The sequence below is a fragment of the Garra rufa genome, chromosome 1 (assembly GCF_049309525.1).
Source record: "Garra rufa chromosome 1, GarRuf1.0, whole genome shotgun sequence".
Lineage (NCBI taxonomy): Eukaryota > Metazoa > Chordata > Actinopteri > Cypriniformes > Cyprinidae > Garra > Garra rufa.
The window spans coordinates 67,355,776-67,497,510 of record NC_133361.1 but is presented as its reverse complement, the minus strand read 5'-3'; the positions used below and the strand labels follow the sequence as shown (position 1 = coordinate 67,497,510).

General features: G+C 39.9%; 2 protein-coding genes across 2 annotated transcripts; one reads left to right on the top strand and one right to left on the bottom strand.

Annotated features, from left to right (window-relative positions):
- The first annotated feature begins 34,252 nt into the window (after nucleotides 1–34,252).
- On the top strand, nucleotides 34,253–116,858 carry LOC141338423 (uncharacterized). The gene is made up of 4 exons (XM_073843970.1): nucleotides 34,253–34,337; nucleotides 50,923–51,493; nucleotides 51,584–51,892; nucleotides 113,461–116,858. Exons 1-4 carry the CDS (start codon nucleotides 34,253–34,255, stop codon nucleotides 113,810–113,812), a joined length of 1,317 nt encoding a protein of 438 aa, XP_073700071.1. The 3' UTR covers nucleotides 113,813–116,858.
- On the bottom strand, nucleotides 93,199–101,275 carry LOC141338399 (uncharacterized). Its single transcript, XM_073843938.1, has 2 exons — nucleotides 100,809–101,275; nucleotides 93,199–95,108 (listed from the first exon to the last, which is right to left on the bottom strand). The coding sequence occupies exons 1-2, from the start codon at nucleotides 101,065–101,067 to the stop codon at nucleotides 93,610–93,612; spliced, it is 1,758 nt and encodes a 585-aa protein (XP_073700039.1). The 5' UTR covers nucleotides 101,068–101,275; the 3' UTR covers nucleotides 93,199–93,609.
- Nucleotides 116,859–141,735: the final 24,877 nt, after the last annotated feature.

Sequence of the window (141,735 nt, the reverse complement as noted above, 5' to 3'; positions counted from 1 at the left end):
CAAGTAGGAATGTTGTGTGACATACATGTGAGGATGGCGGCAGCAAAAAAAAAGAAGCTGGACATAAGGAGCTTTTTTTCAAAGAAAAAGCATGTTGTCATAGGTCCCCACCAATGTCCAGAGCAAATCTACGCCCTTGATATGAGGAATGGATGGTTCATTTTAACAGCAGATTGATTCATCTGATCTGCACATCGCTGTGCACTCAAATACGTTTAATCACTCGTGATTTTAAACCAAATCCACGCTGAAAAGAATAACGTTATGTTCTGACATCTGGACGCGACTCTCCACAATCTCTGATGAAATCGTCCGGGTTTTCTCTGTATTAGATCCATATGAACGCATACTGGATGCTTGGACTTAACTTTAGGCTACAGGGGTTCACTAGTTTAGGAATATTCTGATCGTAAAAATCTGCTTCTTTACATTGTTAAGGTATTGATTTCGTTATAATGTACTGATTCAAATAAGTAATCAATAATATGTATTATTATACCACTGCGCATCTCTCCTTCCATGCTCCTTGCGTATGAACAGGCAGCATCTGGAGTGAAGAAGTGGACAGAGCGAGCGCAGGCGCTCAGGCACAATCGTCAAATATATTTCAAAAGAAGCCGGCGCCACGGTCCTAACCACATCACTGTCTTTAGTTTTAGGGAATATTTGCATTTATTAACATGCAATTAGCTCTTCCTGTGGTAGACTGTCATGTTCCCTTCCGGGAACTCGAGCCGCGTCATGGAACGCTATGGGGAACGCCATTGGCGGGCCGCACTCTGAACTATGTCTAACAACCAATGAATGACGGGGGTGACGTCACAGGCGCGGTGACGTCAGCGACCAGGAAGTATAAAGCACGTGCGTTTGAAGCCGGCGGCAGCTTTTTTTTGTCATTCAGCGAGAGCGCTCTGTCTGTGTCTGTCCGTACCATACTGCTGTTTTTCGTGTCCAGTTTGACACACTTTTATTTGAGTAGTATGGCTACAAAACAACCTTCTAAAAAAGAGAGTTTGGTGGCGGTTAAAGCGCCCGCATAGGCAGTGTGTCCCTCCTTGCCAACGCTTCATTGTTGGTGGGGATACACACAGCCTATGTGTGGTTTGCTTGGGAGCGGAGCACGCACAGTCAGCCCTCGAAAAGGCTGGCTGGACGCACTGTGATCGCCTGCCGGTGCGTGTGCTTCGCTCCCGGAAAGCCCTCTTTGAGGAGGGGGCTTTCACTAGCGTGCCCCGTGGGTCTGGCCCCGCTGCCGCCGAGGCGGAGCGGCGGATGCACTCGTGGGGCTCGCAGCTCGATCTGCTGGAGGGTATGGAGACGGGTGACCCCCTATCTCCGCCCTCACTCAGCGGATCGAGCGATCTCCTCCTGGATGTGGAAGCCCGCGCTGCGGTTTCTTCCCCCCGGGAGGAGGTCCCTGAGTTCCTCTTGTCTTCCTCTGAGGAGGTTGACATTGAAAGTGAAATCACAGAGGAACCACAACCGCCATCACGCTCGCCTCACTATGAGGAGCTCGTCGAGGTGCTGACTAATGCGGTAGCCAAACTGCACATCACATGGCCCGCAGAACAACATCAATCCCATGAGCCGCAGCGAAGCCGGTTAGATGACCGCTTCCTGCGGACAAAGTCAGCACCTCCAAAACGGAGCCTTCCCTTTTTCCCCGATCTCCACCAAGAGCTAGCGAGATCGTGGGAAAGGCCATGCTCTTCCCGTCTCTTCTCCCCTGCTGAAAATTGTGGAAATATGGGGGGGGGCAGAGGAGTATGGCTATAGGGCGATGCCACGGGTCGAACAGACGCTCGCGGGCTATCTGTCCCCCGGTTCGGCATCGTCCTTGAAGGCTCCGTCCTTGCCCACCAGGCCCCTTAAAGTTACATCCGGCCTGATGGGTAAGGCATACACGGCAGCAGGTCAAGCAGGGTCTTGCCTCCATACCATGGGCATCCTGCAAGCCTACCAGGCTGACCTGCTGAAGGAGTTCAGCAGAGCGGCGAGGAAGTTAGCATCACAGAGATGCAAAAAACCACAGATCTCGCTCTCCGCGCCACCAAGGAGGCCGCCCGTGCTGTTGGGCGGTCTATGGCAGCCCTGGTGGCCGCGGAGAGGCATCTCTGGTTGACCCTGTCCGACGTAAAAGAGAAGGACAGGGTCACGCTTCTGGACGCCCCCCTGCAACCATTTGGCCTCTTCGGTGCCGCGGTTGATACCGTCGTAGCCAGGCACCAGGAGGCCCGCAAGCAGGCGGCGGCGTTCAGAACGTTCCTTCCTCGCCGCGTGTTCTCCTCTGAGGCTGCTGCACCTTCAAAGAAGCAGCCTCAGCCGTGTACGAGCTCCCATCGTGAGGCACAGAAACAGAGCGTTGCTGCCCGTGCTCCCCCGGCCCAGCCTAGGGGACCCGGAAAGCGACGCTCTAAGCCGGGGGCTTCTAAGACTAAGAGGCCTGACCTGAGGGTCGTCCTCCAGTCAAGGAAGTCCTCGGCTAAGCGGCCCTGATGGTTGTGGTTCAGGGCCGTTGAGGGCAGCCCCTCTCGAGGGGGTTTGCACCGTACCTCCAGGTGCGGGTTTCAGACCCCTTCGTGGCCCTCAGGAGATGAGTCAGCTAACCCTGCCAGTGCTACAGGGCGCGGCCATCTCCCGTGAACATCCTCTAGCTGTTCCGCCCGGAAACGTAGCGGCCCTGGAGAGTTCGCAGCCCCCGCGGGGGTCTCTCGAAGAGCTAATTCAGGAGCTTCCAGCCAGCTCGCTGTTACAGGTCTCTGAGTTAGCTCCTCGAGCAAATCCAGACACCAGTCTCAAGAGGCTGGTACCCTTAGTGAACTTTCTGGCAGCGTGGAAACTACTGCCAAGAGTCTCAGATTGGGTCCTGCGTAATGTAGAGAAAGGTTATGCTATCCAGTTCGGCGCCACGCCTCCACCTTTCAGTGGGGTTTTTCCAACTCTAGTAAGCCCCGAGCAGGGTCTGGTGATGGAACAAGAAGTAGAAACTCTTCTGAGGAAGGAGGCCATCGAGGTGGTCCCTCCTCAAGACAGGGAATCCGGGTTCTACAGCCGGTACTTCATTGTTCCGAAGAAGGATGGGGGCCTTCGGCCCATCTTAGATCTCAGGCTGCTAAATCGTTCAGTCAGGAAGCTGAAATTCAAGATGCTTACTGTCAGGCAGGTCGTGTCACAAATCAGGTCCGAGGACTGGTTTGTCACGATAGATCTAAAAGACGCTTATTTTCACGTCTCCATCCTTCTTCAGCACAGGAAGTATCTCAGGTTCGCTTTCAGGGGCAAAGCTTACCAATACAGAGTGCTTCCCTTCGGCCTAGCTCTCTCACCCCGCACTTTCACGAAGTGTGTGGATGCTGCTCTGGCTCCGCTGCGACTCCAGGGCATCCGCATACTCAACTACATAGACGACTGGCTCATCCTAGCCAGCTCGGAGCAGTTAGCGGTTCAGCACCGAGGTGCTGTTCTCGCTCACATGAAAGAGTTGGGGTTGAGACTCAACGCCAAGAAGAGTGTGCTCTCTCCACTACAGAAGACCACTTACTTAGGCGTAGTGTGGGACTCGGTCTCCATGCAGGCACGCATGTCTCCTGCACGAGTCGAATCCATACTAACTGCAGTGAATGCAGTAAAGCTAGGCCAGTCACTCACTGTCAAACAGTTTCAAGTACTGTTAGGTCTTATGGCAGCCGCTTCCAACGTGATACCTTTTGGCCTGCTGCACATGAGACCACTACAGTGGTGGCTCAGGACCAGGGGGTTCTCCCCGAGGGGAAACCCATTCCGCAAGATCAAGGTCATGCGGCGTTGCCTACGTGCCGTGGAGGAAACCCTGGTTCCTCTCTCAGGGACCGGTTCTGGGAGCGCCTGGTCGCCGCATCACGCTAGCGACCGACGCTTCCCTTACCGGTTGGGGAGCGGTCATGCGTGGCCGCTCAGCCCAAGGCCTATGGAGTGCCCACCATCTCTCGTGGCACATAAACCGCTTAGAGATGCTGGCAGTATTCTTGGCCCTAAAGAGGTTTCTCCCAGACCTAAGAAACAAACACGTGCTGGTCCGTTCAGACAGCACTGCAGTGGTTTACTACATAAACCACCAAGGAGGACTCCGCTCACGCCCCTTGTACAAGCTGGCGTACCGGATACTCCTTTGGTCTCAAGAGAAATTCCTCTCCCTGAGAGCAGTCCATATTCCTGGACATCTGAATGTGGGAGCAGACGTCCTGTCAAGGCAGGGGCCGAGGCCCGGGGAATGGATGCTTCACCCAGAGGTGGTGAAGCAGATCTGGAGAGTGTTTGGCCAGGCTCAGGTGGACCTGTTTGCGACTCAGGAGACATCGCACTGTCCCCTCTGGTACTCTCTAGTTCATCCAGCTCCACTGGGGCTGGATGCCATGGCACAGACGTGGCCGAGGCTGCGTCTGTACGCCTTTCCCCCGATCGCTCTGCTCCCGGGAGTTCTGGAACGGGTCCGTCGGTTTCAAGTGCGGCTGCTACTCGTAGCCCCGTACTGGCCGACCCAAGTATGGTTCTCGGACCTGGTATCTCTCCTAGACGGCTCTCCGTGGGAGATTCCCGTCAGGAGGGACCTCCTGTCTCAGGCTGGGGGCGCAATATGCCACCCCCACCCAGAGAGGTGGAGGTTATGGGTGTGGCCCCTGAGGGGGCACAACTCATAGGAGCGGGTCTCTCAACCGAGGTTGTTGAGACCCTTCTCCAATCCAGAGCTCCCTCTACGAGGAAACTGTATGGCCTTAAGTGGAACTTATTCGCGAGATGGTGCCGCGAGCGCCACCTGGACCCAGTCAACTGCCCGGTCGGTACAGTTCTGGAGTTCCTACAGTCTCGCCTATCCGCAGGGCTAGCTCACTCCACTCTAAAGGTATACGTGGCGGCCATAAGTGCCTACCACGCCCCTTTAGGTGGCCTCTCAGTAGGTAGAGAGCCCTTGGTCATACGGTTCCTCCGCGGTGCGCTCAGGCTGAGGCCTCGAGTGACACCCAGGGTCCCCACGTGGGACCTCGCTGTGGTGCTAGAAGCTCTCTGCAAGCCTCCATTCGAGCCCATAGAGGAGTCTACGGACCGCGCCCTCACAATTAAGACGGCGCTCCTGTTAGCACTCACCTCCCTCAAGAGAGTAGGCGACCTGCAGGCCCTTTCAGTGGCCCCATCTCATTTAGAGTTTGCCCCAGGGATGGCCAAGGCCTTTCTATATCCCAGGGTCGGGTACGTCCCGAAGGTCCCCTTCCTAGCACCGCAGCCAGTAACACTGCAGGCGTTTTATCCTCCTCCGTTCGCGGAGCCGAACCACAGGAAGTTAAATTGCATGTGCCCAGTCAGAGCCTTAGATGCATACGTCCACAGAGCTAGCACGTGGCGTAGAACAGAGCAATTGTTTGTCTGTTACAGCCCCCCTAAGAGAGGGGGCCCGGCCTCTAAGCCCACTATCAGTAGATGGATCATCGATGCCATATCTACAGCATACGAGTCCTCTGGTCTCCCATCCCCGATGGGACTCAAGGCTCACTCTACTCGAGGTCTGTCGGCCTCGAGGGCTCTGACGGCAGGTGTCCCAATACAAGACATCTGCAATGCTGCGGGTTGGTCCACGCCCCTAACATTCGTTAGGTATTACGAGCTCGACCTCAGAGCCGCTCCAGGCTCGGCTGTACTCTCGGCCTAGTGCGCTAGGCCTAGAGGGTCAGCCACCTCCCTAGCCAGGAGGAGACTTCTCAAGGCGCATTCTTTCTGCGGAAAGAAGAGAAGTCGTTTCGCCACTCATAAGAGATCTGCAAAACTTTACCCCTTTTGTCCGTGAAAGCTAGACAAAAGCCCTTTCAGTCCCTCTTGTCCTGGCAGAACCCCCAGACAAAGGACTAAGACCCCTCGTGAGCCCGAGGGCCGAGGGGTGCCTCTCGCACTGGCTGGCGAACCAGGCAGAGGTCACGGTTCTCGTGTGCCCGAGGGCCGAGAACTGTACAGCCCTCTTGTCCGCGGAATGCTAGACAATGGCTTAATTCTCCTCGTGTTCTGACGCAGGATGCTATCAGACCGAGTGTACTCCGGTCCCTCTGGTTTCTGGCTTTCCCCAGACCAAGGACTAAGACTCCTCGTCTGCCTTCACAGAAGGCCGAGGAGTGCCTCATGCACTGGATGGCTACCAGGCAGAGGCACCTACTGTCTTCCCCGTGAGCCCGAGGGCCGGGGATTGCAGTGCCCTCTTGTCCGCGTAATGCTAGACAATGGCTTATTCCCTCGCGTCCTGGCGGAGCTCCAGGCCGAGCCTTGGATCCCTCTTGTTCTGGCTGAACCCCCAGACAAAGGATCACCCTCTCCTCGTGTGCCCGAGGGCCGAGGAGCCTTGAGGTCGAGCTCACCGTCCTCGTGGGTCTGCGGACCGAGGACTTCCCACACCATCTGTCCGCCGAGTGCTAGACAGTGGTCATTCGGTCCCTCTTGTTCTGGCTAACTCCCAGACAAAGGACTAAGACTCTGCGTGTGCCTGAGGGCCGTGGAGTACCTCTCGTTCTGGCTGGCGACCAGACAGAGGAAGACTACCATTCCTCGTGTGCCCGAGGGCCGAGGACTACAGGGCCTTCTTGTCCGCGTAATGCTAGACAAGGGCTCTCTCTTTTTCCACCCTGGTTGAGCAGACACTCGCAGGGCTCGGAAATTATGGGGGCGTTGGTAGTCTCGTTCCCCATAGCATTCCATGACGCAGCTCGAGTTCCCGGAAGGGAACGTCTCGGGTTACTATTGTAACCTTAGTTCCCTGAGGGAACGAGACGCCGCGTCTCGGACCATAATTCCCGCCCCTGCGGCGCTCGCTTCATTCCTAAAAGAGCTGCCGCCGGCTTCAAACGCACGTGCTTTATACTTCCTGGTCGGTGACGTCACCGCGCCTGTGACGTCACCCCCGTCATTCATTGGTTGTTAGACATAGTTCAGAGTGCGGCCCGCCAATGGCGTTCCCCATAGCGTTCCATGACGCGGCGTCTCGTTCCCTCAGGGAACTAAGGTTACAATAGTAACCCGAGACGATTTTGGATAATGCACCACTGCATTACCGTACTCAATACCATTAACACAAGCATAACTCCCTTCAAACTTTATATGGAATGTCACTGTTTCTGTCACCGCAACCTCTCGAACAGACGAACATGCACACACACACACACACACACACACACACACAAACAAATGAAATCGTATGCCTGATGAAAAAAGTATTTAAAACAGGTTCATATAAAAAATGTAGTTAATATTGGCATCATTATTGATTTATCTCGTCCACCCGCGACCCACCCGCAAATAATCAGAATGCATTTTTTTATTACCCGACCCGCGGATTATCCGCAGCACCCGCGGATATAACCACCATCCGCGCATCACTACTACTAATGCTGCCTTCATGTGCTATCGTAATTATGGTAAATACCAAAATCCGACATCTAAATTGCACATGAACACCCACTCAAGTTGTAATTTCCACTGGAAAACTCAAAATTTTTTATGATACCCGAGTTGCCGAGATGGGATAAAATTTGACCTTTCAACATGGCGGACAGCAACGAAACTACGCTGAATGGTAAGCATTGCATGATGTTAAAAGTTCTCTGCTGTATAGTTGGTTAGTTAGTTGGTTAGTTTGTAGCCCCCATAATGCTGGGGCATAAATAATTTTAATAATGTCGCTATTTAAACGTAGTGTTGTCTTTAAAAATACCGCTAAGAGAAGATGCTAGCTCGTCGTGGCTCGCCTCCAGTAGGGTGCAGTGCGGTACTGTGTTCTAAAGGAGGCAATTTTCTCATGTTATTTTATTCGGTCTGTAGTGTACGCCACTGACAGCATGATATACTGGGACCAGGAGATGACCCAGCCCGTAGCCCAAACTCTCTTTCAACGGGAAGGAGATGGCACGTTGTACATGGACCAGGATTTCACCATTGCTCTGCAAATAGTGTCCCCGAGTTCTGTTTCTGCTACAGGTGACTCACGTAACAAGATACACTTGCAGCCAGCCGATTTGAGGACCGTGACTGTCTGCAATATTTCCTTTTGATTTATTTATTGAATATATATATATATATATTAGTGGTGGGCCGTTATCGGCGTTAACGTGCTGCGTTAACGTAAAACTCTTATCGCGCGATAAAAAAAATATCGCCGATAATCTATTCTCAAATTTGGGTTGGGAGCTGGGTCTAAACTACGCAAGCTATGATGACTTTCACCTTGATAGTTTAACGCGGCGCGTTTACGTCTCCTCCGCCAAAACACAGACGGGTCATCAGACATTGCGTCGTCCTCCATTCATAAAAACCGAATCTACTATAGCGAAATGCCACGTAAATTCGTCGTTTTTTGGATTCATAAATCAAATGTTGGTCAGCCACTTAATTCAAATCGCGATATGGACTAGTGCATGTGAAAACTGAAATGCAAAAAGACCGTTTTAATATGAATCCGATATGTTCCGTTTGCCTACCTGTATGTATGCATTGCGGAGACGAGCTTTTACTACACGCATACTGAAACACACGTGATGCTCCCGGTATTTTTTGGCATTTTCATCTCACATGAACAGATAAACTTAATCTCCCAAACTGCTGTGAGTGTCGCTTTTACCGTTTCATTTGAGAAAACTAGCATCATATCATACTGTATGACACAGAAACTTCACAGCAACCTGTCAAAATAAAAGTACGGTGTAACATGTAATGGGCTGGGTAGGTGTTGACGTTAAAAAAACACAATCTAATAGGTAGAAAAATAATTTCATTGTTAGTTAGTTAGTTAGTAAACACAAGTACATCTAATTGAACATAATTTATTTTCATCAACAAATTATCATAGAACAGCTTTATGAGCTTTATGATCCATTCTCAAAGACTTTAAGTCATTATTTGGGTAGCACACATATTCTGAATACCTTCAGCAGAATTCAAATTAGCCATTTTAATCTAGATTAATCTAGATTAATTCCAAGATTTAATCTAGATTAATCTAGATTAAAAAAATTAATCTATGCCCACCCCTAATATATATATATATATATATATACAGTACAGCACAAACGTTTGGACACACCTTCACATTCAAAGAGTTTTCTTTATTTTCATGACTATGAAAATTGTAGATTCACACTTAAGGCATCAAAACTATGAATTAACACATGTGGAATTATACAGTACAAAAAAGTGTGAAACAACTGAAAATATGTCATATTCTAGGTTCTTCAAAGTAGCCACCTTTTGCTTTGATTACTGCTTTGCACACTCTTGGCATTCTCTTGATGAGCTTCAAGAGGTAGTCTCATACATAAAAAGTATTATTCAATGCTTTTTACCTAATGGTAATTATAATTCACATACGGAGATTCACATTTCTTGACTGGCAAGACGGCCGCGAGAGGAAACTCAAAACAGTGAAAGTGAGTTGTTCAAAACCTTTCTTTTTAGTAAACGCTGTGTACACAAACAATGTTCTCAATGCTGGAGTTCATGTGTAGAGACCCAGGCGATACTTCCAGCAAAGTTTCATGAAAATAAAGAAAACTCTTTGAATGAGAAGGTGTGTCCAAACTTTTGGTCTGTACTGTATATATATGTGTGTGTGTATATATACATATATTTATATGCATATGTGTGTGTGTTTTCTCCATTTTTTTAGGTGACACTACTACAGAAGAGTTGCCTCAGAATCAAGTTTTCAGCAGAGACCAGACCCTGTTTTTGATCGATCTCATGCGCCAGCATTTACTGAAAGACAACTCTGAGCTCCCACGCAATCTGGCAGAACTCAACACAAGGATCAGAATGGGCAGGGGGAAAAAGAGACTGTTTTGGCAGGACATTGCAGCTAAATGGTCTCAGCAGTTCCACCAAAATTTTGAAATTGAAAAAGTGTCCAGAAAGTGGACAACCCTGGAGGACGCCTACAAGAAGGCAATAGATAGCAATGCCTCAACAGAGAGAGCACCCACAAAGTTCCATTTTCTAACAGGAATGAGTGAGCTAATTGGAGGAAACCATGAGGTGGATAATCGGGACTGCAAAGGGCGTAATTGTCAGGCGCCCAGACGTCATAAAGCAAACTAATCAAACACCCCAATCCGCTAACTCTTCCACAGAAGAAGGTCTGTCTTCTCCTAGCTCCACTGGAGAACCAACTAGTGTTCAGACAAGCTGCCAGAGGTGTAAAAAGTACTCAAAAAATTTTACTCAAGTGAAAGTACAGATACTCAGTGAAAATTTTACTCAATTAAAAGTACAAGTATCTGGCCAAAAGCATACTTGAGTAAAAGTAAAAAAGAACAACTTAAAATTGTACTCAAGTATTAAAAAAGTAAAAGTACTGACAGACAGAAGTATGATTAAAGGGAGAGAAAGTGCAACAACGACAATTAAAATGTGGCACAGCGGAACACCAAAAAACAAAACAGGGAAAGGTATTAAAAGAAAAAACTCCATCCTTTCCACTCTCATGGCATCCCATGACTTTCATTTATCAGATGAACACAAACTAAGAGTTTAAAAAAAAAAAAAAAAAAAAAAAAAAAAACACATCTCCATATAAGTGAATGGGACATCTAAAAATGACACTTCAAAAACTATACACAAGTGAATATGACAGTAACTAATGCAACGCATGAATCAGGGTCTCCTTAAGTGAAATGATGTAAGATATTTAAGAAAAATACAAAGACTAATATTTTAAACTTGACCGTCGTGTTCACTTTGTGTGGTTTCTGAAGTGGTCCTGTCCCCTTGCATTATATGGACTGAAAATCTTTGCTTGTGTTCATCTGAAGAAAGAAAGTCATAAACAGCTGGGATGACAGGTTCAGTAAATGATGAGAGAATTTTCATTTTTGAGTGAACTATCCCTTTAAAGAGCAAGATGTGATGCAGAGACATAAAACATATTCCAGACAGAATACAAGAATGTGTTGAATTAATGAGAAGAGTCATAGAATTAAACAAACAACATTAACGCTTTGAAAGGTCACTGTGGTGTCTATTCAACGTCACTGTTAATTCATCTTTTAATTGTTTATTTGGAGCATTTAGAGTTTTTTTTTTCCAGCAAATATTGATAATTATTTGCGACTAATTTGATTAATTCTCTTCCTTTTACCATATTTAATGTGCATAAGATAAAATAAAAATGTAATGTACTTTTTAAGATGAAATAAAATTGTAAGGAGTAAAAAGTACTGTTTTTTCTTCAGAAATGTAATCAAGTAAAAGTACAAGTAGTCAGTTTAAATTGTACTTGAGTAAAGTACAAATTCCCAAAAATAATACTTAAGTACAGTAATCAAGTAAAATTACTCAAGTATTTTACACCTCTGCAAGCTGCGGCCGTCCTATATAGTACTGAATGTCCCAAATCGTAGTATGTTTAAAAAAGTATTCCAAAGATTCCCAGATGGTCTACTACTTAACGATCAATGCACACTCTAACGGCTAATATTGCCCGCAACACACTGCGCCGTGAACGAAGATTCGATTAGAACTACAAACACGCATAAAGTGTTAAAAAACTACAAACATGGGGGATATGCGCGTCCAACGGACAGGTAGAGAAAGGGGTTTGAGTGATAAATAATCAGTGTGTAACCTGATAAAAAATATTTTTTAAATGTTATCCGCGTTATATTCCATGTGCAGCAACATTTATAATGATAGGTTTGGTCATTAACGTTTAAATGCATAATTAAGCAAACACAAGAGCAGAGTTCTCGGCATGAAAGACTCAAGAACGTTAAAGAACGTGCCTCTTCATTTCTCTCTAATACGGTAGGAAATTAAATTAAACGAAATGATGTTTGATTAAACAAGGTTCAGGAGGAGCACGATCAGATAATCAACCCATTCGGCACAGGTGCAACCTGTTTAACCAATCATTCAATCAGCGCATCCTCTATATATTACCAGCCGTCTTACCTCCATCCAGCGATAGTTTCTTGGCATTCGGTTTGGCGTTGGTCAAAATATTACAGTCAAAGACTAAACCTGTACCGGGTTTTTGGATCATCCGTTGCAATCTGTCGGCCTTAGATTGACTTCGCCTCGCTCGACACCACTAGTACCGCACGAGACCCGGCTTTCGAGCGTCGCAGCGACAAGCCTCAGACCAGCCTGGGTCGCGCCCTACTTCTCACCGCAGCAAACCCGACTCGCTTCCGGCTTTGGTTCAACTATTCACCGCTGCCTTTTCCGGCCGCAGCGCTTCATGTAGTCAGACCACCAGCTCTCGTAGCAGTCGCTAGCGAGAGACGGGCCGCGTTGTTAATTATTTTTAGGTAAGTTTAGTGGACGGTATACGCCGTATACCCACTATTTAAAACCCCTTTTGATGTGAATTATTCAGTAACGTTAGTGTTCCGCATTAGCCAGTCATATGTGAATAAATGTAAATATTCGCTAAAGACAGTGATAATGCAGCCAGGACAGTGGCGCCGGCTTGCTATGAAATGTATTTGATGATTGCGCCTAATACGCCCGCTCCCTAGTCATTTGAATCACTACAAAAACAACACCTTACAAAGAAAACTAGTAAGATTTTTACGATCAAACGTTTCTTAAACCAGCGAACCCCTGTAAACATTTTAGTCCAAGGATCCAGTAATGCGTTCAAATAGAAAGTTAAAAACGAAATTCTTAAATGAAGCGTATGGCCACTTCTCCAGGCATTACTACACCACTTGTTAAGCCGCTAAAGGCAGTCAGTTGTTGCTAAAAGCCGATAAACAATGCGATGCATAATTTGTTCATGTCATTTCGTAACTAGAACACAAATGAAATTATTAAACTTTTCTGTGCGTGATGTTTCAGTATTGTAGCTGGGTTTTTAAATTACACATTGTACTCCGAGATAAATAAGATAAAGATTGTAGAAAATACGTTAAACTGTGTTCTTAAATTAACAATTTTGAAATGGCAAACTAACAACTAAGGCGCATCATAAGGCAACCATTTATATTTTTGTTGAGTTCAACTATAGCAACCTACCGGTATTTAGACTTTTTTCACACACACAATCTCAAGGTAAAGTTTGTTCCGCTACAGGTCTGCACCTGTCGTATGCCCTCGTTTAAAATAATGCCTCTTACCTTTTCGTTTTTTCAAAGTGTTGTTATCAACAAAGACACGTTTTACTAGTTTTCAGGCTGCTGACCGCTGACAAAATAATATGCTCAATAGCGCCAGCTGGTTTCTGTTTTCAAACTCTGGTCAATTTGAGCGTGTTTTCTCAATTTACTCCGTTAAATTATTACAGCATTTATATCCAAATGCACATTTTTCCAAAGAATAAATTATACTTCTCCTGTCGATGCATAAATTTAAGAAATAAGCTTAACAAATTGTATTATGATTTTGTCATGTTTATTCCTGGGCGCATTATTCAACGTACATTCACACTGTCACGTTAATAATGCGAAGGAGAGCTCGTACTATACACAATATTTTAATAATAATAATAATAAAAAATAAAAAAGTCATAACGCACAGCCAGCACAAATAGACAGAACGGTAAATAATGTACTTGATTATAAGCACCCATGTTCAGAATTAATAGACACAGTATCTATGATGACCCAAAGCCGACAACGTTTTAGAAGAAATGTTTGCTCTTTGAAGAAGTAAAACATCGGTATGTATCATAGCACCACAAACCACTCCCCTTTCCCGTGACCCAAAGCTAAAACAGCGAAAACAAACATAAGGCTGCCTCCGCAAGCTGTAAAGGCTGCACAGACTCTCCAGCATTTTCTTCCGCACATCTCAAGCTTCAGTGACCTACAGCTACAGCAGCCGAAACAAAAGCGTAGTTGCTTCCGCTTGCAACAAGCCTTAACATCTCAGTGTTTTCCTCCCGTTACTTCTAATCCCTTTTCCTTTTCAGTGGCCAACAGCTCCCATAGCAGACGCTAGTGCGAGGCCGCTTTCACTTGCTGTGCAGGCTACACAGGCTCTTCAAGATGTCTCAAACCGTACTCGCTTCCCAATGAAGGAGGCATGAGGCTGTCTGTGTTTGCAACTTAGGCCCACACATCTCAGACTTTTCCTCCTGTTACTAATAACCTCTTTCTTTTCAGTGGCATCCAGCTCCCATAGCAGACACTAGCCCTATTTAAGTATGAGGCTACCTCCCTGACAATTGCGGCCCATGCTCCTCTCCCTCACAGCTTTCTACTTCATTCAAAATAATGTTGTCTTTCTCCAGGTCAAGTTCTGGCTCTTAAGCATCAGGATGAAGCAGGTCATCAGCAAGCCTAGGCCGTGCCCCAGACTCGGCCACTCCTCACACTGCACGCTATCATGGCTTTTTCTCCTATATTTCCCATGCCTTCCCTTCTATCTCCTGCAGCAGACGCTAGAGTGAAGCAGCCTCCGCTGGCCGCTCAAGACCTCTTACTCTTACCCTCCTGCTACCTTTTTCCCTATCAGTAACCAGGGGCTAATCCATGCGTGAGGCTGCCTCCACAAACTGTTATGGCACCGCCCTATCTTCATTCTGATCCTTCTTTTCAATCTAAACCTTGGTACACTTTATTCACAGCAGTCCCACTACTTACTCCACTGAATGCTGTCGCTCTGGAACCACCCCCTGGGCCTAATATCATCAAGTTCCAGATTCTTGCAAAAAAAATTCAGAGCACTGGATCTGGAGGCGGGCCAATCGCCAACCCCAGTACCTCACTATTCGCAACTCATATTCCCATAACTCATCCCTTGAAACCGCTCCTTGACACGTCACTCGACTTTATCCTCCAAGCAATTTCTTTGGCTTGGAGATTTTCGGAAACCACAATAACGTTTTAATTCAACGGCATCAGATTTACCCATTCTAGATAACGAAATTATCGCTTCTTCGATTAAACAAAGACAAACCAAGAAGAAAAGGCTACTACATTGACATTTAACCTCCTTTCTCTAATTTAACTTTATCACACCCCTTTTATTACTTTCAATTTGGGGACGCGCAAGCTAAATCTGCACTGTATCCTCAATTTGTCGTCGACTCCAACCCCCTGTTGTATGTTAAATATAATCATTGTCACCACCAGCCGTCAAATTCAATTTCTTATTTAGCATCGGACGGGGCTCCCCCTTCCGGTGCAGCAGGGCCGCGGCTCCCTTCGGTCACGGCGTGAGCCCTCCGTCTGTCATTCGGGTTATGCTGCCTACTCGACGGCGGATGTGCTCTCCCTGCCGGTGCAGCAGAGTCGTGGCTCCTTTCGGTCGCAGTGGGAACCCCTCATCCGACGCTCGTCGCCTCGCAAGGGGGTCTCCCCCTTCCGGTGCAGCAGAGCCGCAGCTCCCTTCGGAAGAAGTGAGAGTCCCTCCATCAATCGCCTATTTTATTGCCTATCCAGCATCGGACGGGGCTCCCCCTTCCGGTGCAGCAGGGCCGCGGCTCCCTTCGGTCACGGCGTGAGCCCTCCGTCTGTCATTCGAGTTACGCTGCCTACTCGACGACGGATGTGCTCTCCCTGCCGGTGCAGCAGAGTCGCGGCTCCCTTCGGTTGCAGTGGGAGCCCTCCATCCGACGTGCTTCGCAAGGGGGACTCGCTCTTCCGGTGCAGCAGAGCCGCAGCTCCCTTCGGAAGAGGGTCCCTCCATCAATCGCCTTATCTTTATCGCCTATTCAGCATCGGACTGGGCTCCCCCTTCCGGTGCAGCAGAGCCGCGGCTCCCTTCGGTCGCAGCGTGAGCCCTCCATCCGACGCTCCCCTCAAGGGGGACTCTCCCTTCCGGTGCAGCAGAGCCGCAGCTCCCTTCGAAAACAGTGAGAGTCCCTTCATCAATCGCCTATTTTATTGCCTATCCAGCGTCGGACGGGGCTCTCTCTCTTCCGTTGCAGCAGGGCCGCGGCTCCCTTCGGTCGCAGTGTGGGGCCTTCCGTCTGTCACACGAGTTACGCTGCGTACTCGGCAGCAGACAGACTCTCCCTCCCGGTGCAGCAGAGTCGCGGCTCCCTTCGGTAGCGTGGGGGCCCTCCATTCGACGCACCTCGCAAGGGGGACTCTCCCTTCCTGTGCAGCAGAGCCGCAGCTCCCTTCGGAAGCAGTGAGGGTCCCTCCACCAATCATCTTTATTCATAAAATAAAATAAAATAAAAAAAATAATAAAAAAAAATAATAATAAAATAAAAAACCCGCCTCGCAAGGGGGACTCTCCCTTCCGGTGCAGCAGAGCCGGGTCCCTCCATCAATCGCCTCATCTTATTGCCTATTCAGCATCGGACTGGGCTCCCTCTTCCGGTGCAGCAGGGCCGTGGCTCCCTTCGGTCACAGTGGGAGCCCTCCATCCGAGGCACCTCGCAAGGGAGACCCTCCCTTCCGGTGCAGCAGAGCCGAAGCTCCCTTCGGAAGCAGTGAGGGTCCCTCCACCAATCGCCTCATATTTTGCCCATTTCAGGGTCGGACTAGGCCCCCTCCTTCCGGTGCAGCAGAGTCGTGGCTCCCTTCGGTCGCAGTGTGAGCCCCCTATCCGTCGCTCGAGTTACGCTGCGTACTCGACGACGGGTGGGCTTTCCCTCCCGGTGCAGCAGAGTCACGGCTCCCTTCGGTCGCAGCTAGGGGGCCACATCCGACCATCGAATCGTTTATAAAAAAATAAAAATAAATAAAAAATAAAAAATTGGCACTCTCCTCCTTTTCCTTACATAAATTTAGTTCTACGCATATTTTTGGGGGGGCTACCTAAATTTCTTGCTTCGTGGCAGCTGTCCTATGCATAAAAGCTTCTTTGGGGAGTTCTCTGGTTCCGGCCTGTATTCCGGCCTGGAACCCTTCCCCCGGACAGCACGCCAAAATATGCTTAATACTCGCTCAAGCAGATTAGATGTAAGGGCGAACTCGTGAAATGATGTTTGATTAAACAAGGTTCAGGAGGAGCACGATCAGATAATCAACCCATTCGGCACAGGTGCAACCTGTTTAACCAATCATTCAATCAGCGCATCCTCTATATATTACCAGCCGTCTTACCTCCATCCAGCGATAGTTTCTTGGCATCCCTCCTCCACCCCTACTCCCCACTTCTAATCTGTTTCGATCCTACACTAGCAGGGGGAGTTCTCTGGTTCCGGCCTGTATTCCGGCCTGGAACCCTTCCCCCGGACAGCACGCCAAAATATGCTTCATACTCGCTCAAGCAGATTAGATTTATGGGCGAACTCTTGAAATGTAGATAATGTTAACTGTGAAGATTGACAGGGCAGTTTAAACAGTGACAGGATTCAGGTAACTAAGCAACAGAGCGTCCGTTAAAGAAGCAGTTATGACGAAGTAATACTGTAGGTCCCAAGGCTTGCCTACTATTCTGCTACATACTCAAAAGTATGTACTTTTCTTCACAAAAAGAGTACATACTTATAGGGCATAGTATAAGTAGGCGAATTGGGACGCAGCAAAACAAACCACAGTGAACATGGACAAAAAAGCTGATGGGACCGCTTTTGTTGGCCCTGTGGATGGGAAATTTTGTTATAAAAAAACGAATGGATGGAAGCGTCGATAAGAGCATGGTTGTGTGCAAGCTTTGCAACAAGGAATTCGCATATCACTGTAGCACATCGAGCCTATTGCTACACTTAATGGCAATATTGCACTGGTCTGTTGGACTTGGTTGAACAAAAATAAACAATATTTTGTTGCTTAAGCTTATGTATTCAGTCATTATTCAATGGTATACTAAAAATCCATATAAAAAATTATTTCTCACTGTTCTCAGGTCAAATATTTATATGCGATTAAAATGCGATTAATTTCGATTAATTAATTACAAAGCCTCCAGTTAATTAGATTAATTTTTTTAATCGAGTCCCGGCCCTATTTTATATATATTCATTGTTTGATCTGAATCGCTTAGTGTCTAATCTCTGTTTTTTTATTTTTTTTTATTCTAGTAGCTTTGTAAATCCACAGCAAAAGATCCTGTGTTTTCTATAAACAGCAAAAAGGCCAGTTAAATTAACTCTCCAGAGAGTTTTTTTGAGTCCACTCTCAAGCGTGTCAAGTGTTAAAATCAGAGTGTTAATTAACACTGAAGCTGAGTTAAAGTTAATGAGATAATTGGTGATTAAGTGATGATTGATCATTAATGAAGACACCTGATGTTAATAAGCAGAATCACCAAAGGAGAAAATCACATTTTTTTTAAGCAACCATTACAGTAGTCAGTGTTTGCATTAGTTTCTCTCATGAATTTACATTTGTATCTTGTTTGACTGCTGTAGCAGTGTTATAACAGCCAGACAAACCAGAGTAAAGGTAATCATGTTTTCAAGAATTCTTAGTGTAGTGCCCTGTATAATAGACTATGGGTTTTATCACTGGTTACATAAACTCTGTGAATGAGGATTATATCTATAGTCAGACTGATATGTTACAAGAATATTTTGATAATTTGCTGCGTCCATACTATATAGTAGGCAAAAAGCAGTAGGCGAGTGAATAAGTATGTTTGAATCTTCAGTATTCATAAAAGAGTAGGCGAGAATTAGTAGGCGAGTGGACTAATTCTCATGATATTCGGACGAACTTATACATAAAGTGCGTTCGAATATGCCTACTTACCTACTATATAGTAGGAAAAAAAGAGTATGTGGAGATGGAAGTACTTTCAAAACCTCAGTATTCATAAAAGAGTAGGCCTAGGTGACAAATTCTCCGGATGTCCTACTGCTTCAGCCCTGCATCTAAGTGTTCATCCGATGCACACTTTTCAATCCCAGGAGGCCACAGGAGGTCAAAACGTCATCATCGAACGTGATTGAGAACTGCGACGATGGTGTTTACAAATGTATTACAAACCAAACCACGGTTCCCAGTCTTAAAATCGTATTTGTTAAGCTGAAATTTTAAAAAGGCAACAAATGCTGTTTTAGTCTGTCACTGCAGAAAATAAAGAATCTTAAATATAAAGTGCTCTGTTTCGTGAATTCTCACTTGCGTTTTTATAATAGCTTTTCAAAGTTATGTTTTATGCTCTCTCTATTACATGTGTGTTCATTGACAAAAAGTATTCTAAAATGTAAGTGATATGTCATTAATGATTTCACCAAAATAGCTGCAAATTTGTTTATTTTACATCTGTGAAAACTGGTCACAAAAAATATACTTTTAACCAGTGTTGTGGAGTAACTAGTTACATGTAATGGCATTGTGTAATTTAATTACAAAATAAGATGTAGAGAACATGATTTAAGAACCTCAGTTACTAAGAAAAAATGTCAAATTGATCAGAGTGTTAACAACTTAAATTCTGCTCTGCACCTCACACAAATCTTATGTATTCCACCAGAGAGGACCGCGACTGCAGCGCACTGCCATTTGGATTACTTTTGGTACTGATTTGGACATTTTTGCAATAAATACATGTCTGCACTTTTGGGCAGCCGTGGCCTAATGGTCACCTCAATACCACGACTGAGGTGAGTCCCTTGAGCAAGACACCGAACCCCCACAATAATGGCTGCCCACTGCTCCGGGTGTGTGTTCACGGTGTGTGTGTGTGTTCACTGCTGTGTGTGTGCACACTTGGACAGGTTAAATGCAGAGCACATATTCCTAGTATGGGTCACCATACTTGGCCTCACATCACCTCTTTTCCTTTACTTATCTGCCTGTCATGTTTTTCTTATATTGTACAGAGATAGTTATGGTTAGGTTTAGATGTAGGAGTGGGATTAGCCATTTATGCCATATTGTTACTGAAATGTGACCCTGGACCACAAAACCAGTCATAAGGTTAAATTTTACAAAACTGAGATATATACATCATATGAAAGCTCAATAAATAAGCTTTCTATTGATGTATGGTTTGTTAGGATAGGACAATATTTGGCCGAGATACATCTATTTGAAATCTGAAATCTAAGGGTGCAAAAAATCAAAATACTGAGAAAATCACCTTTAAAGTTGTCCAAATTAAGTTCTTAACAATGCATATAACTAATCAAAAATTACATTTGGATAGGTTTACAGTAGGAATTTTACAAAAAAATCTTCATGGAACATGATCTTTACTTAATTTCCTAATGATTTTTGGCATACAAGAAAAATCAATAATTTTGACCCATACTATGTATTTTTGGCTATTGCTGCAAATATACCCTAGCGACTTAAGACTGTTTTTGTGGTCCTGGGTCACTAAAGGTTATTTCCTGCATATTTGAGTGAAAAATATTTTATATCTTTTTATATTCACTATAAAATGGGTAGGTTTAGGTTTGGGTGTAGGTTAAGGGGTCTAAATATCTAAATCGTTTATTGATAAAAATGCATTATGGATAATGATATAAAAGATGCATAAATTATTTTTCTGGCGATTTGTATCGTTTTAAACATTGAATTACATCTAAATAGTATGTTTCAGCATAAATAAAACCAAACTAACATGTACGTTTTGCGCTTGTACAAAATAATAAAATGAAAAAAAAATTATAATAAGGAAGAACAAAAAAATATGAAAAAAAAATATTTTCTATTTTTTTTTTCTAAAAGGTTCCTGACTCCTGGTATAAATGGTTTCTGCACCCAAACATTGTAATTTTGCCCTTTAAATAGAATCTCAAACTCTTTTATTTGTAGTTTTTAATATTTTCAGCAGACTAAATATATTTCAATATAAATTCCTGTGAAAAATAACTTTAGGGGATTTTTGCAAACATTTTTAAAACATCCCCAAGTTTTAACACCACAACAATAAGTTACTAATTTCTTAACTATTTCATGTGATGAAGGTACACCCCAATATGAATAAATGATTAAATAAAATCTAAATAATTACACTTGCAACAACTACATTTACAGAGAACACATACTCTGTGAATAAAATCCAAAAATCCTAAATAATAAGCCTAATCAAGGATAGTAATAGTCATTTCCAAGCATCAACATAAAAAAAGTATTAAAATATTAAATACAGTTAGAAATTGCACTTTTATTTATTACTCTTTCCATACTTAATTTTATTTTTGTAACAGGTTTTTGTAAATCATGTTAAAATATTTTGAATTGCTTGCTATTTACAGTGGTTACAGTAAACTGTTTTATAGTGTTTTTTGCCGATCTGTGTAAAAACCAAACTAAAAAATGAATAATAATCTTGGCCAAGATTGATGGCCCATACTAGGAATTTGTGCCCTGCATTTAACCCATCCAAGTGCACACACACAGTAGTGAACACACACACACACACCGTGAACACACACCCAGAGCAGTGGGCAGCCATTGCTGTGGCGCCCGGGGAGCAGATCGGTGCCTTGCTCAAGGGACTCACCTCAGCCGTGGTATTGAGGGTGGAGAGAGTGCTGTACATTCACTCCCACCACCTACAATCCCTGCCGGACCTGAGACTCGAACCTGCAACCTTTGGATTACAAGTCCAACTCTCTAACCATTAGGCCACGGCTGCCCCCATAACAAATGATAACAAATGATAACAAATGATTTCAGGGATATTTTGACCACTCAAGTAAGAAATGTCCATGGTTTCCATTTTAGAAATCTGGTTACCTTTCTTTCTGCACTTCAGTGATTTTAGACAGCATGACTTTTATTTGATCTGACGATGACATCATGAGTCTGCGCGGCGCTCGTGCATCTGTTGTGATTTGGCTCTAGAAAGGTTTGTTTTTTCACATTCAAGGTGTTTAAATAGATGCAAACATTTCCGTGTATGGTACAGCTTTTAAATAACTGTAAAGTAATCGTTTTATCTAATATAGCAGTTTAATACTTTATCTAGGGTTAAAGAACGTTATTTTCGCGAGTGAAGCGCATCTGCTCATGATAAATAGAGATGCTGCGTCTCATTTCGTGCTCTACATCGGTAATCAATTTAAAATAAACATGCAAATGTGTAAACGGGAAAAAAGCATGCATTCGGATATTTTGAGATCAGTTTCAGTCCTCATTCATATGTGGAAATAAATCAGATATAAATCGGATATGTGCCAATGCGACTGCATGTAAACAGGCAGATGGGATTTTCTGAGGCATTGCGTTCAGTACGTTATTAAAAACTGCTACAATTGGGTATTTCTTCACATTTAACCCTTGTGAGTTAAAAAAGTTAAAAACAAAACTGGCCATGTCCAAAAACTGTCATGAAAATATGATTTATTAATATTTTTTTCCACTTTCACTTATGTCTATTTTTTAACCAACATCCCAGCCAGCAATGACATGTGGGGCCCAGATGAAGGCTACATGGGTGGCCAATGTGGGCCCCATTATGGGCTTGCACCCGGGATCCACATTGGGGCCAGCCGTGGAAGCCCAGACGTACTAAAAGTGGGACCTGTAAGGGTACTGCATGGGTCTTAACTGGGCAATTCATGCCAAACCCATTTGGGCCCCACCTGCCCAAAGGGGTTTAAAGTGGGTTTGCACCCGGGATCCACATGGGGGCCAGCCGTGGATGCCCAGATGGGTTTTAAGTGGGATCTGTAAGGGTCTTATGTGGGTCTTAACCGGGGAATACTTGTCAGACCCATTTGGGGCCCACCAGTCTGAAGGGGTTTAAAGTGGGCTTGCACCCGGGATCCATATGGGGGTCAGCCGTGGATGCCCAGGTGGGTTTTAAGTAGGATCTGTAAAGGTCTTATGTGGGTCTTAACAAGGGGAATACATGTCAGACCCATTTGGGGCCCACCAGTCTGAAGGGGTTTAAAGTGGGCTTGCACCCGGGATCCACATGGGGGCCAGCCAACGCCCAGGAGGACCAGGCCGCCTCAAATTAAGCTTAAACCCTTTTATTAAATCATCAGATACTTCAGAAACTTAAAGCAATTGACATCAGATCCACAAAAGAAGAAAGAATAATGAGCAGTTCAGTGGCCTTGCAGTAGTGAGAATTTATTTATTTATTTATAGCACTTCCCCAAATGTTGCAGGTTTGGAACAGCATGTAGAAAAACATTGAATACGCTGAAAAATGGTTTTGAATCAACAATCCAACTTCAGCTTTCCTCCTTTTCAGGTCAACATGCAAAGTCCTTTTGCTGCATAAATGTCTAGCTGATATGGACACTCTCCTTTCTTTTAGAGCAGTGTGAAACCAACCTCAGACATATAAAGATATCAAGGAGTCCTTTCTACAAAATAAACATTAAACAATAATAAACATCAACAGTGTTTGAAGTGAAACCTCCAAAAACAAACAAACAAGTACTTACAGATTGAGCTAAAAACACAAGGTTTCTCAATCAGGACTTTGAGATTTTCTGGCAGCCAAAGGTAACAACCACATGCTCCCTCCACCAAACAAATCTACTTCTTCTTTGTAGCAGCTACCTCTATATCCTGCATGAAAGCTCTTTAGAGCGCCCTCTAGTGCCCTGTAGAATTACTACAACCACTCTAGTCATACCGAAATATATAAAAATAAAATACGAGTAACTTGGGACAGGTTACAAAGTCGAAAAGAAAGTAAGGTTTTTGATGAGTAGATTTCAGGATTTTTCTCCATATAGTGGACTTCAGTGGGATTAAGGTCAAGGATAAAGGTTTCAAAATTTCAATACAGCTTTCAAATGGGATGGGATGATGTAGAGCCCTTTAAAGCTGCATTGACAATTAAATTTGGACCTTCAACCCGTTGGCTCCCATCGAAATATGGAGAAAAATCTTGGAATGTTTTCCTCAAAAACCTTTTCGACAGAAAAAGAGACCCAGCAGGCACACAACGTCATATGACGTTAATATTATGTTAGATTTAGGTTGTGACGTCAGGTGACCAAAATTCAACGTCTAGCCAGCGTCTAAAGACAACGTTATTTGACGTCCAATAACGACGTCAAATGATGTTGATGTTTGGTTGATTTTAGGTTGTGTTGGAAAGTGACCAAAATCCAACGTCGAGCCAACATCTTAAACCAACGTCATATTGACATCAAATACTGACATTTATTCATCAGGTATGGCAACCAAAACCCAACGTCTGATAGACGTCATAGTGGTAACGTCCACACAACGTCAAGCTGTAACATCATTAGACGTTGATATTTGGTTGTTTTTAGGTTGCGTTTTCAGAGGTGTAAAATCCAGGTTCGGTGAGTAAAAGTCCTCCCCAGTATTTAGTTCCAATCACCTGGATTTGCTAATTAGCACAGATTTTCAGCCAGGAGGACAGAGATTGGACCAAGTCATTCCTTTTGAGTCTCAAGGCAAAAGTCCTCAAAGAGTTAAAGTTATTGAGATAACTGAATGATGATTGTGCATTAGTGATGAACACCTGTTGTTATTATAGAGTATCAGATGTTGATGTTTTATTGGTTAAAATGATGTGACCATTGTGGAGGTCAGTATTTGCTTTAGTTGTGCCCTTGATTCTTGCGTTAGATATCTCTCTGTTACAATGCATATGGTGTTGTAAAGCAGTGAGATCAGAGCTGTACAGCGAGCAGCTAACAGCTATTTCTATATGAAGAGATAATCATTAACAGCTTATTTGAACACACACAAAATAACTTTCTTTTCTTCTTATGTTAAGGTTTTGCACTATCAAATCTGCAAAACTACCACAGGTTAAGCACCTCTAGTGTTCTTCTAACAGTTATAGCGAATTTAAAACCTGTATAACACATAAACATTTTTTTTAACATCTGTACCACTTAGATACACACACACACACACACACACACACACACATCAAGAACCAGCATATGTATCTCAACAATGGTGACAATCAACAAAACGCTTCATGCTGCAATGCATGTTGGGTAACAGCATAGTAAACACTCCCATCATGCAGCATGAATAATTATTGTCACCACTGTTGAGGAGCGTATGATAAGTTTTCATGTCTTAAAGCCTGAGCTGACGCAGTTTTTTCTTTCTATACATAAGCATTACAGTGACATTTGTTTAATAAGGTTTTTTTTTTTTGTATTGCAGTTCTACAATAGCTACATGTAACTCAATAAATCAAAGAGAGAGACCACTTCAAGATGCTCATCTAAATTAGTTAGATGGGGAAAGTGTGAATTTATCTGCTGCTGCAAGCTTTCAATTCAACACACAAATGTTTGCTGAAAAACAGCATTGAAATTACTTCACTCGTGAATTTACTAAGTTACTCCAAGAGTCAAGAGACAAACTAAAGCAACCCTTGACCACAATTATGGTGACATTGTGTTTTTTTTTTTTTTTTCTTTTCTTTTCTTGACCAATAAAACATCAACATCTAAACCTCTTATAATTCTCAATAAGAGATTCTGCAGACATGAAATAAAGTCAACCTGGTTAGTAATGAGTGAAGCTGGTGATGCTGTTTGTGGAGATGTTTAATCAGATTTTGAGAGATGAAATGTTTTGTTCAGTTGATTCAAGTCAGTTGTAGTTCTTGTGTTTCTCTTTCCTTCAATGATGCTGCTTGTTAACAGCAGATCCAACAGTCGAGCCAACGTTGGACATTGACGTCGGCCTGACGTTGGGTTCTGACGTCAACCCGATTTTCATTTCCAACCAAAATGCAACGTCTGATAGACGTCATAGTGGTTGGGGAACAACGTCAATCTGACGTCATGTTGACGTCCTGTGCCTGCTGGGGACAGACACGAGCATATTGAATGACGGAGGGGGTGAGTAAATTATCAGCAGGAAATATTTGTGTCAGAACTTAACTAGCCCTTTAAAACTGAATAAATACAAAACCAATACATCTACAAAATTGTCAAGATTAACAATTTTATTAGCTTCAGATGTCAATTTAGATTATTGAATTTTTCTTTACCAGTTATTTAGAGTTCTCATCTACATCATTTTATTTTAATCCACAATATTCTACTGACTCCCATGGGCTCCATATACAGTGGTGTCCAAAATTATTAGAACACTAGTATTTTTACCAGCTAAAATGATTTTAATTCAGTCAGGTCTATCTTTTGCTGTAGTGTTTCAATGGGTAATTTATTTTATATTTTTAAACATTAATTTTGACATTAATTGTAATAATCCAGTAAGATTTTTATTTGACAACAGCCAGTGCTCCAAACACAGATCTGATCATATCATCATCCATTCTGCACAGAATGACATGAAGAAACAGAACAAACTGAGACAGATTAAATCTAGAAGAACTGTGGCAACATCTCCAAGATGCTTCAAGAGACCTGCTCCTGCCAACCTGAAAAACTATCCGCAAGTGCACCTAGTGCAAAAGCTGCTTTAAACACAAGATGATGGTCACACCAAATGTTGATTTAATTTAGTTAAAAGAAGTTAATTGATAAAGAAAACATTTATGATATTTTTATCAATATTCTAATTTTACAGAATTTGTACACAAGTGCTTAAAACTTTTAACAGTACTGCTTTGCTGGTAGGTTTCTTTAAGCATCTTGGAGATGCCACAGTTCTTCTGGATTTAAATGATGAGATTAGACCTGTGTCACTGATTATTATAATTAATGGCAAAATGAACGCTTGGAAATGTAAACTGATATTTCATACTGACACTCTATAGCAGAGTGGAGCGGTGTGATTTTGAATGGAGGAAGGAACAGGTTTTTTTAAAAGTCGGAGCGTCATGGTTTTCACTCTCTTCAAGAGTGCTCCACCACCGCTCCATCATGAGTACAATTCACGCCAATGGATCATAATATAACTGCACATTAAGCAGGAAATCATATGTTAAACATGTTTAGCTTGATAGAGATGGATCACTCAAATCAGAAATAATGTGATCTGTAGATAAAATAACTGACGAAAACTTATTATTTTCATTACAAACTTTGCACTGGATAAAGGAGCAATACTCTTTTAATGCTGACAATTATTAGCTGTGGTTGGAACAAATACTGCACACTATGTTTGAAACTCTCCTGTTATTTTATTTTATTATATTTTATGAACAGGACTGTTACATTTCAAACATACTTAATTTTTTTTTTGACGCGGAGCAGTGTTTCTGATATCAGTGAGCGAGGAGTGGAGCTGGAGCGGAGCGATTATTAAATGCAAGGAGCGCGGGGGGAAATTGTTGCCGCTCCACTCCCAGACAGCAGCTGACTCCGTGCCGGATCCGTTTTCAAACCGGCAAAGCCGCATAACAGTCGCATCTGTTTCAGTGCTGTAACACGGATTCGGCCCGAGCCCGGGTTTCAGTCGGCAGGAACAACAGTCGCAGAGCGGACCCGGGCCGCCTCCGTGGAAACGAGCCCAGACAGCAGCTGACTCCGTGCCGGATCCGTTTTCAAACCGGCAATTCCACATCCGTTTCAGTGCTGTAACACGGATTCAGCCCGGGTTTCAGTGGGCGGGAACAACAGTCACAAAGCGGATCAGGGCCGCGTCCGTGGAAACGAGCATGCTGTTTTTTTGAGTTCAGAAGACGATCGAGACAGATACAGACATAACGTTATGCTCCTACCTCAAAACTCCTACCATTAACTTCACCAAGGTAAGTCACACGGTGTGATCAAACTGTTCTGTTAATAAATGTATTTCTTATTATGTTGTGTACGTTACTCCTTAACTTAAAGGTTTGGTGTTTTTATTGCTCCTTAGATCGGTGTTGGATTGTAGCTAACTAATTATGTTATCAGAGGGATTGCTAACATGAAGAAGACGGCAGGCCCACAGGTATGTAATTATATGTTATTAACGAATTTTAAATGCTTATATTTGTTTTTAATGTTTAAGATTGCTGGGTGGTTAGTGGTGATGGGCTAACAACTATGGTAACGGCTGAGTACTAGCTAAAACATATCGCACACCCTTTAGGCTGAATTTATTTGATCAAAAATAAAGTAATTGTAAGTAAAAGTAATTGTTTTGTGTGCTGGTGGGCTATGGAGTACACAAAGCAAGAAAATTTTAAAAACAGCCTTTTAATCCACAAAACGAATACAAGGAATCAAGGAGAGGTAGCACATCTAATAGAAACAGAAACAGGTGTGTGGAGTTAATTGCTAATTGACTAAAGAGAACAAGAACAGAACCAATTATGGGCAAACACTAACTAAACCAAAACAGATCAAACATGTGACAGTAATATTGTTACAAATTATTACACTGTGAAATAACTATATCCTATTTTAATATATTTTAAAATGCAATTTATTACTGTGATTTTTTTAGCATCATTACTCCAGTCTTCAATGTCACATGAATGATCGTTCAGAAATTATTCCAATCATAAATATGTATAGCATATATCTATTATAATATCCTGATTTGCTGCTGGATTCTTATTGGTACTTAGTTATCAAAATTTTATGATTCACAAGAACGTGATTTATTTAAAATAGGACCTGAAAAAGAACAGCGGGCAGTTTAACTGTTCAGGGGTGCGTTTCCCAAAAGCATCGTTAGCCAACTATGGTCGCAAGTTCCGTCGTTACCATCATAGTTCAACGATTGGGTGTTTCCCAACACCATAGTTCAAACGAACATTCGCAAACAGCGTCAGAAACTTACTTGGTTGGAACTACAGCTCTCGACCTGTGGTTAGAAGCATCGTTGCTTCTTAGTAACACATGTGGGCTTAATAAATTATGTTCTTGGTCACAGTTTGCAAGCTAACACGCAGTACAATCTATATCCTCAATTTTATCTAAAAATAAATGCGTTTTACTCTATGTATTTTTGTGCGTCATTTTAAGCGTTGTTTATGAATAGTTTATACAAATGCCTGAGGGAACCCCGGAGTATGACGTAAGAGAGAACGCGCAATGAATCAAACATCAAATAAAGAGAAATGACAGGGAACAAAAATAGTAAATTAGTCATAGGTGCCATGTTCAATAAAGCTGCATTTTTTAGAGACCCTAATCAGTTAAATAACAGAAGTTATTACTCGGTGACGTCATTAACAACGGCCCTAAGTTGTTGAACTAATGTGGTTCAAACGACGGAGATGCGACCGTGTTCGGGAAACACTTGTGACTAGCTAGTTCGTTTCCACAACGATGCATCGTACTATGGAGGTTAACCAGCGAGTTATGTCGTTGTACGGGAAACGGACCCCAGAACAAACAAGGGACTCATGAATAACTATCAATAAACAAACAAACAAAAAACAGCTGTGAATCATTTAGGCAACAACACAGTATTAAGAATTAAACGTATGTAAACTTTTGAAAATGGTATTTTTTATAAATTCAACTATTTTTGCTTGTGGACTGTATGTAAACATTTTATGTGAAATGTCTGATTCAGGTCAGTAATAAAAATGACAAGCATTTTGTATAATCTATCTTATTTTGTTAAATAATTAACATTTTGCATATTCTGCAAGGTGTTAGTACACTTAGATCAAAAAAGTTCATCAAAATTTTCCATTCCTTTTGGTTTTAGGAAAATTTTGATGGAAGGTTTTGAAAGGTTTCACTTCAAATGTTGACTCCTGTATATATATATATATAGAGAGAGAGAGAGATGGAGAGATGGTAATAACATTTTTTTCCCAATTTTAATCTTATTTTTAGAGACAACGAAAAGGAAAGAAATGTCTGGAGTCAGCAAGAGGGCTTGCATTTACCTTAAAAACGACATTGAAGAAGACTATTTCAACTAGAACCAACTCAAGCACACAATGGTGACAACACATTTGTAGTATAAGAACTTTCCCTGTGGTAATTATTCAGTTTCTTTTCATTCCCATTGTGTAGGCTTGTGACTTGTTTTAATCTTTGCAAATATTTTGTACAGTAAGTAAGCACTAGAATTAGAGACATGTACTACTTGGAATAGTGTTTTAAATAAACGTTAATTTTTTCTTTTGTGCAAAAAAGATCAAAATGAAAGAAAAAATGCAAAGTGGACCATCTTTTGCTCTTGTTTTGTGTAGTAATTCAGTTGTTTTATTATGAATATGCTGCTGTGTTTTGTCTTGTCTTCTAGTATAAATATCTAAATATTCTGAAATTAAGATGCCTATACCTGACAAGTAAAATCACTTAAGATATTAAGTCTTGTTTTCTAACAAAAAAATATTCAGTAAAATGTTCAGTAAAATTATTGTCTATACATCTAAATCAGTACTTTTAAAGTTTTTGTTGATTTAGAGCTTCATTTTACAACTCAACAAAAAGGTGGTATAAGACAGTAAGATAATTATGCATTATATAAGATGCTTGTAGTCACTATAAAGTCATAAATTTACTTGTATGATTTGTCTTATCAAGTAACAACAAAACAGGCTTTTTCTGTAAAGCTGCATTGATATATGTATTGTGAAAAGCGCTATACAAATAAACAAACTGTATTAAAATTCTAGTTGTGTATACAATTTGTGTTTGTGTGTGTGTAGGTCTATTTATATATAAAAAAACGAGCTGGCCCAGATCCGGCATGGTGCTGGCCCAGATCCGGCATGGTACTGGCCCAGATCCGGCATGGTACTGAACCAGATCTGGCATCGTACTGGCCCAGATCCGGAATGGTACTGGTCCAGATCTGGCATGGCACTGGCCCAGATCTGGCATGGCACTGGCCCAGATCCGGAATGGTACTGGCCCAGATCCAGCATGGTACTGAACCAGATCTGACATGGTATTGGCCCAGATCCGGAATGGTACTGGCCCAGATCCGGCCTGGTACTGGACCAGATGCGGCCCACGTTTGGGCCAAATCACCATAAAGGACTCCACATCTGGCCCGGGGCTGGCCCAGTTCTGGTCCAGATGCGGAAAAACGGATCCGTGCCGGTATTGGCCCGTTGTGCCGTACAAAACCGGCCCGAGTCCGTTGCGCGGATCTGGCCCAGAACTTGCGATAGGTCTGGGCCAGATGATTTTTGCTATCTGGGGCTCTTACATACTCTGCGCAGCACAGAGATTTTCAGCCACGTGGTAAAGTTGTGTTTTTGAAGTTTTCTATATTATCATTTATTCTTTATATATTTGTTCATTATTCGTTTACTTTACCACAGTGACTTTGTATGTTCCGTTTTGCGCAGCAGAGCTGCCTGCCCTGTTCGAAATGCCTTTGTTCTGAGATGGTGATAATAAACTTTAAATCTAACATTGTGATATATTTATGTTTGTTTTATATCTGTGGATTGCATTGTAGACTAGTCAAGTGTTGATTTGATATATAGGTTAAATTGAGTAAACTCACTGTGGACCACATACCGCTTGGATATCGATGTCACTTAAAAAACTAAAACTTACATTTAAAAAACAAAAAAACAAAAAACTCCAAACATTTCTCTAAATTGTTCTGATAAAAAAAACGAAACGAAAAAACATAAACTTTCTATTAAATACGAATCTGGTCTATTTTAATCGCTGTAACAGTATAAGCTGTTTGGCGGAAAAAAAGACGGGCTTCGGGTCGGACTCGGGCCAAAATTTTTGATAAGCTGTCGGACACGGGCCAAGCTACAGCCTGTGCGTTTCGGGCCAGGGCTGGGCTAGGGCTTAGATTTAAGGCCCGTGCAGGGCTCTACATTCAAGACCCATATATGCGTTCCCAGATCAATCCCATGCCCACTTGGCCCATAAATATGCCATTCAAGACCCATATATGCGTTCCCAGATCAATCCCATGTCCACTTGGCCCATAAATATGCCATTCAAGACCCATATATGCGTTCCTAGATCAAACCCATGCCCACTTGGCCTATGAATATGCCATTCAAGACCCATATATGTGTTCCCAGATCAAACCCATGCCCACTTGGCCCATAAATATGCCATTCAAGACCCATATGTGTTCCCAGATCAAACCCATGCCCACTTGGCCCATGAATATGTCATGCAGGACCCATATATGTGTTCCCAGATCAAACCCATGCCCACTTGACCCATAAATATGCCATTCAAGACCCATATATGTGTTCCCAGATCAAACCCATGCCCACTTGGCCCATAAATATGCCATTCAAGACCCATATATGTGTTCCCAGATCAAACCCATGCCCACTTGGCCCATAAATATGCCATTCAAGACCCATATATGTGTTCCCAGTTCAAACCCATGCCCACTTTACCCATAAATATGCCATTCAAGACCCATATATGTGTTCCCAGATCAAACCCATGCCCACTTGGCCCATAAATATGCCATTCAAGACCCATATATGCATTCCCAGATCAAACCCATGCCCACTTGGCCCATAAATATGCCATGCAAGACCCATTTATGTGTTCCCAGACCAAACCCATGCCCTCTTGGCCTATAAATATGCCATGCAAGACCCATTTATGTGTTCCCAGATTAAACCCATGCCCACTTGGCCCATGCCTGTCCCTTATGTGGCCCATGTAATCAGCTCATATGGGCTTCCTATGTGGGACTCACACTACAAAACCTACATGGGACCCGCTGATTTCACCCAGCCAAAGCCCATGCCCACACAGTTCCCATGGAACCCCTAGTTAACCCAGCTGGGCCCCACAAGTCATTGCTGGCTGGGATATGTTCTATTCACAGATACCAAATATTCATTCATTTTCCGAATTGTAACTCTTTAAATGCTGGTTTGTTTGCATAATACCACAGGTGTTTTTGTTTTGTTTGTTTTTTTTTGTGAAAAAATGAAAAATAGTAATTTCCATAAACTAAATGCTGAGCAGAATTTTTCCTTTGCTTATTAGATTCTAAATTCTAAATTTGAAGCCTTGTCGATAGAATGAATGCCTATTAGCATTAGCATCATTTTATAGTCAAATGGCCCTGGGACATTTTTGTCCTTAAGGTCCTGAGTGTGAGTATTTTTTGTACAGAGAGTAAAATAGATTTTTTTGAAGGAAACGATTAAAATTTCAATAAAAATACACACATGAGCCAAAATGTATGCAGTTGGCATTAATACAGGCACACTAATAACAAAAAAACAAAACTGAAATGGACAAAAATGTCCATAAGGTCACACAAGACGTCTTAGTTAATGACGTCTTAGGGACCTGTGCTGGCAAAATGTGTGTAAATGCACAAAATTAAAATTATCTGTAAAATGATCTAAATTTGTACATTTTCTGAAACGATTACCCTGCTGAAAAAAACAGCTAAAACCAGCCTACGCTGGTAGGCTGGCTTAAGATGGAAGGAGCTGTTTTTAACTGGTTTCCCTTTTTCTGGAAAACCACCATCATTCCAATGCTCCCCATTGACTTTGTATTGCGGGAAGCGGGCTCCTTGTCATTTCTGACTTCTAACAAAAAACAGAACAAGGTGTTAAAGCTGCTATGTGACGAGGTGTACCGTAAACAAGCTAAAAAACACCAAAACTACGTTTTTATAAGCTCTTGACCTAAAAAACACAAATAGTAGATGTCATGGGTATTTCACGTTGGGCCATTCAGTTGGATCATTTCTCCAACAAAGCAAGGTAAAGAAAAGGTGCACTGACATTGAATAATAAAATTTAGTTTCTCAATACATCTCTTCATTTCAGGGTGGTGAAATAATCCTTTGACATTGTTAAATAATGAATGTTTACTGTCGCCGTTAAATTTCCCTCCAGCGGGTAGTAAGACACATTGCGTTCTACTTTTGTTCTTGTTCTTAAACACTCTTTTTTTAGGTCGACAGCTTATAAAAACAGTTCTGTGGTTTTTAGCTTGTTTACTGTACACCTTTATTTAATAGCAGGTTTTAGACATTGTTCTGATTTTTGTTATTTATGTCCTCCTTTCTTCAGTCGTAAGGAAATTTTTTTTTTTTTTTTGAGGAAACCATTTCAGGATTTTTCTCCATATAGTGGGGTTTGAACTTCTAAAATGCAGCTTCAAATGGCTCTAAACGATCACAGCTGATGGGTCTTATCTAGCAAAACGATTGTTTATTTTCTTAAAAAAAGACAATTTATGTACTTTTTAACCTTAAATGCTCATCTTGTCTAGCTCTGTGTGTACTCTGTGTAGAGATTAAAAAGTAAGTAAATTGTAAAATAACCGATCTTTTTCGATAAGACTCTTCTTCATCAGCTGGGATCATTTAGCTGCATTTACACTGGATTTTGGAAGTTCAATCTTGGGGGCACCATAGAAGTCCATTATATGAAGAGAAATCCTGAAATGTTTTCCTCAAAAAACAATTTCCTTACAAATGAAGAAAGACATGAACATCTTGGATGACAATGGGGTGAGTACATTATCTGTACATTTTTGTTCTGAAAATGAACTACTCCTTTAACTATTTCACTCTGACTGAGATGCACCCAGATTTAGTTTGCATTTATTTCTGTTAATTGTTCTGATCTTAATTATGACTGATTGTCCAAACAGACAGAAAAACTGCTGAAGCTACTGAGATCCACGTGACGCACTGTTATAAAGATGGCGCTTATTAAAGAGGAGGATGAAGACATAAAGATTGAAGAAGTATTCATTGTGAAACAAGAAGATGCCGAGGAAGAAACAGGTTTGTTTTTATTCTCGTTAATAATATTTTTATTATAAAGAGTGTCATTATTACGGTGGTTTATTTGAAAATGGAACTTCATGTGGACAAAAATATGTTGAGATCATTTGACCAGACACAAACTAATGTGCAGCAGAAAACATGAATATTCCTTTCCTTTAATGTGGTGTGCTGTTGCCCTTTCTATTTAACACCAAAATCAGTCAAATCATGAAGCTGACATATACAGTCTCCTGTCAGCCTTGTTGTTCATTACTTTATGAATTAATTTATATGGTAAAGTATTTGCTGTGCTTTATTTTATTGGTTAATTAATTTCTGTATAGTAGGCTATTATACTATTACAGCAGTGGTTCTCAAACTTTTTACAGTGGTGTACCCCTGGGGCATTCTGAGTACCCCGACAGTATTTAAGGAATATAATGTCCCCTTTTAAATTGATTAACACATGAATTTTTACCTTTTATAGAGGTATGATTTATGTCATATTCTTAACATTCTATAAAGTGTATTATTAACCCTCAAAGACCTAGAACATTTTTGGGGCACCTGAGGCACCTGTATATTTCTTAGTTTTTTCAGACCTATTCTAGCAGTCTGCATCAATTGTCATATATCATTATAAACATAAGAACTTGAACTTTATGTCTAGCTAATTTAAAATTACAAATTTCCTTTTGTTTTCTCTAAAAATTAGTGAATTTCCAGAATTTTAGGAAAAAACGCTACCAACAATAGGGTGTTTTTTACTGTGTACTCAAACAAAAACTTCTGAAGTTTGGATTTTTTTCTTTAAAAATTTGTATTTAGGTGTTTTACACTTCCAAATAAAATTTTGTCTAAATATAACATTCCCCAAGCAAGTTATAGCCAATTATTACAATATTATTTAGGCGCTTTTCAGCGAAAAACAGGCCCATTTCGTTTATTGACAATATAGACCTGTCCAAAAACGTTTCAGGAGTAAAGTCATCGCAGAAACAGTGTTAAATAATAGCAAAACACAGTAAAAATAATTTACTTTTTCAGATAAATATTGTAGTGAATTTTACAGGAGACTCATCTCATTTTAACTTGGTCCACCTAGGGACGCCAATTATGAAGTGAGTTCTGCTTTCGCCCACTAGAAAAGCGAAATAGTGTAGTGATGGGTACTCGCGTCACAGATGACGTAATGATTCTTGGATCACATGTCACTTAATGTGTGGTAATGAGTACATCACATAAGAAAGATTGGTGGGATATCTAGCTTGTAGAACCTCTCACTGTATTATCAACACAAGGAAGACACAAGTGTAATAAAATAAATTTATTAACAAATGATAGACAAGAGTAATCAACTATTAAATGAATACAATAATTGCAAAAGGAATAAAGTGCATAAGATGCATAAAATGTGATTCAGTTGGGTGTTACTATGTCATAGCTATGTTATCTTATGGAAAGATAAACTGTTGCTACTCTGAAACAAATAAGGTGAAGAACCTTATTTTGCATCAAACAAATAAATGAGCTATTATTTGTTATCAACTGCAATCAGCTATACAATATCTAATGTAAATTAGAAAAATCATATACTGATAGTACACAACAATGCCAAGGTCTCTGGAAGAGGATTGAAAGTGATATTTACGTTCTCTGTGGTTGATTGAGCAGTCCGGTAGCGGTGAATTCTTCCACTGGTTGTGCTGGGAGCAGTCAGTGGGAAAAGGAGCAGGAATCCGTTTCGACAGCCTTGAGCATGAAGCGCTGTAGGATGCTGTTCTCCTGGAGCACCAAAGGGTCCTAAGATCTGGAACACGCAGATGTGGCCCTGGTGTAGGTGCTGAAGGCCCTTAGCTTGGAACACGCAAGCAAAGGTACCTGAAGTGAAGGTTTGCTTGCTGTAGCTCAACCTTGTTGCAAATGTCTGTTGGTCTTCTGCCTCTCTGGGCTAGAGACTCAGAACTTGTTCAATCCGCTTTGTCTCTCTCGGATGGAGACTTAGGACGTGCTGCATCTGTTGTTGCCTCGCTGGACGAAGACTCTGAACGTGGAAAATATCTCTTTATTCACAGACAGAACGTGGTCGTATCTGCTGCTGCCTCAAAGCTGGAGACTTGAAGCGTGGAGCGTCTGTTTCTGTCTCTCTGGACAGTAGGCTCAGAATGGTTGTGTCTGTTAGTGTCTCTCTCTTATGGAGCTGGAGACTCAGAATGGAGGTATCTGTTGCTGCCTTCCCAGTAACGGGCCGCAGACTCAGAAAGAAGTTTGATCTGTTACTGTCTCACCCTTGTAATGGGCCGCAGACTCTGAACTTTGTTGCTCTGTTAGTGTCTCTTCCTTCACAGGCCGCAGACTCAGAACTTTGTGTAACTGTTATGTCTTTCCCCGACGGGACTCAGACTCAGTACAAGGAGTGTCTTTTGGAGAGGTACCTATTATAACTTTCCGATGAGGAGGAGATTGCAATTTGGTGCTTCTCCATTTCCATGCTGTGATTGGTTGGTTCCATCAGAGCGGGGGACATGGGGTAGCCCACCCTTCTTTCCTCTTGTGGAAGTCATTTGCATAGTCCAAACACAAAGTTAAAAAAGGTGTCAATAATGTTTTACTGGTGCATTTCTCATTTTCCAAAACACAATCAGAAAACATTTGGTCATGTAATGAACACATTAAGTCCAAACATGATGGGAAAAGATTGAACTGTCATGCATGCATTCATTTGTCCATTAACAGCTGAGTTTGTGTAAGATGTTGCACTACACATCGCTGTCAGTGAGAATACTTATTTCTCTGAATAAGTATAAGATGTGTGTGTTATGGTTCGCATCAGTTCAAGGTTTGAAAACATAGTTATGAATGGATTTGGATGGATCTTTGTGATCTCTCTTTGTTTCCCCCACTGCGTGCTGTATCTGGAGATCCTAAGGAATTTTTATGACCGTCACAGGACCAAACCTTAGAAAACAGTCTCAAGGTGGGTGAAGGGTAGAAACTGCATCTTGACCAATAGGAAGTTCTGTCCTTCCAGGGGTTTTGTCCCAAAGGTCTCTTCTTGCCCTCTAAGAGGTGTCTGGCAGTTGTCCTGGCATCCTTATCTGATGGCGTTGGACAGTTTGCTTATGTTAGTCCACCAAGATCCAATCAAAATGTAGAAAACCTTTGTCCACTATTGTGGCCAGGGAGGGGCCCTCGCCATAAACAGGGCCCTGGAATCCGTGGTCCACTACATCCCCCCCTGATCGGCTTGATCGAGGACCTGAAGTCGTTGATCTGGGCGATGCACTGAAAGGAACAGCAGGAACAAAACACACACACCTCACCTCCTCCATCTGACCATTGGCATTCAAGTACAATTTGGCTCAATATGTTACATATAGAGCTAAATTAACTAAATGAGTGGGTCATGAGAATCATTTCTAAACAGGTTAGAAGCATTCTAGAGAAGGTTCCTATAGGTGTAAGGAAAAGTTGTCCTAAAGATAATTTAAAGGCTATGTTTAAGATCTCTACAGAAAGTATCAAGGTAAGAGTAAACATCAAAACTGTTTGGGCAGATTTAGCAGGAAACCAATTCCTTAAATGTCTGGATTGACATAATTTGGTATGGCACTCTTGAAGCTGTAAGCTACGTGCACCTGCAATGTTTACATAGTTCCTTGCAATGCCTGAATAGAGAATCCTCAACTTGTTCGCTTGGTACCACAAATGACAAGATTGTTTATATTGTCTAATTATTGGGAGCAAAGCTCACTCAAATCATAAGTATGTATTGCATTAATATACAGACCAATTAATGAGAGTGGTCATGTTGTATGACATTCATTATCCTGGCTACCCAGTGAATGGTGCGACTCAAGGGGCTGTATATTGACCAGCAGTGGAGGTTGTAAATTTGAGTGTCCTGTCTAAAATCTGAAGCTGCTTCTGGAGGGCTGCTTCATAGGTCCAATCAACTACACCTTTCTTCGGAAGGATCCCTTGTAAGGGAGATTGGTTAGAACTGACAACAACAAATTAGAACAACACTGACTGTGATCTGCATGTAACGGGTGAATAAGCAAAGGGAAGCAAAAGCAGTGTAAACCAGTTTATTGTAGTAGATGAAGATGATGATACAAACAGATGAGTGAAAGTCTCTCGGTTGGGTGAGGCAGGGGCAAGATGGTGCTGGTGATGAAAAGTGAAGATCCTGGTGACGGTGTACACACAAACGAGACACGGTCACAAATCCCACGAAGACGATCACATACACATCCAGACTGACACGAACTCCACGAACACGAACTCCAAGAAACACGAACAGCACAGTGACAGAGAACTAGAAGAATCATCTGACGGGGAAACAGAGGGATGAGTGAGTTTATGTAGAGACCGTAAATGAGTGGCACCTGGTGAGTGTAACGATCGGCAGCTGCGCTGATGAGCATGACGTACACCACAGTCACACACACACATCACGGGACCTGAGAACACAGCGGATGTGTGAACCGTGACAGTACCCCCTCCCCTAGGAACGTCCCCTGACGTTCCCAGCCATCTGTACCTGTTGATTAAAGTCATCAATAAGGGAGTGATCCAGGATGTCTCTGGCAGGCACCCAACTTCTCTCCTCCGGACCGTAACCTTCCCAGTCCACCAAGTACTGAAATCCGCGTCCCCTTCGCCTAGAGTCCAGAATACGGTTGACCGAATAGGTAGGCTCCCCGTCTACGAGTCGCGGCGGTGGGGGAACCGGGGTGGGCGGATTAATGCGTGCAAAAAACACGGGCTTAATTTTGGAAACATGGAACACGGGATGAATTCTCCTGTACACTGGAGGGAGATTGAGGCGGACTGCCACCGGACTAATGATCTTGGTGACAGCAAACGGGCCAATAAATTTGGGAGCCAGTTTATTCGACACGGACCGGAGAGGAATGTTCTTAGTAGAAAGCCACACTTTAGAACCGACGACGTATACGGGAGGCCTAGACCGGTGGCGATCGGCTTTGGCCTTGGTGCGCGCTCCCACCTGGACTAGAGTCTCTCGGGCTCTAGTCCAGGTACGATGGCACCTCTGGACGAAGGCGTGAGCGGAGGGGACCGCGACTTCGGATTCCAGACTGGGAAAAATAGGTGGCTGGTACCCTATGCTACATTCAAATGGGGATAGGCCCGTGGAAGATACTGGTAACGAATTGTGGGCGTACTCCACCATAGAAAGTTGTTGGCTCCAGGAGGAAGGATTTCTGGTGACCATACATCGTAATGCTCTTTCCAAATCTTGGTTGGCTCTCTCAGTTTGCCCATTGCTTTGAGGATGGAACCCCGAAGAGAGACTAACAGTGGCCCCCAGAAGTCTACAAAACTCTCGCCAAAATTTGGACACAAATTGGGGTCCTCTGTCGGAGACCACGTCTGTCGGGAGGCCATGTAACCGAAAGACGTGTTCCACGACTGCCAACGCTGTCTCCTTGGCTGACGGTAATTTGGGCAAGGGAATGAAATGAACCGCCTTCGAGAATCGGTCCACCACGGTCAAAACTACCGTGTTACCCTGGGAGGGTGGGAGGGCGGTAACAAAATCTAGTGCGATATGGGACCAGGGTCTCGAAGGGATTGGCAGCGGTTGGAGGAGCCCATCTGGGGGTCTGTTAGAAGTCTTACCAGTGGCACAAACTGAGCAAGCCAAAACAAAACTGCGAACATCACGAGCCATAAGTGGCCACCAAAATCTTTGTTTAACCAAATGTAAGGTGCGACTTACCCCTGGATGACAAGCCACATTGGAACAATGTCCCCACTGGATAACTTCGGACCGTAGACTGTCTGGCACAAACAAACGGTTAGGTGGGCAACCGGCCGGAGGCGTTACCCCATGTAAGGCTGTCTTAACCTTCGATTCGACCTCCCAATTGAGGGCAGAGACAATAAGTGTCTCAGGAAAAATACCCTCGGGAGTAGACGGGCGATCGGAGCGGTCAAAAATACGTGACAAAGAATCGGGTTTGATATTTTTGGAACCCGGGCGGTACGAGAGAGTAAAATCAAAACGTCCGAAAAAAAGAGCCCACCGAGCCTGCCTAGAGTTCAGTCTTTTAGCGGTTCTGATATATTCCAGGTTCTTATGATCAGTCCAAACGATAAAAGGTACCCCCGACCCTTCTAACCAGTGGCGCCATTCCTCCAATGCTAGCTTGACTGCCAACAACTCTCTGTTACCAATATCATAATTAGTTTCGGCTGGCGACATGCGATGTGAAAAAAACGCGCAGGGATGCATCTTGTCGTCTGCGGGTGAGCGCTGTGAAAGCACCGCACCTACCCCCACCTCTGACGCATCGACCTCCACCACGAACTGACGTGATGGATCAGGGGTTACCAGGATGGGAGCCGAAACAAAGCGGCTTTTGAGGTTGGCAAACGCAGCCTCGGCTGCGTCTGACCACCTGAACGTCGTTCTGGGGGAGGTCAAGGCAGTCAGAGGTGCGGCTAGTTGGCTGAAGTTGCGAATGAAACGCCGGTAAAAATTGGCAAACCCCAGAAACCTCTGTAGGGCCTTACGGGAATCTGGGCTTGGCCAATCCACCACAGCCTTAACCTTCTCGGGATCCATGCGCATACCCTCAGACGACACGATGTACCCTAAGAAAGGAACAGACTGTGCATGAAAATCGCATTTCTCCGCCTTGACAAAAAGCCCATTCTCTAGCAGCCTCTGAAGCACTCGTCTGACGTGTTGCACATGTTCCTGGAGAGAAGAAGAAAAAATCAATATGTCGTCCAGGTAGACATATATGAACTGATCTACCATATCTCGCAACACGTCATTCACGAGTGCCTGAAAGACCCCTGGGGAGTTGGACAAGCCGAAGGGCATGACCAAGTATTCAAAGTGCCCCCTGGGGGTGTTGAAGGCGGTCTTCCATTCATCACCCCTCCTGATGCGGACCAAATGATAAGCATTCCTTAAATCCAATTTTGTAAAGACCGACGCTCCCTGCAACCTCTCAAAGGCTGAAGATATTAACGGCAAAGGATAAGTATTCTTTACCGTAATATTGTTCAGCCCTCGGTAATCAATACAAGGCCGCAGAGATCCGTCTTTCTTCCCCACAAAAAAGAACCCCGCCCCCGCTGGTGAAGAGGAGGGGCGAATGAACCCCGCTGCTAGAGAATCAGAAATATATTTCTCCATAGCCTCTCTCTCAGGAACTGAGAGTGAATAAAGTTTGCCCTTAGGCGGAGACGTACCTGGCAGTAACTCTATAGCACAGTCATAGGGACGATGAGGAGGGAGAGAAGCAGCCCGAGACTTACTGAACACTTCCTTCAGGTCGAGGTACTCCGCGGGCACGTTACACAGATCCGCCGCCTTCTCCTGAAACACAGAGCTAGAAACAGACGGACAAGCAGACACAAGACAAGATTCATGACACTTAATGCTCCACTCAGACACAGATTTAAGCTGCCAATCGATACGGGGATTATGCTTGGTGAACCAGGGGTGTCCTAAGACAATGGGTGCATGGGGGGAGTCCAAAATGTAAAATGGGATACTCTCACTGTGGTTGCCAGACACAGTGAGAGTTATGGAATCAGTGATGAGGGTGATGTCAGGAAGGGACTGTCCGTTGAGTGCGTGGACGGCAATAATGTCAGTGAGGGGGAGGAGGGGAACTTGATGGTGACGTGCAAAAGTAATGTCCATAAAATTACCCTCAGCTCCCGAATCCAACAGTGCAGAACAGTGAAGAGAACGGTTGGACCATCTTAACCTAACCGGAAGGAGCGTGGAGGTAGCACTGGATGAGGTCTTAGCAGCGGAGATCCCACCCGACAGTAGCCTCGACCTTACTGCCGGGCTGGGCCTTTTACTGGGCAAGAAAAAGCAAAATGTCCGGCGGCCCCGCAGTAAAGACAGAGGCCCTGGGATCTCCGCCTCTCCTTCTCCTCCCGGGTAAGCCGAGCTCTACCGACCTGCATGGGCTCGGGATCGTAGACGTGACCGACCGCGCCCTCGCCGCTGGCTCGAGGTGGTCCTCTCTCCACAGGGGGGAGCCGAGCGGGTAACCACCGCCGCTCGGCCCGGGAGAGTCGAGAGTCTACCCGCATGGCCAGACTGATGAGGCCGTCCAGGGTGGCGGGTAGTTCCAGGGCATAAATCTCCTTCTGGACGCGGTCAGCCAACCCATGCAGGAACATGTCCCACTGCGCCTCCTCGTTCCACTGACACTCCGCCGCGAGGGTGCGGAAGTCGATGGAGTAATCCGAGACGGATCTCTCCCCCTGCTTGAGATCCGCCAAGACCCGCGCGGCCTCTCTCCCGGTGACCGCGCGGTCAAACACCCTCTTCATCTCGTCGGCGAGTGTCGTGAACGAGGAACAACAAGGATCCTGATTCTCCCACACCGCCGTTCCCCACAGTGCCGCCCTCCCAGACAGTAAGGTGAGCACGAACGCCACCTTGCTCTCCTCGCTAGTGAACGTACGCGGTTGTAATGCGAAATGCATCGAACACCTAGCGAGGAAAGCTCGGCAGAAGTTCGGCTCACCAGTGTAGATCTCCGGGGTGGGAAGGCGGGGCTCGTACTGTGGGGCTGCGCCAGATGGTGTAGGAAGAACGAGCGGGGCGGGCGGTGTGGGTGGCGCAGCGGGAAGTCGAAGTTGTTGCATCCGTTGGTTGAGCTCGGACACCTGCCCCACAAGAGCTCCAATAGCCTGAGCTTGACCATCCAACCGAGAGACGCATGCCTGCATGAATTCCTCCGCAGTGGGTTGAGGTGTGCCTGCTGCTTCCATTGTGGTCAGATGATTCTGTAACGGGTGAATAAGCAAAGGGAAGCAAAAGCAGTGTAAACCAGTTTATTGTAGTAGATGAAGATGATGATACAAACAGATGAGTGAAAGTCTCTCGGTTGGGTGAGGCAGGGGCAAGATGGTGCTGGTGATGAAAAGTGAAGATCCTGGTGACGGTGTACACACAAACGAGACACGGTCACAAATCCCACGAAGACGATCACATACACATCCAGACTGACACGAACTCCACGAACACGAACTCCAAGAAACACGAACAGCACAGTGACAGAGAACTAGAAGAATCATCTGACGGGGAAACAGAGGGATGAGTGAGTTTATGTAGAGACCGTAAATGAGTGGCACCTGGTGAGTGTAACGATCGGCAGCTGCGCTGATGAGCATGACGTACACCACAGTCACACACACACATCACGGGACCTGAGAACACAGCGGATGTGTGAACCGTGACACTGCAATGTTTTACTTTACATGTGGGAAGTAAACTAGTTGATCAGTAGTCTCATAGGGGCTTGACCCCCCTTTACCTGACATCCAAAGGGATTGTCATGGGCATACAAAATTATAACCTTGTAGGTTATAGACACTGACTGAAAAGTCTAAACTAGAAACAAACTGAAGTGGAAAGTAAAGAACCCTTCTTTGGTTGAAGGTGATGTCTGATGTGATACAAGGGCTGGGTGTCTGCTGACATGGATAGACCTTGTTCAACTATGGGGTACCCCCCTTTTCCCCATGTCTCTTGTCAACACTCTGATGTTAGGTGGAGGGGGAGGGGCCCCGACCTGGTTATGCTGAGAAGACCAGGTGTCTGTCAGTGGAGGTATTCTCGTCTGACTTGAGGTCTTTGAGGGCTTTACGAAGTAGGTGCTGGATCTCTGCTAAGTTCTCAGCATCCTTACTATCAGTTCCTCTAGATTTCCTACTTCTGTAATTACTACAATGTTTGTGGCCATTCTCATAGCCATCTCTACCCTTCTTCTGTCTTTGCTCTCTGTCCTCCCACTGTCTGCTCTCCTTTCTGGGGGCATGTCTGTGATTGTTATGTCCCCTGTAACCTGAGAACCTAGGGCTCTGGCTGTTCTGCTGGAGATTGCTGGAATGGACAAACCTGTTCCTGGGAAGTTCTGACACTTCCATTTGTAGGGGAGCCTTACAGTCATTTCCTGGTTCGAGCACAGATGTATCTGGCTCTCTGTCCTTCCTGTTTGTGCCTACCCTCTCACTGTCCCATGCTCGCACTGCAAGCTGTCTCAGTTCTCCAGCAGACATACGGTCAACATCTACCAGAAGTATGAGTGGTTTTCTAACAGTTGGGTATAGATTACTCACAAACAAACTCTTAAACATGACATCCTCCTCTGCCCTGGGGTCATCTCTACCAGCAAAATACATTTTCCTCAAGCGCTCATAGTACTCTCTGGGAGATTCATGACGGCCTTGCTTGATTCGGAAAGCTGATAAACGAGAGGCAGATGGGTTCTGATACAGATTATACTCTGACAGAAGGGCTGTTAGAGGCTGTAAAATTACCATTTTCCTGGTAAGACTGTCCCTGTGAAAGATTATTCACCAGGGGTTCCCTCACAGCTGAACTGGTGGAGTGGGTATGCACCTTCTGTGGTTCAAGTTGCTTGTGGGGGAGGTGCCTGCGTTTTTCTAATTCACTCATCCTTGTTCCTATTACTTCACATCTCTGTTCTGCAATGCCATCTTTATTTGCTAACACAGATGTTCTAGCTGAAGCTTCAGCTCGTACTCTACTCAACTGTTCCCTATGCTGGACTTGAGTAACGTTTGAGTTAGAAGATTGTTGCGTGAGCAGATCACAATTCTTGCGTCTAATTTCTTGTTGCCTTTTCAGCTCAGAAATTTCAAGCAATGCTGACCTTAACTCAGCTTTGGTCTCATTCAGATTAGTACTTACTGCACTTAATCTCTCTGTCTGTACTGACATGTCTTTATAGGAATGGGTCAACTCTGTTTGCAGAGTGGCCACGTCAGTTTTCAGCTTTTTCAGCTCTACTTCCTGACTATCAGTAAAAGACTGTAAGAACTTAGTATCTGAAGACAATCTGCATACTTTAGCTCTTAACTTCAAATTGTCCTTACGCAACTCAGCCAACTCGTTTTTGAGTTCCTGAAACTTTAAATCCCTATCTTTATTCTGGTCATGGGCAAGAGTTAATTTGTCTATGGCCTGGTTTGGTTGGATAGGCCAGTTTAGTGCTAGGCTGGATAGAAGCTTTAATAGTGAAGCGCCCTTTAAGGCCTGGTTCACTGCTTCAGTGGTCAAGTCAGCCATATTTATTTAGTATATAAATACTTGTGTGTATGTATATAATAAATAAATACACCACCTGTATTAGTTAGCTCTTAAAGTTCACCACAAGTGTGAGCAGCTCTGAGCTATTAGGACAACGAATGTCACACACAGACAAGGGGTGTGAATTCTAGCATGCGTCCATAAATTGCCAGAGGGCGTTACCCTTACCTGACAGGATCACATAAAAAGAGAATTCTAGAAACTATAATAGACTTACAAGGTGGAAACTCTATGCTATATTTCTAGTAGCAATTAGTTATAATCAACAATTACAACTGGGCTAACAACAATTTTGGGAAAAATATCTGCAAGTTCTATGCAGCAATAAAAATCACAATTCTATACACTTTGCAACAAATCCTATTCATAAATTGTACCAAAGTTGAGCAGGGAAACTATCAATCAGGCTTAGAGGAAAACACTCTTGCTATGCAATTGGGTTTTTGACTCAGTGAAAGACTTAGTTGCCTGCTAAAGTTACTTCTATTGTTATCTTTTAGTGTATTGACTTGAGTTGATAAAACAGGAGGCTCATTTCATTCTAAGCTAGCCCACCCAGGGACGCCAATTATGTAGTGAATTTTACAGGAGACTCATCTCATTTTAACTTGGTCCACCTAGGGACGCCAATTATGAAGTGAGTTCTGCTTTCGCCCACTAGAAAAGCGAAATAGTGTAGTGATGGGTACTCGCGTCACAGATGACGTAATGATTCTTGGATCACATGTCACTTAATGTGTGGTAATGAGTACATCACATAAGAAAGATTGGTGGGATATCTAGCTTGTAGAACCTCTCACTGTATTATCAACACAAGGAAGACACAAGTGTAATAAAATAAATTTATTAACAAATGATAGACAAGAGTAATCAACTATTAAATGAATACAATAATTGCAAAAGGAATAAAGTGCATAAGATGCATAAAATGTGATTCAGTTGGGTGTTACTATGTCATAGCTATGTTATCTTATGGAAAGATAAACTGTTGCTACTCTGAAACAAATAAGGTGAAGAACCTTATTTTGCATCAAACAAATAAATGAGCTATTATTTGTTATCAACTGCAATCAGCTATACAATATCTAATGTAAATTAGAAAAATCATATACTGATAGTACACAACAATGCCAAGGTCTCTGGAAGAGGATTGGAAGTGATATTTACGCTCTCTGTGGTTGATTGAGCAGTCCGGTAGCGGTGAATTCTTCCACTGGTTGTGCTGGGAGCAGTCAGTGGGAAAAGGAGCAGGAATCCGTTTCGACAGCCTTGAGCATGAAGCGCTGTAGGATGCTGTTCTCCTGGAGCACCAAAGGGTCCTAAGATCTGGAACACGCAGATGTGGCCCTGGTGTAGGTGCTGAAGGCCCTTAGCTTGGAACACGCAAGCAAAGGTACCTGAAGTGAAGGTTTGCTTGCTGTAGCTCAACCTTGTTGCAAATGTCTGTTGGTCTTCTGCCTCTCTGGGCTAGAGACTCTGTTCAATCCGCTTTGTCTCTCTCGGATGGAGACTTAGGACGTGCTGCATCTGTTGTTGCCTCGCTGGACGAAGACTCTGAACGTGGAAAATATCTCTTTATTCACAGACAGAACGTGGTCGTATCTGCTGCTGCCTCAAAGCTGGAGACTTGAAGCGTGGAGCGTCTGTTTCTGTCTCTCTGGACAGTAGGCTCAGAATGGTTGTGTCTGTTAGTGTCTCTCTCTTATGGAGCTGGAGACTCAGAATGGAGGTATCTGTTGCTGCTTTCCCAGTAACGGGCCGCAGACTCAGAAAGAAGTTTGATCTGTTACTGTCTCACCCTTGTAATGGGCCGCAGACTCTGAACTTTGTTGCTCTGTTAGTGTCTCTTCCTTCACAGGCCGCAGACTCAGAACTTTGTGTAACTGTTATGTCTTTCCCCGACGGGACTCAGACTCAGTACAAGGAGTGTCTTTTGGAGAGGTACCTATTATAACTTTCCGATGAGGAGGAGATTGCAATTTGGTGCTTCTCCATTTCCATGCTGTGATTGGTTGGTTCCATCAGAGCGGGGGACATGGGGTAGCCCACCCTTCTTTCCTCTTGTGGAAGTCATTTGCATAGTCCAAACACAAAGTTAAAAAAGGTGTCAATAATGTTTTACTGGTGCATTTCTCATTTTCCAAAACACAATCAGAAAACATTTGGTCATGTAATGAACACATTAAGTCCAAACATGATGGGAAAAGATTGAACTGTCATGCATGCATTCATTTGTCCATTAACAGCTGAGTTTGTGTAAGATGTTGCACTACACATCGCTGTCAGTGAGAATACTTATTTCTCTGAATAAGTATAAGATGTGTGTGTTATGGTTCGCATCAGTTCAAGGTTTGAAAACATAGTTATGAATGGATTTGGATGGATCTTTGTGATCTCTCTTTGTTTCCCCCACTGCGTGCTGTATCTGGAGATCCTAAGGAATTTTTATGACCGTCACAGGACCAAACCTTAGAAAACAGTCTCAAGGTGGGTGAAGGGTAGAAACTGCATCTTGACCAATAGGAAGTTCTGTCCTTCCAGGGGTTTTGTCCCAAAGGTCTCTTCTTGCCCTCTAAGAGGTGTCTGGCAGTTGTCCTGGCATCCTTATCTGATGGCGTTGGACAGTTTGCTTATGTTAGTCCACCAAGATCCAATCAAAATGTAGAAAACCTTTGTCCACTATTGTGGCCAGGGAGGGGCCCTCGCCATAAACAGGGCCCTGGAATCCGTGGTCCACTACAATATATTCTTAATCCAAAAGATGAACAATAAACACAAATAGTGTAGAAAGTAGCACAAGAAAAATTGCACAAATTGTCTTGTGCAACAAAAAAATAAACAATCCAAATTATTCACAAACTACACACAAAATGAGAGAGAAATATACAGAGTGCAACCGAAAAAATAGTACAAATAATCTTTAAAAACTATATAATAATTAGTCGAATAATATAACAACCAAATAGATGGATCTGCTGGCTGTAGTCTGCGTCGGAATCTATTTTACCGGTGTTGTGTAATATTCAGTTCCCGTGAAAAACTGTTCCAATTGGCGGTGTTATCATGAATATTCAAAGCCTGTTCCGTGGTGGGCGTGGCTTTGTGAACTACAAACAATCGAATGGAATGGAGTGCGTTGTATGTTCTTCACCTCTTGTTTGATAAATTATTTCGTTAGGGTAATAAATCCGAGTGTTCATACGTCCCGTTTAGATGTATACAGCTGTTTGTTATTCACATAAAAGGCTGAAATTCGTATTGTTTTGCATGTGCTTTCATCGGAACGCTTTATCATGGACATATGACAATGTTTTTGCGGTGTGGCTAATGTGGATGATAACAAACATCAAGCACAGCACGAATTGAAGACATTCTGTTGTTGCTCTTTTTTGTCGTTTATTTAAAAGCTGTGTCAGTAGTTGCTGTGTATTTTGCTTTTCATAACTGACACTGTGATAACACCTACTATGTGTAATGCATTGCTGCAAGTATTTATGCATGAATACAATTGTAAAAGTTCACCTTTCGTGTGTTTAAGTACTAGAGGCACAGCCTTTTATAGGCAGTACATTTAAAATAACTTTATTTTCTTTCAGGCTCTCTTCTCTTAAATGCTCCATAAACAACGTCCACCATTTGCAAATTACTTTTTTTAATTTAATTTTTTTTATTATTGTTGCAAGGCTCTTGACCCAAAAATAAATAAATAAATAAATAAAACAAGGAAAAAGGCAACACAAAACAACACCAGAGAACGTTAAACAATCTTTATTTGAACATGCATCTAACGATATTTGAGTTGAATTGCAATCAGTCATTTATGAAAAGCAAAATACACAGCAACTACTGACACAGCTTTTAAATAAACAACAAAAAAGAGCAACAACAGAAATGTCTTCAATTCGTACTGTGCTTGATGTTTGTTATCATCCACGTTAGCCACACCGCAAAAACATTGTCATATGTCCATGATAAAGCGTTCCGATGAAAGCACATGCAACACAATACGAATTTCAGCCTTTTATGTGAATAACAAACAGCTGTACATCTAAACGGGACGTATGAACACTCGGATTTATTACCTTAACGAAATAATTTATCAAACAAGAGGTGAAGAACATACAACGCACTCCATTCCATTCGATTGTTTGTAGTTCACAAAGCCACGCCCACCACGGAACAGGCTTTGAATATTCATGATAACACCGCCCATTGGAACAGTTTTTCACGGGAACTGAATATTACACAACACCGGGACGTCGCCTAGTGACCGAAAACCCACATTCCAGTGCTTTATCCGATATCTACTGCTGTTTCCTCCTTGTTTTTGGTTTGTTTTACGTCAAAGGGCTCTGTCGTGAGTATTTCTGTACATTTTCAAAGAATGCTGTCATGCAAATGTGTTATTTTGCGTTTGTTTTCATGCACGCAAGACGCACTTTGCTTTCACTTTGCGTCTGTTCAGATCTGCAAAGAAACATATTAATCGGTGGTTCAAAAGACCAAAACCTATGTTTATTGGTTGAATAGATGACAGTTTGAACCAATCGGGGCACAGGGGTGGGACTAAGCATCAACAATCGTTCCTGTTTGGCTCAGAGGACCAAAACGTATTGATTTCATCTGACGAATCAGTGCTGAGGAAATGTGATGACGTAATCATGCTTACCACGGAGCCTCTGAATATCCAAATGAGACAAATGCGATATCACTGAAAAGAGTAGACTCTGTACTTTACGAAACTTTTTAAAGCATTCAAATTGGATTAGCGGTTCAAAAGTTATTAAACATTTAAGAACAATAGTTATTTTTAGCCGCCGGCGGCTGTCTCGGTCTTTGAGGGTTAATATGTAATGCTTAAATATGAAGTGTTTTTATAACTTGTGGTTTTCTTTTATTAATTTGTAGTGTTAGTTTGGAGTGTTTGGCTAATTATTAGGTTGTTTAGAACCATTAAAGGAGTAGTTCACTTTCAGAACCAAAATGTACAGATAATGTACTCAACCTCTTGTCATCCAAGATGTTCATGTCTTTCTTTCTTCAGTCGTAGAGAAAGAGTGTTTTTTTTGAGTTAAACATTTCAGGACTTCTCTCCATATAATGGACTTCTATGGTGCCCTTGAGTTTTCACTTTCAAAATGCAGTTTAAATGCAGCTTCAAAGGACTCTAAATGATCCCAGAAAGAAGGGTCTTATCTAGAGAAACAACTGGTTATTTTCTAAAAACATTTACAACTTATATACTTTTTAATCCCAAATGGTCATCTTGCTGAGCTAGAAAAGACGTTTGAGGTTAAAAAGCAAATATATTGTAAATTTTATTTATTTATTTTTTTTAGAAAATAACTCATTGTTTTGCTAGGTGAGACCCTTCTTTCCTTGGCTGTTATCATTTAGAGCCCTTGGCAGATGGCAGATTTGGGCCATTGTTTTACTCTGTTCTACTGTTGTTTTTAAACAGGGGTTAACTTGTAGAAGTGATGGTGCCGAGAATGGAGAGTGAAGTACTAGATGAAATGCAAGATGAAGATCAGTATTTTATAACTGGACAAGAATCAATTAGTTGCTCTCAGACAGAAAATACTTCAAGTAAAACTCATTTCACCTGCCAGTATTGTGGAAAGAGTTTCAGTCAACATGGAAACCTTATAGTCCACTTGAGGATTCACACTGGAGAGAAGCCTTTCACCTGCCAACAGTGTGGAAAACTTTTCAGTGAACATGGAAATCTTAAAGTCCACATGAGGATTCACACTGGAGAGAAGCCTTTCACCTGCCAAGAGTGTGGAAAATCTTTCACTAAAAAAGCAGCCCTCAAAAGCCACATGAATGTCCACACAGGTGAAAAGCCCTTCACATGCCCTCTGTGTGGAAAACATTTCAGTCAACAAGGAAGCATTAACAGACACATGAGAACTCACACTGGAGAGAAGCCGTACCTCTGCAAACTTTGTGGAATAGGTTTTACAACCAAACCAAACCTTGAATATCACATGAACATTCACACTGGTGAGAAGCCATATGCATGCGATCAGTGCGAAAAGAAGTTCAGTCATAAGGGAACCCTTAAAAAGCACATGGTGGTTCACTCAAGAGCTCCCTCTCTCAGTTTTATATGCCATCAGTGTGGAATGAGTTTCTCAGACAGTGATCACCTTAAAAATCACGTAACATCTCACACTGGAGAGAAGCCGTTCATGTGCAATCACTGTGGAAAGACTTGCTCAAACAAGACAAACTTAAATCTTCACATGAGAATTCATACTGGAGAGAAGGATTATATCTGCCCTTATTGTGGAAAGACTTTCAGATTTAGAGGAAACCTTCGGGCTCACATGAGAGTTCACAGCGAAGAAAAACCTTTTAGTTGCCTTTCATGTGGAAAGAGTTTCACACTTAAAGGAAACCTTACCGCTCACATGAAGCTTCACACTGGAGACAGACCTTCTGCAACATAAGTTTCACAATCAGAGAAACCTGAAAGATCATTTGCAAACGTATTCTGGAAAGACACTGACAAGTTTAGAAGGAGCAATTTTATATGTATATGCTTGTATGTACCAGAGCGTATTTCTGTTTTTTGTATGTAAATAGTTTCAAATAGTTCTGCAGTATAAAATGGCACCAGAAAAAAAAAGTAATTTTTTTGACTGAAATAGCAAAATAATTTTGAAGGCTGAAATTATTGACTGAAACGTTGACAAATATTAAATATAAATTCTCAAGTGAGTTATGTCGTGTTACGTACAAGTTCCTTCTTACTGAACTGTCCACTTGTGCCAAGAAAAGGTGGGCTAACAAGTCTGGCATGAATTTCAACAAGTACAGTGGGGCAAATAAGTATTTAATAAACTGCCGATTTTTCAAGTTTTCTCACTTACAAAGAATGGTGAAATCTGTTATTTTCATCGTAGGTACACCTCAACTGTGAGAGACAGAATATCAACAAAAAAAAATCCAGTCACATTGTATGATTTTTAAATAATTAATTACCATTTTATTGCATGAAACAAGTCTTTGACAAACTAGAAAAATAGAACTTAATATTTGGTTTACAATTACAGAGGTCAGATGTTTTCTGTAGTTCTTGACCAGGTTTGCACACACTGCAGCAGGGATTTTGTCCCACTCCTCCATAAAGGACTTCTCCAGATCTTTCAGGTTTTGGGACTGTAGCTGGACAAGAGGCTCTTACTGAGGGGAGGTTGTTGCCCAAAATCTTGTGATACATGGCCCCATCCATCCTTCCCTCAATACAGTGCGGTCGTCCTGTCCCCTTTGCAGAAAAGCACCCCCATGCTTCACGTTTGGGGTGGTTTTCTTGGGATTGTACTTATCCTTCTTCCTCCAAACACGCCGAGTGGATGTTTTACCAAAAGTTCTATTTTGGTCTCATCTGACCACATGACCTTCTCCCATGCCTCCTCTGGATCATCCAAATGGTCTTTGGCAAACTTCAGACAGGCTTGGACATGTGCTGTCTTGAGCAGCGGGATCTTGCGTGCGCTGCAGGATTTTAATCCATGACCGTGGAGTGTGTTACTAATGGTAAATGTTGACACGGTGGTCCCAGCTGTCTTCAGGTCATTGACCAGGTCCTACCATTTAGTTCTAGGGAGATCTCTCACCTTTCCCAGGATCATTGATTGTCCCTAGTGTCCTTAGACAGCTCTTTGGTCTTGCCCATAGTGGAGAGGTTGGAGTCTGACTGAGTGAGTGGACAGGTGTCTTTTATACAGGTAACAAGTTCAACAGGTGCAATTAGTACAGGTAATGAGTGGAGGATAGGAGGGCTTCTTAAAGACAAACAATCAGGTTTTGTGAGAGCCAGAATTCTTGCTGGTTGGTAGGTTATCAAATACTTATTTCATGCTATAAAATGGAAATTAATTATTTAAAAATCATAAAATTAGATTTTAGGTAAATAATTTTTTTAGGTTTTGTCTCTCACAGTTGAGGCATACCTACGACTTAATCGGCGAAACACTGTGCTGTTCACACTACGTGACACAATGTAAATGATCCGCAACAGTGGGTCACACACTACTGCTAACACTAAGCTGACAACAACTTTGTCGCCCAATAGGCAAGTTTCCATCCAGTTTTTTGCAATGTTTTGTGATCGACAAAGAGAATATGCATACAAAAACTGAAATTTGCTGTCTCCATCCAACTGGCTTTTTACTAATAAAAAAAAGTGTGCGGGATGACGATATCCCTAAAAAAAAAAGCACTTGTTGCATAGCTGTTTCCGTTAATAATTTAACCTATTGTCCAAAATACATAGGCTTGAAACAAAACTGTATTATATAGACTATTATTTAATTTTATAGGCATACTTAAAACTCATGACTTACAATTTATTATTTATTTATTTAGCAATATACATAAACAGGTGAAGTTATTATGTGGCTGTTGTAGTGTTTGAACCAATCAGACAAGCGGCTATTTGTTACCTATAACAAATAATTTTTAAAACCAACAAGCCAGCTATACTGTATGTTGGAATTCTGGAAACAACCCCTGAAAGCAACTAACATCCAAAAGGAGCTCAGTTGCCAGGGCAGCCATCTGATCACAGTTTTACGACCCAAAGGAATGCAGACAGAAACACTCTTCCTACTCCTTTCCTATAGGAAAGACTTTATGCCCATAGAAATGGACTTGTCCCTAATTCAAAGAAAAACTTATTTGAATGAACACACATATCCTTTAGGTCATTTTGTCACCACCATACTATAAATGTCTTGTATAATGTCTCTTGACTTTTAAAAAAAAAAAATTATGCATGCTTAATGTGTGAAGTACTAGTCAATGTAACCCCTCCTATAACTATGTGTCTCCTATCAAACTAATGCATTTAATGATGCACACTTTGGTATACGCCTTCTCCTCATAGAATGCCATGTGTGTTCGTACTTTAATCCGAATATAAAATGCCACAACCATTCGAACCATGCTCCACAGTAGAGACCTGCGCGGGACGGATTTTTCAGTCCCGCTCCCGCAAGATTGTGTCCCGCGCCCGCCCGCTCCCGCAGAAATATACGTTATCTCGTCCCGCTCCCGCCCGCGACATTCATGATTTGTCCCGCGCCCGCCCGCTCCCGCAGAAATATACGTTATCTCGTCCCGCTCCCGCCCGCGACATTCATGATTTGTCCCGCTCCCGCCCGCAAAAGCCCGCATAAAATTAATCTATATTGATTTTTTCTGTACATCGATTGAATTTACATGAAACAGTTCTGTAACATCTTGTAAATTCCACTAGACCCCAGCATAAACGCTCTGGATAAAATATGTGTTATTTAGACTAAGCATCAACATTCACAAACCACTGTTATTCTTAACAAAAAAGCAAACATGAGCTATGCGTGCATCTACGGCAGAATGCAAACAAACAAGGCTCCTTTAAAGCTGACATCTCAGTATATACGCGATCTCATAAAGCTCTTATAACACAATGGATATTATGCACAATTAATCTTTCATACATGTCTACACTTTGAGTGTTGTAATTTGTAAGCACCCAATATTCAGCACTGTTCAATACTTTTGAGCAGTGAGTGGATTTTAACTTTAACACCACTGATTGGCGATGCGCTCCAGAAATCAGCATGGCTCACACTTCAAACAAGTTTTAAACCGAAACTGCCAATTCTTGCGCTTACTGATCATATTTATGTTGTTCTTGCTGCTTTTGTGCAATAGATGAATAACAATTTTTTGTTTTTAGATATTTTATGTTTAGATATTTCTATTTTGCGGGAGTCCCGCGAATCATTTTATTTTCCCGCGTCCCGCACACACAGGAGCTCTACCCGCCCGCACCCGCACTCGCCCATCAAGTTTTGTCCCGCGCCGCACTCTGTTGCGTTGGGTCCCGCGGGTCCTGCGGTACTCCCGCGGGATTTCAGGTCTCTACTCCACAGTTCCGCCTGTCTCTTCTGAAAAATCTTGATTGCAGCTTCGGCCATCTAATAGAACCATCCAGAACTACTTCAGAGGCTTCACGAGACTCTAGTTTAACAGCTAAGTCAAATGCAAGTATCATTCCTTCTACTAAACAGAGGTTTTGTGTAAGCTATCGTATACTGTGCTTTGAGTTAGAAACTGATGGTTCTTTCAGATGGTCAACTCAGCCTCATACCCCTTTCCTTGTCTGTTTCTAGCCATCACCTCTCGCCCTTCCTAGGTACCATGTATGTGTGATTTGCATGTGTACGTGTTCGTTTAGACTAGTTATATGTTAGTCCTTCGTTAATAAAACTCTTGTGCATGAATTACATGAGTCTCTGATTCTGCCTTGCAAATTAATGTCCCTTTATGATTTACGATTAAGCTACATGCTCTAATGCATTAATACTGTAAGAATGTTATTTTTCTGTGGCCAATATGAAATTGATATGAAGTTACCCTGAATGTTCGCTGGACGAATGGATAGTCGATGGCGAGTTAATCCCGCTACAGTTACTACTGGCGACTAATATAAATAATTGTAGTTAATCGTAATTAATTGTAATTATTTATATAAATTTTCCTTTTGAGCTTAATTCTCTACACTGTGATCCATTTAAAATACCTACATTGGTTTTCCAAGTATTAATTTTATACAAGCAACAACAACAAAAAAAAAACTGCATTAACAACTGAACCTGAGTATTCACATGGTCACATCACGCACATGCAGTGCTTTTGTGAACGGAGAAAAACATACATCAATCTACAGGTGCTGGTCATATAATTAGAATATCTTCAAAAAGTTGTTTTATTTCACTAATTCCATTTAAGAAGTGAAACTTGTATAATGTATACATTCTTTCCACACAGACTGATATTTTTCAAGTCTTTTAATTTTGATGATTATAACTGTATAAAAGTATGAGCAGCATGTACAGCACTCAATACTTGGTTGGGGCTCCTTTTGCCTGAGTTGCTGCAGCAATGTGGTGTGGCATGGAGTCGATCAGTCTGTGGCACTGCTCAGGTGTTATGAGAGCCCAGGTTGCTCTGATAGTGGCCTTCAGCTCTTCTGCATTGTTGGGTCTGGCATATCGCATATACCTCTTCACATACCCCATAGATTTTCTATGGGGTTGAGTTCAGGCAAGTTTGCTGGCCAATTAGGAACAGGGATACCATGGTCCTTAAACCGGATACTGGTAGCTTTGGCACTGTGTGCAGGTGCCAAGTCCTGTTGGAAAATGAAATCTGCATCTCCATAAAGTTGGTCAGCAGCAGGAAGCATGAAGTGCTCTAAAACATCCTGGTATACAGCTGCGTTGACCTTGGATTTCAGAAAACACAGTGGACCAACACCAGCAGATGACATGGCACCCCAAACCATCACTGACTGTGGAAACTTTACACTGGACCTCAAACAACGTGGATTCTGTGCCTCTTCTCTCTTCCTCCAGACGCTGGGACTGTGATTTCCAAAGTAAATGCAAAATATACTTTCATCAGAGAACATAACTTTGGACCACTCAGCAGCAGTCCAGTCCTTTTGTCTTTAGCCCAGGCGAGACGCTTCTAACGCTGTCTGTTGTTCAAGAGTGGCTTGACACAAGAAATGCGACATATGAAACCCATGTCTTGCATGCGTCTGTGCGTAGTGGTTCTTGAAGCACTGACTCCAGCTGCAGTCCACACTTTGTGAATCTACCCCACATTTTTGAATGGGTCTTGTTTCACAGTTCTCTCCAGGTAGCGGTTATCCCTATTGCTTGTGCACTTTTTTTTTCTACCACATCTTTTCCTTCCTTTCACCTCTCAATTAATGTGTTTGGTCACAGAGCTCTGTGAACAGTCAGTATTTTTTGCAATGACCTTTTGTGTCTTGCCCTCCTTGTGCAAGGAGTCAATGGTCATCTTTTGGACAACTGTCAAATCAGCAGTCTTCCCCATGATTGTGTAGCCTACAGAACTAGACAGAGAGACCATTTAAAGGCCTTTGCAGGTGTTTTGAGTTAATTAGCTGATTAGAGTGTGGCACCAGGTGTCTTCAATACTGAACCTTTTCACAATACACTAATTTTCTAAGATACTGAATTGGGGTTTTCATTAGTTGTTAGTTACAATCATCAAAATGAAAAGAAATAAACACTTGAAATATCTCGGTCTGTGTGGAATGAATGTAATGTATACATTATACAAGTTTCGCTTAAATGGAATTAGTGAAATAAATCATCTTTTTGAAGATATTCTAATGATATTACCAGCACTTGTATGTTCTGAGTTAGAGATCTCAAACTGAAATTGGTCTAATCAGATGTGAGAAAAATGACACATCTGACAAAAAAAGAAGTCACTCTCCCATTTATCTTGCTCCAAATTAAAGGTCTCTAGTACTTTAACTGAAAATGGAGTGTTTAATCTTTTCATTATACATAGCAGTATCAAATTGGAGGACAGAGTGTCAGTAAAGTGCTTTGACACAATCTGAATTGTTAAAAACCCTATGTAAATAAAGGTGACTTGACTTGACTTAAAGACTCTCCAAGGACCACAGCTGGAGAATTGCAGAAAATAGTTGAGTCTCGGGGTCAGAAAACCTTAAAAACAGTCGTAAAACAATCGCAATTAATCGGAAAACAGTAGCTACATCACCATGTTGTTCGGGAGGGTTTCAAGAAAAATTCTCCTTGCTCACCCAAAACAAATTCCAGCATAATCAGTTATCAGACACGGCTGGAACTTTAAGAGGCTGGCTTCTATGGTCAGATGAAATGAGCTTTAAGCAGCAAACACTCAAGATGGGTTTGGTAAACACAGGGATAAACAGTTCCCCATGTGTACAATGAAATTTACTGCTGTAGTTTTGATGTTGTTGGCCAGTATTTCTGCTGGAGGTCTTGTTTAAAAACATGGCATCATGTCAAATACCAACATAAAAAATGAGTGACTGTTAGAAATCTTATAATGAGCCATGTTTGGAACTTTCCACTGAACAATAATCCAAACACAAACCTCAAAAAGACTTTCCATTTCAGTCTTCTGACCTGAACCCAATAGAAAATGAGTGAGGTGAACTGAAGAGAAAAAGCACCGTCATGGAGCTGGGAATCTGAAGGATCTGGAGACATTCTGGATGAAGGAATAGTTTCTGATCTCTCGTCAGGTGTTCTCTAACCTCAACAGGCATTTTGAGTTGTTCAACTGGCAAAGTATTGATTAAAAGGGTGCCGTTAATTGTGGCCAATGCGTATTAGAGAAAAACGTTTATTTCATAATGATATTTCCCCTCGTTTTAAATTCTTAATATCCAATGAAACGTTAGATTTTTGTGCATTTTTAAAATTAAAGATCAGCCTTCTTGGATCATATTTACCAATTGTACTATATGTTTGGCTATGGCTGTATAGCTCAGATAAGGAATACCTCATGGTCTTTCACAGTGAAGGGACTGTAGGGACTATAAATCACACATTTTTGTACATGCATTAAAAAAAGCAAAACATATACAGTATTTCAATGAAATCAATGAATTACAACAAACCACAATTGCTCATTGTATTGAGTATTTATTAAAAGGCTATTAGTTGTCAATTTTAGTGAGGTTTCAATAAGCATATGAATGTAGGCAGATCAAAATAAACCATGTCTTGTTCTTACTCTTTGTCCAAAAAGGACAAAAAAACAATCAAGCATTTTAATTAATAATATTTTTCTCTGTAGTGGAGACAAACCTTACTCATCTGTGGAATTGTTTGATTTCAGTGCCTTCATTTTCTCTTTAAGACATGCATCAATTAATGGGAAAGTGCCCTTTATAACAGCAGGCCCAAGACCATGTGTTGCCAGCTCAAATGGTTCCCAATCTGCCTCTTAAGCATTCTTCACAGCTGTCAAGGTCTTCCTGAAATTAAAAACACCAAAAACAGTTCCTTGTTTTTTCAATAAATGTCCATTTAATTATAACTCCGGATTCATGCAAGTTTTCTACTGGCTCCACTCTACGGCAATTGTGACAGTTATCATGTAAAATCTTACTATTATAACAATTTAAAAAAACATGAAAACATAATACAGGTCTCAGAATTCCCTTTAAAATACTTCTGCCACTTCTACATTATTACCTTCACAAAGTTTTGAGCACTGTAAAGTGAGCTTTGTGCGCTTTGAGGGTGTCACGTCAAGCTCTGCCAACCTCTCAGTTATTTTATTTTTTTGTCATTTGGCTTTTCTTAGATTGGCCACTAGCGAATTTGCAGAGTAGCTTACTGGTAGAGAGTGCCTCCTTCGTAGCTCCTGTGATGTCACCACGTATCTGAAATATTAATTTATTATGTATATTATAATGATCCTTAAATTGAACATGCTGTGTCATTATAGTTTTGTAACAGCTTTTAATTGGGTAACTTTTGTAAAAAAAAAATTGATTGGTGACTTTGGACATTCATTTTTGACGTGCCACTATTGTGACCTATTTATAATAAAGAAACTGTAATAATACTGTGAAATCCCAGTCATGAGTTACACACTCTAGGGATACATTCTAAAACTAATACTTTTTTATATACTTTTTTAGAGATGTTCCCAAAATGCAAAATTTTGTTGAGGATGTTGTCCCACTCTACAGTCCTTCAGAATTTAAAAGGCACTTTAGGCTTCAAAAAGGACAGGTAAAGGTGTGTAAGTAATAAGCCCCATCAATATTAGAACTGTTTCCTCTTTCTTTGCAGTATCTCATTACAGCCCTTGGTCCATTTTACATGAATGCACAACATACCAAATTGCCACATACAAACAGCGTTCTTGCATGCCTGTGGACACTATCCAACCGAGAGTCATATCGGGGAGTGGCAGACAGATTTGGTATTAGCAAATCAAGTCTTGCCAAGCATCTCCATGATTTTTGTTTGCTTGTTAACGCTCAAATGGCACATCACATTTCCAGGCCAAAAGGCCAGCGGCTGAAGCTGAAACAGTTAGGTTTTGAGAAAGCTGGTTTCCGTAACACAGTTTCTGCAGTTGATGGGTGTCACATCCCAGTTATGAGACCTCACTGTGATAATCCCTTAGCATACTATAACAGAAAGCAGAACTTTACTCAGTAGAACATTGTGGACAACTTAGTATCATGAAAACAATTTGGCTTTCTTTACGTTGTGTGACACAAAATGTAAGGTCAATTAAAGTCGTATTCAGCATTTAGTGAAATTCTTCTTGTTGAACTTACCTTTTTTCTGGTATCTCCATAATTTTCTCCTGACGTTGTCCAATTGCTTTTAGTTCTGTAACAATTGTATTTAGGCTGGTTAACATTTTTTTTTTTCAAATGACCATCTGCGTTTCTCTTTCAGTCTTCTTCATCTCCGAAGTTCTGGCTGAACAAGGGTCTCCAATGCAGAAGTCCTTCTCTCTGCATGGGCCTCATAGGTCTCATAAAAAGAGGGCTGGCTCACTGGTCGTCTTCTTCTTGTGGGATTTAGCACCATGTTTTGGAGATCAGAGGGTCCAGGAATGGCTGTTCTTCAGAGGAATGTGGTGTGTGTGTGTGTGTGTGTGTGTGTGTGGCCGTGTGTGTGTGGCCGTGTTTTGGGAGCACACTTCATCCAGGACCAGTGGAGTGGAGAAAATTGTAGAAGCTGGTTCACTTCCAATTCCAGAACTGCCAAACAGCTTATCCATTTGCTGTGAAAGAGATCATTGACTTAGGAATGGGAAAAAACACACACCTCGTCAAAGATGTGTTTACTGTATCACAAAACCATTTATACATATACAGTACATATAGGCCTATAGAGGATGAAACTGTTTTCCAAACATACAAAAAACGGAATAAAGAAAAAGAAGAACTGAAACTGCATAAGATAAATAAATAAAAGAAATAAGCTTGCCTATCATTTATTCTATATAATCGTTTAGCTTTTTTATTGATCATTTCAAGTATGTGAGTTACTTTTATGTAATATGTTAGGACATTTTTCAAATATAAGCAGATTTGGAGCAACTGCAGCACCTGACCTCTGTGGCTGGTCTCGTTTTGCTCTCACGGTACACTCGATTTATCGTGACTACATTTAAGATGGCGGCGACTGCTCTGTTCCTGGTGGAAAATGTCTGTATAAATCTTCTTGTAAATAAACTACCGGTGCTTTTTCTGAGTTCTCAATGTCTCGTTTTAAATGTCAGGGCCCTAGGAAGTCTACTGATGAAGTGTGGAGCTACTTTGTGCCTCGTAAATGGCGTAAAACAGTGATTTATTTACATGGCTCCTTCGATGCCCGATTGACTTTCATTGACAACCTGTTGTGAGCATCGGCTAACTGACCCCAGATTTCGGACAGCTGGACACAAACCGAGATGAAATATGCAAGGTACGTTCACACTCGGTATCATGATTCAATACACTTTAGGTCAATATCACACCGGAGTTCTACTTTAATATGATATGTGATAGGCGACCAATCGTCTCAGACTGTAGCAGCGAAATGTACTTCACAGCTGAGTATGTGTATTATTTTTTAAACAGCAAATGTTTTTTAAACATATCACAAAGACACTATTTATTTGAAAGACACATGTGACCTTATTCAGAAAACCAAAGATTTGAAAATCCCATCTAGTTGATCTCTTTTCACGATAGACATTGACAGCCTATAGCACCTGTATATCATTGCTCTTTTGTTGATTTTACTCCTCCTTCATACTGTACACAGAAAGCTGCATCCTCTTAAGATTAGTGAAGCTCTCAGATCAGATGTACCTGCTCTGAATGTATCTAAAATCAAAAAAATGTATCTTAAAGGCTAGGTAAGCAGCATGTACAGTGCCCTCCACTAATATTGGCGAAAGCGAAATGATAGTGCGGCAAACTTACATTATGAAATAAATGGTTTTCTGTAATGCATCGTGACCATAATTATTGGCATCCATATAAATTCCTATGGATAATATATATATAGATAGTATATGAATATATTTCTATTCATATTTTCATTTTTAGTGCACCAGGGTAACTAGGAGCAAGGAATTGTGCAGCCATGACTTCCGGTTCCACCGGATTATAAATATGAGGAACACAACGGCCAAATTCCCTTAATCATCCATCACAAGCAGTAAAACCAAAAAACATAGTTCTGATGTGCAGAACAGGTTTGTTAACCTTAACAAAATAGAAAGTGGCTGTAAGAAAAGAGCTAACGCATTGAAAATCCCCATTCCCACCATTTGAGCAATAATTAAAGGAACACTCCACTTTTTTTGGAAATAGGCTCATTCTCCAACTCCCCCCGAGTTAATAAGTTGATTTTTACCGTTTTGAAATCCATTCAGCCGTTCTCCTGTTCTGGCGATATCACTTTTAGCATAGCTTAGCATAGATCATTGAATCCTATTAGACCAATAGCATCACGTTCAAAAATGACCAACGAGTTTCCATATTTGTCCGTTATTTCAAATGTAGAAGCGCGGTATGCACGCTCATAATGAAAGCAACGCTCACACGGTGATACACGCTCGTTTTTTCCAGGCGCGTCCGCGCCGCATCAACATAAATATTCTATAATCTTTGGATAAATACATCTCAACTTTTCAGAATGCCACATGCGCACGCAGGTCATATGACAAGAACCAAAAAATCAGCTTCACCCTTTCCCTTATACCATTGAAAAAACAGCCAAGTTGGAGGAACAGCTGATCATATCTGTACATGAATAACCATTTTTAAAGACATTTAATAGCAAAGCTAATGCAACCGATTTTTAATGCTGGAAATCCATTTATGCTTTGCTGAAACTTCTGAGTCGTCATTGAGTGATCAGGTCATGGCTGCTTAGCAACGGCAGACGCCACAAGAAAGAAGTTTTTTCAGAAGAAGAACATTTTTATTTTTATTTTTATTCTGTCTGTTCAGCATCCTTCAACAAGGACTGGTGGTGGTGGGATTCATAATGTTCATAATGGCATTTTATTAGTTGGTTTAACCATGGATGAGGTAATGGTTGTCTGGTAATTTTTTTTTTCAATGACGTTCCTTGTTACATATTCAAAAACATTAACCAATATTGCATATCCATAATTATTATAATGGATATAATTACAAAATACTTACAGTATAACGTAAATTAAAAGTTAAGCGCACAAAAAAACAGGATTTTTTTCACTTATTTTGAATTTTACTCAAATACAAATACAAATACTTTTCCCCCCTCAACAAATACAAATACAGACACAAATACTGGCTGCTTTGCACACCCCTCTTAGTACACGATATACCTGCAGAAGAGTCAAGTTTTAAATAGGACAAATATCGAAACTCGTTGGTTAATTCTGAACGCGATGCTATTGGTCTCATGGGATTCAATGATCTATGCTAAGCTATGCTAAAAGTGATATCGCCAGAACAGGAGAACGGCTGAATGGATTTCAAAACGGTAAAAATCAACTTATTAACTCGGGGGGAGTTGGAGAATGAGCCTATTTCCAAAAAAAAGTGGAGTGTTCCTTTAAGAAGTTCCAGTCAACTAAATATGTTACAAATCTGCCTAGAAGACGTGTCTATATCATCCTAAGGCACGATAAGGAGGAGAGTTTAAGGAGCCATAGACTCTCCAAGGATCACAGATGGAGAATTGCAGAGATTAGTTGAGTCTTGGGGTCAGAAAGCCTAAAATAAAGTGACCAAACAGCCCCTACATTACCACATGTTGTTCCTCAATCACCCAAAAACAAACTCCAGCATATTCACTTGTCAGACATGATTGGAACTTCAAACAGGACTGGCTTCTATGGTCAGATGAAACTAAAAATGAACTTTTTGGCAGCTAACCCTCCAGATGGTTTTGGTGCAGACAGGGATAAAAAAAGTACCCAATGAGAAAACTCAGAAAAGTGTAGTGAATTTTTACATAAGACTCATCCCATTTTAACTCGGCCCACTCAGGGATACCAATTATGTAGTGAGTTTTGCTTTCGCCCACTAGAAATGTGAAATAGTGTAGTGATGGGTACTCGTGTCACAGATGACGTTATGATTATATCACATGAGAATGATTGATAGGATATCTAACTTGTAGACCCTCTTACTGTATTATCAACACAAGGAAGACACACGTATAATAAAATAAATTGATTAACAAAAGATAGACAAGAGTAATTAACTACTAAATGAATACCATACATGCAAAAGGAATAAAGTGCATAAGATGCATAAAATGCAAGTGATTCAGTTGAGTGTTGCTATGTCATTGCTAGGTTATCTTATGGAAAGATGAAGAACCTTACTAAGAATGCAATGTAGTGGACCACGCATTCCAGGGCCCAGTTTATGGCAGGGGCCCCGTCTCTGACTTCAATAGTGGACAAAGGTTTGCTATGTTTTGATTGGATCTTGGTGGACTAACACAAGCAAACTGTCCATCACCATTAGATAAGGATGCCAGGACAACTGCCAGACATCTCTAAGAGAGCAAGTTTACGTTTTTGAGGTCTTAGAGAGTTTTTGGTACAAAAACCTAGGAAGGACAGAACTTCCTATTGGTCAAGATGCAGTTTCTGCCCCCCACCCACCTTGAGACTGTTCCCATTAAGTCGGTCCACTCGGTACAACACATTACTATAGGATATCGCGCTCCTGCGCCGTCCGCTGAAGACACCTATAATCACGCCTGGAAGGCAATTGACACATTATGACTTACTTGCTGTGTGCAAACCATAGTGCGCTGGTGTCGTTGGGGCATGCCATGGCCGGTACTGTGGTGGCGCAGCGGCATCTTTGGCTAACCTTGGCAAACCTGCCAGAGCACACCGGAGTGCGTTTCTCAGCGCCCCGATCTCCCCGTCCGGGCTCTTCAGAGAAGACCTTGGTGTGTTCCAGGCATGGTTCGAGGACTCTAGAAAACAAGCAGAGTCGAGGACTTCCGGCTGACGCAACCCAAGATGGCAGCATAGGTGTATGGTTCCCGATCAGTACTCGATAAAAAACCCAGAATTCGATAGTTTTGATAGAAATAATTACAACTGCAGCAGAGATGGAAAGGGGAGGAAAATCAAGAAGACAAATAAACCAAAAAAACTCGAAGAAACAACCAGAACTGAGCGATGAAGACGAAGGCGAGGTAGCGGATAAAATAGAGGGTGAAGACAAACCCCTGGAGGCCGAGGAAGCCGTGGCGATCCGTATGGGACTGAAAGATATTGTTAAAAAAAATCCAGGACTTCAAAACCAAACTAAAAGCGGAATTTACTACGTTAAAAAGGGAAATTAAAAAGGATTTTAAAAAAGAACTCGAGGATTTTAAGAAAGACATTAACCAGTGGCTAACAGAAACAACGACAGAACTAGCCGAGCAAAATGCGAGAATCACGGAAACTGAACAGAGAATTGAGGAGCTAGAAAACTGGAACATAGAGGCAAAAGAAGCTCTACTCCAATCTATTAAGCAGCAGAGAATACTACGGGACAAGCTGACAGATCAAGAAGGAAGAAGCCGACGGAATAATATCCGGATCTTCGGCTTAAAAGAGGGAGCAGAGGGCGGCTCTGCAACACGATTCATTGAACAACTTCTGAAAGATGAGCTACCCCTACCAACAAACATGGATCTACAAATACAACGGGCACACCGAGCTTTACTGCCGAAACCAGGCGCTGATAAACCCCCGAGATCTATTGTGGTGAACTTCCTTCAATACACAGTGAAAGAGACGGTGCTGAGGGAAGCCTGGGGGAAAAAAATCCACTATCAAAACCGCGCACTCTTCTTTGATCATGACTACGCCACTGAGGTTATCCAGAAAAGAAAAGAATACAACAGCATAAAAAAGGCCTTGAAGGAGAGAGGAATACGTTTCCAGACACCCCTAACGAAAATCAGGATTCATTGGGAAGCTGGCCCACATACGTACGAGAGCGCACAAGAGGCTGAGAAAGAGCTGAACCGGAGGGCAATCACCGCAGAAGTATCAGGCGGAGGCGCATTTAAGAGCGGGATAGAAGAACGACTCGGCATTACAATGGCAACGAGTTGGAAACACAGAAGATATGGCTGTACGAGCCAAGCAGAGGCTCCAGGAATATCAAAGGAAATTATGATATAGAGGTATGTGAGTGCATTCAAAAGACTCAAATAAGGACACGAACGAACAGATCAAAAGTAAATACACTCCGTGAAATGGTCAAAATGCTAAATTGATTGTCTTTTTTTTTGTTATATCTGATTGGTAACTAAGAACCTACCTCATACTAGGAGGTTAATACAGAGACTGTATTGGACAATTAGAGCAAACCTCCCTAGAGAGGGCCCCCATATATTACGGGATATCCTCCTCAACCCACAAAGGTAACGTGGGTGGCACACACATGGACACGTATCTTTTTTTGGAAGTTAAATTGTTTCCTGTTTTGTGTTCTTACAATGTTTTTGCTGGTTACCATGGACACGATACAAATCAAAGAAAAGTACAAGCTTCTACAAAAACAAAATGAACTAGAAGCTAAAGTTCGATGACAAACTTTAAATGTTGGCTTGGAGAAGCAAACCGGGCAGCCTTCGGGCAAAAGGGCCAGCCCAGAACACTTAGAGCTCTCTGATTGAATTGTTGCTAGTAAAAATGCTATTACGATAAGTAATGCTTAGTATATTTTAGGCTAAACAGCTTGCCATAGAGGATTTATGTGTATTTTAGGTTAAAATGGCTTGCCATACAACAAGTGTGCAGCGCGTGCTTGAAAGCGTTGCTGTGCGGTTGAGCCTAAAAGCAGAAATAAGCAAGCATTTAAGCTGTGTAATATATTACTCTACTATTATTGTGTTTAATCGCTGGAGTGTTTGTATACCTTTAAAAGACGTGCAAATGATGTCTTTGATGCAGATGAAGACTGAGCAGTGCATTCAATGTTAGTTAGTTAAGCCAGTGAAAAAAGTCATTTGCACTCAATGTAGGTCTTTAAAATATTCTTCTATATTTATTGTGTGCAATCGCTGGAGTGTTTGTATTTAAATGCCTTTAAAAGACGTGCAGTCATGTATAATTGTCAGTTGGACATCTCGGAGCTCATAACACACTGCTGAACACAGCGCTCTCTGTATGAAAAAAAAAATACTCACGAACAACTGCATTTAGCTGTTGATATTCTCTAATGGGTGGACTTAATTAAATCGCTACAATATTGTAATTTTAAAGGCGGTCAAATTCGTGCAAATTATGTCGTTCGTCTCCATGTATCATAGTTGAAGGCAATCTGTACGCGGTGAAGGAAATGCTTAGGGTTTTCAATAAATTCGTTCAAACAGCTGAATTCAGGTCTTGATGTGTTCTAATGGGTATTTATAATTAAATGGCTGGAATATTGTAATTTTAAAGACGTTATTTATATGCATTTTACACCGAAGTCAAAGTGAAAGTATAGGTTACAGCTCGGTAACATGTTCGTTAGTGAAACCTATTGAACAGCTCATTTGCAGCTAATATAGTTCTTTAAAATATTCTTGTATATTTATTGTGTTGGATCGCTGGAGTGTTTTTATTTAAATGCTTTTAAAAGACGCGCAGTCATGTATAATTCTCAGTCGGGTAAATTAGCTCCGAGCCGTAAAGCTCATCTGTATAACACATTTGCTGAAGACAGTGCTTTAACTTTGAAATAAAACAGATCACAAAAGGTTGATTTGTTGATGTGTTCTAATGGGTATTTACAAATAAATCGCTGAAATATATAAATTTTAAACGCACTCTAATTCGTGCAATTTATGTTGTTTATGAGCACATACAGAGAGAGTTCGTGCTGACGGCTTGTATACTCGCTGAAGGGTGCAAGCATTTCTTTTACAAGAACTGCTCACAAACCACTGAATTTAGCTGTTGATGTGTTCTAATGGGTATTTACAATTAAATCGCTGGAATATTTAATTTTAAAAGGCGGTATTTATTTGTATTTACACCGATTTCAGAGTGACTGTAAGCAAGAGGTTTGAGTCCCGCCTCTTCAGTCGAGAGGTATTGCGCCTCTAGATGGCGCATTTTTTCTCAGCCCATTGAAATCCTATAGAAATTTTTCATGTAAAAAAATTAATATTAAATCAACTGTAAGTCTGATCATTCCAAAAAGATATAGCAACACTTTGGTGACCAGGGCCCAGGGCTCCGCCGAGTTTGGGGCTTGTAGCCTTAAAGCTCTAGGAGGAGTAGCGTATAGAATTTTAGTCTCAGAAGAATTTTAATAATAATAATAATAAGTTTAAATAGCATAACAATATGTTGGCTTCTCCAAGCCAACATAATAACATTTCATGGTGTCATTAAATGTAAACGGGCTGAATAATCCAATTAAGAGAAGTAAGATGATTTTGAAAATGAGGAAACTAAAAGCACAAATTATATTCGTCCAAGAAAAACACTTATGGCAAGAAGTTTGGTTACAGAAACACATTCTATAGCACATGTAAACATAGTCGCAAAAGAGGGGTTGCGATAATGATACAAAATGCAATCAAATTTGAGTGTCTGAAAGAAATTAACGATGAAGAGGGACGATTTATTCTTGTTAAAGGAAAATTAGAGAACGAAATAGTCACACTAATCAATGTATACGCCCCGCCAGAAAGTGAAGAACATATCTTTAAAACCCTATTTACAATTATAGCAGCAGAATCAGAAGGTACTATGATGTGTGCTGGGGATTTTAATGTATTTTTGAACCATAGAATAGATACAACAAGCAAAAAAGAAACAAGACCCACTTATCAAAATTCATGAATATAGCACTAAAGGAACAGGGCATGATAGATGTATGGAGAGAACTCCACCCAGCAGAGATACCTATACACACTACTCCAAAACCCACAACACTTATTCCAGAATAGACTATATATTTATGAATAATTGAAATATACACAAGGTAAAAGAATGTAAAATTGGAATAGCTGATATTTCAGATCACAACACAATGCACTTAACCATGCATATTACTAATAGACAAAAAAATACAACTTGGAGACTGAACTGTGGCATAATGAACAATAAAATAATAGTTGAAGAAATTAAGATAGACATAAAAAGATACATTGAAGAAAATGCTACGGATGAATTAAGCCCGACCATTATATGGGATACCTTAAAGGCCGTAATTAGAGGAAAATTAATAGCTATCCCTTACAGAAAAACCACATGAATTTCACATGTGCAAAAACACATGTGGTCACATGTGAAAACGTGTGCTTGCACATGTGATTCCCATGTGAAACCCATGTGCAAACGTGTGCTTTTGGAACACTTTCATGTGCATTCTGTGTGAATTCCCATGTGAAACCCTTGTGATCACATGTGAATCCCATGTGAAACCCTAGAGATCACATGTGAATCCCATGTGAATTCCATGTGAAACCCTAGAGATCACATGTGAATCCCATGTGAAACCCTAGAGATCACATGTGAATCCCATGTGAATTCCATGTGAAACCCTAGAGATCACATGTGAATCCCATGTGAAACCCTAGAGATCACATGTGAATCCCATGTGAATCCCATGTGAAACCCTAGAGATCACATGTGAATCCCATGTGAATTCCATGTGAAACCCTAGAGATCACATGTGAATCCCATGTGAAACCCTAGGGATCACATGTGAATCCCATGTGAATTCCATGTGAAACCCTAGAGATCACATGTGAATCCCATGTGAAACCCTAGAGATCACATGTGAATCCCATGTGAATCCCATGTGAAACCCTAGAGATCACATGTGAATCCCATGTGATCACATGTGAAAAACATGTGTATTCCCATGTAAAACATATATTATAAACCTGCTTGTGTTACAGTGTTGTGATAGTGAAATGACTCACAACTGTCAATATTTTATTCATGCACAATGTACACTCAAAAATATTTAATATTGTTTGTTCAATTCAATTATATAGAAAAATTCCATTAAGTTTTATTTAGCAATCCTTACACACTATCCATATTATGAAGATTTCAAATGAATAACTACAGTCTAAAGTATTTATATAAATCTGTAAGGGATGGTTCATCCAAAAATGAAAATTATGCCATTATACCCTCATGTAGTTCCAAACAAGTAAGGCCTTCATTCATCATCAAAACACAAACATATAAGATAAACTGAGATATTTTTGGGATGCTTCGAGAGCTTTCTGACTCTGCAGCAATGCAACTGAAATGTTCCCAGGGCCAGAAATGTAGTAAGGACATTATTAAAATAGTTAATGTGACACCAGTGAGTCATCTGTATTTTTGCTCAAAGAAAACTAAAATGACAACCATATTCAAAAATGTCTTCTCTTCCACGTCAGTCTGATGTCCTTACTAGCTTCCTGGGCCTGGGAACTTTTTTTAGCAGGGTTTGAAAGCTCTCGAATTTCTCCAAAATTATCAAAATTTGTGTTCTGATATAATGCTATCTGATATACGCTAAGTAGACCTAACAACTTGAGTCATATTTGATGACATGAGATTGGCAATGAACTGGATTGGTGTCATCATCTGTAAGGAGGGCCACAGCAACATCTTCAAACTCATCAGACTTGTCCTAAATAAAAAAACGGATAAAAGAGAGATACAAATCACAGAAAAATCCAGTGTCCAAAATGGCATTGATCCATTTAAGATGTTTTTTTTTTAACTATCAATGATTTTTTTAAATATTTACAATAATTTTTATTGACAGCTTTAATTGACAATTAATTTTAAAAAGACAGCTAAACTAAGCTAAAGTTTACACAACAATTTAAATTCAATCATTATTTCCGTTTATTCCATAGTCTTTCTTTTTGATACCACAAAATGGGAGGGGAAATTTGTGAAATATATATATATATATTATTATTATTATTATTTTTATTATTATTTTTTGTGTGTATTGACTGATTTTTGTATTTTGGGTGAGTGGTCTGAACAAAAACACAGATATAGTAACAGATGCAATCAAATATTTATACACTGAATGAACAACAGTATGAGCAAAAACACTTTTGTATTTTGATTACATACATAGAGTGGTACTCAAAAGGAGACTCACCTGAAGGTTCTTAAAAAGCCAATCACACAGGATGGACAGTGGAATGGCCGGGTGTGTAATTCCTATTAAACAAGTGTATAAGGTTGACTGTGATGTTACCAGAACAAACGTGATTTTAAAAATTCTACCCAGACATATACACAACTGTTAAATCTAAAAATAGCTAAATCAAAATAGCAAAAACAAACACAAAGTGGACTATTTATAAGGTTAACAATTTTGATTCATTCAAAAACGAAACAAGACATTCTTTCAAATCGCTCATTCAATTCAATAACAAAACACCTCTGTGCTGTGCAGAGAACAAAAAAGCTTTGACTGGTCTTTTTTTTAACTATTTTGGTTGGCGAAGTAAGAGCAGAAACAGGTTATTCACAACACTGTTGTTAATACTTTACTTACTGAGTAAATTATCTGTAAATGTTCGTTCTGGAAGTGAACTTCTCCTTTAAGTTGATATTTTAAACAACTAAACAATTAACTTAAACTATAACAACTAACATTTGTATGAACTGAAGTTTAACATTGATTTACCTCAGTTTTTGCCGGTTTCATCGAAGGGTGCGCAAACATATGAAGCAGAAAAGTAGAAAAGCTATGTTACAAACATATGAAGCAGAAAAGTATTAAATGTTCTAGAATACAACACATTACAGCTATAAAAACTGAAATTCAACATTAAATGTGTAAAAACTAGGAAATCTTTGAAATTTTGCTTACCTTTTCCTCAGCTTAAAGTGGATGTTGACCGTTATGGTTTGAATGATGCGCGTGCGCAGAGCTCCGACTTTCCCATCAGAAATTTAAAATATAAATAAGCGTTATAAATATGATTTCGACTAAAAAAATTATCCTTACATCGTGTCTACACCGGACACGACAGTTTCCGCGCCGTATCGCAACAGCTAAAGGGGCTGTTCACATATACACTGTAATCCCAAACAGTTGTACTAGCTCATAACTAATAGGGTCATAACAGTCAAATGTCCTTATGCAGTTGACCAAACTATAAAGTTTTGAGCTCTGTTGAGATTTATGCCACTTTAATTGAATAGGGCTCCATATTTTTTAGTTAATTTGTGTGGAACGCTTAAAAAGTTTAGAAACCACACAGTAGTGTAACGTCATGACGTTTTGGTGGGTGGGTCTTATCACTCCCTCAGGTAAGCCGAGTCAGCCATCTTGATTTTGCCTTGATGCGGAGAAGTCTTGGCCAGGCCGTGTGGATGTGGAACACAGTTTAATTTGTTTTTATTTGTTTGTAATGCGTATTTTTATCCCCCCGCTTCAAACCACCACCACCTCAATTTTTTCATTAGTCTTATTGCCCTCGTTTTCTTAAGCGCCGTCTTATCATCAGCCCTGATTTGGTAAGTAACGCTAAGGTTTTTTTGCATTTCGATAAATAGTCTTAAATTTGGAACAGGGAATACATTTGTCCAATGTGTACAGTAAATATTTGTTGTAAATAGTTTACAAATCCAAGCAATTGTAACTTTAGAAGTTGTTGAATGTAACAATTACGTCTTACAAACCTACAACGGTAAAACGTTATCAGCAGGTTTCCTGGATGAACTACATTTCCCATAATGCATGTTTTCGCGGGACACTGAAGGTGGAGTTAAATTTAGGTCAACGAGTCTGAACTCTTTGGCGGGGGCTAAAAGCATAACTTTATCCCTGCTTCCCGGTTTTTGCCGGTTGTTGTTATTGCTGTTCGCCGGTAATGCACGTGAGGGCTGTGAGTAGACTTATTTTAATAAGTGTCCGCGTTACACAGTCTATATTTTACGTTGTCGAGCTGTGTGTATGTGTGTGCTAGCGTGAAACGAACAATGCTAAGCAACATAAAGTCAGTGTGTTATCAAGATGCTAACCAGATCTGTGTTTGTATTTCTTCGTAGGCTCAAGTGTGTGGTTGTGAGATCATCTCGAAATCATTTTAACAGTTCAGGTAGGATGTATTATGAAATATTGTTATTAACAATTGGTTTTATTTTATGTGTTTCCACATTCATTCTTTTACTATTTCTTTAAATGTTTTTATCTCAACTGTGGGGTCCACAGTTGATCACTTGAACACTTTATTAATACGTATTAATATTATTGAAACAAAAACAGAAATAGCAGATCTAGAAGCACGTAACTTTGATGCTTTGCTTGTTAATAACTAACTTGCTCATCTTTTAACATTTTCATTTTTACTAAAATTAGTTTACAATGAATGTTTTTGATATATTTGACACACATTTTAACTTAAAAAAAATATAAAATATATATATATATATATATATTTTTTGAATAGCCAAAAGTGCAAAACGGGGCTCAAATGGTTTAGACTTTAATTGAAAATATTTAAATTGCAGGCTGAAGTTGGCCCAATGGAGTGGAAGTGCAAGTTGTGTTCTGCAACATCAAATACCCGGGGACAATTATTTTGGCATTATACTGTACTGCATAGCCAATATTCAAGAGTGTCCCCTCTGCCATGTCTCTATGACAGTTGTATTTGTACTTTTCCATCATTCGAAGCAATGAAAGCTCATCTGTCAAGATCTCATAATGATACATGTAGAGTAGATCCAACTGAAGGAGCATGTGCTTTTTTTACATGTCCTTTGTGTAACTTGAAGCAGCCCTTTTCTGAGGAAATTCTATTTGGTCATTTGAGAAGTCATTTACGAAGTCATGAGATGGTAGCATGCCCATTCAAGAACTGTAATTACAGAACAAATAGCTACTCGGCCTTTAATGCACACAAAAGTAGAAAACATGGTGGTGATTCAGACTTTGGTGAATGTGTTGTATTGGCAGACAATGATAGTGCCCCAGTTGCAGTTGCAGCAGAAAGTCTTGGGGAACCTGCTGAAAGTCACAGTGCAGGGTCTGCAGACACATTTGATCTTAATGAGGTAAACAGTCATTGTGACACAGACACCTTAAGAGCCCAGTTGAACCATAACTTGGCATCATTATTCCTAAAGATGCAATCTATTCTTCATGTATCTGACATGGCTTCTCAGGAAATAGTGGAACATTTGACTCAGATATTTTCCTTGTCCCAACCGATACTCAAACATGACATTAGAGAGGTCTTACAGAGTCATGAGATCACTGTCAGTGAAACACTTCTAAATGAGGTTGTCAGTGCTGTTATGGACTGTAATGTTATTGTCAGTGCCACAGCTAAGGGGAAGCAGTTATCCTCAACCAAGAGAAGGAAAACCTTCATCGAAAAGAATTACCCTGTGGTAAAGCCTGTACAGTATCTGCTACAGCCAGGACACACAGCAGTGCATGTTCCCATTCTTGAGATGATACAAAAAATCTTCAATCATACAGATATTCTGGACAAAATTAAAGAAACAAAAGTAGCACAAAACGGTCATTATGTAAGCCACCAAGATGGTTTGTACTTCAAAGAGAATACATTCTTGTCTTCAGATGAGTTAAAGATAACACTCATTTTGTACATTGATGATTTGGAAATAGCCAATCCACTTGGCACATCACGCAAAATACACAAAATATGTTCAGTATATTGGACGCTTGCTGATCTTCCCAGTAAATACCGATCAGCCCTTCACGTGATTCAGCTTGCAGCTTTATGTAAAGTGGCTGACGTACAGACATTTGGCTATGAAAAAGCACTTGGTCCTTTGTTGAGAGACCTCCGTACCCTTGAACAAGATGGGGTATTCATTGAGTCTATTGGTAAGGTAGTTCAAGGAACAGTCATGTGTGTGGTGTCTGACAATCTTGCAGCCCATGATTTGGCAGGCTTTTCAAAGTCTTTTAGAGCAGAATATTTCTGCAGATTCTGCACAGCAACACAAGCTCAACTTCAGACTCATGAAGTTGCAAGTGGCGAGTTCAGTCTTAGGACAAAAGACAGCCATAATAGTGATGTGCATGCTGTAATGCATGGGGAAAGCCAGAGTCAGAATGGTGTTCAGGCAGATTGTGTCTTGAGCCAGCATCTAGAGCATTTTCATACTGTCACTGGCTTTCCACCTGATGCCCTCCACGATCTTTTTGAGGGCATTGTGCCCGTAGAGCTCGCCCTGTGTATCGGAGAGATGATCCGTCGCAAATACTTCACCCTTGAATATTTGAACGAGAGAATTCTATCGTTTCCATACCAGCACACAGACAAACTTGAAAAACCTCATAAAATACCACAGACCTTCACTGTAAAGAAAAGCATTGGTGGTAATGGCCATGAAAATGCCACATTGCTTAGACTGCTCCCTTTAATTATTGGGAATGCAGTTCCTGAAGAGGATGGAGCATGGACTGTGCTAATGGACTTAAAAGAGGTAGTAGAGTTATCGCTGAGCTCAGAATTCACAGAGGAGTCCATCCAGTATTTACAGTCCAAGATACAGGATCATAAAGAGATGCTGAAAGAAGCCTTTCCAGATTTCAAACTCCGTCCTAAGCATCACTACGTTGAACACTATCCTGACCTTGTACGCCGTTTTGGGCCCCTTGTACACTTGTGGACAATGAGGTTTGAGGGGAAACACCGTTTTTTCAAGAGAGTTGTGCATGACACACAAAACTTTAAAAACGTGTTAAAAACACTTGCAGACAGGCATCAGTACATGGTAGCATACCATCTCAGTTCTTCAGGATTCTTCAAACCTCACCAGCAGACATCAAATGTCTCGTCTGTACTGGTATCAGTGCTTCCAAATGTCGCCAAGACATACATTGAACAAATAACAGCTAGCAATGTTATTTACAGCACATCAAATATCTGCATTGATGGAACTGATTATGTTGTAGGCATGTTTTTGTCTGTGGGACAAGAGGGAGGACTGCCTAAGTACTGTAGAATTCAACAGGTTCTCCTGGTTAACGGTACTGTTGTCTTTCTTTGCCAAGAGCACACATCACACTACATTGAACACCTGAGGTCTTACGAACTTTTCCCAAACAATCTGGCTGTTCACACCCCATCAGAACTAAATGACAAAACCCCTCTCTGCGCTTACAACATAGATGGAAGATTGCTCTTGACACCAAAACGTTTCATATTATTAAACTGAAGATTTGTTGAAGGAGGTAAACAGATGACTGTGACATTCTCTTGAAGCTGCATGGACAAATTGGTATGTGGACATGTAAATGTTGTATGTGTCACCTTCACTCTCCATGAAAATTAATGTGTTTCTGTCTTTTAGGAACCAAATGATGGCTGCTGCTCAGAAGCATGTGCTGCGTGTGTATGTTGCACGAGACACCGCCCTGAAACTTACTCTACTTGAGCGACCAAAGTCAGTTGAGGAACTGAAAGAAATAATGCAAGAGAGGTTCAAGCCGAGATTGGATGGGGACTTTAGCCTGCACTATGAGGATCCGGACTTTGATGGTGATCTTTGTCTTCTTGTGGACATCAAGGAGTTACCAGAGAAGGGTACGTTGAGAGTCGTCAGACCTGAAGGTGACACCTCATCTACTGCATCGTCTGACACAGACATACTCCCACATGCATTACAGCGGCAGAAAAGTTGGCCTGATCACTTTGTTGTTCCTGGTTTTGGTTATGAAATGGAGCATATTCTAGAAGAAGGAAACCGTGTTTATGAAGAATCAGGAAAATTGTTGAAGTTAAAGAGGTCACATAAGAGTGAAATCCTTAAAAAAATGGCAGAAACGATCTACAGTTTTAAACCATATCCACATGAAAAGGAATTGGCAATGGCTGCTAAGGCTTTGATTACAGCTCATCCATGTCTCAGATTGACGGCTAGTGAAGACGGGGAGTTGGGATGGAAACGTCACATAGGGTACAAGGTTGCATCTTACCGTAACAATCTGGCCAAAGCTGGGGTTGCAGAAGTAGCCATCAACACAGGGAGGCGGAGCCGAAACAACCCTGACAATGTTCACCCCCATCAAAACATAAAGAAAGCTCGAAAAGCTGAGGTCAACTACATCATCAACTTACCGAAGGATCAAACCCCAGCCACTCTGGAAGCAATGAGAGAAGAAATCATACATGAAGTCGAAAAGACTGAAAGAAACCAAGTAGTCATAGGCAAGCTCATGAACACATCCTATGCTCTTCGTCGCCAAGAAATCGTTGGAGCTCTTGTAGCTCCACGGGTGAAAGATGTCGTGGGCAGATGGCCAGCCCTACTTATGGAGTCACAGGTAAAAAAATAAAAAAATATTTTATTATTTTACTGTTCTCCCTGTTGAGAGCAATTAATCAACATGACTAGTGGATTAGTTCACTTTAATAACAACAGTTTACAGATAATGTAGTCACCCCCTTGTCATCCAAGATGTTCATGTCTTTCTTTCCTCAGTCGTAAAGATTTTTTTTTTTTTGAGGAAAACATTTCAGGGTTTCTCTCCATATAATGAATATGGATGGCATCCCGAAGTTTAAACTTCCGAAATGCAGTTTAAATGCAGCTTCAAAAGGCTCTAAACGATCCCAGCTGAGGAGGAAGGGTCTAGTGAAACGAATTGGTTATTTTCTAAACAAATTGGCAATTTATATAACTTTTAACCTCAAATGCTCGTCTTGTCTCGTTCCTGCTCAGCGTATGTGTATTCAGTATAATCCGGGTCAATGCAGTTAGGGTATGTTGAAAAACTCCCATCTCGTTTATGTCTTCAACGTCAAAATCGTCCTACAAATGTTTTTACCTTTTTTTTTTTTTTTTTTGTAAAGGGCATTTCAGTTTCTTTGTATGTTCACTTTGTAAACAGTATCAGTACTTTTGCAGCGATCTAAGGTGATTTTGAAGTTAGGGAAGAAAAGGAGATGGGAGTTTTGACATACCCTAACTGTATTGACCTGGATCACACAAACTGCACATGCGCTGCGCAAAGACTAGACAAGACGAGCATTTGATGTTAAAAAGTATATAAATTGTCAATTTGTTTAGAAAATAACCAATTCGTTTCATCAGATAAGACCCTTCCTCCTCGACTGGGATCGTTTAGAGTCTTTTGAAGCTGCATTTAAACTGCATTTCGGAAGTTCAAACTTAGGGACGCCATCCATATTCATTATATGGAGAGAAATCCTGAAATGTTTTCCTCAAAAAAACTGAATTTCCTCAAGACTGAGGAAAGAAAGACATGAACATCTTGGATGACAAGGGGGCGAGTACATTATCTGTAAATTGTTGTTATGAAAGTGAACAAATCCTTTAAGCATGCCCACTTTGAACATGATTTTTTCCAATAGTTAAATGACTATTTAAAAATCTAAATTTTCCAAAAATTCACCAAAAAGCAAATGGCAGATGTAAAAGTTGACAACATATCACGCAGTGACATATTTTTTCCATTCACTGTAAACAAAGTATACAGAGGTTTATTATTAGATTTCCTTTAGATAACAATATACACCCTGTTTAAATTAAAGAATGACAACTAACTTTCTATTTTGACCTTGGTTCTGACTCATCCCTAATTGAATTGCCCTTGGTTTTGCTACCTTCCAACTAAAAACTTCTTAAAATACATTCACATTTCTGTACCTTATTCATCTTTGTACATTTTTGTGTAATTCTCTATGTATAGGTGTTTGCAGAGTTCCACCGAATCAACAACGTTAACCTGCGCAACCAATTTTACAAGGAGTTGGACAGACACACGCCTAAACTCATCACCTTGTTCAGAAACAAGGCCACCAAGACTGGCAAGATAGCGGAGGAGCTAGCCAAGCTCATGGGGATTTATGACATTCAGGTGAGTTTTTAACTTTGCATGATTCACATACAGATTATTAACAGATTGTTTGCAGACAACTGTAAGAAGTCATACTGTGCATTGCCTCGACTGTGCCCCGAGGTTAAGTGATTATAGCATGAAAAAAAACATTGTCAATCTCATCAGAGATGAACGTCTTGACCAGATGTATTCTATCAGAAAGAGGTACCTTAAAAAGATACTTTATCAGCTTCAATTTACTACAAACTCCAAATAACTACTGCTTTCATAAAATTTGATTTACAATCTTAAGTTTTTTTTCTTTGTGAGTTAAAGTATTTACAATAGAAAGTTATTCATTTGAAAAATGTTTTACTGAAGAAATGGTGACCCAAAATACTGAATCTACCATCTATAGCAATGACCACCATCAGAATATGGAGCTATTTAACACTTAGATTTTTTTAAGTGTTTGCTCTGCATTTGTGTAATTATTATTGTAATGGATATTTTTTGTCCATCTAGGAACAACGTGATGTAAATATGAGACGGGCCCTCGTCCTTCGTGCACTTCCTGTGTACCTGCGTGAAGATGCCTCCAAGTTCTTCAGGACCTGTAACGTAAGTGTACTGGCCTCACTATCGATCCCTTTGCCTAGCTATTTAGTCAACTTAAACATATGACATCACTCAAAGAACTCTAGGAGAACAAGGGGGTATTCCACAAAGCAGGTTATGTGAAAACTCAGAGTGAACCCTGAGATAAGGGAAACTCTGAGTTATCCATTTCAGATGGCTATTCCAGAAAAATGGGTTCATCAAACTCTGAGTCTAACCCTGAACTCGTGAGTTGACTTACCCTGTGAAATGAAACTCTTTGAGTTTTCAGTTCAGGACCCTCTTTTGGACGAGGTGGAGGTGAGCACCACTTCATGTTCATCTACTCAGCAGGATGTTAGGACACAGATGTGTGTTAAACAGCATCTGTTGGTGGTAAAAGCTACTACAAGTTAAAGTATCTACTGAAATAAAATTTACTTTGTTTAATATGTAAAATAAAAACCAAAGTGAGGAGCCAACATGAGAATGTTTTTATATTTCATTTACAGCCAATTTAAATAAAATAAAATAAAATAGCCTAAAATTAAATAAAGTAAAAAATTGAACAATTGAACTCCCTTGTTGCCACGGTGAATCACATTATTGGAGCTCCATTTATGATGGCTTTTTACTAGTCAAAAGGCATAAGCTCAACTCAGAGTTAACATACTCAGAGTCAACTTGCCTAACTCAGATCAGCTGTTCTGGAACTGAACACTCAAGAGTTTCACTTCAAAGGGTAAGTCAACTAAGAGTTCAGGGTTAGACTCAGAGTTTGTTGAACCTCCTTTTGGAATGCCCCCCAGGACCTACTTATGAGGTTTGCTTCAGTTGTTGTTCTACAAACTGACGTAGTAATTATGAAAAGGTAAGTATAAACCATTCCACTAATCAAAAAGTGCTAACCGATGGGTGTGAAACTAACATAAGATATAAGCATACATACAGAAAATAGTTTAAACATGTAGCTAAGTTGCAGTCTTAAGTGCTAAGTGACAGTAATGTCTAGACATCATTATCATGATTTGTATCCTTGAGGGGCTGAACTTATTCTTGTATTATTTGTGTTTAATAGTCAGCAGATGGTCCAGACCTCAGTGACACTCCAGTGGCTCTCCTGACAGTCGTCAGGGATGATACTACTGATGCGTCCCTCTTCAGCCCTGAGAGCATCTGTATTGTCGTGGAGGATGAAATACTTGTGAGTGGTCCCACGAATCTGGCTGACTCATTTCTCCTGCTCTTTGGATACATCTATGCACTAGACCTACAGTACCCAAAGAATCTCGAACTTACATTCACTTTTATCCAAAAAGTTGTGGTGTGTCTTGAGGACAACAAACCACTGAAAGGGCGTCTACTGACGCTGAAGAATGAATTGTTCAGTGAGTGAATAATTCAGAATGGATTATTTGTTGAGCTGAGTATTAAGGAAGTTTTTTTTGTTTTTGTTCTCTTTACAAATGTAATCATTGGCCTCTTCTACCTCAGATTTAGGATGTGACAATGTTTGCTTGTTCTACCTCAGATTTAATACGTGACAATGTTTGCCTGTTCTACCTCGGATTTAATACGTGACAATGTTTGCCTGTTCTACCTCAGATTTATTACATTGATTGTTAATAGATAAATTTTACAAAAATGACATATTGCCCAGCTAAAGTTTGCACTGAAAAATGGGAGAAACGACTGTTCAATTCATGCACTATACATGTTTAATGTTCTGTTGCCTAATGCCTACCTTGATGCACTACCTTGATGTTGCCAGTTGAAGTATGGCACAGTGGAAACCAGTACTTATTTGAATTTATTTTTTAAAAAAAAGTGTGTTTTTCAAGGAACAGTAAGTGCCAAAACGTTTTTAAACGGTGTTAAATGGCTCCACATTCTAATAGTTGTCATTGCTGTTGAGGATGGATTATACTTAGAATCTTATTGAATTTTATCATGAATCCTTTGTGAGTTTTTATTATAATGTGAGCTGGAGACCCAAAATACTGAATTTACCCTCTGTAACAATGATCACTACCAGAATATGGAACTAATAACACTTAATGTACTTTAAAACAGATTTTGTTTTTATGGAGTCATTTCCTTTTCTTTTTGTTTTAACTTATGACAAGCACTTTTTGACTGAGCTCCTTTGATTCCTGCCTTTTAAAAAGCACATTGTGTTGAATAAAAAAAAAAGTTGTTGAATTGTCACTGTGGTGTCACTTTCATGTTTTCTAACATTATTAGCTGAATGTAATTGTGTAGTGGGCCGACAGTAGTATTTCAGTTTAGAATTTATTTTTGAGTGCAATTCCCACATTTTGTGTGGAAAATTATTGAAAATTGAGTTTTTTTCTCATTATATGAGTTGAGAAATATAGAAAATTTTGAGTGTATTTTACACATTATATGAGTTTAGAAATATAGAAAATTTTGAGTGTATTTTCCACATTATATGAGTTGAAAAATACAGAAAATTTTGAGCTAATTACTCCCTAATTATAAGTTGAGGAATATCAATATTTATAAGATAACATTGAGATAATTTAAGGCAAGTGTAAATGTAATTTTTATTTTATGTAAACTTAAAAAATTTAAAAACATCACTAAAATATTTTTGTGTAATCTGTTACAAAATAATTTTTGAGTTCAGTGAACTTATTAGGGTTTACAGTGTAGGCTGTATCCGAAGTCGCCCCCTATACCCTATTCACTATTCCCTACATTAGTCCACTCGTACAGTTCACTTGAAGGAGTGAATGAAAACGAGTGAGTGAATTCGGACACTAAGTGCACCGGAAGGACTGCCACTTTTGCATAGTATTCTGCTATACTGTTTAACAATCATTTAAAACGGACAGTTCGAGTAGTAAGATTAAAGGATTTATCTTGAACTATGTCAAGGAGTTTATGTATAAACCTTGGTTAAACAATTTAATAATCAATTTACAACAAATTTGTACCTGTGTTGTACGCTGCATTACGCAGTGGACGAGCGCGTTGTAAAATGAACAGACGGATGATTCAGCTGCGGGCGCCATCGTCTGGAGAGACGCGGGAATTCAGTCGGCGCGCGACTCTCACAGTGCATTATGGGTTATCTCTAGCTATTGAGCGTACATCGTTTGTACACTCGTTTTTGCGGTGCATTGTGGGATTGAATGAGTGCACTCGAGAACGTCCACTATGGTTTCGAACACCACTTAAAATGGCTGTCCCCTCAAATAGTGCCCTATTTGAGGGTATAGGGGGCGATTTCGGATACAGCCATCAGTGATGGAGTACTCGAGTCCTGGACTCGGACTCGAGTCACTATTCTTTGGACTCGAGTCCGACTCGAGAATCCACTCTCTGGACTTGTGACTCGACTTGGACTCGCGGATTGATGACTCGTACTTGGACTCGGACTCGAGGATATATACAATCGGACTTAAGCATTCATCACTTTGTTTTTGACTAAATATGTTATTAAAAAATTATATAAGGTGTTACACTTTCCCTGTTTCGTGCCCAAGACCGGCCGCGATCTCCCTTCACAGACACTGCTACCTCTCGCTCTCTTTGCTTGACAACACACTCACTGACGTCACTCACTTTTACGCTCGTGCAATGCATGATGCATGATTCGCGGGCTAAATGTTCACATTTGTAAAATGCAGAAAGACGTGCCCCGGATCGTGAAGTTCGCCTACGCGAATTTTGCTTCTAATGCTGGTAAGAGCAGCGCTAAATGTTGTGTGTGTAATCGCAAAAGACTGGGACAACCTCAAACTTTAAGAGACACCTGTCACGGATGCACCCAGAAAAGTAACGTTAAGTAAAATGCTTTCCATTGCCTAACGTTAGCTTTTTTCAAAAAAATATTATTGACTAATGCATATTACAAACAGAAGAAGCTAGGGTTAATGTATGTCTGGTTCAGATTACAGCATTTTTTTTGTCTGTTGATAACTTAACGTTACTAGTCACTGTGCCAGATCAGATTTTTGCGATATTTGTCTGTTGCGATAGTCACTGTGTCAGATTAAACATTTTTTTGCAATTTTGACTCTTAAAATCCTGTGGTGTCGACAAGAAACATGTCAGACTAACGTTACACGTTGCTTTCTGACCAGTCGCTTGCCGTCTCACACACACACACACACACACACACACACACACACACGTTAAATAATTCGGTCATACACACAATCTCTCTCTCTCTCTCTCTCTCTCTTTCTCTCTCTCTCTCTCTCTGCATATCGTATTTTTTTTACGTTTTAAGTATCTTTAAAATACAGTGTCCTGTAAAATGCAGGTTTCTTTTTTTCGCTGAGTGTATTTCTGTAATACAGTGTTAAAGGATTAGTTCACACAAAAATGGAAATTTCCTAATCATGTAATAAACTCCCTTTGCAATTGTGACAGTGGTGTCATTTTTGTTTAATGTAGAACCTCTTTAATACATTTTATCAGTTTTTTGAAGGTCCCAGAGTGGAGACATGTAGGCACTCTCAGACTCGAATACGGGACTCGAGACTCGACTCGGACTCGAACACTGGGGACTTGAGACTCGACTCGGACTCGAACTCTGGTAATGGTGACTCGACTTGGACTCGACTCGGACTCTTCTTTGGTGACTCGGACTTGGACTCGGACTCGAACACTGGGACTCGAGACTCGACTCGGACTCGACAGTTGGTGACTCGACTACAACACTGACAGCCATAGTGTATTTTGCGCGGCGCACATAAGATCGTTATTTCAAATGTACACGCACACTGTGTGCGCTCATAATGAACCGCAGGTTATGTGACATGAACCAACCAATCGGCTTCATCCTTTCCCTTAATAACATTGAAAGCACTGCCAAGTTGTAGAAACAGCTTATCATAGCTGTACAGGAATATAATAATACAATAACCAGTGATTTTTAATGCTGGAAATCCATTTACCCTTTGCTGAATCTTCATTGAATCCATGAAGTGTGCAGGTCATGGTTGCTTAGTATTAGTTATAATAATAATAACAAGAAATTATTATATTATTGTAATACACACACACACACACACACACACACACACACACACACACACACAATATATATATATATATATATATACATATATATGAATAAAATGATATACCTAACTGATGATCAATAAATTATAGGTACAAGCTAATAACAAAGTGTATCATCAACTTTGCAACAAAGGGACTACTACAGGACCGGAAACAGGAAATGGGAAGTTGAGAAAAAACTAAAAGTCAACAAATTATCAGGGTGTGAAGCTAAAAATGTATTTGTTACATGTAGCTAACATGTGATCCACATGTTAAAACCAATTTTAACACATGAAAAATTTCCACATGTGCTCTATTATGTTGCACATGTGGAAAATTTGTGGACACATGTGATCACATGTGGAAAACTCATGGTGAAATTCATGTGGTTTTTCTGTAAGGGATCACATCAGACCAAAAGAAACTAAAACAAGCGGCTTATCTAGACCTGACAGAAAAACTAAAAAACTTAGAAATAAAATACCAAAACACCCAAAAAACTCAACTCCTACAGGAAATGAAGACCATAAAAGAGGGAATAAACAAAATCCTGGAGGAAGAGATAGAGAAAAAGTTTAGGTTTGTGAAACAGGAATATTATGAAACTGGCCCTAAAGCTGCCAGATTACTGGCAAGACGTTTTAAAAAACAACAGGCATTAAACACAATAAATAAAATAAGAGATCAGTCAGATCAACTAAAATACAAAGATGTAGAAATAGAAAGAATATTTAAAGACTACCATAAAAACCTATATACACAAATGCCCTCATCAAGTGAGGAGGCGAAAAGACAGTTTCTCAACTCACTCGATCTGCCATCTATTGGAAAATGCCAAAATGAAAAAGAGCTCACAACTCCTATAACACCTGAGGAAATATCCAAGGCTATAACTAAACTTAAAGCAAATAAAACCCCGGGAGGAGACGGATTTCTGAGTGGTACAGGACTTTTAAAAAAGGAATTGGTACCTCTCCTTGCAGATTCTTTTAATTGTACTCTTAAAGAAGGCCACTTAGCACCATCCTGGAAAGAGGCAATAATTTCCATAATCCCGAAAGAAGGTAAGGACATAGAATATTGTAATAGACCAATATCAATAGTAAATGTAGATTGTAAAATATATACATCTATTATAGCACAAAGATACGAGAAATTTATAGATGAGCTAATTGACGAAGACCAAACCGGCTTCATTGTAGGGCATCAGACACAAGACAGCATTAGAAGAACCATACAGAAAATTAACACAATACAAATTAATAAAAACAGTGCTGCTCTGCTAAGTCTCGATGCTGAAAAAGCGTTTGACAGTGTAAATTGGAATTTCCTGTATTAAGTATTAGAACGATTTGGATTTAATAAAGACTCAATCAATTGTATCAAAACTATCTATCAAAACCCTATAGCCAGAATAAAAGTTAATGGGAGCCTAACAGAAAGAATAATATTAGGAAGAGGTACGCATCAGGGATGCTGCCTATCACCGCTCCTCTTTGCCATATATATTGAGCCAATAGCACAAGCGATAAGGCAGAGTGAGTAAATAAAAGGGATTACTATCAATGGAGAGAAACATATAATAAGCCTATTTGCGGACAATATTATAATATACTTAGACAGCCCTAGTACGACTCTTACACAACTAATGCATCTTATAAACAAATTCCGCGAACACTCAGGATACAAAATAAACGTGAACAAAACGCAGATCTTAACCTTTAACTATACCCCACCTATACAAATCAAGAAAATCTATAATTTAAAATGGCGATCAAACTACGATCTACAAAGTAAATTATGATCGGATCCATCTTCAAATTAGTAGAGACATAGAAAGATGGTCCATCCTGTCAATATATCTGAATTCCAGTATTGATGTAATTAAAATTAACATTCTCCCTAGACTGTTATATTTTTTTCAGTGTCTACCTATTAAGATTCCACAAGAAATGTTCAGAACCTGGGATAAGATGTTCTCTAGGTTCATATGGAATGGAAAAAGACCACGGATAAGATATAGCACACTACAATTAGGAAAAGACAAAGGAGGTATGGCACTTCCTAATTTGAAATACTATTACTTTGCGGCACAACTTAGACCAGTGTTAAAGTGGTGTGACAGAGGCTATACTGCGAGATGGAAAGACATTGAGAAGACAGCGGCGGGTGTCCCAAACCAGTCCTTGATTGGTAATGCTACATTAATGAAGTCAAAACAAGACACAATTGACCCAATAACTCTACACACACTAAATATCTGGTTCGATTTTATCAAACAACACAAATTAGAGAGGGAATTAAAATTACTCAGTTGGTTCGCATATGATGACGAGTTTAAACCAAGCGTTAGTGACCACAATTTCAGGAGCTGGGGTGGGAAAGGACTTACAGCCATGTGTACACTGTTAGAGAATGGGAAGATAATGAGCTTCCAAGAGCTAAAGACAAGCTATGGATTAGAAAATAGGGACCACTTCAGATACTTACAGTTAAGAGACTACTTCATGAAGGAAATAAAAATTGTGAAAACTTTAAATGGTGTACTTGATGTATTGACTAAGACGTACAGTGGAACTTATTTTAAGGTAATATCAGTATTGTACCAAAGCCTGAGAGACTCAGAAGCAACTTCCAAGCTATACATATAAAAAAATGGGAAAGAGAATTAAATAAATGTATTACCCAAGAAGAATAGCAAGATATGTGTGAAACGCAACACTCAACTACAAATTCTAGAATATGGAGAGAATTTGGATGGAAAAATCTGACCCGATACTTCATTACACCTAAATGGAAGAGTAAACAAACTGGCTCCCAACATATATGTTGGCGGTTATGTGGAGAGAAAGAAGCAAACCACACACACATCTTTTGGAATTGTCATAAACTTAATTCATTCTGGGAAAATGTGCACAATATAATGAAAGATATTCTAGGATATGTAATACCCAAGGAATGTAAAGTTATAAAAAGTTTGAAAAAGTCATGTGTAAGAAGAAGATAGATATTTAACTAAAATATTACTGGTCACATGTAAGAAAGCAATAACAAGAAATTGGTACAAGGCCAAACCCCCCAATACAAATCAGTGGTTAGAGATCGTGAGAGAGGTCTACACCATGGAACGAATGACATATCGGCTTAGAATGAAAGAAAATGCCTTTAATAATAAATGGGAATAATGGATGCAATATGACACTGAAACTGATGCTTAAAGATTGATTGTTTCAAGTACTTTATTTTAAATAATAGATACCAGCAACTGTTACTGTTACTGTTTGTTTTGTTTGCTGTATTTCTCCACATCTGTTTAATGCAACAGTGTAATACACTGTTTCTGCTTAAATGTGGAAAAAAAAAGAAAACCTTCAATAAAAAAAATAAGTGAAAAAAAAAGAAAACAAGCAGAGTCATTAAAGGGTTCGATGCCGAGGAGGTACAACAGACCAGCGCAGTTGGCTGCTCAACGAGGGTCTGGGGTGTCTTCACGGCCCCCACCAGCCAAGAGGCCGGCGGCAGCGACAGCACCGAGGCCCGGTGCCTGGGAGTCGGGGCGGGCACGCACGCAGTATTTCCATGTCACGTTCCACCCGGGGCACAGAAAGTTTCTGAGGTTCTCCTTCAAAGGGATGCCATACGAATTTCAAGTCCTGCCCTTCGGGTTTTCCCTGGTCCCATGGGTCTTTACGAAGTGTGTGTGTGGTGCTGGCACTGTTACGGCATCAGGGCATAAGAGTGTTCGCATATTTGGACGACCTACTCCTGGCCGCAGAGAGCAAACGATGTTACAGACACAAATACTTGTCTCTCATTTACGGGCTCTTAGATTTTTAATAAATCTACGGGAGAGCTCCCTGTTTCCGAGTCAGCAGATTTCATGTCTCGGGTTAGAGATAGATTCCGTACAGAACACAGCTATCCTGTCGGTACGAAGGGCGAGGGACTTTTGCAGCAGTCTGGCCCATTTCCAGCTGGGCAAGCGGATCCATTTTCATCTGGTGTTAAAACAGCTGGGGCTCATGGCCTCGATGATAGCAGTCGTCCAGCTGGGACTCCTTTTTATGCGTGCATTCCCAGAGGTGGGAGATGAGCACGAATGGGCGATGGGCATTTGAACAGCCAGGTGATAATTACGTCAGCATGCATTCAGGCTCTGATTCCCTGGAGAAACCCCGCCTTGTTGTCGAAGGGGATTCACCTGGGCAGAGTTACTTCACATATAGTGGTGTCGACAGATGCGTCATTACAGGGATGGGGAGCCCTGTAAGAGGGGTGTGGTCAGAGGATCTGAAGCAGCGTCATATGAATAATTTGGAGTTGCAGGCGGTTTATCTGGCACTGGAACACTTTGCGCAGCGCTTACAGGGCAGACATGTGTTAATCAAGACTGACAACATGACTGTAGTGTCGTATATATACCACTCTCTTCCCCTGTTGCAACTCGCATGGAAGCTTCTGATATGAAGCAACAAATATCTAGCATCGCTCAAGGCAGTACACGTCCCAGGCCATCTGAATGGTGGGGCGGACATATTGTCCGGGGGCGGTCCGCAAGACAGGGAATTGAAGAGGCGTGTTTTTGAAGAATGGAGTGGGCGTAAATTCCTATCACTGTATCAGTGCCTGATTGCGGAGATTAAGGGGGCGTGGCGTCTGAGGCCCGTTGCGAAATCAATGGTGCCTTCGTGGGATTTGGTTCTCGTTCTGGACGCCATGTGTGAAATTCAATTCTTTGCAAAGTGTATTTTAGTCTTGTTATCGAAATCAAGTCCAAATTTTATTTGCCAAGAGCAGGAAAGTTGGGATCACGGGACTGATCAGATGACATTGTGATTTATGGTTGGGAGGAGCAACTAACAGTCCTTTGAATTAGGAAAATGTTTTAATTGGTCAAGACACCATTTGGGATGTGTCCAAAAGCTGAGTTTAAAAACTCAGGACACCTTCAAATCGCCCTCTTACTCTCTCACGCTTACTCCATACCCTTGCTCTCTTGTGCCGCCGCGTCTCGACGCTGCCTGGCCTGCATGCCATACGCTGCTCTAAAGGAAACATGAGGAGATCATTACACTTCTGTCTTTTACTTTTAATCTTTTTATTTCTCTTAAGTTTTGTGCAAGCCGCGACCGACCCAAACATCTTCGCAGACCTGGACTTTAACAGCGCACAACTCTCACATCTCACATTCCGCGAGGAGGTGGCGACAACCGCCATCGCTGTTCCTGACGCTGAGGCGGCTGCGCGTCCTGTTCCAGACGCTGAGGCGGCTGCGCGTCCTGTTCCTGGCGCTGAGGCGGCTGTGCGTCCTGCGCGTCCTGTTCCTGGCGCTGAGGCGGCTGCGCGTCCTGTTCCTGGCGCTGAGGCGGCTGTGCATCCTGCGCGTCCTGTTCCTGGCACTGAGGCGGCTGCGCGTCCTGTCCCTGACGCGGCGACGTCCGCTATCTCCGTGCTTGACGCGGCCACGTCCGCTATTTCCGTGCCTAATGCGGCGGCGTCCGCTGAGGCTCCGCGGGCGGCAAGGCCTGCTTGCGTGACTCCACTGCACGGACCTGGCCCGCCATCCCTCCCCCTGATTCACCTTCCCCTGTTCCTCCTCCCTCTAGATTTTTTGGAAGCCGTTCCCTTGAGGGGAGGTACTGTCATGATTGGGGCTGTGGGGTTTCCCTCAGCCACCTGAGGTCGCTGTTCCTGCACTGCACTTCTGATAGCATTCACCTGTCCTTGTCGTTAACACTGATTCACTCACATCTGTTCACTATTATCCGGTCTTTAAATACTCTCACCTTTCTCTCCTGCCTGCATTGTCTCGTCTCCTGTGTATTCTCAGATCTTGGCTTTTGATTTAGTTTTTGATTTTGTTATTTAGTCTTTCAGTTTGTGCCGTGTTGGCCTTTTTGTTTGTTTAGTGGTTATTCTCATTAAAACATTTTCCAACCTGCATTTGGACCCAGACCTCCTTGTTTGAACCGTGACAGACAGGAATTCCCTTCATACAAAGGCAACGCGCAAGTAACCTCCAGGTTCTAACTGAACTGGTGCATTTTGATATAAAGTTTAATAACCTCTTTGAGAGACTCAATACGAGGGTTAATTAAGTGATTGATGGTTGTTCAGGTCTAAGCAATTGCACATATTGCTATAAACTTGGGACTTCATATTTTCATTCCTTTAAACTCATTCTTTGCTCACTTTCTCTTTCTGCAACCTGTGTGAATGTGTGTTTATGTTAGATTAGTTTTTATGTGTTAGGTTTATCCAATAAAATCATATTTTTATTAGAAAAGATAAGTATCTTGTCTTTTGTGCGTACAAGTTAATGTCTTAAACTGCTGATTTTGCTACTGTGCTAATATATAGTGTTTCACTATATTCTGGATAGTAATATCTATTGCAGAGTTTCTGTTACACGACTTGTTTAATGAATCGCGGGTCGACTCTGGAACAGCCGTAAAACAGCGATTCTGTTCAAATTCCCTATTGAATCATATTTGATTCCCTTTGAGCTAAATTATATGTATTAATCCCTTTTACAGTGACCTGCATGCTGTCAGTGCATCCCACATGCATCCAGTTTGCATTGGATGGATCTAGAGTGGTGTTGCGTCCGATTGCAGCATATACGCCTAAAGTCTCATCAGGGAAATTTAATGCTCTACCATTTGAGCTGCCCGCTCTGTCAAACCTCTCTATTGATTCTGAGGAGGACAGAAAGCTGCATGCGTTATGCCCTGTGCGGGCTCTCAGTGCATATGTGGAGCAGACACGGGTCAGACATGCAGATCAGCTGTTTGTGTGTTTTGCCAACCTGGTTCGGGGGAGACCGCTGTGTAAGCAACGCCTTTCACATTGGATTGTGGAGGCGATTTCTATTGCATACAGAATTAGGGGTTTGCCCCTACCTACGGTGGTGTGCGCACACTCGACAAGGCATGGTTACGTCATGGGCGTTATTCAGAGGAGTGTCTGTAGAGGACGTCTGTGTGGCAGCTAATTGGGCGTCACTGCGTGCAAAATGTTTACTGACTGTGTTTTGGAAAGTAAGAAATGCACCAGTAAAACTTTAATGCCACATTTCTAACTTTGTGTTAGAACTGTGCAAATTAAATCCACAAGAAGAAAAGAAGGGTGGGCTACCCCATGTTCCAATGCAACCAGCCAATCACAGCATGGAAAGGGAGAAGTGGCAAATTCTAATCTCATCGGAAAGGTTTAAGGTTTCCTTTTCAAAAGACACTCTTTGTTCTGAGTCTGCTACCTGCGAAGGAAGGGACACTAACAGAGCAACAAAGTACTGAGTCTGCTCAGCAAGGGTGAGGCGCTAACAGATACATTCTCGTACTGAGGGCACTGTAGGATGCTGATCTCCTGGAGCACCAAAGCGTCACAAGATCTGGAACACGCAGATGTGGCCCAGGTCTAGGTGCTGAAGGCCCTTAGCTTGGAACAAAGGTACCTGAAGTGAAGTTTTGCTCTCTGGAGCTTAACATTGTTGCAAATGTCTGTTTGTCTTCTGCCTCTCTAGGCTAGAGATCTTGGACCAGAACTTGGTCTCTCTTGGATGAAGACTCAGGACATGCTGCATCTGTTGTTGTCTCGCTGGACGAAGACTCTGTTCGTGGAAAATATCTCTTTCCTCACAGGCTGGAGGCTCAGATTATGGTCGTATCTGTTGCTGGAGACTTGAAGCGTGGAATGTTGGTACCTGTCTCTGGTACCTGTGGCATGGTGTAGTCCACCATTCTTTCCTCTTGTGGAAGTAATTTGAATTGTCCAAACACAAAGTTAGAAAAGTGTCAATAATGTTTTACAGGTGCATTTCTCACTTTCCAAAACAAACAGAAAACATTTGGTCATGTAATTAACAGCTGAGTTTGTGTAAGATGTTGCACTACACATCGCTGTCAGTGAGAATACTTATTTCTGTGAATAAGTATATAGTGTGTGTGTTGTGGTTTGCACTAGTTTGAGTGGATCTTCATGATCTCTTTTGGGATCAGGGAGCAGGTGAGAAAGAGGGAAACTGGGATTTGTAGTGTAGTAAGGCAGACGGTTGACTGGAAATGGGGGACAGCAGCTGGTGAGACAGGTGACTGTGACACACACATTAAAGAAAATAGTCTGGCCCCTCTGGCATTAGCCAGAATGTCATGCCTATATCCACTTGGAACTGAAAAGCCACCCCTCCTTTGAAATTCACTCCCCCCGCATCTCCCCATATAGGCCTATGTATATCTCTCAATGTGCAATATTACGACTCGTCGGTTGTTGTATATACTTTTATGATGATACTGTACAGTCTGTAGTCTCTAGTCTCATATTTTTTTTCTAACACCAGTCAGGAGTAATGTTCCTCATTTCATTGTATGCAGAAAAATAAAGGCAATAAAGGCTTTTAACTTAATTCCATTTAAAAACTTTATTTAGATATTTAAAACAAAGCCTAAAACATTATGGCTTTCAACTATTAAAGATAAAAAAAAAATTTTCTTATGCAAATACAATCAGTTGACCATAAATGGTGTTAATAAAATATAAAAGTGAAGATAATGTATGAATAAAAAGATAACATTTAATAATGACTAAAAGCAAAATGATCATTAACTACTGAAAGAAAAAGTGAAAACTAATGAGATTGATCTCTCTCCTACTAATTTATAAGTAGGGATGGGTATACGTTTACATGCTAGAGCACTATGTGTAAATCCACCAGAGATATTGACAAAAAAAGCAACTGATTGTTTTTGCATGTCTGTGTTTATGCAGATGATTGAACAAAATGCTTCCCACATGCAGTGCAATGATACGGTTATTTTCCAGTGTGGATCCTCTCATGTATTTTCCGATATGATGACTGGTTAAATTTCTTGTTGCAGTGTGAACACATAAGGTTTCTCTCCAGTGTGGATCTTCTCATGTGTTTTCAAATGTTCTGACCGACGAAATCTCTTGTTGCAGTGTGAACACTCATAAGGTTTCTCTCCAGTGTGGATCATCTCATGTCTTTTCAAATGTACTGACCGACTAAATCTCTTGTTGCAGTGTGAACACTCATAAGGTTTCTCTCCAGTGTGGATCATCTCATGCATTTTCAAATTTACTGACTGACTAAATCTCTTGTTGCAGTGTGAACACTCATAAGGTTTCTCTCCAGTGTGGATCATCTCATGTGTTTTCAAATTTACTGACCGACTAAATCTCTTGTTGCAGTGTGAACACTCATAAGGTTTCTCTCCAGTGTGGATCATCTCATGTCTTTTCAAATGTACTGACCGACTAAATCTCTTGTTGCAGTGTGAACACTCATAAGGGTTCTCTCCAGTGTGGATCATCTCATGCATTTTCAAATTTACTAACTGACTAAATCTCTTGTTGCAGTGTGAACACTCATAAGGTTTCTCTCCAGTGTGGATCATCTCATGTGTTTTCAAATTTACTGACCGACTAAATCTCTTGTTGCAGTGTGAACACTCATAAGGTTTCTCTCCAGTGTGGATCATCTCATGTGTCTTTAAATGTACTGACCGACTAAATCTCTTGTTGCAGTGTGAACACTCATAAGGTTTCTCCCCAGTGTGGATCCTCTCGTGTATTTTCAGATATGATGACTGAATAAATCTCTTGTTGCAGTGTGAACACTTATAAGGTTTCTCTCCAGTGTGGATCATCTCATGCGTTTTCAAATGTACTGACTGACTAAAACTCTTTTTGCAGTGTGAACATGTATACGATTTCTCTCTAGTGTGGATCATCTCATGTATTTTCAGGTCTCCTGATTTACTGAATATCTTGTTACACTGTGAACACTCATAAGTGTGGATCCTCTTATGCAGTTTTAAATAAGTTACTGAAGTAGAAATCTTTTCACACTTGGAACACATGGATTCTCTCACACCAGTATTTATATTCTCATATACTTGCAAACTTTGTAGACACCAAAAACTCTTTCCACACAAATGACATGAATGTGGCTTCACCTTTGTATGAACTTTCAAGTGATTCCTCAGACCTGAAACCGCTAAATACACTTTACCACATTGATCACATGTGTGCTGCTTCTCTCTAGTGTGGATGTTCATGTGCTCCTTAAAGCTTGGTGAGCATGAAAAACTCTTCCCACATTGATCACAAGTAAATGTTTTTTCTCCAGTATGAATTCTCATGTGACGCTCAAGACCTGTTTTTCTAGTGAAACTCTTTCCACAATGAGTGCAGGTGGAACATTTCTCTGCTCTTCTTTTATTTAAATATTTCTGTTTGGCTTGAGAGCAACTCAAAGGTTTTTCTCCATTTTTGGAATATTTTTTCTCCTCAACTTGACTTGATTCTTCATTTTCCTCTTTTTCTTGAATCAAATCTGAAATAAAAAGTAAAAAGGGTTCATTTTCAGTAACTTGTTATAAGCTTAAAAACATGAACAAACTAGCATTTGAGAGCAGTGCCAATAAGTCCTACAGATGGTGTCGCCATAAGCAGATTTGGTAGAGCTGGTGTGTGGGATATCAATAACAAAGATAATTTAAAGGGGTCATATGATGCGGTTTCCTTTGGAGTGTTACAAGCTGTTTGTGCATTAGATAAGATTTGTGAAGCTGCAAAGCTTAAATTCTCAAAACCAAAGAGATATTTATTATGAAAGTTAAGACTCAGCCACACCTCCCTAAATTGGCTCGTTCAAACCCCCCCACTTGTCCACAACACGGCGTGAGTAGATTAGCGTAACACATCCCATAAAAATATGAATATGAAAAGAAATAAGGCGCAACTTCACCGGATGTAGTAGTGTTGCAGCGCCATGTTGTGGAGACGCAGTGCATTTCATTCCAAAAGCAAACATTCTTTGTTTGGCCTTTCAAATGAGGACACAACTATAAAACAGTGTTTTAAGTTATATTTGGGTCAATACGTGATGCCCCCTTTTTCTGACCGGGTTAATTTTATTTTGCAGAAAAAACTAAAAAATACATAATTTCTCATCTACTTGTTATACCTTCTTCACCTACTAAACCACTCTAACTTCTCCAAATTTTTAAGTTTTTCATCATTTTCTGCTGTCCGAAGAGTCAAAACATCATATTGAGTGACTGTCCATTTTGTTAGGACAACTGGTTTAAAAACACTTAAAATCAACTTAAATATATTCCTTTTCCTAGTTGGCATAATTTCAAACATGTTTTACATCCATTGACAAAACTGTAAAGCATTTGCACATATGTTTCTATCATAATATACAAATGAATGTTGTTCGAATTATGTTGATTCTATCCATATCAACCGGGGCGACCTTCAACAAACGACAATTTTACATCTCAAGGATGGGATATTGCATCAGCCAGACACAAGTGAAGATCCCCTGGAAACAACTGTAAGGTAACTCAGTCTCTCTCATATAGTAAGAAAAATAAGTTTTTAACTGCTGTAATGTCATAGTCACTTTTGGTCATCATGTGGGGCGACCACCCCAAAACTGTGAATTATAATTTTTTTCCCACAAATCTATATTTTGATGATAAATTTGATAGTGGCATGTCACTAGAGGAAGGTAGTTTGGTTTCTGAGGCTAACTGTTAGCCTGTTATACTTGAGTGAACTTGAAAACATCATATGGGGTGACCGAGTATTATGTGGGGCGACCACTGCTGAGTGTTTTAAATGATAGATATAGGTCCTGTATTTGTAGTTTTCATATTATATACATCAATTATATACGTGGAGTTAATTGTTTAAGCGTAATTATTTGTATATTTTATCTTTTTTTCTAAATTCAGCCATTTTACATTCATTTTATAGGGATTAACATTTATTTTTAGTTGTAGTACAATCCTACAGGAACATTTTAAAATATATACAGAATGACATTCCATTTATGTAACTATACATGCATTATTCATTTTAAACAAGTTTTAACCTGTTTTACCTATTTCCTAGATGGCACGATTAACAAGCAAAGAGAAGACTGCTCGTCATAGACAGAAAGTCCACTCCGACCCTGCAACAAGAGCAGAGTATCTTGCAAGGAAAAGAGAGAGGTAAAGAAAAAAAGCTTCTATAGCAGTGTGCTAGAGTCACTAGAGCTACAGAAAGTTGGAGACCAGGGTAGATCAAATAAACGGTTTAGACTGTATGCTACAATGAGCTATTAAACATTGGTCACCTAAATTGTTCTCATCAAGCTGGACAACTTTCTAAATTAAACTTATTAGCTACGACCAACAGGAAGCCAGATATTTTGATTTTAATGTGGATTTTGCGAAAAATTAGGCTGTAAACAAATTCATACTCATCATAAGAGCAACATGCTGTTCACATCAAACTTTATCAACATGAAGAGAAGATTCTGAAGATGCTAAATTGCGAGCATATTTTGGATATCTTTGTGGTTATTTTTTAAAGTGACAGAGAACTAGTCATTCTGAGCAAATGCTGTTAATCTCATAAGTATACAAGGCTTTATGAATTAAAGAAAATTAAAAAAAAAAGAAATCAGAAATCTGCTCTCACTCTGCCTGCTTGTAAGTATGTGTGTTGAGTGTTAGAGTGAGTGTAGGGGGAAGGGTGAAAGGGAGAGAGGGAGAGAGACCATGGAATAATGCTGTTTTGCAGACCATCTTTGAGGAAGAAATACACATTGATGTGGTGTAATCTACATAAATATGAAAATTATACCATTATAAGATGAGTTATATTCATATCGCCTCATTACAATACTCAACTTGTTTTTTAAAGATATTCTGAAAGAATGAAGTGTTTATTTGGCACTTTATTGTCTATTGCTGTATACCCACATGAACTTTGTTCATATTCATGTTAATTCACAGTATATAAACTGTTAAAAGATACAAATTTACATTATAATAATGTATGAATACTTTTTTTAGCTTAATATTAATTAACATTAATAAATGCTATTTAATTATTGTTCACGTTAACTAATATAGTTAATGTTAAGAAATTAAACTGGATGGCAAAATTGTATTGTGTGTATGTGTCTGTGTGTTGAATTAAAGTGCAACCCTTTCAATTCTGTAAACTTCAAATCCAAACTGGTAGAGTGTTACTGTGAATGCATGTGCATTTTCCTGATGCTATCGGGATGGCAACTGCGCAGATGGCAAGGGCCCGTTCGTTGATACTTGCAGCTTTAATTAGGGCCCGAGCACCGATGGTGTGAGGACCCTTTTGGAATTGCTCAGTTTAAATGTTAGTGTCCTTCTGATTTGTTATATTTAAATGCTGAAATGTTATTTGAATAAAAAAAGTTAAATTTTCTTTCGTCTTGAACTCTTGTGTGTACATTTTAACTGAAATTTTTATACCTGTGGTTTTCTTATCATTTGGGGCGACTTATGATAAGAAAGCAATAATTACACTAAATTCATAACCAAATATCCATCAGTTTAGCCTCAAATATTAATCAGTGGTATGCTATTGCTGAATGTGTAATATCTTTATAAATGCTAATTCAGCTTTTTTTGCTTTTAAAGTAAAAATCAGTATTTTAACTGGATTACGAGGTAGACTCTGATATTATAGAATAAACTTGTGAAATAATGTTTTTCAAAAAATGAAAGTGGACTAAAGTTTGTCTTTCTTCAAAAGTTGATCTTACTGATATGTGATCAGCTAGTCTAAATGAAACATAAAAATGTGAATTTTGAGATATATTACGGTCGCCCCAGATGACTTTAAGGCTATGTTTTATTAGTACTGACTTTTCAAACACGAGTTTGCACCTATGCTACAAACGCCTAGTTTATAATGGGTTTTATCATTTCTGTCTCGATGCGCCAAGAAATGGTATCACAACATGGTTAGGGGTGTAACATTTCCAACACACGCTTGAGGTATCCGGCCAATTCCAAAGCATGGATAGCTGACCAATCAGAGAACACCTCGGTTTCCATCAACAGTGAGTTTTGTGAAATTCAAAGCATTTCCGAAAGGTAGGGCAGAGAGTAGCAACAATAATGTACAGTATGTGGAAAATAACATGTTTTTAAACCTCAAACTGCATAAACACATCATCATTTGATGCTAAAAAGTGAATAACAAGTCAACCTTAAGATTACTATTGTTTTGAATGTGTAAGCGCAGTTTCTAAACAATATTACATGTTTATTTCTTGGTAAGACACATTTTACAGCAAAACATTAAATTTGAGTCGGGAGGCATGCAACATTTTAATTTCGTTGAAAAGTTCTTGAATTTCTCTCCAAAAATGTAGAAACCCTGAAACTAATGATGTAACAGCATTGGACATGACTATAGCTAACACTACTGTTTCTGCATCAGCCATGTTTGATCTGTTCATAAAAGAATTCAGTAACACTTTCTTTGAAGCCCATATTTATAATGCATTATAATGGTGCGTTCACACCAGACGCGACTTGCGCGGAAAAAACGCGCTATTCGCGCGTAGTTGAACGCTTGAACATTTGAGTTTACTCGCGTCATTCGCACGTGACATTTTCTTCACAACAGACGCGAATTTGCGTCAGGGGAGGGGCTTCTGCCACTCGTCAGCGGGAAAGTAGTTGTAAAATAGGTGAATGAGCTCAATTTGCCAGCTTTAGCTTGCTTGTAGTCTCAATATATGTATATGTAGGTTAAATTGAGTAAAGAGCGTTTTTTAAAACTAACCAGATTGTCCGACCTCTTCACTCACTTTATTCCTAGCAAGATCCCTTTTATTCCTGTTTCTACTAAAGTCCAAAGATGTATCGTACAGCTCCGAGGAACCACAGACAGCAACGGTGATTTTGTCCGCCATTGTTGTTTCGGATTTCTGCCTCCGTCACTACTAGAGCAAGCTCCTGATTGGTCACCGCGGCGCGGAATTCCGCCGAAGTTCAGATTTTTGAACTTGCGGCAATCGCTTGAAACGCTCAATGCGCGCCGCAGGATGGCTATTCGCGTCTTTGCATTGACTTAACATGTAAATCACTCGCGCTTGCCGCTTCATTCGCGTCCGGTGTGAACGCACCTTAAGGGTATTCTTAAGACACTATAATGAATTCATAGTGCATTATAAAAAAAAAACTTATACTATGTTGTATCATCTCACGAGTTTATAAAACAGTTTTAATGTGTTATAATTTTCATTTATTTGCGGTTACAGCTTATAAGCCTGTGATTATCTCCTCATAGTTATAACACAAGTCTCATATATTACCATGTTACGCATGTCACTTTACTGAAAGCATACAAAGAGCACTTATAAGTAATAATAATAACAATAATATTATCTATCAAAGAGCCAAAAGTTAATGTATCGGATGAATGTGTAACATGACACGTTTGTATTATTAGTTAGATTATTTTGATGGTACCCTTTAGACAGCTTTTGATAAGTAACTATTCAACTGCATGTCAGCTAGCAATAATTATTATTAGTAGTATGCTAAATATATATTCTAATACTGTATTTTGATGGTTGCACAAAAGACAAACTGATATGTAACTTTGCAAGTATGTGAACCTTGTACCTAGCCTAACCTTAACCTAAGTCGAATAATACTAGACTAATAATACTACTAATAAAAGGTAGACCGGGGGGCCCATCATAATAAAATGTAATATAATGTAAAAAAAAAAAAAAAAAATTATATACAAGATATAGTCCATTAAAAATTGCGTAGATTTAATATGCCACCCATCGTGTCTAATAAATAATCATATTCTTAAAAGTTAGAACCCCTAATACTCAAGTACTTTAGTATATTGTAATTGTTATGATTATTCATGAGAACATTTTATAAGATTTTTTTTTTTTTTATGATGGATTCATTACAATGCCTTAGAAATACTTTATAATGTATTATAAATAGGAGCTTCATAGCAAATGTTACCAAAAATTCTGTGCAGAATTTAAATGTTTCTTACTAGATCTGGAAGTGCTTTTGCTGCCCAATCTATACTTTAACAGACTGATCTGCTTTAAAGATTGTTTCTATTACAATTAACTAAATCTAAAGCAGCTTGAAACTCAGTATTAATATAACTTTGAAATAATGTACCACAAACAGTCATTAAAGATGAATGAAGATTAAACACCAACCTCCTTGTTCCTCTTGTTTTATTCTCAAAGGTTCTGGTTCCTCCAGTTTTATTCTCAAAAGTTCTGGTTCCTCTTGTTTTATTCTCAAAGGTTCTGGTTCCTCCAACTTTATTCTCAAAAGTTCTGGTTCCTCTTGTTTTATTCTCAAAGGTTCTGGTTCCTCCAGTTTTTTTCTCAAAAGTTCTGGTTCCTCTTGTTTTATTCTCCAGGTTTTTAGTTCACTGGTGTTCTCCTCACTCTCCACTTTAACAAACTCCATCTTTACAGCAGCAGATCTCAGTTCAGCTCATACTTCTCCAGATATTCCTGCTCGCTTCCAAACCTAGTCACAGCTGTGAGGATGAGAATATTACAAGTATTTACTGACCGAATTCAAAAACTGTATTTTTCTGTTTACAGAAACTACATTTCTCACAGGCTGAACTAAAACCGAATCACAACAAAACAACAGAGAGCAGTGAAACTAATCTTCTTCTTCTTAGGTTTAATGGTGTTTGTCAAACAGAAGTGTGTGTGTTAGTGCCACCCGCTGGACTGGAGTGAGAAGCGCCGAAAGAAGGGAAAATATTACGCTTTGTGTGTCTACAAGGTGCGCTATTTTTTTTCTATTTTTTCTTTAAAAAAGCCGATCTGCTCAAATAAATGAAAATGACTTCAAATTAAGACTCACATCATGGTATTTGATCAGCATCAACAGTCTTTGTCAGTGAATATTAAAGGAGAAAAAAAAGAAAAAAAATATGCTTTCCTACAATATACAAAAAAGTATTTATCCCACAATGCCCCAAACTCTACAGTTTAACTGAGTCCCTACAGGATGGACAAGTAAAAAACATTTGTTTCTAACTTTAGATTGAACAGAAAAATGTGTCTTGATTTCCTTTTCCCATCCTCTCTGCCATTCCTTTATTAAACTTGATTATGACCTTTTCTGCATCTTTAATTGGCAAAAACCATATCAACATATTCAGCTGTTACTCATCTTCCCTTTTAACAGTGAACAGTTCAGTTAATAAATACAAGATACAATACCTGCTCTCTAGAAGTGCATTGATGTTATATTAGAGTTATGATTTTAGTTAAGTTAAAAGTTTTGAAACCAAAATACCTGCAACATCCAGATTAGACCTGTAGTACACTCAGAAGAGAAGATCAGGAGACTCTTGATTGAGATGTTTCTGTGTGTCGCTGCAGTCATCCAGACTGACTAAAGCACTCAATCACTGGAGTTTTAGAAAGATTTCAGGATCGTCATTAGAAGATAAAATATGCAAAGGATGTAAGCAGTTACAGGAATTTTCCCAGATTTTCAGCGACTCTAATCCAATCAGCAGAACTATAGACTCATTATCACAGAGATCAGGGAAAGTCTCACCTTCAGCCTCTGCATTCATATTTAACTCAGATATTGATCAGAAACAAAGACACCAATTAAAGAAATGAGGCAGAAACATCAACAGCCAATAAAGACAAAAGATGACACTTACCATGATTTCACATTCATGTTCACACACTCCTAAAGCTAAATATATTTATTTTAAAATTCTTTAACCTAAGGTACTAAAACAGTTTGTGTTTGGTATTTTCTAAGTACTTCTGGAAAATTTCAGTCAGGTTTTAAGTCCATTCATAGCACTGAGTCTGCTTTACTGACCCTTCACTCCTGACTCTAATGATTTTACACAACTTGTAACTTGGAAATCATGAAAATCCAAATAATGTAGAATATCAAGATTTAATAAACATGTGCAAATACATGTGCAATTCATATTTTTCATAAATAGTAATGAAGTACTACTCACAGTTGACTAAGTTTGGGTATAAATAAAGGCGTATACATTTGCCTTTATGTGTAAAGAATCTTGAAGAATTAAGTTTATATAATCACTATTTGTACTTTCAAAAAATAAATATTTACTTTTTAACACAGGTACATTAAGCAATTTGGTAAGGCACTCAAAATCCTCTTTTCCAAATTTATGATTGGATATTTACTATTTATTATCATTTCATTATCATTGTCATATTTCACAACTCTACGGAGCGGTAAACGAGGAGATGAGGAAATTCAGGAGTGAACTTAAAACTTAAAAGACATTCACTTGGAGGATGTAAGACATCAGAGGAGAAAACCACAAACAGATCACTCTTAAATACTCAACTAAACGAAAGGAAAGACAAGACACTCCTGAAATCAATGGAAACAGGAACAGGAAAACCAAAAATGGGCATTAGAGAACATCAGGAAAAACAAGGAGAAGGAGCTCATGGGAACAAAAACAAACACAAGGACAGTCCATAGAAGTGACAATCATTACTGTTAAAGACAAAATTATATTGGTTGAAATTAAATTATTGCCTAGGAAATTCAGCAAAAGGGTAAATGTTCATTTGTAAATGAATCTCTTTTGCTTCAGGTGTGTGTGCATCCGAAATCGCATACTTAATGAGTAGGTACTTAATTTCAATAAGTAGGTACTTAACAAGCTCTAATGCTGCGTTCACACAAAACGCAAATATGCGTCTGGCGCGAGTGATCTCAATGGTAAGACACGTCTACGCGTGTCTGGAGTTCTTGCGGCGCGAATTGGCGTTTAGCGCGGCGCGGTAGACGCGAATTCGCCTCATTCGCGCGTCTAGTTCGCGCGAATTGAGCGTCTGGCGCGTTACGCGCGAATTGTGCTTTTTGTGCATCACGCGTTTGACGCGAATTCACGTCTGCCGCCCGAGTTGAAAAATCTGAACTTCTGCGTCAATTCGCGCCGCGTTAACCAATCAGGAGCCTGCTTGATGCTGTGGCGGCAGACCCGCCCGGAATCACTCATTCAAATATGAAACATGAATACTAAATGCCTAGTGCGGTTCTAATGCACAACAAAGCAAGTGTTTTATCACATATATGACACATATTCATTTTGTATTGAATCCTATTTATTCCATATCTAAATCTTAATTATATGAAATATTATTATCGTGTAGTGTGTCTACACTATAATAACAGAACAATAATAATTAAAGCTGCAAGCAGCGATGACCGGGCCCTCGCCATATGCGCAGTCACCATCCCGATAGCATCAGGAAAACGGTGCCCAGTTGGCACATGCATTCACAGTAACCCTCTTCCAATTTGGATTTAAAGTTTACAGAATTGAAAGGGTTAATTAAAATCAACACACAGACACATACACACAATATTTAAAATTTTGCCATCCAGTTTAATTTGTTAACATTAACTATATTAGTTAACACGAACAATAATTAAATAGCATTTATTAATGTTAATTAATATTAAGCTAAAAAAAGTATTCATATACTATTAAAAGGTACATTAGTACATTTATTTATACTTGTTAAAAATATTTGTGGGTTCATGTATTAATAATACATTATAAGGGTATTCTTAAGGCATTATAATGAATGCATAATAAATTATAAAAAACCTTATATGTTGTATCATCTCATGAGCATTCATAAGAACAGTTTTAATGTATTAGAATTTTTACTTTTTTTATTATAGCTTTTATGAGTATGATTACCTCCTCATAGTTATAATGTATAAGTCTCATATTTTGCCATCTTACTGATGTCACTTTACTTAAAGCATACAAAGATCACTTATAAGTAATAATAATAATAATTCTCAAATAGCCATAAGATCAGGTATCAGATCAGATGAATGTATAATATGATCAGTTTAATTATTTTGATGGTACCCGTTAGACAGCTTTTTTTCTGCAACTGCATGTCAGCTAGCAGTAATTATTATTTGTTGTGGTAAATATATGCTAACACTGTATTTAGACAGTTCCCCAAAAGACAAACTGATTATAAGTAACTTTGCAAGAACATGAACCTTCTACTTAGCCTAACATTAAACTAAGTCTACACTGTAAGGAGTGTTAGTTGGTGAGAGTTAGTGGTTAATAGTCAACAATGTTGAAAAACTGATTTAAACTGAAGTGTAAAAGAAAATTTCATAAATGTATGTTCCGATTTTATTACACTTTTGTCTATTAAAATTACTCTTATTGCTTATTACTTACGTTCTTTTTTAAAAGTCATCAATTTAACTTTAGCTTGACACATCAGAAAAGGAACTGTTGATAGAAGATGAGAAGAATCCAAATGAACTGAGTGATCAAGAAGATGCATGTTAGATGAATCTGATCAGGAAGCAAGACCAGTAAAAAAAAAAAAAAAAAAAAAAAACCTTCTGGGACTATTTAAACCGATACTTAAAATTAAAAAAGTGCTTTTCTAAATACAAAAACCCAACCAAAAAACAACAGAAACAGAAACAATCTGAAAAACAGAGATGTCAGCATTCATTCAAAATTCCAGTGTAAGGCAATCTTCTGCTGATCATTCAGAAATTAGCAACTAATAATAAATGGAAACGGTAGAAAATGTCTTTGTTACCTCCTCACCTCCAACACTTTCATATCCAATCAATTAATTTTGATTTAAAAAAAAAAATCACATATTATCTTAAATAGTAATAGTAAGTGTCAGCTTAGAAAAGAAAATAGCTCTTTAATATACAAAACTAAAAATAAGACCATAACAAATCATTAACACATTTATTATGCAGCTCAAACTATCATGGGTAGAATCTTTTTTTTTCTCGAAGATCAGAAAGAGCTTCATTGTCAAGTAAGGAATTTATTTTAGTGACAGTTCCTAGTGCAGAAGAAAGTACAGACAGTGCAAATATACTACTGAATTCAGAGAAATGACACAGCAATATCTAGAATCTATTCTGATATGCACGGATTAATTCCTTGTTTAGTCAAGCCAGGTTAAGTCATTTTCGGTCAACTGTACTGTGCCTTAATATGTATATAGATCCTTTTTTACATTTATGGGTCTCTCTAAAAAATTAAATATTCATAGTTTTGTAAACTTCTTTAGTGGTAAATGGAAACTGCCACAAATATGTTTTTGTGTCCTCACATGCCTCAATACCAAAAGAAAAAGAAAATCCCTGACAGTGTTTCAATGATTTTCCAAAAGAGGAATATATACAAAAACATACAAAATAACAAGAGATTGATTACAATCGTCAAAAGAGTGTTAGATCAGATTTGCCTTCACACCCTCTTTGTAACAGTTACACAGCAGTATTAACTAGATTAATATGAATTTAATGGAAAAGTATAAAAACAGAAAGTAGTGTTATATAAAATAGTTAAAATAGTGTTTTAAATGTACATTAAATGAAAAAAAGCCTAAATAAATAAACAAAAGTATTCATAGATTTAAATGTTAATAACTTTGGGAAAGCATCTTCATATGGGTACGAAATTCTATTTTACATTCAACAATTCTATGATGTGTTTGTGATTCTAGACAGCAGTGCACTAATGGGACTTTTATTTTGCTCTGGTGATGTTACGTCATAAAGATGCGCAGCGCTCCTCATCTGTTGTGATTCATCTGAAAAAGGTTTGTAGTTTTGTGTTGTTATATAATGCAAACTGTTAGATCAATTAAAGAGTTTTTTTAAGCTATGTAAAATAAATGCAGTATTGTTTAATGTAACGTTGCAATGCTTTGTTTAGTGATTCAAATACTTAGTTAAACAAAGCGTTAGCCTTTAGCAACCGAATGTGCATCTCATTTCTCTCTCTCTATCATGAATCAATCGTGTGATGATAAGAAGTGATGAGAGAAACTGAGAATCCGAATCATTTGAATCAAATCTTTTGTGAAATGATTCAGTGATTCGATTCAGCGGCACGCGGACTACAAACGACAACAACAAACACAAACGAGTGAATCACAACCGAGAATGATTTCATGAAAGTGTAATATATTAGATATGAACAAATAATTGAATAATGAACGTAAATAAATAAAATAGCCTGCCTAAATATGAATGTCCTGTGTAATTTGTATAAACTGTATATCAAGTCTATAACCTCTGTCTTACTAGTGCACTGACTACTGAACTAGCAGCTGATTGAGACGCACACAGAGATTTAGTTTGCATGCATTTTTCTTTCTATTAATTATTCTCATCTTTAACAGGACAAAGTGTTCAAACACACAGAAAAACTCCTGGAGAATCAACAGAGATCCACGTGACACAATTATAAAGATGGTGTTTATTAAAGAGGAGAGTGAAGACATGAAGATTGAAGAAACATTCAGACATGAAGATATTGAGGAACAAACAAAGATGGCGTTTATTAAAGAGGAGAATGAAGAAGAAACTTTCAGAGTCAAACATGAAGATACTGAGGAACAAACAGGTTGGTTTTTATTCTAAAAGCTGAAATTAATTGTATTAATGAATAATGTCACAGGAGTGTAGAAATGTGGAGACATTCAACAGAAGAGTTGAGATCACGTGACAAATACTAATACTGAATATCTTGCTTTCACAAGATATTTTTTTTTCAGTGTGCATTTGTTTTATATATATATATATATATTATATATATATATAATTTTTTTTTTTTTTTTAATTCTGAAACATTAAACCCAATATTTACTTTTAATATTAAAACCTTTTATTTCAAGCACTTGGGCTAATTATGCAAAGTAAGAAAATTACTTATTTTGCGCAAAAGCAAACCTTGAAATGTGAGTAGTCATATTTGGCTACTGCATGCTGTCTACATTTGTTCATTTAAAGTATTTGGTAAGCAAATAAAACAGCCAGGCTACACCCAAATGAATCCTCATACAACTGAAAACAGCCTTTTTGTTTTAAAATGTTCTCCATTCACACTAGCGTTTTCAAGCATTTTCCAAAAGTTTCTCATCCACACTGAAATGTCAGAAAAACTTTAAATTCACCTTACTACGCATGTGTGAAACCTCATTAAAGCTCACTGAGACTATACAAATGGAACGAATTATACTTTTACGTGCAGTTCTTACCAAAATATATTTGTTGTGATTTTTAGAACAAAACAATTGATCATGTGAGTTTTCTCGATCTGAGAGCCAAAGGCTGGCTCACACTACAGGAGTTTTGCTCCGATTTTCCCCTTCCGAGAGTCAAGCATTTTGTCAAGCACCTCGATCGGCTCCGATGTTCGGTGCAGATTATCTTGTAATGTGAGGCGCTCAAAGATCGAATCTTGCATCTCCCGATCTGCTAGCTCACAGATCTGGGCTGCCCCGATCAAATCAAACATGTTTGATATTTAAGATTTTAAATCGCGATGATGACGCTAAGTGCTTATCAGTACTTTCACAACAGCCAATGCGTGACCACAAAACACGGGTCGTTTGATAGTGGAGATGGAGGAAACTGCTTCTTGAGTTTTTGTAGTAACTGTCTTGAGTCTTGTCTGTATAATGTGTCAAAAAAGGAGAAAGAGGAGCTATGCTGAGGTAAAATTGTCTTAGTTTTGAATAGGCAGATTTTTACCACAGCGTTAGCGAAGTGTTTTATAAATATATATATATACATTATGACGTTTGTGTTCATAGTCCTATATATAAATACTGGTATATAATTTTGAAACACAAAATAAATTAGGCTCAAACATTATTAACAAACGTGCCTGTTTATTTTAGCACTCAAGTCAGTGAACAAGCAGCCTAAAAAACGCTCAAATTAAAGAAATAATATATTTAAATAAGAAAGTAGCCTAAATACAATGTTAAATAGGCTATTAAACAAACATTCATTGCAAAAATGTCTGACAGCTCATCAGAACTACTGGCCCGAGTCCCACTGGAATCTGTCTTTTTTCCTCTTTCTCTTCCCCGTTACACAGCTGCTGTCTTTAATAGCAAAGTGAATACATTTATTTTCATTTCTTTAGTTTATAAAGTGAATTTAGAAATATATTATGAACACTTTTTTTTTTTTATTTTATTTTATTTTTTTTTTTTTTTTTTTTTTATTTATTTATTTTTTTTAAGTAATGAAGCGACCAGCGGCAAACAGATCAATTTAGCCTTCTCAAGTCATCATGATTTAAATTAAAATCCATATATGTAAATATATATAAACTTAAAGCATATCACAATATTTGTTTAATCGTTTAACCTGGATAAATGTGTGCTAATAGGCACGTATGCAATTGTTTGCGGAGATTGAAAGCTGGAGAGCGCTTTAGGACATGGATTCGCCGGTGCAATGTGAATCTTCATTTTTGCTCATAAAGCTGTAAGGGTAATATATCATCCAGAATTGTAAAGGGTCTACCTTAGTTTGTGTGTACACAGCATTAACAAAACGTGCTTTTGAAGAAAACAAAAAGGATACGCTTTCTGATGTCTTGGTGTTAAACAGGAGCGCTTCACAATAATTAACCGAAACCCAAGTAATTGCGTCACAGACACGATTAATATATCTATAGAAAGCTTTAAATTATTACTTCACTACTATAAAACGAAATAATTAAAATCGAAAACAAAACTCTTTCATAAGCTATAGGCCTAATTCATAAAGATGCATTGAGGCTTTAAAAGTGAGCAGATGGCGAGTCAGGATCGTCAACTTCATCTTTGCGACACTGACTCAGAAAATACTAATTTATTAGTTATTATTATTATTATTTTTATTATTAATTCAAATATCTCCTTAATTTTTGCCCCCGACACATTCATGGTAATTACTTTTTCTGGGGCCATTGAGACCATCACAGCCCTAGTGTTGAACATACCAGGTGAGTGCAGAAAGCTGCTTGCACAAGTTAACCTATGTAAACAGTAGCTGCTGAAATGAAGACTGGCTGTGTGAGATCTGGGGCCCGTTTCAGAAAGGAGGTTAAGTGAAAACTCTGAGTATGTTAACCCTGAAATGAGGGAAACTCTGGGTTTTCGGTTTCAGAATGGGAGGTATGTTAAACCTGAGAAAGCAGAGTAAGCCAAGCCCGTTTCTGAAAGAGAGGTAACTTATACTCAAAGTCAATTACCATGGCAACTTACTCTGTGAACCTAACCTGGTCGGGAGCAGGTTTTCTTCGGTAAACCCAGAGTTTCTTTCGGTCTCCTCCCCCTTTTTAAAGCGCAAGTGATGTTTAAATACATCATTCATTCATTTATGCTTCAAAAATGCTTTTCTTAATGAGTGTTTTGGAATGTAAATTTAGTGCATTTTACTTAAAACATGAAAAATAATCTCAATGCAACTGGAAACAAGATTATTTTTCTTACCCAATTGACAGATAATATGCAAAATAAGAAAAATACACTTAAAAGATTAAATAAACACCTTACACTGTACACTGTAAAAAAATATAAAAAATGAAATAAAGTGCAAAAACAATAATTTTACAGAGAGAAGTTTTTACAGAAAAAAGTTATTTTACAGATTTTTCGTTGTTTCAATTATGATATTTAACTTTAATTTTAAATTTTTTGTTTGGCAGACACAGCTTCCAGTCATTTGACCGTTTTTTTACGGGACCTTTTTTACAGTATAAAACCTTTATTTTACAAAATTTCCCTTGTTTCAGTTACAATATTTTACTATGGTTTTTTTTATTGTAATGATTTGTAAAATAACAGTGTTTCTCTGTAGAACATTTAGTGCTTTTATTGTAGTAATCTAGGTAAAATCTAAAAAATTACTAGGTCATCTTTTTTTCCTATAAATGCACAAATGCAACTTTTATTCTTTTTTTTTTTCATGTTGGATTTTAATATTCTTCCAATACTTCCATCTCCTCTTCATCTGTTCTTCATCATTTTGCGAGCCTTCATGCTGTTGGCTTCATTTCATTACTCTAATTAAGAAATGCAACCGTTTGGATTAGAGAACATTTAATTTTGTGAAAGAGCATTAGACTATGTGGAAAAAGCTGCTGCAAAGTGAAATAAGACACATAATTGTTTTTTTATATGACACATTTTAATGTCAAATATTTGTAAAATCATGTAGCCTACACTCATGAACCCTTTATGCTTAAAGCTTTACCTGGTTGAATTATGTTTACTTCCATGTTTAGCTGTTTTCTTCTTCTAATTATTATTTTTTATTTTATTTTATTTTATTTTATTTTTTTGCCTGTTTGATACCATGAAAATTAATTGTTCAGTAACTTACCGTTCTGCCAGTTTTTACCTTTGATATTCTAATTATTAATAATTAAATAATTATATTCTTAATAATTATTAAGAATTAAAGTTAAGCATTGGCTCGAAATATGCAGAGGTCTTTTTGGCGGGAGCGGTTGCCATGGTGAATCATAATTTCGGAGCTCCATTGATCAGGGCTTTTCATAGTCAAGCTGCAAGCACTAAACTCAGAGTCAACCTACTCAGAGTGGATTGAACTAACTCATTTCAGCTGTTCTGTAACCGAAAACTCAGAATTTCCCATCTCAGGGTAAGTCAACTCAGAGTTCAAGTTTTAACTCAGAGTTGGTTGAACCTCCTTATTGAAACAGGCCCCAGGAGGCATGCTAATCCTAATAATATCTTGTAGTGTGTGATGAGCCATGATTTTCAAGTCTTGTAGTGTGTGCATGTTTAAGATTTCAGGTAAGATAATCTGCGAAGATTCTCCTTATGTGTGTGCTGCAACCAGATTTCATAATCGGTTAGGATTTTAAAACTCCTGTTGTGTGAGCCAGGCTTAAGGACCCTTCTCTCAAAGCTCTGTGTGCAGTCTTTTTTTTTGCCTCTCTGTTAGGCTCCGTGTGTCTTTGAGCTTGACAGTGCTCCATTCACTCTCGAGGGTGTCCGATGAACACACCGCTCCCAGAGAAAATGTCTGGGTCCCCCTCTCATCACTGAGAAATAAGTCCTCTGCTCCATGGAGCTTCATGAGGCAACCATACCAGGTGTATTAGGCCTTTCCTTGACTGGCCTCCCTGATGACCGCCTCTGTGCTCATTATAGGGTCAATTATGAGCATGCTTCTCCCTGGAGCTCCCACTCCTGACTGCTCTAATGGTTTAGTTGGCAGTCCTATCCTAACTCCATTTAGAGGGTTGCATATGAACATGCCACTTTCAAGGTGAGCCTCCTAAGTTATTCTTTTTATTTCTGAGAGTTGAGTCCTCTGCTCACTGGTGTTTCATGAGGCAGCCAAAAAGTGTTAGTCCATCTTTGGCTCCCTGTTTAGGTGGCTTTTATGGTTGAACACAGCAGTGCTCCTTTGATTCTCAAGGGTGGTCTATGAGTACAATATTCTTAAGGTGAGCATCAGAATTTCCTTCAAGTCTCTTGGAGTTGAGTCCTCCGCTCTCTGAAGCTGGAGCCCAGGGGTGGACTAGGATAAAATTTCAGGCCGTGAAATCTCACACTCCTCCAGGCCATCTCATACACCCACAATAATCTCTGAAACATGGACAACCCTATTTTTATATGGCCATCACATAAAAAAGGTTTAAATTGTTAGACTATGCAACATGCATATTAATTAAAAGTCCTCTCCTGAACTGCACGTTCACTTCTATTTTTCTTTTCAGTCTTATTTTGCCATGATCTCTCCCTGTCTCTCACAGGACTTTAATAGCAAAGATTTAACAAACAATGCTTTTTAAATGGCTTAAATGTTAAAATTAGTACAGTGGGTAAAATAGTTATTTGTGTATGTTTGCCCACTGACAAAGAAATGATTAGTCTATAATTTTAATAGTGGTTCTATTTGAACAGTGAGAAGCAAAATAACAAAAAATACCAGAAAAACACACAAAAAAAAAGAAAATTGATTTGCATTTAAATTATTGAAATAATGAAATAATTATTTGACCCCTTTTAAAAACATGACTTAGTATTGGTGGAAAAACCCTTGTTGGCAGTCACAGAGGTCAGACGTTTCTTGTAGTTGGTCACGAGGTTTGCACACATCTCAGGGGGGATTTTGTCCCAATGCTCTTTGCAGATCCTCTCCAAGACGAAGCTGACATTTGGCAACTTGAACCTTCAGCTTTCAACAGCATTAGTTGACAGAGTTGACCGTTGCTCCGGATGTGTGTTTTACTTTAACTTTTTCACTTTCAATTGTTGCAAAAATATTGCCTGTTTTCTTTTAAAGGACGTGTCCAGATGTGTTTATTTATTTTTATATTATGTTTCCTGAGGTGTAATTGTTATATATTCAAAATGGACTGATTTATGGCCGTTTCCACCCTGTTTATCATATTCTGACTCAAACAATCAGTTTTGTGGTGTTTTACATTTAAGAGGTCAGTGTAACAGGCCACTTTTATGACTGGCTAACATCATTTTCCCCTTTAATAAAACCTCGGAAATTATTAGAGATACAATTTTCATCTGAAGGTTGAGTGGGGAATGTATCCCCTTTTCTTTTTTTCCTTGTCTGAGATCAGTCAATACCTAGATTTCCTCAACTCTGTCATTACATTATCTAGATTTGTTTGTAATTAATTGGTGGTATGTCTAAGTGGTATAATGGCCAGCTTAAACTCAGGATCAGGTTTGAACACCCTGGTATAGGATCTAGCATACATGTATTACATATTAGGTATATTCAGTTGTGTTTAGAAATTAATTGTTTTGTGCCATTAAACTGTGTTTTACTTTTATTTATTTGTTTTTCCACCTTAGACCTAAAAGCACTGAAAGAGGAGAGGGACGTACTGAATGAAACTGAAGAGAAAGATCAGAATGAGAGACTTCATGATTTCATAACTGGAGAAAAATCTTTTTGTTCCTCACTGTCTGCGAAGACTTCTACACAAAAAAGAGCTCCAAAGACAGGAGCTAGGAGTAATTTCACTTGCTTTCAGTGTGGAAAGAGTTTCAAACAACAACGAGCCCTTAAAACTCACAGTAATATTCACACTGGAGAGAAGCCTTTCCTCTGCCAACATTGTGGGAAGATGTTCATTCAAAAAGGACACCTTACAAGTCACATGCAAATTCACACAGGAGAGAAGCCTTTCATTTGCCGACAGTGTGGAAAGAGTTTCGCTCAAAAAGGAAACCTTAAATCCCACATGAATATTCACACAGAAGAGAGGTCTTTCACATGCTGTCAGTGTGGAAACCGTTTCAGTCATCCTGGAAACCTTACAGTCCACATGAGAGTTCACACTAGAGAGAAGTCTTTAAAATGCAAATAGAGTGGAAGAAGTTTTAGAAATCCTGGAAAACTTAACAGTCCACATGAGATCCTGACAGAGTCTGAGTCAAGTCTGAAGTCTTTATCGCTGGAGTCTGAGTTAAGTCTTGAGTCTTTGGTCATGAGTCTCAGTTGAGTCTCAAGCTACCCAGCAGGCACAGGACGTCAGCATGACGTCAGATTGACGTTGTATCCCAACCACTATGACGTTGCATTTTGGTTGGAAATGAAAATCGGGTTGACGTCAGAACCCAACGTCAGGCAGACGTCAATGTCCAACGTTGGCTCGACGTTGGATTTTGGTCACTTTCCTATGCACAGAGGTGTAAAATCCAGGTTCCATGAGTAAAAGTCCTCCCCAGTGTTTTGTTCCAATCACCTGGATTTTCTAATTAGCACAGTATTTCAACCAGAAGGACTGAGAAGACTGGACCAAGTCATTCCTTTTGAGTCTCAAGCCCCTAAAGAGTTAAAGTTAATGAGATAACTGAATGATGATTGTGCATAAGTGATGAACATCTGCTGTTAACAAGCAGCATCATTGAAGAAATTGAGAAACACAAGAACTACAACTGACTTGAATCAACTGAACAAAACATTTCACCTCTCAAAATCTGATTAAACAACTCCACAAACAGCATCACCAGCTTCACTCATTACTAACCAGGCTGACTTTATTTCATGTCTGCAGAATCTCTTATTGAGAATTATAAGAGGTTTAGATGTTGATGTTTTATTGGTCAAGAAAATAAAATAAAAATAAAACATACAATGTCACCATAATTGTGGTCAAGGGTTGCTTAAGTTTGTCTCTTGACTCTTGGAGTAACTTAGTATTTTCAGGATTGAAGTAATTTCAATGCTTCATTTAGCATTGCTAAATGCTTTCAATTATTCATACTGCAGTGCATGATGGGAGTGTTTACTATGCTGTTACCCAACATGCATTACAGCATGAAGCGTTTTGTTGATTGTCACCATTGTTGAGATACATATGCTGGTTCTTGATATGTGTATCTAAGTGGTACAGATGTTAAAAAAAATGTTTGTGTTATACAGGTTTTAAATTCGCTATTACTGTTGGAAGAACACTAGAGGTGCATAACCTGCGGTAGTTTTGCAGATTTGATAGTGCAAAACCTTAACATAAGAAGAAAAGAAAGATATTTTGTATATGTTCAAATAAGCTCTTGATGATTATCTCTTCATATAGAAACATCTGTTAGCTGTTCGCTGTACAGCTCTGATCTCACTGCTTTACAACACCTTATGCATTGTAACAGAGAGATATCTAACAAGAGTCAAGGGCACGACTAAAGCAAATACTGACCTCCACAATGGTCACATCATTTTAACCAATAAAACATCAACTTCTGATACTCTATAATAACAACAGGTGTTCATCACTAATGCACAATCATCATTCAGTTATCTCAATAACTTTAATTCTTTGAGGACTTTTGCCTTGAGACTTGGTCCAATCTCTGTCCTCCTGGCTGAAAAACTGTGCTAATTAGCAAATCCAGGCGATTGGAACTAAATACTGGGGAGGACTGTTACTCACCAACCTGGATTTTACACCTCTGACAACGCAACCTAAAAACAACCAAATATCAATGTCTAATGATGTTACAGCTTGACGTTGTGTGGACGTTACCACCATGACGTCTATCAGACGTTGGGTTTTGGTTGCCATACCTGATGAATAAATGTCAGTATTTGACGTCAATATGACGTTGGCTTAAGATGTTGGCTCGACGTTGGATTTTGGTCACTTTCCAACACAACCTAAAATCAACCAAACATCAACATCATTTGACGTCGTTATTGGACGTCAAATAACGTTGTCTTTAGACGTTGGCTAGACATTGAATTTTGGTCACCTGACGTCACAACCTAAATCTAACCTAATATTAACGTCATATGACATTGTGTGCCTGCTGGGTAAGTAATGGCTACGCCTTTTAAAAAATCTCAAGTTGCTTTTAAAATTTTCACTAGTTCTTTTCCTCGAGTCTGGAGTCATTTCAGGTCAAGTCTGAAGTCTATAAAAGTGCGACTTGAGTCCAAGTCACTAACTTGAGTCTCCATCTCCGCATCCTGGAGAGAGGCCTTACACCTGCAAACAGTGTGGGAAAAGTTTCAAAAGAAAACCAAAATATTCCCTTGTCAAAAAAATCTAAAGGATTCCAATTAGAATTATAGGATCTTCTCAAAGGACAAGACATTCTGTAGGATAATTTCTACATGATTTTAATAGGATTCAATTTTGTCTTGAATCATTAAATTTTTTGGAAGAATACTGCCTTTTCATTGTATGCATGACTGACCAAACTCACCTTGACGTACATTTTTCACTGTTGCGTAACATACATTAGTGTACAGCTTTAGTGCAATAATTTCTAAGGACCTGATAAGAAATGATGAAACAAAAAAGTTTCAATTTTTTTAACTTTCCAGAAACCACCAACATTTTAGATGGTTTTCACCTAAATTTGACAGCCCTCGGAATATTTTCTGCTGTGAATATATGAACATATCACATATCAAAATAAAGAACCGAAACTGCTTTTACATTAAAAACAACAGTTATGTTTTATCACCACTTGAGTTCAAATAGGTTTCATCAGAAACAACATTTTTGACAAAAAAATAATATATATAAAATGCATTTTTATCAAAGTATTTTTCAAACTAAATACATTCAGATGTCATATTCTTTCATAAAAGAAATCTTCGAAATTAAATGAACATTAAAAAATTAATAAAATTATAACTTGGTGCATAAATATTAGGCACTGTATTTTTATCTTTGAGTGGTAAACTGTAAAAATTAACAGAATGTAAGGAGGCTTTCATAAGAGAGTGAGGTCTCATTGCGCAAACCGTTTATGTGCACAAACACTGCATCTTCTTGTTGAGTGTTGCTTTTTGCAACTAGACGCAATCGGTAAAAAAAAAAAAAAAAAAAAAAAGGGTAATTCACCCTATTACTAGGGTCAGTGTTGTATGGTGCTCTAGGAGTGTTTTCAGTTGAAGTGTCATCTATTTCTTCACCGCCACCTGCCTGTTCTTGGCTGGTCCATGATTTTATAACACTGGATGAAAGAGAGGAGAGTTTAACAATTATCTTGTGAGTTTTTTGCTTTGTTAATGACAAAAGCATTGAACAAACTGATCTGCAACAGAAATTATACATTTCTTTGTCCATTTGAGTGACTTCCTGACAAAAGGGTAGTACCCAATGTTTTTATCTAATTTGTTATCTCCATTCATTGCATTATTGTATTCCACAATGCATGCTGGTTTTGCTTTGCAATTCTTTTCTTGGTAGCCTCTTGTCATACTCCAACCACAGAAATGGGTTTTTCAAATCAAGTAGATGTTTACACAGTGGTAGAGTTGTAAAAATGAATAAATAATCTTTTACCATGACCTGCTAGGCTATAAAAAAGAGAGACAACCATGTCTTTCAGGGCAGCACTTTCTTCACAATAGGACTTCATGTTTTTTAAACAATACCCCGTTTCAGAATCACACAAGATGTAGGATTTTATTCCATATTTGATGGGTTTTTAAGGATTGTACACCTTGAAAGCTAGGCGCCCACACCACAGAAGCATCCCCTCATCAATGCAAATGTTTGTGCAGACTTTGTTCAGCCTGTCAGTGTCATTGGCTGGCTTTGTTGTAATATCATTGAAGTGAAGAAATCTCTATATGATTTCAAACCTGATGTAAGACATGACCTTGCTGAAGTAGGGGGTAGCATTTAATATGTAAATGAGTACATTTAGAGTTCAGGCTTCTATGATCAACCAGTTAGTAAAAACAGCCCCAGGAAGTGACTGGCTTCCATGCATGAATTCTAGCATGTTGTAAAGTACTGTCCATAGCAATTCTATGATCTGCATACAGGTTGGTCTGATCAACAATGATCTGTATTAGTACAAAAAAATAAACAGTTCAATAATGTCTTAAGGTTGTATTGAATCAAGAGCAGCGACATCACCAACAGGCCCAGGAATGTCAGTGAAGGGAAGCTTTTTTTGGCTGCCAGTTCAATTCATGGCACTCTGGAAGATGTTCAGGATCTTCAGCTGGATATTTCACAGCGGCGTCTGTCTGGTCAGCAGCAGGACCAAGTAGATGTGCGTCACATTGGGAAGATAACCACACAGTGTGTGCTACCAAATTCTAGTTGCACTTCACTGGATCAATGACTATATAGTGTATTGGACATTCATGAAAAACGTAAGAGACCACAAAGTTTTGGGATTTTCATTTGGAGAGATAACATAACAATGATTTCACATTGTTGTTATGTTATCTCTCCAAATGAAAATCCCACATGATAATTTAGGAGAAAATAACAAAAATGACAATCAAACACAACTGAACAATCTTGCCAAAGTCTTTAGGATTTCTTGAAACAGTCCTGGAGGATTCTGGTGTGCCTACTAAGACCTTGATTAGCTGGTTCAGCTGTGTTTAATTAGGGTTGGAGCTAAACCGTGCATGAGTTTGGACAACCCCTGATATCAGTAGCCTGATATAAAAATCAATGGATGTCTATGAAATACATAGAGAAACAACATTGTATTGGTATTTTGAGTATGAAACAGACAAAGTTAGTAGAAAAAATAATCATGCATTATACTGTTAACTGTTCATTTTTTCAAAATGAATTTCATGTAATTATTTAAATGCAATTATTTTTAATGATTTTTCAATTGTTTGTAAATGTACACAACTGAAAAAGCCTTGCCAGAGTCTTCTGGATTTCCTGAAGATTAAAGACAGGCATATTTGGTTATGCTTCAGGACAGAGGGCCAGAGTTGCCCTGCACTGTGTATGTTGCATACCTCCACAGTTGTGTAGATGGTTGAATTCAACTTCAAGGCCTTGGCATTTGTACGGAGGTGACAGATGTTGACTTTATCATTTATTTGGAGCTTGGTCAGGGCCTGGTCCACCTCAAGGATTCTGGAGCCGCTTTTGATCTCCAGATCCAAGATGGGGACTTCTGTATCCCTCACAGTTGTCATTCTTGCAACCTGCATCTATAAAGGTATTTTAAATTAAAATATCAATTGTTAAATATTATTTAATAAGGTTTTGGGCAGTGTTTGATAATTGAGTTTAAATCACTCACATGTTCCACTGTTCCTTCCAGAGTCAAGTAGCCCCCTCTTGAAAAGAGGTCCTGCTCATCCCCAGTCACAGAGACAGATGGTGGAATCAGGGCATCTTTGGCCATCTTCTCGGCACCAAAGGTCAGTGTGAGGGGAGCAGTTTTGGTCGTCGTGTTTGGCTACATTGAACAGACGTTCCTGCTCATACCGTGAGGACACGTGTAGTTTTTTATGTAGTAGGTCTCACCCTCTTCGAAGAGGACTGTGTGATGTACACCTGACCACCAGTGGACAGTGCACTAAGTTATCTGATCTCTTGATTGCCAGGCCTAATTTCACCATTTTCAAGCTTAAAGTTTAGGGTTTTTGCATTTCTACGGTTCTGTACACACTTGACCCTGATGGGACTGGGGTGACTATAAGGAGATGTTCTTCTGATGAAGAAAAACCTTAAAGGAGTTAGATTTTTTTTCCTGAAGATAGCAAATGAAGCAAACATAAAACAGATTAAGATCATAGTGATTAAAATTTTTTATTAAAGGGATAGTTTACAAAATTTAAATTCTTTAATTACATTATCATTTTTTTAATTGTTTGACATTGTTTGTGCTAATATACTAATTATTATTTGTAAAAAAAAACTGTGATCCTGATTCAGAAACGTGTCATTAAAATAGACAAACTCAGCCAATACACAACACAAAGACGTGAGCAATGTCTATAGAAAGCTTGATATGTATACTTTTAAACAAAGTAAGTTTTATCGACAACAAATATTCTGTGATAAAGTAATCCATATGAAACCAACGCAATGTCCAGTCTATTCGAACAGAGCTAATTTTTTTAATTCGATCACACCCACCAGCTTCGTTTACGACCATATTTTAACTAGCCACGTGAGCAAAGCGCGGGAGATAAATGCCCACCTCAGCGTAAAGCCCGGCTTACACTACAGGAGTTTTGAACCGAAAAATTTTGTCAAGCACCTCGGTCGGCCCCAATGTTCGGCGCAGATTATCATGTAATGTGAGGCGTTCAAAGATCAAATCTTGCACCTCCCGATCTGCTAGCTCACACATCAGGGCTGAGATTAAGTCAGTACTTTCAAAATAGCCAATAATAAACAAGTCTACGAAGAGACGGAAGTCACAGCACTCGAAAATGCTGAACGCGAAACAAATTCCTTGGACTTTGGAAATGGAGGAGTGTCTTGTTGAGATGTGGCACCAACATGACTGCCTTTATAATATTTTGTCAAAGTTGTACCGATAAGGAGAAGAGTTGGGGAGAGATCGCTCCGGTTTTATAAATTAAAGAAAATAAATCAAAAAAAATAAATCAAAAAGTATTTCTCTCCCTCACACACACATAGAGAGAAATTAAATGGTAAGACTGCATTCATTGAAATAAACTCAAGTCATAAATCCAAAAATCCAAAAGAGAGATCCTCTCATTCTCTCTCTCTTACACACACACACACACACACACACACACACACACACACACACACACACACACACACACACACACACACACACACACACACACACACACACACACACACTCTCTCTTTGGAGTTCGTCTCCTCCACAAACACCAGGAGGAGCACGAGCAGAGTAGATCATCAGAAAAAAACGTGGTCCCACAAGTTATGCCTGTTCAAGAGCTGAAAACATAAACTCAACATTTGAGTTGTATTTTCCCAGCACAATTCAGGACATTCTAGTTAGAATGACAAACTTAGAGGGGCGACGAGTGTTTGGTGATCAGTGGACTGACATTGACTGGAGTGCGATGGAAGCTTTTATTGGTCTTCTCATCCTTGCTGGAGTTTTAAATCCCAAGATGAGGCAACATGAAGCCTGTGGCATGGTGAGATGGAAAGAGCAATTTTGCGGGCTACCATTCCACTGAAAGATTTTGTCAGCTGCAAGTAGAGAAACAGACAAGCTGGCACCCATTCGTGAACTGTGGGAAAAATGGGTAGAAAGGCTTTTCATGATGTTTAATCCCGAATTGAATCTAACTGTAGATGAATGCTTGCTGGGGTTCAGGGGCTGAAGCCCCTTCAAGCAGTATATGCCGAGCAAACCAACTAAATATGGTTTAAAAATGTGGGCAGCCTGTGATGCCAAAAGCAGCTACAGTGACAATATGCAGATGTACACTGGAAAACCTGCAGGAGCACAGCAACATGAGCGAAACTTGGGAAAACGTGTGGTGCTTGAAATGCTGCGTGACCTTGAGGGGCACACTGTCACGTGTGACAATTTTTTCACATTCTATGCTCTTGGCACAGAACTCTTACAGAGAAAAATACAGATGATAGGAACTGTGCAAAAAAAAAAACCATATGTCAAGAATTACCATATACTTCAGAAGGGATTACTTATTATAAGGATCCGTATTCCAAAGTGAAGATCATGATAGCTCCCTAGTAATGACTGAAATCATTGTAAGCTTTTGAGGTATATATAAGGTACTACATCCTTCTGAAGCAATTACTAATTATTTGGATCCATATTCTAAAGTGAAGATCATAGTAGCCCACTAGTAACGACTTAAGTGTTACTAAATCCATCGGAAGTATTACTATCCAGAACCTTACAAAAACCTCAATAGTTTTTTAATGACTTTAGTCATTATAGGGAGCTAACATGATCTCTTTACTTTAGAATACGTATCCAAATAATTAGTCATTTTTTTCTGACGGATTTGTTAACAGTGTTGCCACAGTTACTTCGAAATATTAATCGAATTACTGACTGCTGATTACTCCTTTCAAAAGTAACTTAGTTACTTTACTGATTACTTTATTTTAAAAGTAACTAAGTTAGATTACAAGTTACTTTATTAGTTACTTTCAGCAGCTGCCAATAACACCCCCCCCCCTCAACAAAAACGACAACCGGTTTTGCCAATGCTTACTACATTGTTGGTGCATTTTAACAGTAACATCAACAATGTATCTCCTGACATTTTAAGTTGAACTTAAAAACTATTTCCTGACAGAAATACACGTTTGTATAAAAATAAACAAAGACAGTCTTTCTTGACTTCATTTAACATAAATACTGTTTAATACGGTTTTGTACTGAAGTCCAGTTTTTGTTGTTTGGGTGGTGGAAGACCTTCTGCAGCGGTCACAGCTCTCTGCTTCAAACCACCAGGTGGGACTCTCTCTGAAAGTTTCACTGTGGCGTGCTGCGACTCCAAATGTTTCACGTAGTGTTTTTAAAGCTAGATAACACTTTGTCGCCAGCACAGAGTGTACAACAAACCTTAATATTATCATCTTTGGCTGATAAAAACTCAAAATAGTGACTATATTTCCAGCTAGAAAACACATATCTCTCTCCTCCCTCCGTTGTTGTTCGTGTGTCGCTAGCCGCGGCGCTTCGTAGGTGAGTTGTCCTGAAAATATGACCTATCGCATACATGACGTCACTCCCCGAGACGCAAGAAGAAACCAAACAGGTTTTGCTTAAAAAAAAAGTAAAGAAATAGTAACGCACAGAGGCTTGGACAAGTAACTTTAATTTGATTACTGGTATGGAAATAGTAACCCATTAGATTAGTCGTTACTGGAAAAAGTGGTCATATTAGAGTAACGCGCTACAAAGTAATGCGTTACCGGCATCACTGGACGAGTCCCATGTGAAAGGGCTTTAAAAGGTCTTCAGACAGAGCTTGAACACAAGCACGGGAGCGTTAGCGTGTACCGAATTGAGCCAAAGAGCAAAAACCTGCACCGGACAGATAAATATTATTCCAGCGGTTTCGTCAATTTTAACGGGTCACCCGTTGAGTAGGGGTTTCGCACACACATTGAATCTTGCGCTGCAAGCAGGTTTAAAGAAATTGACATCTTGACAATTTTATCACTATCATGTTACAGAAGAATTTTATTAACTAAGATTAATACATTTTGTAGAATTGCTGTTAGTTGTTAGTTCATGTTAAGTAGTTAACTAATGTTAATTAATAAACCTTACTGCTAAGTGTTACAGCTACTGTTGAACTTACTAAAATATCAGAAAGTCAAATAGCACATCTTCAAAATATCTCTTAAATGATCTCATGATAATTATGCATTTTACTTATAGTCTAATGATATTCATGAGGAGTCAGATCAAGAGGAATCAGAAGTCTCAGAGTTTCACTGAATCAGACATATCCAACTGCTCTGGTTTAGATCCAGACTACAAACCCCCAACAAAGGAGCACCTAATCTGTCCAGTGAAAATGAAGATGAAGATTTCAATGATGACAAACAGCAGGACGGGAAATGCACCATTAATAAAGAAAAGAACTCCCAAAGTTACATCGAAAGACGCAACAAAAAACAACAGATAAACAAAAGCGACAAAGGCAAATCAGCGGTCACCATAAAAACTTCAACAAAAAGGGAAGGCTTTAAGCGAGCATGGGACAAAAAACATTATTGTCTCTACTGCAGTAAAGCACAATCCAAGATCTCCAGACATTTGGAAAGAAAACATATGGATATTAAAGATGTGGGATATGCCTTTAGTTTTCCATTAGGTTCCAAAGAAAGAAAAGTTATTTTGGAACAGTTGAGAAACAAAGGGGATTTCAGAAACAATAGGCTTATGTCACGCAACAATTGAATATCGAAGAACGTCTCTGAGTGGGGAGACAGAAGTTCCGGTTAGCTTTTTACAATGGCGGAGGCCGATAAATACTGCTGGACCAAGTCTCTATGTAACTTGCCTAAAGTCACCTCCGTGAAGTTGGCCCCCCACCCAACGCAAAACGTCGCAAAAATATCTCAATCGTTTGTGCTTCGTTTGTGCTGGTTTGTGCTGTAAAGATTTTCGTTTGTGCTGCTTTGGTTTGTTAGATATAAAATATTTATTTAAAGGTCATTCTCAGGTCACTCAGCCCCCCCACATGCTCTAAATTCACCCCAAATAGTCTCGTTCGTTTGTGCTTCGTTTGTGCTGGTTTGTGCCGGCAAAAGTTTCGTTTGTGCTGCTTCAGTTTTTAAAATATTAGACTTTACATTATAGGCGATGACGTCACCAGCCCCCCACACGCTCCAAACGGACTCAAAATAGGCTCAATCGTTAGTGCTTCGTTTGTGCTGATTTGTGCTGTAAAGATTTTCGTTTGTGCTGCTTCAGTTTTTAAAATATTAGACATTGAATTTTTGGGTCGATGACGTCACCAGCCCCCCACACGCTCCAAATTCTCCCAAAATACTCCTGTTTGTTTGTGCTTTATTTGTGCTGGTTTGTGCTGTAAAACAATCGTTTGTGCTGCTTTGGTTTTTTTCGATATTAAAATAATATTTAATGGTCATTCTGAGGTCACTTAGCCCCCCACATGCACTAAATTCACCCCAAATAGTCTCGTTCGTTTGTGCTTCGTTTGTGCTGGTTTGTGCCGGTAAAAGTTTCGTTTGTGCTGCTTCAGTTTTTAAAATATTAGACTTTACATTATAGGCGATGACGTCACCAGCCCCCCACACGCTCCAAACGGACTCAAAATAGGCTCAATCGTTAGTTCTTCGTTTGTGCTGATTTGTGCTGTAAAGATTTTCGTTTGTGCTGCAGTGTTTTTTTTGTTTTTCTTTTCTTTTCTTTTCGTAACAAACGGACACTGCGGATCAAAGGATGTGTGGAATGTAACACCAATTTAAAGGTAAATGTTTTTACTTGTTACTGTAGGCCTATGTCATTATTTAAATAACAGTATGTCATAAATACACGCACCGTAATACCTTTTGCTGTATCTCTGTGCTTATACAGGCAATATGTGTGTGTGTGTGTGTGTGTGTACCTGGTATTCATCACCATGAGGAAACAGGCTTATAAATCATGCACAATGAGTTTTTTTGATGAAGTAAAAGTGTGCACAGTCTCCTGTGAGGGCTAGGTTTAGGGTGTAGGGTAGGTGTAGGGCGATAGAAAGTACGGTTTGTACAGTATAAAAACCTTTACGCCTATGGAATGTCCCCATAAAACATGTAAACCAGTGTGTGTGTGTGTGTGTGTGTGTGTGTGTGTATTATATGCATGTATGAAAACTCATGATTCAATTAAGTCAGAATTATTTTACTTGAAAAACTGAATTAAAGTGTACTATTGAACATCCATTAACAACTTTAAAAACCTTTAAAACCTCTAAAAATCTTTAAAATCTTAAACTTAAAAACACTTAATACTGACAAGCCATGGCACACTGTCTGCCTTCAAGTCAAAAGTGCAACACAGAATAGATTGAAGTCCAAACTCCATCAAGCCTGATTTCCAGAAGAGCAGAAACAACTTCTCCAAACAGTAGGAAAACAAGGCTGTGTGGCATACGACAAAAATACTTGTAAGATTAAATGCAAACAGTGCCATCTATCTTTTGTGTATAGCACTGCATGTGGGCATATTTTGTTTTTTTCTGACACTCCTGTCACTCCACTTCTTAGGTCATCAAACATCTCCCAGACACATGGAGACCTCCTGCAGTAGGCCACATAATGTCCAAGAGCATCCTGGGTTAAGCCTTCTTTGAAAGCCCTGAATGACTGCCCTTAAGGTAAATCTCTTTCCTTGGAGCATTAGATTGGAGGGAAATTCACTCAAAGGAAATTCTATGGAGCTGCTTCCCAGGTCAGTGTCAATCCACAGAAGTTCTCCCAGACTGTATCTGTGAGACACTTTGCCTGCACAGAGTACTGTACTTTCCCTGATGTAGAGTCTGTCTTGAATGCAGAGGGACACTGTGATGGACATTGGATTGGCCTGAGGCAGGGGGAATCTGGAAGGTTAAGGCCTGATTTCTATGTAGTTCTCTGTGGCTGATGGATAGACCTTGGCTCTTTTAAAGGCAAATGTGCAGGGGCTTTTCACTTCTTGCCAAATGTGATGATTTATCACATGCATCCAGATGCCAGGCTTCAAGATAGTGTATTCCCTTTTTTGTGTTTTAGAGAACTTGTTTTTGTACTGTTCATGACCTCAAGGGTAGATTATTGTAATGCTTTATTGGGTGGTTGTTCTGCACGCTTAATAAACAAACTCCAGCTGGTCCAAAATGCAGCAGCTAGAGTTCTTACTAGAACCAGAAAGTATGACCATATTAGCCCGGTTCTGTCAGCACTGCATTGGCTCCCTATTAAACATCGTATAGATTTTAAAATATTGCTTATTACTTATAAAGCCCTCAATGGTTTAGCTCCTCAGTACTTGAACGAGCTCCTATCGTATTATAGTCCTTCACGTCCGCTGCGTTCTCAAAATTCTGGCAATTTGATGATACCTAGAATATCAAAATCAACTGCCGGCGGCAGATCATTTTCTTATCTAGCGCCTAAACTCTGGAACAATCTACCAAACACTGTTCGGGAGGCAGACACACTCTGTCAGTTTAAATCTAGATTAAAGACACATCTCTTTAACCTGGCTTACACATAAAATCATTAACACATTTCTATAATTCAAATCCGTTAAAGGATTGTTAGGCTGCATTAATTAGGTCAACCAGAACCGAAAACACCTCCCATAACATCTGATGCACTCGTTGCATCGTAAAAAGAATGGCATCTACGCTAATATTAGTCTGTTTCATTCTTATTCCGAGGTCACCGTAGCCACCAGATCCAGCCTGTATCCGGATCAGATGGTCACTCCAGTCCCCCGGATCCAGTCCGCACCGGCTTAGATCATGGATCACCACCTGGAGATGACTTCAATAGCCGTGGATGTCAACCAGATAAGCTCCAGAGACCGATCATCAATGAAGACCTCGCCAACCTTGACGGCCATCGGCGCTACACCACAGGACCCTGATGAGTTCTCTACAATCAGACATTGGTACAAACTGTTGTTTGGTCTGGCCAGAGGAGAACTGGTCCCCCGACTGAGCCTGGTTTCTCCCAAGGTTTTTTCTCCATTTCTGTCACCTGTGGAGTTTTGGTCCCTTGCCGCTGTCACCTCTGGCTTGCTTAGTTGGGAACATTTTCCAGCGATATCGTATACTATTTGAACTGAACTGACGATGATATCACTGAATTCATTGATGAACTGCCTTTAACTGAAAATTGATTATCTACTATAATGAATTACTTACACACTATTGTTCTGTTTAAATACTGTGCAGTTGCTTTGACACAGTCTGTATTGTTACAAGCGCTATATAAATAAAGGTGACTTGACTTGACTTGACTTGACTTGAACTGTTTCAGGCATAAATTCAATCCATTTCTGAAATGGAATTTCAAGATCAAAAGTCCAGCAATCTTTTGGTCTGGGGGAAAGGGACCCTGGCTCAAAATCAGTGTCATCACTACTGCCACTTGTTTCATTATCACTTTCATCTTGATTAAGCCCTAAAGCAGTCCAGATGTTGTGTCTGTTTAATTTAACAAAAGTGTATAGAGCCTTTGCTGTGATCTTGTTCTCAAACTGCTTGCTAAGCTCTGTCCAGATGCTCTGATTAGGAGTAGCTATCTTGCCATTTTTGACTATGGCCTCTTTTGATGAACACAGGACTGTGAAAATGGAATCCCTGTCGACTGCTGGTTTCTTGGGCATCTGGCATAAGCAAAATATAATTACTCAAATAATCCTGACTACAAAAATGGCATGTATAGTATAAACCTATATGTACTTTATATCTTATATTACTAAAAATATGGTAATATATGGTATGGTACGAGTACTAGCAATGAGTTTTCTGTTCAATAAACATTGACAATCTTAGCTTAAATGAAGCTCTCCTCTAACTCAATTTCCACAAGAGCATCTTGAACAGAAGTGTCAAGTCGTGGTGGGAGTGTAGTGTATCAGATGATACTCCTTGTAATAAGATTAATCAGGTGACAACAAAAGCACTGAAGTTACATAAAGCTACAACTTGATGGCGCTCGCACACAAAACCATTTTAAGTGAGAGAAAGTAACAGAAAAAAAGAGTCCGACAGCAGATGAATATTGAGATCCTTTTAATAAACATCACAACAACTACAAAAAAAATATTGATAAAGAGTTGTTGTTCTATTAAAACATCAGTATAATGCAACAATTTGGTTGAAATTGAATAAATGAGGAACCCAAAATAAAATGCTATATAAAAGCAAAATAAAAATCAGCACAAACGAAGAACTAACGATTGAGCCTATTTTGAGTCCGTTTGGAGCGTGTGGGGGGCTGGTGACGTCATCGCCTATAATGTAAAGTCTAATATTTAAAAAACTGAAGCAGCACAAACGAAACTTTTACCGGCACAAACCAGCACAAACGAAGCACAAACGAACGAGACTATTTGGGGTGAATTTAGTGCATGTGGGGGGCTAAGTGACCTCAGAATGACCATTAAATATTATTTTAATATCGAAAAAAACCAAAGCAGCACAAACGATTGTTTTACGGCACAAACCAGCACAAATAAAGCACAAACAAACAGGAGTATTTTGGGAGAATTTGGAGCGTGTGGGGGGCTGGTGACGTCATCGACCCAAAAATTCAATGTCTAATATTTTAAAAACTGAAGCAGCACAAACGAAACTTTTACCGGCACAAACCAGCACAAACGAAGCACAAACGAAGCACAAACGAAGCACAAACGAACGAGACTATTTGGGGTGAATTTAGTGCATGTGGGGGGCTAAGTGACCTCAGAATGACCATTAAATATTATTTTAATATCGAAAAAAACCAAAGCAGCACAAACGATTGTTTTACAGCACAAACCAGCACAAATAAAGCACAAACAAACAGGAGTATTTTGGGAGAATTTGGAGCGTGTGGGGGGCTGGTGACGTCATCGACCCAAAAATTCAATGTCTAATATTTTAAAAACTGAAGCAGCACAAACGAAACTTTTACCGGCACAAACGAAGCACAAACGAACGAGACTATTTGGGGTGAATTTAGTGCATGTGAGGGGCTAAGTGACCTCAGAATGACCATTAAATATTATTTTAATATCGAAAAAAACCAAAGCAGCACAAACAATTGTTTTACAGCACAAACCAGCACAAATAAAGCACAAACAAACAGGAGTATTTTGGGAGAATTTGGAGCGTGTGGGGGGCTGGTGACGTCATCGACCCAAAAATTCAATGTCTAATATTTTAAAAACTGAAGCAGCACAAACGAAAATCTTTACAGCACAAATCAGCACAAACGAAGCACTAACGATTGAGCCTATTTTGAGTCCGTTTGGAGCGTGTGGGGGGCTGGTGACGTCATCGCCTATAATGTAAAGTCTAATATTTTAAAAACTGAAGCAGCACAAACGAAACTTTTGCCGGCACAAACCAGCACAAACGAAGCACAAACGAACGAGACTATTTGGGGTGAATTTAGAGCATGTGGGGGGGGCTGAGTGACCTGAGAATGACCTTTAAATAAATATTTTATATCTAACAAACCAAAGCAGCACAAACGAAAATCTTTACAGCACAAACCAGCACAAACGAAGCACAAACGATTGAGATATTTTTGCGACGTTTTGCGTTGGGTGGGGGGCAAACTTCACGGAGGTCCTAAAGTCACCTACGACGTCGTTCGGATTGTAAATGAACACTCAAGTAGAAACGTCCAAACTTAGGAATAGTTTGCCGAAGGTTTTAAAGAAATACGCTAACATAAATTGTAAGTCTTTGAAAAGAAAATTAAACGAACAGGTCACAGCGGCTAGGCCTATAAATCACATTTATTATATTTTGAAATACTAAATTGCATTGCAGATTATGCCGTTTTCTTTTGCTACGTGGGCGCTTAGTTTTTTTTTTTTGTTTGTTTTTTTGACATTTAGCCAAAATATAAAGATTCAGCGCTTCACATAAGCAATTTAGTTGTCTCGAAAACAAATGCTAAACTAAGACACTCTTCTCATCTCCTCGAATGCAAAAAAACATTAGCCTTTATAAATACAGAAAACATGTACTTTTTCAATCAACAGTTCTTTATTTACCTGAAGTCAGCAAACAAGCTGAAATGCTTCAAACTGTGCGCCGCACTCCATTTACGAGAGGCGGGAGGAATAATATGGTTTGACTGACAGTTTAACGAGCCAATGGCGTCACAAGGTTTAGTGGCGGTGGCGTCGCTTACTGACCCAAGATCAGTGAACCGTGGCAGTTATATTTATATTTGAGCATAAAATATAGAAAATATATAGCTATTAGCTTTTGTTGACGCTACTTGATCAAAAAAAGAGCTTAGCTACTGAAAAGCTATTTAATTCAGAAAACAGCGAAGCTACTACCACGCTACGCTACTAAGAAATGTAGTAGAAACTAGCAATGACCGGAAGTTCTTTTTCCCTACTCTGCGTTCCGGAAGCAGTAAGTGAGACATAGGCCTATACAGATGTTTTAGAGAAAGGATCAGGACAAATAATAACTTGAAAACAGCCTTCAGTTGATGCTTCTGTTAAGGATTACCTGCCATGTCCTTTCTGTTTTAGGATGTTCAGAAAGAAAGATCTATGGAGACATCAGTCATCATGCAAAAGAAATCAATCATGTTTGAAAGATCAAGATGATTATCAAAAAAAAAGAGTGCAAAAGTCGTCAACAAAATGAGACAAGATGATGTGTCGTTTCACATCAGAAATGATTCTTTAATTTGCAAGTATGGAGAATCGCTGTATGGAAAACATGGTCGTGTCAGGTCGAGGCACCAGTACATTGCACAAAGAATGAGGGAGCTTGGCCGATTCATGCTGGTTTCTAAAGAAATGGACAACACTGTCATCTTGAAGATTTGTGTGCACCTGCAAGATTTCAGTTTGTTGTTAACGTTGCCAAGTGTCTTACCCTTGTAGAGGTCCTGGTTGGGCAGGCTCTTATGAATGATGATGATCTTTTAGAGAAGAAAGCAAAAAAATTATTTGAACTTTTGGAGAAAAACTGGAGAAGATGAAGCAAGAGCAAAAATGACACATCAAATGAATTTACAAGCATACAAGGCATTAAATGAGACTTGTACTTGTAAATGTTCTTGCACAACTTATTGTTTTCAACAAGCGTTGTGAAGGCGAAGCATTGCGCTTAACTCTCGACACATACAAGAAAGCGAGCGCAAATGCCATTAATGAGGATATCTATAGTACTTTGTCACCGCTGGAAAAGGAGTTGAGCAAGATACTAAGTCGCATAGAAATCAGAGGCAAAAGAGGAAAAAAAGTTCCAGTTTTCTTGACCGAGAGAATGGAGGAGTCAATTAATTTGTTGGTCCAAAGGAGAGAAGAAGCTGGCGTACCTGCTGAAAATCCTCATCTGTTTGCAAGACCTGGTGCGATGACAAACATACGTGGATGTGACTGCCTGTGAAAATATGCGAAAGAAAGTAAAACAGAGAACCCTGAACTCCTAAGATCAACTAAATTAAGAAAACAGGTCGCCACACTCTGCCAACTCTTGGACCAAATTGCAAGGTTCATGGGTCATGACATCAGAGTTCACTGTGACATTTACAGACAGATGGACAAAACATTCCAAATTGCCAAAATAAGTAAGCTTCTGTTTGCAATGGAGCAAGGCACGGAAACCCTAAGAGGGAACAACCTTGACACACTCCGTCCTTCAGTTAACGGTATGTATGCAACGGTATGTATTTAACGTGTCCTAGAAATGTACTTTCACATTGACCAAGGGCTGGTCACAGACAGAGCTTAGCATAAGTCAGGCCATAGTTCAATTAGGACATTTGAGTATTTATTTCTTTATAAATATGCTTAGGAAAAACATAACTGGTGTGCATTTTAAGACAAAACAATGGCACTGGAATGTTTTAAAATTAGTCAGTGCAAGTTGCTTTCAGTTGTATCAGCTCGGATTTACATTTTAGTCTAGGACTAGGCTTAAATCTTGTCTTTGAAATCAGGGGAAAACGTGTTACTTATATATATGTAGCTCACTTAATCAAAGTACTTATTAGTTTTGGACCAAGATCAAGCACTAGTATTTGATTTTTTTTTTTTTTTTTCAAATCTTTTATAGGTGAAAGTTCCGCATCAACTTCTGTCTCACAGAGACAAACAAAAGAAGGAAGGCCGAAGAGAGGAAAAGAGGAAAAAGAGGAAAATTTTAAATTTATAATTTACATTTCAAATTTAATACTTGTCCGTGTAAACATGACATTAATTGGAAGCACCTCTTGTAAAATGACATTAAATACAAAACCACCACTGTCATCTACAGCGTAAATAGTGGTGCTCATGAAATGACAACATTAAGCCACTGAATTAAAGCCATAAAGCTTAAACTGAATATTTGTTCACGAGAAAAGAGAATTGGATGTGGTAGAGTTTTACTATAAAATAATGTGAAAATCATTCTGCTCACTCATTCACAGAAAACCATTAATATAAATAATATAAAAAACAAGAAATATATTGAGTTAACTTATGCAAGACATGATGTATTCGAGGTTCACACCTGAGAGATAAGTGTCACCCGTAATGGATCATCAATTTGAATGTGTCTGAAGCAGAAAACAAAGAATGTGAGGACAGTAAAATTTTAGATTATTTGTAGTATTTTATTTACAACACAGAATTCGAATATACTCCCTAAAGGTCAAAGACACATTATTGAACATACTGATCTAAAGATTGAGTCTAAGAATGTTTGGCACTAATGTGTGTTACTGTTCAAACCTCACTTCAACACTCACAGCACTTCATATCTTTTCTGGTTTTATATTTTATAGAATGTTGAAAACATCCTGGAGTTATGAGACATTTAGATTTAATGAAATGCCACATTCAAAAATTCTCACTGTGATTTCATACATTTAGTCATGAATTATAGTTTGGGAACTGAAAAACACATATTCAGAGTATGGAACACCATACTTGGGCACACATCACATCATTTCCTTTCCAATACTAAGATTTGTGCATCTTCAAGGAACAATCATGTGCTTACTAAACTGCTTGGCAATTTACAGACAGGTTTATTTTCAACAATATAAAATGCATACAGGTAAATCAATAAACATACAATAAACACAGATACTGAGCAAGTCCATTTCCTTCAACACAGTCCTTTGTGCAACTTCCATCTGGGGAAATACAGAAAAACAAAAAAATAAATGCTAAAGTTAGGATAAGAAGGTGAAGCTAAGCTGTTTTAAAACATCAATAAATACACAAATAAATTATGAAGATTAACTTTTAGACGAAACCTTTGCTCTCTTTCACCCTCCCACTTTTCTTCCACAGTATCCTCCTTTCTTCCCTCTCCAACCCACTTCTTATCCCTGGATACTAATACAGCAACTGACACCTTGTGCTCCACTCTTACCTCTTGTCTAGATGATATATGCCCTCTCTCCTCCAGGCCTGCACGAGCTATTCCTTCAAACACTTGGTTATCCGATGTTCTTTGTGAGCAGCGCTCCAAACTTAGGGCAGCTGAGAGGAAATGGCACAAATCTAAGGATCCATCTGACTTGTGTAGGTATCAGTCTCTGGTTTCATCCTTTGTCCCCAAGTACATACAGCCAAATCTTCATACTTCCACAACAAGATCAATAATGCTCCGGACACACGCAAGCTCTTCAAAACTTTTAATTCACTGCTTTGTCCTCCTCCACCACCTCCCACTACTTCTATGACAGCTAATGATTTTGTCACATTCTTCACAAACAAAACTGCATCTGTCAGTTCTCGGCTCCACACATACAGGAATTAAAATTAACCACATCCACAACTGGAACTCCCCTCTTCTCCTTCTGTCCTCACTCTGAGGCAGAAGTAACCAAACTTCTCCTCTCCAGCGGTCCGACAACATGACCTTTAGATCCTATCCCCTCACACCTTCTCCAAGCAATCGCTCCCACAATCCTACCGGCACTCACACACATCATTAACACATCTCTTCTCACAGGCACTTTCCCCACTACATTTAAGCAGGCCCGGGTAGCCCCGCTGCTCAAAAAAGCCTACACTTCACTTATAGACAACTATAGACCAGTCTCTCTCCTTCTATTTATAGCAAAAACACTAGAATGAGCTGTTTTTAACCAGCTATCTTTATTCCTCTCATAGAACAAGCTACTGGATGCTAACCAATCAGGGTTAAGGAGTGGCCATTCAACTGAGACTGCGTTACTGTCTGTCACTGAAGCCTTACGGACTGCAAAAGCTGAGTCCAAATCATCAGTACTCATTTTGCTGGACCTATCTGCAGCTTTTGACAAAGTGAATCATCAGATCCTCCTGTCCACCCTCTCATCGCTGGGCATCACAGGGACCTCACTTCGCTGGTTCAAATCCTACCTCTCTGGGAAGGTCTTTCAAAGTGGCCTGGGGAGGGGAGGTATCCAAAACTCATCAACTGGTCACTGGGGTTCCTCAGGGATCAGTTCTTGGTCCCCTCCTCTTCTCCATATACACCACATCTCTTGGCCCCATCATACAGGCACACGGCTTCTCCTACCATTGCTATGCGGATGACACACATCTCTATCTTTCATTCAAACCAGATGACCCATCGGTAGCTGCACAGATCTCAGGCTGCCTGGCGGATATCTCTGCATGGATGATGGAACACCATCTACAGCTCAATCTAGCAAAGACCGAGCTCCTTGTCTTTTCTGCCACTCCAACTTTACTACATGACTTCTCCATCCAGTTAGGTTCATCGACAATTACTCCATCGACTTCAACCAGAAATCTTGGAGTAATCTTTGATGATCAATTGACTTTTAAAGACCACATAGCTAAAACTGCTCGATCTTGCAGGTTTGCACTGCACAACATCAGAAAAATCAGGCCCTTCCTAACAGAGCATGCTGCACAACTCCTCGTACAGGCCCTGGTCATTTCCAGGCTGGATTACTGCAATGCTCTTTTAGCTGGTCTTCCAGCATGTACAATCAGACCTCTACAAATGATTCAGAATCCAGCAGCACGGATGGTCTTCAATGAGCCCAATAAGGCGCATGTCACACCTCTCTCCATATCACTGCACTGGCTACCAGTTACAGCTCGCATCAATTTCAAGACACTGATGCTGGCATATAGGACAGCCACCGGTTCTTCTCCTGCCTACCTCCATCCACTACTACGAATCTACACTCCCTCCAGAAGTCTGAGATCCTCTAATGAAAGATGCCTCACTGTACCACCACAGAGAGGCATGAAATCACTTTGCAGAACATTCTCACTCAACGTTCCTGTCTGGTGAAATGATCTTCCCACCCCTATCCGGAATGCACACTCCTTAACAGCTTTCAAGCGTCTGCTGAAAACCAATCTTTTTCGACACTATTTGACTCAATAAGAAAAAAAAAAGAAAAAAAAAACTTTCTTGATCTTCCCCTTCTTTCCAGCACTCATCTAACAATGCCTGAGATATATGGTTTTTTGAGCACTTCCTATGTTGAACTGCCTCCTTAGGATGAATCACTGTTACCAGATGGTAACAGTTCAAAAGGCGAGTGTGCTGGGTGTGAGGGGTCCAGAGTAATTTTGGCAGCCCTTTTTCGTACTCTGGATAAGTAGAGATCTTGAAGGGTAATGAGGGTTGTACCAATGATTCGTTCAGCAGTCCGGACTATTCGACGTAGTCTTCTGAGATCAGAATTGGTAGCTGAGCTGAACCAGATGGTAATTGAAGTGCAGAGGACGGATTCAATAATGGCAGAGTAAAACTCTTTCAGCAGTTCCTGTGGCAGGTTGAGCTTCCTCAGCTGGCGGAGAAAGTTCAGTCTCTGCTGGGCCTTTTTCACAATGGTGTCTATGTGAATGTCCCACTTCAGGTCCTGTGAGATGGCATTGCCAAGGAACCTGAATGACTCCACTGTGTTTACAGTGCTGTTCATGATGGTGAGTGGAGGGAGAGCAGAGTTTTTTTTTTTTTTTAAGTCTATGATCATCTCCACAGTTTTGAGCGTGTTGAGCTCCAGGTTGTTATGACTGCACCAGACACCCAGCTCTTTTACCTCCTGTCTGTAAGCAGACTCGTCACCGTCCTGAATGAGGCCAATACGTGTGGTGTCGTCTGCAAACTTCAGGAGCTTGATAGAGGGGTCTTTGGAGGTACAGTCGTTAGTGTACAGGGAGAAGAGCAGTGGGGAGAGGACACAAAGCCCTGAGGGGCGCCAGTGCTGATCATACAGGTGCCTGCCTGTCTGTCAGGATGTATGTCCACTCCCGCCCGCACCCGCAAAACTCTGAGAATTTATTCCCGCACGATAATAGAAATGCATTGATTTTGCCTCTTCTCCCGTCCTGCAGGGAAAAAAACGTATTTGTATTGATGTTATTAAAGAGATTCATGTTTGTTTCTTTCCCTGGCCTGCATGTATTCTGACACAGTGATAGGGAATAGTAGCCTGGGCTATCGGTGACATCTAAAACGCTTAGGCAACCGACTTCAAGCTTTTTTTTACGTAATTGCCGTATGCAGCCAGAGGAGGGAGCGCCGCGCCACTCATTACAACACACAGACTAATCCAGCGCGTTGTGCCGTAGACAGGCCGTTAGAAGTACAGAACGGTTTTGCATCGGGCGAGGGAAGAGGGAGGGCACTGCGGGGCAGCCCAAACAACGGGAAAAAGGCGAGTGGACGGAAGTAAACTGGACAGGTTTTCCTGAAACCCCCTCTCGAAATCCCCCTGCAAAACAAGTTAAGCCATCCAATGAATGGAGTTGCACTTTATCTTATTGGAATACCTCCGTCCTGAAAACGAAGTAAGTTTAAGACTTTTTTCCTCACTAACGCAAAGCGCGCTGAGCATCCCGATCCCGCAGTGCTTTTTTTAGCCGCCCATTCCCGCCCGCACCAAAGTTCAAACCGCCCACTCCCGCGAGATTTGCGTTGGGTCCCAATCCTAATGCAGCCCTCTAAACTGTAGTCCCCTTTTTATTATGTGCAAGCCAAGTGACCATGGAAAACAGAGAAATAAATGTTCTAATCCATCCAAGTTCTATGACCAAGACTGATATGTGGGTTTTTTTAGTTCATACTTTAAATGGACAGGGTTTTTATTCAATTTACCCTCCTCGGGTATCTTGTTCTTGAGAACCACTGCCAGGCTCTGCAACTACGTGCAGTGTTGTGCCATCTCCAACACCAAAATGTTTTTTTCCTCTTGCAGTCGCGTTGTCAACATCACTCGGTCATGCAGTTGTTTCTTGATTGAAATGTTTGCTAAGAATCAAAAACAGTTATATGTATACATGAGACAATCTATTTAGGAGCATAATAGTATTAAAATGTTTTTTAACTACAAACATGTACTTTTTAAAATCAAACTCAAATTACAACACTCAATATGTTACATGTATGTCTTAGTTCAGCATATTCTATAAAGCAGAACTGTAAAAAAAATTTGTGAAGCATCTAATGTCAAAAACTGACATACCACAGCTATGAACCTCCCACGGCCATATTTGTGACCCAGTGCTCTCTCCAGTCAGGGAATGCTCCACCACAGCTACATCAATGTTAGTGGCATAGTACAAGACCATTGTATTTCTCTATTTCTTGAAGAAGGAGCCTTTTGTCTTCTGCCAGCTTCCTTCGAAGGCTGTGGTGAAGCTTGCTGCTGTCTAGAAGGACAGGAGGTACAGGTGTAGAGGTTTGAGACAGCACTCTTCAATAAATATAAAAAAATATACTGCACCCCAAAAAATTATTTGATGAATGTTATAAAAGATTATTGAAGTATGTGAAAATTTCAATTCAGATTTACAAAAGGGGTACTCAAAGATCCATTGAGTAACATTTAGGGGATAACATACATTCCTGAAAATAAGAATGCCGTGCTTGAATTACTTTATAATGGGCAGTTCCTAAATATGGTCCCCTTTCACGAAAGCGGCCGTGTTGCTAAGGTAGCCCACAACAGACAAACAAACACTGGCTCTAGATAGGACTGCTCACTTTTTCTAGTCTGCCACAGTAGTTCTACTAAAATTTGGAAAGGGAGAGGTGAGGGGGGTTGGCTGCAATCTACAACCTTCATCCTACAGACTGGACATTTGAAGCACAGAATTTAATTATTAAGCTTAAGGAAGATGATACACAGGGCAACTTTTTAAGCAATTTTATCGGACAACTTTTTTTGAGCAATGTTGCTTAGGCACTTTCTCATTGAGAATGGGTAACACATTTCTATCTGGATAATTTCGATCAGTTTTGGGCCCTGTATCACACCTGGCTGCCCGTTGACAGCAACATTTGCCAAAGTTGCCCAGTGTATCATCAGCATAAGTTTCACTAAATAATGTGCTAGTTAAGATTAAATGTATTTAAAGACAACATAGTATTATGTATTTCAATGCAAGTACATTTAATTTTATTTTCAAAGTTATTTAAATACTAAATAGTATTTTTTTTACTTTTTTACATTTTATTTACTTTTTCTTTAAATAGCATTGGAAAAAGTCTATTGTGTTTTGTATTTAAATACATTTAATTTTAGGATTTTTGTATTTAGTTTAGGAAATCAGCAGTCTAATAAAGAGGTTAATTGGTAAAAAGGATTTTTGTACTTTGTATTTTAAGAATACAAACATACTAAGATTAAATTTATTTAAATACAAAATAGTATTTCAGATACTGCCCATCCCTGCAACTTATAAATTGAAATTTGCATTGTTATTAATAAAACCTGCACACTGTCTTAGATTTCTGCTTAAGACTTTTAACTCTTTAATTTACAGCTTTACAGGAAAATGCTAGGAAACACAGCAGAAGAATCTCTGTCCAGTTCAGAGCTCAGTGAGGATGAGTATGTAATAGATACAGAGGAAGAATAAGACAGTTCAGATGAGGAAGAGAGGTTAGGAAAAACCAAATCAAAAACTTCAAGATCACAACCATTTAAGAGAAGGCGCGTTGAGACACGTTCTAGTTCCTTGGCTAAGAGTAGCACCAAAGAATCCTCTCCATCTGATGAAAATGGCACCAGAGAATCCTCTCCATCTGATGAAAATGGCACCAGAGAATCTTCTTCATCTGATGAAATCGACACCAGAGAATCTTCTTCATCTGAAAAAAAAATCTCTTCACCTCTTCTAATTCTAATTTGACAGTCATGATGCTGAAGAAGAAGAAAGACAGTGGCAGACTGTACAACAAAAAGTATCACTGCTTGTTTTGCTGAAAACCGTTCAGCAAAATGGCGCGTCATTTGGAATCGAAACATGAAGATATGGCAAAAGGTTTTTCCAAAATATTTCCAAAAGGGTCTAAAGAGCGTTTTTTGAGAAATAAAGGGAATCGTTGTCATATGCTCAGGTGCTTAAAGATGGAAAAGGTATGGTGATACCCTGACAGCAATCAATTTCAGCAGTAAAATCAAGCGATTATTTGCACTGCATAAACTGTGCAGCATATCTGAAGAGGAAATCATTGTGGAGACACATGCAGAGATGCCACTTAAAAAAGAAAGTGAAAGGGATAAAACCGGGAAAGACAAGAATTCAGTCCCTTTGCTCGTATGCTGACCCAGTTCCTGAAAATGTTAGCACAAGATTTTGGAAAATGTTGCAGAAAATGCATGAAGATGAGATAACAAATGTTGTCCGCAAAGAAAAAAATCATCTTAAAATAGGGACAGCATCTGTTCAATAAACATGGGCACGATGTCACAAAACACGAGTACATCAGGCAAAAGATGCGTGAACCCGGGCGACTCGTGCTTAAAAGGAAAGAAGCATGGGAAGTTGAAGGAAGTGTCCGAGTTCTTTGTTCCAGCTAATTTTCCCCACGTCATCGAAGCAGTTCATGGTGTGGCTGGCTTAAACGAAGAGACGAGCATCTATAAAACGCTGTCTTTGGCCCTAGAGTTAGGGCACAACCTCAAGAAATTGCCTACGTTATTGAATGTGAGGCAATGATGTCAGGTGATAAGAATGTCCTCAGCGAAGTGCAAGCCTTCAAACAAATCTGCGACACTAAATGGAGTGAGTGTGTGTCATCCCATGCCCTCCAAACTTTCAGTGAAGGAAAATGGAATTCTTCCATTTGCAGAAATTGTGAAAAAAAATGCACCAACATCTTGACAACCATAGTAAGGAGTCTCAAACTAAACCAAGTAGCAAACACTGGGCAGAACTTGCAAAATTGACACTCTGTCAGGTGATACTTTTTAATCGTAGAAGGGAAGGAGAGGTATCCAAGATGTCCCTTAATTCTTTTATATTGAGGGATACCTCATCGACTCATCCAGATGTAGAGCTTGCCCTGACAGACCTTGAAAAGTCACTTTGCAAGCACTTCCAGAGAATAGAAATTCTAGGCAAACGTGGACGAAAGGTCCCCATTCTGTGCTGGATGAGAGTGCATTCTTCCAAACCCAAACCTGGATCCAGGGGTGATTCTAGGATTTTCAGTTTAGGGGGGCTCAGCCCCCAATGAGGATATAATAATAATAATAATAATAAAAATGTTATATATATATATATATATATATATATATATATATATATATATATATATATATATATATATATTAGGGGTGGGAATCTTCAGGCACTTCACGATCCGATCCGATTCCGATTCTGGGAGTCACAATCCGATTCCAAAACGATTCTTGATCTACATTTTTTCCCCAATTAATTCTTCTGCTGTGCAAATACAACTTTACAATTTTAAAAACATGTAAAATTGCAGTTTCTATGCTTTTTGTTTATAGTTGGAATCTCTGTAAAAGTAGGTGTGTCAATCTTCATTGGTTTCAAGATTCAATTTAATTTAATTACTGTTTTCATTAACAACTAAATATCACGATGAACACATTCTCAATTTTCAATAGTACTGCACATGGCTACATTTTCATATTTGTTTTATATCAAATTTAATTTGGGCCAACTTTACTTTATTTTTTAAATAATGTAAGCAAGGTACTTTTTAAAATAATTACTTATTTAAAATAAGTTTTCTTCAGGTATCCGAAAGTTTACAGACAATAGTTTCTCTTTTTTCCTTGGCATTACTGCCATTTTATTATTACTGATGAAATCATAGTAAGGGAACTTTAACAGGCTGCATTCAAAATAATGCACAGCAGTGGCGAGAGGAGACACTTTTATTTACCAGGTATGCTGAGTGCTAAAACCACCAGTAATACCAAAAATAATAATATCTTTACATTATTTAGACACAGTTGTCCGTGTCTCACAGTGCAGATTCTGTGCGCTGTAGCCAGCCGCGTCTCTAGCGTGTACACGTGCCATATGCAGAAAAAAAAGGGGCTCAGAATCGATTCTGAAATATTAGGAATCGATTCAGAATCGTTGAAGAGAGAATCGCGATGCATCGATGCATCGATTTTTTCTCCCACCCCTAATATATATATATATATATATATATATATATATATATATAAAATAAATAAATACAATTTGACCCGATAGCTCAAGCATGCAAACCTCTTTGCCACATGCACGGGAATATATATTATATTGAAAGTTACATTTTCAAATGAAAATGGCAACATGATTGTTTTATAAAGTATGTGCTTTATATGTGCTTCATTTTTGCTTGAGGAAACAGCTGTGGTGTGAAGAGGGGTGAACCATGCCTGGATCCTTCTAGAGAGGGTCAGGGGCATGCCCCACAGGAGAAAAATGTATATATTTAAAAGTTAAATTCATAAATCTGGGGTGCGTTCTTCGTACCTCGCTAACTAAGTTAGCTGGATTTGATTATTGACGATTTTGCGTGATCTTGGATCGTTCGGTTCTTCAACGCTCAACCGGGACTTGCTGTTATAGCAACAGATCAGTAAGTGTTAACCTGCTCAGAAGCAGGCTCACTTTATGTAAACAGGATTAGATCACGGCCACTCAGTTATGT

Coding starts and splice junctions, on each gene's coding strand:
- LOC141338423 (XM_073843970.1), top strand. CDS start 34,253: ATGGCGCTTATTAAAGAGGAGGATGAAGACATAAAGATTGAAGAAGTA. Junction 34,338..50,922: donor AGATGCCGAGGAAGAAACAG/GTTTGTTTTTAT, acceptor GTTAACTTGTAG/AAGTGATGGTGCCGAGAATG. Junction 51,494..51,583: donor TGCGATCAGTGCGAAAAGAA/GTTCAGTCATAA, acceptor GTGTGGAATGAG/TTTCTCAGACAGTGATCACC.
- LOC141338399 (XM_073843938.1), bottom strand. CDS start 101,067: ATGGAGTTTGTTAAAGTGGAGAGTGAGGAGAACACCAGTGAACTAAAA. Junction 95,109..100,808: donor AAAACAAGAGGAACAAGGAG/GTTGGTGTTTAA, acceptor TTTTTATTTCAG/ATTTGATTCAAGAAAAAGAG.